The 121,896-nt window shown below is 42.0% G+C and overlaps 1 protein-coding gene and 2 long non-coding RNA genes across 4 annotated transcripts; 1 reads left to right on the plus strand and 2 right to left on the minus strand.

The window, feature by feature from the left end:
* Positions 1-43,720: 43,720 nt before the first annotated feature.
* LOC106562935 (electrogenic sodium bicarbonate cotransporter 1) lies at positions 43,721-111,894 on the minus strand. Of its 2 annotated transcripts, none has more exons than XM_045689855.2 (26): positions 111,470-111,894; positions 90,152-90,225; positions 87,915-88,091; positions 82,184-82,319; positions 78,367-78,527; positions 77,985-78,167; positions 73,663-73,739; positions 72,482-72,639; positions 71,960-72,047; positions 70,196-70,350; positions 69,841-69,969; positions 69,167-69,341; positions 63,081-63,214; positions 61,205-61,479; positions 59,781-59,836; positions 59,255-59,440; positions 56,045-56,158; positions 54,863-55,024; positions 53,261-53,439; positions 52,839-52,911; positions 51,353-51,421; positions 50,910-51,083; positions 50,340-50,504; positions 49,578-49,680; positions 46,771-46,849; positions 43,721-46,586 (listed from the first exon to the last, which is right to left on the minus strand). In XM_045689855.2, exons 1-25 carry the CDS (start codon positions 111,487-111,489, stop codon positions 46,809-46,811), a joined length of 3,264 nt encoding a protein of 1,087 aa, XP_045545811.1. In that variant the 5' UTR covers positions 111,490-111,894; the 3' UTR covers positions 43,721-46,586; positions 46,771-46,808. The 2 variants fall into 2 exon arrangements, with proteins under 2 accessions (XP_045545811.1, XP_045545810.1); XM_045689854.2 differs by having other exon boundaries at positions 46,779-46,849; positions 111,470-111,893.
* A 703-nt stretch (positions 111,895-112,597) lies between these two features.
* Positions 112,598-112,985, plus strand: LOC106562937 (uncharacterized). The gene is made up of 3 exons (XR_001319146.3): positions 112,598-112,707; positions 112,798-112,823; positions 112,916-112,985. It is a non-coding gene; the product is annotated as an uncharacterized LOC106562937 (long non-coding RNA).
* Positions 112,986-117,157: 4,172 nt separating this feature from the next.
* Positions 117,158-118,616, minus strand: LOC106563003 (uncharacterized). Its single transcript, XR_006757757.1, has 3 exons — positions 118,436-118,616; positions 118,038-118,137; positions 117,158-117,508 (listed from the first exon to the last, which is right to left on the minus strand). It is a non-coding gene; the product is annotated as an uncharacterized LOC106563003 (long non-coding RNA).
* Between the last annotated feature and the right edge of the window lie 3,280 nt (positions 118,617-121,896).

Below are 121,896 nucleotides of genomic sequence, written 5' to 3' on the forward strand. Positions count from 1 at the left end.
TGAGGTCTTGGCTGATTTCTTTTGATTGTCCCATGATGTCAAGTAAAGAGGCACTGAGTGTGAATGTAGGCCTTGAAATACATCCACAGGTACACCTTCAATTGACTCAAATTATGTCAATTAGCTTATCAGAAGCTTCTAAAGCCATGACATCATTTTCTGGAATTTTCCAAGCTGTTTAAAGGCAGAGTCTACTTAGTGTATGTAAACTTCTGACCCACTGGAATTGTGATACAGTGAATTATAAGTTAAATAATCTGTCTGTAAACAATTGTTGGAAAAATTACTTGTGTCATGCACAAAGTAGATGTCCTAACTGACTTACCAAAACTATAGTTTGTTAACAAGAAATTTGTGGAGTGTTTGAAAAATGAGTTTTAATGACTCCAGTCTAAGTGTATGTAAACTTTCGACTTCAACTGTATATTATATTGTACAACAGCTGATGAAACTAACATTGTAAATGTGTGAGAAAATTTGATCAGTGTTATTTCCTGGTACAAAATATGATCTACATAGGACCTTCTAATCAGCAAGTTTGCATGGGCTGGAGTTTCTGCTTTCCATTGTGACATCACCATGAGGTAAATTGGTTAACAGACCAATAACAAAGAGAGTTCCAAACCTCTCTGCCAATAATAGCTAGTTTTCAGTTTTCCCAGAGAACGCATAGAGCCCAAAGTTGATTATCTTTTTAATACCATGGCTATAATTTAACACATTTGCTGGTAGAAATGTGTTTATTTTCCGTTAGAAATGTGTTCAACATCCACTGAAGTAGCTAGCAAGTTTACTAGATAGCTATAGTAGTTGCCTTATTAACACAACATACTTGCTAGTTTATCTAACCAAACCAACAGTCCTAGTTTGCCATTATGTTAATCGAATTTATCAATGCCAATAACGTTTTCAATTTGACTTTTGCTTTCAATACCAGATCAAACATAGAACAAGTAAGAGTGAACTATAGCCATTGAATTTTAATTTGCGGATATACTGTGTGCTATAGGGAAATCAGCTGATGATCAGCTGATGTAAGAAGGGCTATATACATTTGATTTGATTTTGATTTGAAATAATGCACGCTCTAGAATGCCGTTCAAGCCAGTATGAGTATTCAACACTGCAATGGTATAAAGGAAAGTATTTAATTGTACCCAGAAAGGATTTGATATTGATATCAAAATGACCTTTAACATATGGAGGAGGTCCATGGAAACACAACCATGTACACGACAAGAGTACAAGACAACGTTTCTAAGTGGTAGCTCTGTGAAGTGTGTGACCCCAAAAGCCCACAAGATGTGTCCAAGTCTGTTGCATGATTTGTTTTCCTCAGCAGACTGCATGAGTTTAGATGTCAAGTGAAAACTCCTCCTTAAATAAATACATTGGATTCATGTACAGATAGAGGCTTGAATCAGACGTGGGTTACTTTCAAAGACATTTCAAAGTAAGTAGTTGAATATTGGGTTGTATTTGGAAATACATCTGGAAAGTATTGGCATGCATTTGAAAACCCAATACGCAAACAAGTGTATTTTAAAAGACACATTTTTAAATACTACATGCATTTGAACCCAGGTCTGTTTAGTCCTAGGGGTATTTGAAATAATGTATTTGAAAATCGTTTTGGCTATTTATAGGAAGTTATTTGAAAATAATTGTAAATACTTCAAATAGAAGTAGATGATTTGGCCACATCATTTGAAAATACTCAAATACACAGAAAGTAAGTATTTAAATAACATAATGAAATACCCATGTATTTGAACCCAGTTCTGGCTTGAATACAGTCCAACTGCATGCATATTACAGGTCCATTGGGCACAGCAACATAGAGACACAGAACAGATAGAATCTCAACCACTCACTGGTATGTGAAGATTATAGACCCGAGGCAGAGACTTGTGCCAGCTCTCAGTTTAAACAAAGAACAATAATTATGGGGCTCCTCTTACCCTAAAGAGAAAATAGATGCAGAACAGAACAATGTGAGATTGCTCGGCTGCATTTGTGATTCATTATTAAATAGTCTCAAGCGTCCTGCTTTCCCAACTCATTTCCATAATGCTTTACATATTATTAGGAATGGGTTGGCTTTTGGCTGTCTATTATAGTATTTGACCAAATGTCATCCTCAAATTCATATATCTTTCACATTCCCCAGCAATCATATGTTTTCTGTGACAGATGTATATTTCATTATTATTTATACATTTCATTTATTATTGTTGGGCCTGTGAAACTTCAAAACAACTGACTATCTTTCTCCTTGCTATCCTCCCCCGACCTGAACAAAGCCTGCAAGCAGAACAGGATATCAAAACAATCCTATTCAAATCTGTTTTGGATGTGGGAGGAGGAAGGGTGAAATCGAAAAACATTTGTTTCGAAAGTTTTCACTATTATAGCTGTGAAGCCTGCCCAGTAACAAAATTACATATTTTAGACGTCCATGGACATCAGCGTCGGACGGTGCTTACTGGGTGGTCCCTGCCTGGTTGGCCCTGTCCGGGGGTTTCATCGGATGGGGCCACATTGTCTCCTGATCGCTCCTGTCTCAGCCTCCAGTATTTATGCTGCAGTAGTTTATGTGTCGGGGGGCTAGGGTCAGTCTGTTACATCTGGAGTATTTCTCTTGTCTTATCCGGTGTCCTGTGTGAATTTAAATATGCTCTCTCTTTCTCTCTTTCTTTCTCTCGGAGGACCTGAGCCCTACGACCATGCCTCAGGACTACCTGGCATGATGACTCCTTGCTGTCCCCAGTCCACCTGGCCGTGCTGCTGCTCCAGTTTCAACTGTTCTGCCTGCGGCTATGGAACCCTGACCTGTTCACCGGACGTGCTTGTTGCACCCTCGACAACTACTATGATTATTATTATTTGACCATGCTGGTCATTTATGAACATTTTAACATCTTGACCATGTTCTGTTATAATATCCACCCGGCACAGCCAGAAGAGGACTGGCCACCCCTCATAGCCTGGTTCCTCTCTAGGTTTCTTCCTAGGTTTTTGGCCTTTCTAGGGAGATTTTCCTAGAGAGTTTTTCCTAGCCACCGTGCTTCTTTCACATGCATTGCTTGCTGTTTGGGGTTTTAGGCTGGGTTTCTGTACAGCACTTTGAGATATCAGCTGATGTACGAAGGGCTATATAAATACATTTGATTGATTGATTGATTGATTGATTGATTGATCTATTTGTGAATCTTGCCAACTCCATTGCTGTCATAGTCAAGACAAACACCGTTCCTTAAGGAGTTGGCACGGGATCAGAAACAGACTGGTTAGTGAATAAATCTAATTCGAGACTCAAACTCACTATTCATCTTGAGTCCTTCAGTTCATTACAGCAAAACCGAATAACCCAAACTTTTTAACAAAGTAATTTATATTGTAAATGCATGCCGCACTAATGCTACCAACGTACTAAAACAACCATATCATTTTGATTGAAAGGTTGAATACTTCGATGTTCTACCCTTACGGAAAAAACCCATGATTGCATGGGCGGGGTTTCTGCGTTCCATGGTGACATCACCATGAGGTAAATTAATAGACCAATAACAAAGCGTTCCAAACCTCTCTGCCAATAACAATTTGTTTTCAGTTTTCCCAGAGAACGCATGGCCCCGAGTTGATTATCCTTTTTATACCATGTGTCACGACCTGATCTGTTTCACCTGTTCTTGTGATTGTCTCCACCTCACTCCAGGTGTCGCTTATTTTCCCCAGTGTATTTATCCCTGTGTTTCCTGTCTCTCTGTGCCCATTTGTCTTGTATGTTTTCAAGTCAACCAGCGTGCTTTTCCCATGCTCATGTTTTCTTGTCTTCCTGGTTTTGACCATGCCTGTTTTTCTGGACTCCATACCCGACTGTCTGACCCTTCTGCCTACCCTGACATCGACCCTGTCTACCACTTTGTACCTCTTTGACTCAGAATCTGGTTTTGACCTTGTGCCTGTCCACGACCATTCTCTTGCCTACTCCTTTTGGATATAAATAAACACGAAGACTCTAACCATCTGCCTCCTGTCTGCATCTGGGTCTCGCCTTGTGCCCTTATACCATGGCTATAATTGAACACATTTGCCGCTACAAATGTGTTTATTTGCCTGTTTAGAAATGTGTTCAACATCCACTGAAGTAGCTACTGTAGCAAGTTTATTGGATAGCTATAGTAGCTGCCTTCGTAACCTAACAGACTTGCTAGTTTATCTGACCAAATCAGCAATCCTAGCTCGGCATTATGAAAATTTTATTTAACAATGCCAATAATGTTTTTAAATCGACTTTTGCTTTCAAAAGCAGCTTAAACATGTAAGAATTAACTATAGCCATTGAATTTTACCCGTGCGGATATACTGTGTGTCATAGGGAAATAATGCACACTCTAGAATTCCCTTCAAACCAATATGAGTATTCAACACTGCAATGGTATAAAGTAAGGTATTTCTTTATACCCAGAAATGATTTGATATTGATATCAAACTGGCCTTTAACATGAAGAATATACGGAGGAGGTCCATGAAAACACAACCATGTACACGACAAGAGTACAAGACACTGTTTCTGTGTGGTAGCTCTGTGAAGTGTGTGACCCCAAAAGCCCACAAGACGTGTACAAGTCTGTTGCATGATTGTTAAAAATACACTCAAGAAAAAGTAGTATTTTTATCATAGTGATTGGGTTTACTTTTGGAACTGATTGGAATTTGAATGGAATTGACCTCAACATTAGTTTTCACAATTAGGACGCAACCACACCTGGGATTTGGACTTACAACCTCTTAGATGACAGCAACTTGAAGTTCCTGCTTCGCTACCAGGCCTGTGGCTGTGACAGAGATCGGCCACAGATTTATTGGCAAGAATACATTTCGGCACTTTGTTAATTAAAAGTTGCCGGGAATCAAGTCAATAATTGTATGATTATCTGACAACACCAACTACAAAGTAGCAGTGTCAGGGACACTTGACATTAAGACCTAGATTAAATCAGATCAAGCATAAACACACAATATCCGACACCCGCAAAGCTATTGTGTTTTGGCAGTGTTGGAGGTGTATCTGAGTTAGAGCTGTCAAAATCAGTCATGTGGTCATTGTCACAAAGCCACACCCGTCCTACTCGCATTAGAAGTTCAAAACGGAAAGTGTAGGCAATAATAGAAATAGTGACACTCAAATTGAAAATCATTAAAGAAAATAATGAGGATTTCTATCAGCCTTAACGAGGTGTAGATAACATATCCCTTTCCAGTGTTCCAACTTGTAAACAAGGCTGCATGGGATTTCTCTTAATGCAGCTCCGTGCAGCCAATTGCCATTTCCAGGGGGTTGAGTGGTAAAGTGGATTAACTGAAGTTGGGGATCCCTGGTGTCTGTGAGGCACGCCGTTTGGTGCGACGCAGACCCGGTGGTGAGGAGACCCTGTCTGTCCTTCTGAATTTTGATGCAGAGTGTTTGCTGGATAAAGTCATGCTAGGGTATATTGTCACGCCGGTTCCCGCTCTTCCTCCCCCTGGAGGGCGCCAGGCTCTCCAGGATTACACAATCAAGCCACCATCAGTACGTACACCTGCCTTTCCCCGTCACGCGCATCTGCGCTCATTGGACTCAGCTGAACTCTATTACTTGTGTTATTGCCTTCCCTATATCTGTCTAGCTCTGTTCCCTGCTTCAGGATTGATGTTTGTCATATGTCCTTGTTTGCCCGTGTGCTGACGCCGTTCCTGCTTAAATGTTTGAATCCCCGTACCTGCTTCTCCTGTCTGGCGTCACGTCTTACAGAATCCCAAAGCCATCACACGAAGCATCGGGAGTACTGGCATTCCGGTTGGTGGTGACGTCTGACCAGGGTCGCCGCCGATGGAACCGGTGGTGCCTAGCCAGCTCGTCGGCGCTTCCACGTCCTAGCTGGCTCGAGAGGTTTCCTTGCCCAGGATGGCTCGGAAATGGCCCATCCCACGTCGGGCCTCAGTCGGATCGTCAGGTCTTGTTCGCCCAGCCGGCTCGTCAGACTTTAAATCTCCGCCAGATCATCGGGCTTCTTCAGATTTTTTGGTCACTGGCCTGCACACAATACCCCATAAAGTCAAAGTGAAATATTTAGATTTTAGATTTTTTTTTTTTTTTTACAAATGAATTAAAAATGAAAAGCTGAAATCTCTTGATTCAATAAGTATTCAACCCCTTTGTTATTGCAAGCCTGAAGAAGTTCAGGAGTAAAAATGTGATTAACAAGTCACATAATGAGTTGCATGGACTCTGTGTGCAGTAATAGTCTTTAACATGATTTGGCATGACTACCTCATCTCTACCCCAAACATACAATTATATGTAAGGTTTTTCAGTCGAGCAGTGAATTTCAAACACAGATTCAACAACTAATTTTTGTCCTGAATAGAAAGTGTTATGTTTGGGGCGAATCCAATACAACACATTATTGAGTGCCACTCTTCACTTGAACCCGATCGAACATCTCTGGAGAGAACTGAAAATAGATGTGCAGCAGCGCTCCCCATCCAACCTGACAGAGCTTGAGAGGATCTGCAGAGAAGAATGGGAGAAACTCTCCAAATACAGGTGTGCCAAGCTTATAGCGTCATACCCAAGAAGACTCGAGGCTGTAATCGTTGCCAAAGGTGATTCAACAAAGTACTGAATCAAGGGTCTGAATACATATGTAAATGTGATATTTATGTTTTTAATTTTTAATACATTTGCATTAATTTCTAAAAACCTGTTTTTGTTTGTGTGTAGATTGATGAGGGGGAAAAAACGATTTAATACATTTTAGAATCAGGCTCTAACATGACAAAACGTGGAAAAATCAAGGCGTCTGAATACTTTCCAAATGCTCAGTATACTTTCTTAGAGCTCTATTTTCACAAACCTAACGCAATGGTAAACCTCACAATCCATACACATATTAAAGTTCTCACTAAAGACACACCTCTTCACACAGGCTTACCCAGATTACCTGTTGTCTTAACTTTTATCCTCTGTCTAGTTCACTTCCCTGGTTAGTCTGTCATCATGTTTAGTGTACATTTATCGATTTGTAATATACTTATTTAATATGTGATTTTTTTGCTTTTGATGCTGCTCCTTTTCTTATGTACACAACATGACCAAAAGTATGTGGACACCTGCTCATCAAACATCTCATTCCAAAATCATGGGCATTAATATGGAGTTGGTCCCACCTTTGCTGCTATATCAGCCTCCACTCTTCTGGGAAGGCTTTCCACTAGATGTTGGAACATTGCTGCTGGGACTTGCTTCCATTCAGCCACAAGAGCAAGTGATGTCGGGCAGTGATTTGGGGAGATTAGGCCTGGCTCCCAGTTGGCGTTCCAATTCATCCCAAAGGTGTACGATGGGGTTGAGGTCAGGGCTCTGTGTAAGCCAATTTCTTCCATGCCGAGCTCAACAAACCATTTCTGTATGGACCTCGCTTTGTGCACGGGGGAATTGTCATGCTGAAACAGAAAAAGAACCTTACCCGAACTGCTGCCACAATATTGGAAGCACAGAATCGTCTAGAATGTCATTGTTGTAGCGTTAAGATTTCCCTTCACTGGAACTAAGGGGCCTAGTCTGAACCATGAAAAACAGCCCCAGACCATTATTCCTCCTCCACCAAACTTTACAGTTGGCAGGCAGCGTTCTCCTGGCATCCGCCAAACCCAGATTAGTCCGTCAGACTTCCAGATGGTGAAGCATGATTCATCACTCCAGAGGACGCGTTTCCATTGCTCCAGATTCCAATGGCGGCGAGCTTTACACCACTCCAGTCGACGCTTGGCATTGCACATGGTGATCTTAGGCTTGTGTGCAGCTGCTCAGCCATGGAAACCCATTTCATGAAGCTCCCGATGAACAGTTCTTGTGCTGACGTTGCTTCTAGAGGCAGTTTGGAACTCGGTAGTGAGTGTTGCAACCGAGGATAGACAATTTTTACGCACTATGCGCTTCAGCACTCGGCGGTCCCATTCTGTGAGCTTGTGTGGCCTACAACTTTGCGGCTGAGCCGTTGTTGCTCCTAGATGTTTCCACTTCACAATAACAACACTCACAGTTGACCGGGGCAGCTCTAGCAGGGCAGAAATTTGCCGAACTGACTTTTTGGTAAGGTGGCATCCTATGACGGTGCCATGTTGAAAGTCACTGAGCTCTTCAGTAAGGCCATTCCACTGCCAATGTTTGTCTATGGAGATTGCATGGTTGTGTGGTCAATTTTATGCACCTGTCAGCAACGGTGTGGCTGAAATAGCCAAATCCACGGGTGTCCACATACTTTTGTATATGTAGTGTATGTAAAGTGACTTTGGGTGTCGTGAAAAGTACTTAAAATTAAATGTATTGTTATTATTAAATGCAGAGTACAATAGAATGGGGTATGGGATAGAACAACAACTCAACACTCCAGTGATGCAGTCAGACATTGTTTTGGCTTTGTCTTCTCTTTCTCTTCATCGGAACAGTACAGCCACACTGTTTTGGAGTAGAGTACCATACAACTCACTCCCTTACTGGATGACCTCACCACTTCATCAGTGTGGATTAAGTCAATTGTCTCCACCGTAGCTCTGTTCCAATTTCCAGGAGGAGGGAGTTCAGGAAGGCTCTCTCCCTAAGAAAACACTGTCCCCTATGGGCCCTGTTAAAAAGTAGTGCACTGTAGAGGGACTTCGGTGCCATTTGTGACATAGACACTGACTACCTTCCTTCTTCCTCACCACTCTAGTTTGCCAGTCTAACAAGAGAATGCACTGGGCTTGGGGGGGAAAGACAGTGTGTAAGTAGAATTTGGAAGTTTCCACAGAGGAAATACTGATAAGCATCTGACAGATGACCAGGCTCAATTCAAGTGGGATTGGCTAACAAGGACTCTGTGTGAAGAGAGTGAGAGTGAGAGTTTGTGTTTGCGGTGTGTGTCTTGTTTGCCTGCCTGCCTGTCTACAAACAGCAGTATACTTTTTAATGTTTTTTTTATGCATAATGCAAACTCTCACCACTCCAACAGAAACTATGTCATTCTGGGGATAACGCCATCTATGATCCCTATTGTCTGCTGCAGCCCTTATTGAGGAAGAATACTCATCGTTCACTCAATCCCTGTATCAGACCCATCTCTCAGCCTTACAGTGTCACCCTGATCTTTCAGCCTCAGTCTCAGCCTTCCTCCCTGCCCGTTTCAGACAAGCTCCAAGGACAATAACCTTGGACAAAGGCGAGAGGGGGAAGGTGTAGAAAAGGCAAGAATCACACAACGATGGCATATTTCTCAAGTAAAAAGAAGAGAAAAGAGAGAATTAGAAGTAAAAACTGAACCAGATGAAGGAGAGAGAACATCTGAGGGCAACATCTGACCTGATTATAATCTGGTTCCTCTCCATACAGTTCAATGTAAAAGAAGGAGAGAAAGAAAAGAAAAATAGAAAAAGACAGGTCTGGAAATAGACCCTGATTTACATGCAGATAAATACTCAGTCTCTCGTTCTGAACTTCTCTCTATTAATCTGTTGTGCTTCAGGTTGTATTTCTGTTGGCAGATATGCCAGACTGTCGATCTGTGTGTCTATCTTGCCTGAAAAAGATGGGTGGACGAAACTATAACTCCATACAGTAATGCAGCAGGACAACAAAATACATTTTTCTACAGATGTAGGATCTTAATTTCAGCCAGTTTGCTAAAGCAGGAAAATAGTCCTGCCGCAACAGGAAATGTGAATTATTATGTGGATTATAATTAATGGACATTTTTGCAGGGGGTTGATGCATTTTTCGTTATGGCAAATCAAGTGGAAATTAAAAACTTTAGAAGCCTTTTTAAAATTCAAATACACTACAAGTTTGCATTTTCTACCTTGCAGGAAAATTCTCAGCAACAAAAAGAGCAGCACAACACACTGTACCGCACACACTAACCCACACAAAAACCATAAAACACAACACTCATATATTGTGCTTACACACACACACACACACACACACACACACACACACACACACACACACACACACACACACACACACACACAACGCATTCCCTCTTGTCAGTTGACAATCCATTAGTTATTTATGTAAGTTTTACACACTTGGCATGCGGTCGATTTGTAATGATTTTTTTCCTGTGATGAATGGTGGTAATAACAGGGTGTCGCGAGGAGAATGCTGTTCAGTGTGCTCTAAGGCCTAATCAAGCCAGGGTGTTATATTGTGTGTGTGTGTGTGTGTGTGCGTGTGTGTGTGTGTGTGTGTGTGTGTGTGTGTGTGTGTGTGTGTGTGTGTGTGTGTGTGTGTGTGTGTGTGTGTGTGTGTGTGTGTGTGTGTCTAATCAAGGCAGGACTATGTATTATGCATGTTTCACTGGACATGGCCCCCATGCCATCTTTTTAATGGCATGATCTTTCTTCTCTGGGCTCAGGGTGCCAGCGTGGCCAGCGTGGTCCGCCGTAGGAGAATGACAGCATGACAGCATGACAGCTCAGTTCATTGATTATAGGGTAGATTGTACATTAGTTTGGGGCAGCAGGTAGCCTAGTGGTTAGAACGTTGGGCCATTAACCGAAAGATGGCTGGATTGAATCCCCGAGCTGACAAGGTAAAAATCTGTCGTTCTGCCCATGAACAAGGCAGTTAACCCACTGTTTCCCGGTAGGCCATCATTGTAAATAAGAATTTGTTCTTAACTGACTTGCCTAGTTAAATAAAGGTTAAAGTAAATTCCCAATTTTTGGGGTTGCCATGACACCCGGCGAAAAGAGACAACAGGCTATATTTTAACAAACCTAATGCAATGGGAGATCTTAGTGCTGGCGGTAGCGCTATGCTGTCAAAATATTTTAGCTATTTTCATAATCAGAATTATGGGCGTAGTAGCTGGCGGTGGTGAAAAAAATATGAAATTAACTATTGATGAGGCTTAAAAGAGTGAAACAATAACTTGTTTTAATAGGCTATACAGTTACAGGCACCATCATTTCTCCCCGTGGGCATATAATATTAAAGCCCCCATGCAGTCTTTTGGAGATGGAGTTGGACCCTGAAAGTGACGAATTCCACAGGTGTGACGACTTCTTTGTTTTGCCATCAAAACAAAAGGCATACAGTACATTATGCATCTTAATTTGTTATATCATTGTTGTACTGTTTTCAATAGGTCACCAGAAGATGCAGGACCAGAACAGCCTGTTTGCATAGTGGACCAATAATGTTTGTACCCTGTTTTGTGCTGCTACCATGTTGTGCTGCTGCCATGTTGTGTTGCTACTACCATGTTGTTGTCATGTTGTGTTGCTACCATGCTGTGTTGTTGTCTTAGGTCTCTCTTTATATAGTGTTGTGTTGTCTCGCTTGTCGTGATGTGTGTTTTGTCCTATATTTTTATTACATTTTTTTAAATCGCAGCCCCCGTCCCCACAGGAGGCCTTTTACCTTTGGTAGGCCATCATTGTAAAGAAGAATTTGTTCTTAACTGACTTGCCTAGTTAAATAAAGGTTAAATAAAATGTACAAAATAAAACCATCCTGGCCTATACCCTGTCTGCTGTCTAGTCATTGCAGAATGCCATGATTATCTACAGGGCAGACTATTGGCTTCTGTCTCAGAGGCAAAACACAAACTTAGTATTACTTTCTGTGTTAGGCCTCTGAGACGCAATGGCCCCTGGTATAATCTTCAGTATACTAAGCATACTTAGCATTACTTTCTGTGTTAGGCCTCTGAGATGCAATGGCCCCTGGTATAATCTTCAGCATACTAAGCATACTTAGTATTACTTTCTGTGTTAGGCCTCTGAGACGCAATGGCCCCTGGTATAATCTTCAGTAGCATCACAAAGTCTATATTTCATAATTTTGTGAAATAGACTTTGAGATGATACTGGAGATTATGACTTATTAAAATTTTTCTATTGACTAACACTGTTGAAAGTAAATAAAGAAACCAGACTGCAATGAAAGATTGTTGTCATTCTTCATAAATTCTTGTCAGTTATTCACATCGCATAACAAACAGACGCACTGCAATTCAGTTTTCTTTATCGTTAACTGCCAAAGTGCTCCAATGTGGCACTTGCATTTGTGTAAATAAAACGTATCAATCTCAGATCATAAGGTTATAATCAAAGTCAAAATCATGTCATGTATTGTTACAAGTTATGGTTTGACAAGGCAAGCTATGGAATGTATAACTAATTCACACGAAATGTGAATTAGTTACTTTTGTAATGCTTAGGCGTAGTGGAGGAGGAATCAGACGCAGGAAGCAGCGATATGGGTGATGGCTTTTAATGAGCGACACAGTAAAAACACCTGCCACCCCAAATAGCGAACTCAGCGCACATAAAACTCAAAGTGCCCCAAACACAGGGGACAAAACACAGTGAGCGTAAACCCACGCAGTAGCGCTAAATACAATACAACGCGTAACAAAGCAACCAACAGAGAAACAATCCCGCACAAAGAGTAGGCGGGTCAACTAGCTAATATAGCCCTGCTAATCAACCCAACTAAGGACAGGTGAAAACAATAACAGAAAGGGGAAAACAAAAGGAATCAGTGGCAGCTAGTAGGCCGGTGACGACGACCGCCGAGCGCCACCCGAGCAGGAGGGGGCGCCACCTTCGGTGGGAGTCGTGACAGGTTTATCTATTCTGATCCTTACAAAATAAGGAACACCTGTTTTAGTGACTGATGGTACTTTATTGATAAAATAAAATGTTATTCGTCCCAACCATACAGAGAGAGAGGAAATAGAGAAATAATAGAAAATTAATAATACGTAATAATAAAAGTTACAATAAATACACAAGAGTAACGATAACTTGGCTATATACACAGGGTACCAGTACTGAAATGATGTGTAATTGAGGTAGATATGTACATATATCTAGGAATAAAGTGACTAGGCAACAGGATAAATAATAAACAGTAGCAACAGCATATGTGATGAGTCATAAAAGTTAGGGCAAATAAGGTCAATGCAGATAGTTTGGGTAGCTATTTAACTAACTATTTAGCAGTCTTATGGCTTGGGGGTAGAAGCTGTTCAGGGTCCTGTTGGTTCCAGACTTTGTGCATCGAAATCGCTTGCCATGCGGTAGCAGAGAGAACAGCTTATAACTTGGGTGGCTTCTGGTGTAGAGGTCCTGGATGGCAGGGAGCTCGGCCCCAGTGATGTACTGGGCCATATGCACTACCTTCTGTACCACCTTGCGGTCGGATGCCAAGCAGTTGCTATACCAAGCGGGGTTGCAGCCAGTCAAGATGCTCTCAATGGTGCAGCTGTAGAACTTTTTGAGGATCTGAGGGCCCGTGCCAAATCTTTTCAGCCTCCGTGCCCTCTTCACGACTTTGTTCGTGGACCATGATAGATCCTTAGTGATGAGGACACCGAGGAACTTGAAGCTCTCGACCCGCTCCACTACAGCCCTGTCAATGGGAGTGGGGGCATGCTCGGCCCTCCGTTTCTTGTATTCCACAATCATCTCAGCTGACATTGAGGGTGAGGTTGTTGTCCTAGCACCACACTACCAGGTCTCTGACCTCCTCCCTGTAGGCTGTTTCATCGTCGTTGGTGATCACTGAATAATTTGTAGGAGTGCCTCCAGGGCTCTACAGTGTGACCATTTCACTCCCATATGCGACAACAAATAGATGTATTCAGACTGATAAAGTCAAGTATTTATTGCAAAAAACTACTAACTATGGCAAAAATCTACGTAGCTAGCTGTTTTTTGTTTGTATTTCTGCTGTTAAGTTTCATAGCTAGTATCGCACAAAGAAATGTGAATCCCATGAATCCCACCTCGTGCAGCAACAGTGCCAGTGCGCACTGTGAGTAAGTAAGTAGCGTGCAAGACGGAACGGCTCATAGGGTAGGAGCCTATCTCCTGTTTCTGTAGCATCAGGCAGCTTGATGTACAAGTACAACCCCCTGGACAGGACACTAGTCTATCGCAGGGCCTTACCCCCGATCTATCTCCTTAATGATGAGTGCCAAGCAAAGACCCATCAGGTCCCATTTTTACAGTCTTTGGTATGACTCAGCCAGGAATGGAACTCACAACCTTCCAATCTCAGGGTGGACCCTAAAGGCCACTGTGAGTAAAGTGCTAAAAATATACATTTTTAGAAGCGCACAGGCATAGAAGTTAGTCGAATTTACCAGAAAGTCTACTAAACTTTGTCTTTGTCCTGTGTTTCTTGGCTATTTACATTGTTTTGTTCAATGTTAGTTTGAGCTTGTTGCAACTGCTAGCGAAGAGAGAATTCTGCTACTAGACGAAAATGCGAACTAACGTTTGCGTTTGACACTTGTGCTTTCTTATCGTCAGACCAGCGTCCATGGCCATCTTCCGAAAATGTCTGAAACCCCACCACTTCAAAAAGTATCTTTGAAGAAAAAATTGAAATACATCTAACACCCTTGCCTTGTATGAACTAACATTCGCACTTGTCTTTTCTTGCCAGCAATGACTTTGCTGATAGCTACTTTTATCGAGGAAAAATGTACTATGACTGTGATATGAAGTTGTCTCACCAAACTATCTTAAGATGGATGCACTAACTGTAAGTCGCTTTGGATAAATTACTGTTGCGTCAGAGGACAGGTGTTCATGTTCAGGGCATTCACATTTTCAACTGATTTCAAAGATAAAACACCAGCAGGGGGTGAAAGAGTGTATGCATTGTGGAACCCATCATTAGCTTGTGTTTCCCTGGGGAACATATATACTGGTGCACCTTTGTGATAGCAGGTGGTGAAATGTTTGGTGAAAAAGCATTTCACTGGAAGTCCTTCATGGAAGAGGAGACTCTCATTCATACACATTCAGCTCATTTAGGATTCTGGAGACTCAACCGGTAGGCACATGGACATTGTTGTGTAAAATTGTTGCCAGTTAGGTGTTTATTTGTGTTGAGAATTGAGACCAATTGTCTAATTTAGTATATAGTATAATTTAGATAATGACTACATTGAGATTATATATTTAATTTGAAATGACCTTACTTGAAGTAATGTATATTTATTTTTGTGTTTTGCCTTTAAAGGTTATCAACCTAACTAACTAACTAACTGAATAAATAAAAGAAGTCAGAAGAAAATTGAGTTGTCTCTTGTATCCTTCAGTCCTTAAAGAGGCCTTTTTCAAGTTTGGGCAAAGAGCTGCAGTGTGAACCATACACAACTTGACAGTTGATAACCGCGTGGCAGTGAAGACAAAAGGATTAACGGCCTGAAGTCAGGAAAGCTGTCATCGCAGAGAGGAGTATTGACTGACATCTCAACATGGCGGAGGAAGCTCTTGGAATAACAGTGAAGGAGCTGAAGCAAAAAATAACTTTAGCTAAAGCACTTTTACCAAGCAAGCAAACTTCCTCAGCAGAGTCGCAAAGCACATGACTAAAAGAGAACTACAAGAGGAGATCAAGAAGCTCAAGTCGGAGGCGAGGATGGTCAGTGAGACAAATGATGAGTACAGGGCTGGCCTTCTGGCAGACATTGAAGCTGGAACCGATGAGGGTGAAGAAGCTGAACTGAGCAAGGAGTGCCGCAGGTGCCCATGCCAGCTCCACAACCGACAATGAGGATAAAGCCAATCTGTCTACCCAGGTTCAGTGGGTATAAAAGGAATTTCCATCGATGGAGAAGAGACTGGGGGAGAGTGCAAAAGCAGGGGGAACCAACAGGCTCAGTCGAAGTAAAGAGGATCCAACTCATTGACAGTATAGATGAGAGGATATGCAGAGGCCTCCGTTTGTCTTCTTACAACACTGCTGAGGACATGTTCAGGGTGCTGGAGAACAGATATGGAAACAAGTCTACAATTGCCTTGGAGATAATGGAGGATCTTGAGAAAATTCCTGATTTAACCTGTTAGGGCTAGGGGGCAGTATTTACACGGCCGGATAAAAAACGTACCCGATTTAATCTGGTTATTACTACTGCCCAGAAACTAGAATATGCATATAATTATTGGCTTTGGATAGAAAACACCCTAAAGTTTCTAAAACTGTTTGAATGGTGTCTGTGAGTCTAACAGAACTCATATGGCAGGCAAAAATCTGAAGATTCTGTACAGGAAGTACCCTCTCTGACCATTCCTTGGGCTTCTTGGCTCTGTTTATTGAAAATGTAAGATCTTTGCTGTAACGTGACACTTCCTACGGCTCCCATAGGCTCTCAGAACCCGGGAAAAAGCTGAATGATGTAATTCCAGCCGCTGGCTGAAAAGCTTTAGCGCCTTTGGTTAAGTGGTCTATCAGAGGACAATGAGCTGAGGCGCGTGCACGGGGCGACACCATGTTTTTATTTTCTCTCTCTTTGTACTAAAACACAGATTCCCGGTCGGAATATTATCGCTTTTTTACGAGAAAAATGGCATAAAAATTTATTTTAAACAGCGGTTGACATGCTTCGAAGTACGGTAATGGAATATTTAGAATTTTTTTGTCACGAAACGCGTCGGGCGCGTAACCCTTATTTACTCTTTCGGATAGTGTCTTGAATGCACGAACAAAACGCCGCTATTTGGATATAACTATGGATTATTTGGGACCAAACCAACATTTGATATTGAAGTAGAAGTCCTGGGAGTGCATTCTGACGGAGAACAGCAAAGGTAATAACATTTTTCTTATAGTAAATCTGACTTTGGTGAGGGCTAAACTTGATGGGTGTGTAAATAGCTAGCCCTGTGATGCAGGGCTATCTACTTAGAATATTGCAAAATGTGCTTTCACCGAAAAGCTATTTTAAAATCGGACATAGTGAGTGCATAGAGGAGTTCTGTATCTATAATTCTTAAAATAATTGTTATGTTTTTTGTGAACGTTTATCGTGAGTAATTTAGTAAATTCACCGGAAGTTTGCGGGGGGTATGCTAGTTCTGAACGTCACATGCTAATGTAAAAAGCTGTTTTCTTATATAAATATGAACTTGATTGAACAAAACATGCATGTATTGTATAACATAATGTCCTAGAAGTGTCATCTGATGAAGATCATCAAAGGTTAGTGCTGCATTTAGCTGTGGTTTGGGTTTATGTGACATTATATGCTAGCTTGAAAAATGGGTGTCTGATTATTTCTGGCTGGGTACTCTGCTGACATAATCTAATGTTTTGCTTTCGTTGTAAAGCCTTTTTGAAATCGGACAGTGTGGTTAGATTAACGAGAGTCTTGTCTTTAAAATGGTGTAAAATAGTCATATGTTTGAGAAATTTAAGTAATAGCATTTCTAAGGTATTTGAATAATGCGTCACGGGATTCCACTGGCTGTTACGTAGGTTTCGTCCCACCGACCCCAGAGAGGTTAAGGGCAAATCAGCATGGGAAAGTTATCGATATGATCCAAACTATAGAGAAGGCCCTGGATGACCTCACGGAGCTTGGAAACACAGGAGCCATCAACAACCCTCTAGTGATCAGATCCATAGAAAGCAAGTTACCTGACAACATCAAGAGAGAGTGGCTTGTCTTCATGGTTAATCCGAGGAATAATGTCACACCAGACAATCACTTTGAGAACCTTCTTAAATTCCTGAAAACACAAGAGGAAATTCTTGAAAAACTGGAGCAGCTGGGAGTGAGTGAAAGGCCAGAAAAGAAAAATGCTTGCATGGAGAGGAAATATGTGTTCACGCGGTCCACAACGAAAGGCGGCTGTGTTGTGTGTGGAGATGAAAAGCACCGAGAAAATATATTCTTTCGCAAGCGTTTCAAGGAACTGAAGCCGATGTAAAAGTTGGCTGCTGTAGAAAAGCTGGGGGCCTGCAAGAGGTGCTTGGTCTGTCATGGAGAAGATGATGAATGCAAAGAGACATACCTGTGCAGGAACAGAAACTGTAAAAAAGACCACCATTTCTTTCTATGCCTGAAGGGAGACTTCAAGAGGAGTGACTCAGAAAGAAGACAATTCAATGTGAGAAGGCATAAGCGGACTGAGGAGCAGGAGGAATTTGTATCTAAACTCTCCCCAGAGATGGCGGACAAATTCAAAAGAGCGTTCACCAACATCACCGCAAAGACAAACTCTGTTGAAAAGATCCAGCTTGGAGAGATTGTGTCAAGTGCAGTAGAAGAATTGCCAGTTATTCTAATGCTGCTCGAGGTAACTGCCAATGCAGGACAAAAAATTGGAACCCTGATCGACTTGGCATCGGACACAATTGATATCACCCACAGAGCTGCCAGAAGATTAAATCATCGAAGTAAAAACATCACTTTAGTCGTCCATGGAGTTGGGGGGATGGCCATGAAGGTTAAAACCAGAAGATATCTCCTCAGAGTGAGGGTCAAAATGCCTAGAGGCACAGAAAGAGACCATGAGCTTGTCTGCTATGGTTTGAATGAAATTGCCAACATCCACAGAGTCATCGAACCTGAGCAACTCAAGAAGTTCTTCCCAGAAGTCAGTCTAGGAGATCTGAGGAGACCGGAGAGCATTGAGCTACTGATAAGCCACCGCGAAGGAAGACTTGCTCCGCAAAGAGTGAAGGTGATTGGAGACCTTGTCTTATGGTAGAGCCCTGCTAGGAAAGACTGTTGGTGGAGCACATGCAGATCTGTTTGAAGAAGTCGAGATGGCCGCGCACAGGTCTGGAATGCACTTTGCTCGATCCATGAGAGCAACCGCTGTCAAGTATCAAGAGATAACTAAAACACAAGAGTTCACAGCTGAAACCAAAAGCACAGTTGCTCGCAGAGAGTTCTTGGATTGGTGGAAATGGGATAGCATTGGAGCAGCTTGCGAACCGAAGTGTGGAGGATGCCGGTGCGGCAATTGTCAACCAGGAGGCAAGGAAATGACTCTGAGTGAGGAAAGGGAGCTGGAGATCATAAGGAAAGGCCTCACCTACATCAAAGCAGATGCTCACAGCGATGAACCGCACTGGGACACAAAATACCCCTGGATTCAAGATCCAAGTTCCCTTCCCTACAACAGGAGTGGGGTTGAAGCCACCTTCTTAAGAACAGAAAAACAACTCAAAAAAGAGCCAGAGTGGAAAATAGCATACACAGCTCAAGTGCATGAAATGGTGGAGAGAAGAGCAGCAAAGAAACTCACCAAAGAGATGATCGCCAGCTGGAAAGGACCAGTATGGTATGTCAGCCACTTGGTGGCGCCAAACCCACACTCTGTCACAACACCTGTGCGACTGGTATGGAACAGCAGCCAGAAGTTTAAAAGGGTCAGCATGAATGACCTGCTGCTGAAAGGGTCTGATGTCCTCAATCCCATCCGAGCAGTACTACTCAGGTTCAGAAGAGGTGTCCATGCTGCTCTTGGTGACATCAAGAAGATGTACAATTCGGTGTGGTTAGAAAACCTGGAGATGCATCTCCACAGATTTCTCTGGAGAAACACTGAGGAGGAAGAGATTGAAGAGTATGCCGTCACCAGAGTCAACATTGGCGATCGACCAGCAGGGTGCATTGCACAACTGGCCATGAGAGAGACAGCAAAACTGCCCATGTTCCCTCACCTGGAGGAGGAACGTAGGATCCTTGAAGAGGATGCCTATGTCAATGACATCCTGACTTCCCATAATGACTTACAAAAGCTGGACAAGGACACCAAAAGAGTTGAAGAGATCCTGAGGACAGGCGGATTCTTCCTCAAACCCTGGGTCCGGTCAGGCCAAAGTGGGAGGCAGGAGATCGTACCAGGAGAACAAGGAGCGGTGTCAGACACAGTACTTATTCTCCCAAACTAGATGAGGAAAGGAGACAATAAAGCCCTTGGAGTTGGATACCTTGTTGAAGAGGACAAACTGTACCTTGTGACTTCAAGCAATTTCTCAAAGAGGAAAAAGAAGATGAGTCAGACAAAATCTCCTTGAAGAAGAGGTGAGAGGGAAAACTCCAAACCCACTGACGAGAAGAGAACTGCTAAGCCAAGTAGCTAGCCTGTATGACCCAATAGGCCTCATCGCACCTGCCAAACAAAAGGGCGCCATTCTTGTCAGAAAGGCATTTCAAGAAGCTGGAGGCAAAACTCTGACCCGAAACACATGGGACAAACCTCTGTCTGAATAATTGAGAGAAGAAGCCATCAAACTGTTTGAGGAGTACACACGTCTTGGCCAAATCACCTCCACAGAAACCTCACACCAGTCAACTGGATTGGTAAACCTTGGGGAATAACATTCTCTGACGGAAGTGAAAAGAGCTATGGAGCCATAGTGTACTTCAGATGGGAAACTGAGCAAGGCATCAAAGTCAGGTTCTTTGAGTCCAAAGCAAAGCTCACACCTTTAGACCAAAAGGGGGAGGCAGTGAAAGCTGAAATCTGCTGTGCTGTCTGCGCAACACGACTTCGAAAGTACGTTGAAAAACACAGTCGTATAGAAATTGAACGATGGCTCCATCTGCTGGACAGTCAAACTGTGGTGGGAGCTATCCAGAGCGACAGTTATGGGTATCAATCTTTCTTCGCGAACAGAGTTAGAGAGATCCAGAAATCTACATCCGTCGAAGACTGGTGGTGGATCCCGGGAGGCCTGAACAGTGCTGACATCATAACAAGAGGGGCAGCCCCGGAAGACCTCCAAGAAGATTCCATGTGGCAGAATGGACCAGCGTTCCTGCGGCAACCTGTGGAAGAGTGGCCACAGAAGTCAGCCAAAGAAATTGCAGCTTATGCCAAGGAAGGCATAAACAAACAAACTTCAAAGGAAATATTTCTCTGCAGCACTGACCAGAGCGCAGGCCAAGAAAAACAAGAATGATGTACTTCCTGAAGTGGGAGTTCAGAAAGAAAGTCAGAGTGATGCACAGCAAAGCAGGCAAAATAACCCAGATGAACCTAAGACTAAGATCCGAAGACCACCAGCTTGCTCTGCGGTAACAAAACTGATTGACATCAGGAAATTCAGCAGCCTGACCAGGCTGATCCGAGTCACTGCCTGGGTTTGGAGAGCTGCAACGAAATGGAAAAAAGTGTTGACCAAGAATTCAGCCTCAGATAAACCAAAGTGGGAGGATATTTTTTCAACAAACTGGAAGTCCAGAGGCAAACAAGCTGTACTCACTATTGGGGAGTGTGAAGATGCACTAAGAGACCTGTTCCTTGCAGCTCAAGAAGGTATAACCTTTCAAGACACCACTCTCAACAGACTCGCTGTTTACAGAGATGAAGAGACTGGGCTCTTGGTTTGTGGAGGGAGGTTCAAGATCTTTGATGAGGACGAGACTGCTGTACCAATTCTACCATATGAGACATGGATATCCACTCTCCTAGCTCAAGAGGCCCATGATGAAAACCATGAAGAAATAGCAGGTACGCTCCTCTGGATGAGGAAGAAAGCCTGGGTGATAAAAGGCTGGAAGCTGGCTAAAAAGAGAGTTGACAACTGTGTGGTGTGCAGAAAGGCTAGGGCCAGAAAGTGCCAACAGATCATGAGTGACCTTCCACCCGAGCGTATAACACCAGCCAGACCATTTGAGTACACAACAGTAGACTTATTTGGACCATAAGAAGTCAAGGACGAGGTGAGAAAGAAAGTCAAGCTCAAGGTGTGGGGAATTGTCTTCTGCTGTATGGCATCCAGAGCTATACACACAGATGTTGTCAGTGACCAGTCAACTGAAGGCTTCTTACTGGCCTACCAAAGATTCACGGCAATGAGAGGGCATCCAAAGAAACTGTGGTCAGATCCTGGAAATAACTTTGTGGGTGCCAGACCTGCCCTCAAAGAGCTCTACCACTTCCTGGATCAACAAATTACATCTGAGCTTGAAAATGAAGCTTCAAAGCATGGAACAGAGTGGAGCTGGAAGAGCCACCCAGCAGACTCCCCTCACAGGAATGGTGCTGCAGAAGCAGCTGTTCGCACTGTAAAGCGGGCCTTGCACAATATGAGAATAGAATACATCAGCCCTAATTCTCTTCTGCTTGGAAGGACTGGACCTAGGGGAGACTTAGGAAGCTTTGAGTTTGAAGACTACTCCTACAAATGGTAAAGAGTCATTCAAGCGGAAGTTAACTGGTTCCTGGAGGAAGTGGAGTCAGTTGGCTGGACCTAACCTGTTTATGAGGAGTAAGTGGCACACTGTTAAAGGAATTTTATATCTTGATGATAATAATCAATAATCAATTCACCTTGACTAATGGCCAAGGTTTGTAAGACAATGGGTTATAATAATTAGGCAAGGACTCAGCTTTCTGCAAAAGGTTTCTGTAGCTTTATTCAGAGAACGTTCTGAGGTCAGGATAACAAAACAGTCATTATATAGTTCTTGCTTACTTACGCACATGCATTTACACACAATCCGTTGGTGACCTGCATCCCCCATAAACTTCTCACACTGTTTATCACTATCCAGAGCTCAGCCAGTTCTTTTCCCTCAAGGTTAGGACTCTTTGAAGCTTTCACTCCCTTGACCATCTGTCTCTCTATCTCTCTATACTAATTGCATACACACATTTCTTTCCCTCTCCAGTAGTTCCTGGACTTTCCGGAACTAATCAGACTAATCGATCCCTACATTGATCATTACATTGATTATTCATTAAACCTGCTGTATGACTAATAATTCATCATGGTTTATTGATTCATTTACATTTATTAGATAATTCTCTTATCACACACAAAGCAGCGAAACGTGGTCGTTGGAGACGTCGTCTGTCTTGCAGACCAGAACACTTTGAGGAGTCAGTATAAGCTTGGTAGGGTCGTCAATGTCAACGCTGACAAGGAGGACATTGTGAGAGATGCAAATATACGAACCTTCCCAAGTTATCCCATCTCAACTTTGAAGCATGTTCATGGAGACAAAACAAAGAAACGTTCAACCAAAATCCCTGCTACAATTCTTCACAGGGACGTCAGGCGTTTGGTTGTGGTATTTATTACCGGTAGAAGAGCAGAAGTAAAGCCATCGAAGATGAAGCCGATGTGACCTCCTTCGGTTCAAGAACCAGGAGATCAAGTGGGAGGTGTTGCGTCGGAGGACAGGTGTTCATGTTCAGGGCATTCACATTTTCAACTGATTTCAAAGATAAAACACCAGCAGGGGTTGAAAGAGTGTATGCATTTTGGAACCCATCATTAGCTTGTGTTTCCCTGGGGAACATATATACTGGTGCACCTTTGTGATAGCAGGTGGTGAAATGTTTGGTGAAAAAGCATTTCACTGGAAGTCCTTCATGGAAGAGGAGACTCTCATTCATACACATTCAGCTCATTTAGGATTCTGGAGACTCAACCGGTAGGCACATGGACATTGTTGTGTAAAATTGTTGCCAGTTAGGTGTTTATTTGTGTTGAGAATTGAGACCAATTGTCTAATTTAGTATATAGTATAATTTAGATAATATGACTACATTGAGGTTATATATTTAATTTGAAATTACCTTCTTGAAGTAATGTATATTTATTTTTGTGTTTTGCCTTTAAAGGTTATCAACCTAACTAACTAACTAAATGAAGTCAGAAGAAAATCGAGTTGTCCCTTGTGTCCTTCAGTCCTTAAAGAGGCCTTTTTCAAGTTTGGGCAAAGAGCTGCAGTGTGAACCATACACAACTTGACAATTACAAAAATGTAAATGTAAAATGTTTGAGTGCCACTAATGCCACCAAAGCCATCAGATGGACCCTTCTTCCACTACTCTCCTTTGAGCCCTGCACGAGCATGAATTTTAAGCCCGAGCCCTACACATGTCTGCAACGTTTAGGCCCTACCTTACCCAAGCCCGATTGCTTCTGCCAAATTTAAGGCCCGACCCAGCCCGAAACCTAAAATCGGAAACAACTTCCTGTTAGTAAATCCATTAGCTGCTCCTCTCTGTCTGTCACTCGATCACTCTCTGCGCAGGCAGCTCGTTATGCATGCACTCTGCTCATGGCAGCTATGAGTCTGTGTATCCATACAAGCAAGTTCTTTGCTTGGGGAGCTCTGCCAGATATATTAGAGAAAGGAGATAGGAATGCCATTGGGCAATGAATGGAGGAACGTATAACACCCCACCCAGCAGACTACGGACCAACTGCATTCAGGTTGTCATGCTGCGTCACGTGGTTGCTAAGCTAATCGTCACGCAATCCCTTCTCAAAGTCAGGGTATGAGTCGGGTAGCAGAGCTCTAACTCTCCTTAGCACACCTCAATGACCAGGCTTCAAACAATAGTCAATAATGTTTCTTTTCATTGTAGTACATGGTAATAGTTACCCCTCACGGAACAACATGGAGTGGCCCAGCCCTCTAACGTTTAACCACTTTGGGAATTTTATTGAAGACCACTCTTGGAGAAGACGCTTTAACTTCTTATGGCTTGGGGGCAGTATCTCGACGTCTGGATGAGAAGCATGCCCAAAGTAAACTGCCTGTTACTCAGGCCCAGAAGCAAGGATATGCATATAATTGGTAGATTTGGAAAGAAAACACTCTAAAGTTTCCACAACTGTTAAAATAATGTCTGTGGATATAACAGAACTGATATTGCAGGAGAGAACCTGAGGAAAATCCATCCAGAAAGTGGGATTTGTTTGATGTGAGTATTTTCAATTGAATGCCTATAGAATATCTAATGGGTTAGGACCCAGATTGCAGTTCCTATGGCTTCCACTAGATGTCAACAGTCTTTAGACATTGTTTCAGACTCGTTTTCTGAAAAATGAAGAAGAATGAGACCTTTCTGTCAGTGGACTGTAGAATCATGCAGTGCTGGTTTGCGCGCCTGACCGACTGTGCGCCCTTCGTTGCTTTTCCTTTCTATTGAATACGCTATTGTCCGGTTGAAATATTATCAATTCTTTAGACAATTGACAACCTGAGGATTAATTATAAACATCGTTTGACATGTTTTAATTAACTTTACCGGTACTATTAGGATGTATTCGTCTGCATGTTTTGACCGCCTTTGAGCCAGTGGATTACTGAACAAAACGCGCCAACATGTTTTTGGGATATAAAGAGGGACTTTATCGAACAAAACAAACATTTATTGTGTAGCTGGGACTCTTGTGACTGCAACCATATGAAGATCTTCAAAGGTAAGTGATTAATTTTATCGCTATTTCTGACTTTTGTAATTCGTTTACTTGGTTGTAAAATGTTTGTATGCTTTTGTAAGCGGGGCGCTGCCCTCAGATAATCACATGGTATGCTTTCGCCGTAAAGCCTTTTTGAAATCTGACAAAGCGGCTGGATTAACAAGAAGTTCTTCTTTAAGCCAATGTATAACCTTGTATTTTTTATGAATGTTTATTATGACTATTTCTGTATTTTGAATTTGGCGCTCTGCAATTTCACCGGATGCTGTCGAGGTGAGTCGCTAGCGGAATGCCTGCGCCAGAAAGGTTAAAGGAGAAGACCCTACACATCTAAACCCATCCCAGGTCAGGGATAGATTCTATCAGATCTCTGGTAGCTGATACCTACATAGCGGTTGATTTGGTGGTGTCAGAAGTGGAACTGCATTAGAGCTGTCAAATCCACAAGCGGCTCCCGGCATTATACATAAGGCGGACATTGCCATTGGCTGCACAGAGTTGCATTAAGATAAATCCCATGCAGCCTTCTTTACAAGTTCAAACATTGCAATGTGAGATGTACGGTGCGTTCGTAAATTTACTCTGGCCATCTACTCCAATTTCAGAGCACTCTCGTCTGAGTGTGCCATAACGCAGAATAACTGATGAATTTACGAACGCTCAACACCCGTTGAATATGGCCGGTGTCGGTAGACATCAGCAAAAAAAAGTAATTAAATTTTTGCCAGCAGCACAGTTACAGTCACCAACGCTCTAGTTAACATGAAAACAGCCTAACCAGCTCTGCTAGGGCGAGTAAAATGGTCAGAGTGAGATGTTCTCTCATTTGTGTCTGGAAGTAGCTAGCAAGCTAGCCAATGTTAGCCAGTTAGCTTGGGTTCTTGACTGCCATTGTGAAGTCAGAATGCTTGGATCAACACTACTCCTCAGCCAGAGCATCCAGTGTGAGCTCTGAACGCTCCATAACTCTGAGCACACTCTGGCACTCCAGATTGAATTTACGAACACCTAAATTAGGTTTAAAGAAATCCTCAATATTTTGTTTCATGATTTTTAATTTGAGTGTCATTATTTCTATATAGCAGTGACATGCAGTCAGTGCTTACCCTGTGATAATTTTTTGGGGTTTAAAGCTGTTATGAAAAGCAAAATAAAAAATGAAATCACATTAAAAAAAAACATTTTTTGTTATCTATTTTTCTAAATGTTTCTGGTGGTCTTTATGCTCCAAATCTCAAAATGTGATAAAACTACATCCTAATGTAAGGTGCCAGGGTATGCATGCCTTCCTCACCATCCATTCAGATTCTTGATGCGCATGGCTGTTCCTTACTACAGTCACTGTTAATGGACAGGATCAATAGGCTTCGCTGCTTTCCTAGGTAAAATTCATTGCATTGAGCGGATTTCACACTTTGTACATGGATATTGCTTACACATGTTGTGTGGGTAAATAATTTGGCGTGCGCATCCCTTAATCAGAACAACGTCAGAGATTTTAGAGAAAGGAGTAGATAGGAATCCACTGGGCAATGAAAGAAAAGATCTCGGAAAAGATTTGTCATGTGGTACTTCTTGTTGACAAAATTCATGCTAATGTTGGGTTTTTGAGCCAGCGCCTCACTGACTCTTATTCACTCCTTGAAGGAGAGCTCTCCTTGTCCCAAAATCGCCCAGAATGCATCGCACGGCCCATTGACATCGCATGGCAACGTACACAATGGGCGTTAATACGATTTCAATGGAGTTTCCCCATCTCTTCAAAAGTATCTCTGATGAAGCTAGCTAGCTAGACCTGACAAAATGGTCTGCCAGAAAACCACACAAAACCGGGGTTTCCGTTCGAGGAGCTCACAGAGTGTGGCCGATAGTTTGAGTCGAAGCGACATGGTGGCAAATTCAAGATTCAAGAACCACTTGAACAGTTTGCTACTACAGTGGATGAAGGAGCAGGAAGAGTGTGGATGATGTGGAAATGGACAGCAACAAAGAAGGAAAGGAGCTAATTGTAGAGGGAAGCGGTGTGGTGAGGAAGATTGGCGTCAAGTACAAAAACAAAAAAATAATCCAGTAGCTCAGAAATTGAACCTGATGAGAGTAAGGATGCATTGCTGTACCTGTGGTGGCAGGTGCAGTGAAGACTGCAGAATTTGATTCTCAACCTGATGATTCTGGCCCAGTGGGAATTAGATTTTTGGAGAAAATGGATGCTTGCCTTCTGGCTGATCCATATGTGGTGTCAGTTTGGCTGGAGAAGAGGCTTGGGACTGTTAAGTCAATTTAAAATAACTTGCAGTGAACTTGTGCTTCTTATGTCCAGAGGGAGTGGGCGATCTACACCACGTGCCTTGGGACAATAACTGTGACCTGCTTTGCTCTCCGGAGCAGGGCAACATTGAAAGGAGTGATTATTGGAGTGGCGTTAAGTGTTAAGGAGGATCAACTGCAATTTACATCAACAACATAGCTCGGGCAGTAGGAAGCTCTCTCTCATCCATTTACCGTATATGCAGATGACACAGTCTTATACTCAGCTGGCCCCTCCCCGGATTTTCTGTTAAATGCTCTACAACAAAGCTTTCTTAGTGTCCAACAAGCATCTCTACCCTTGTTCTGAACACCTCCAAAACCAAGGTCATGTGGTTTGGTAAGAAGAATGCCCCTCTCCCCACTGATGTGATTACTACCTCTGAGGGTATAGAGCTTGAGGTAGTCACCTTACACAAGTACTTGGGAGTATAGCTAGACGGTACACTGTCCTTCTCTCAGCACATATCAAAGCTGCAGGCTATGGATTAAATCTAGACTTGGTTTCCTCTATCCTAATCGCTCCTCTTTCACCCCAGCTACCAAACTAACCCTGATTCAGATGACCATCCTACCCATGCTAGAGTACGGAGGCGTAATTTATAGATCGGCAGGTAAGGGTTCTCTCAAGCGGCTAGATGTTCTTTACCATTCGGCCATCAGATTTGCCACCAATGCTCCTTATAGGACACATCATTGCACTCTATACTCCTCTGTAAACTGGTCATCTCTGTATACCCGTCGCAAGACCCACTTGTTGATGCTTATTTATAAAACCCTCTTAGGCCTCACTCCCCCCTATCTGAGATACCTACTGCAGCTCTCATCCTCCACATACAACACCCATTATGTCAGTCACATTCTGTTAAAGGTCCCCAAAGCACACACATCCCTGGGTCGAATCTCTTTCAGTTCACTGCAGTTAGCGACAACAAACACTCAAACTGGATAGTTTTATCTCAATCTCTTCAAAGACTCAATCATGGACACTCTTACTGACAGTTGTGGCTGCTTTGTGTGATGTGTTGTTGTCTCTACCTTCTTGCCCTTTGTGCTGTTGTCTGTGCCAACTAATGTTTGTACCATGTTTTGTGCTGCTACCATGTTGTGTTACTACCATGCTGTTGTCATGTTATGTTGCTACCATGTTGTGTGGTCATGTGTTGCTGCCTTGCTATGTTGTTGTCTTAGGTCTCTCTTTATGTAGTATTGTGTTGTCTCTCTTGTCGTGATGTGTGTTTTGTTGTATTTATATAATATATTAGAGAGAATACAGTAGACGGCACGCGTCAAACGTTTGATTTATGACCCTATGTCCGGGTGACGTGCGCATGCCCATATTTGGGCATCCGGTCAGGACATCCTGGTTGGAAGTTATCATGTGGTTATGCCCATATAAGGGCATCCTGTTCCTGTTGTCACGCGTTAGTGTGTTAATTTATGCATATATTGCATCTATTCCTTTGAAGTTGTCATGATGATTGATGTGTAGGGACCTCGTTGAACTGGGGGGTATGTGTTTGAACATTTCAAATAGGATGGCCCCACACCCCCTATTTTATTGCCCTTAGTGCTGTTGTCTATGAAACAGGAATGTCCGGGGGTATTGTGGGGGGCAGACGCATTATAAATAAGACCCAGAACAACACATGCGGCCATGATAAACCACTAAAGAATTAAAATAAGATTTAAAAAATAAACCCAGAACATTAATCAGAAAATTATGACTCCTAGGCCAATTCTGGGGGTACTATGTGCCTTGTGTCAGGAACCCAATGACAAAAGCATCGAGGATATTTTGTGTGAGGCCCCTGAATGTTTTGAAGGAGTTTTGGATACAGATTCCAGCCGAACTCCAAGCCTTAATTAACCAAATGAATGAGGCTGGGGTAACATCAGACATAATTCCGATAGATGAAAATCTGTTATCACAGATTCCAGCCGAACTCATAGCCTTAATTAATCATATGAATGAGGCCGGGATGACAGATGAAAACCTGCTATCCCAGATTCCTGACGCGCTCATATCCTTAATTAACCAAATGAAGGAGAGCATAAGATCTTCTACCTCTGAAATGTCATTTAAAATGTTGAAATCATACGGTTTCAGTGTTTTATTGTTGATGTCCTATGCGCCGAAATCCTCCGCGTGCTCTCGTTGTGTATGGTCTTCTGTGCCGTTATACGCCGGGGAGGAGTCTGAAAGAAAAATATACATACAAAATAGGTTATTAAACATAAAATATATTAGATAAAAATGTCAAATACATTTCAGAAATAATACTATATATTAATAATATATCATTAAATTACCTCGGCTTTTTTGACGCGGGCTGTTCTGACGAATCGTGGATACCATGGGCGCTAGACTTTTTTCACTTTTTTCATGTCTCGTTGGAGTTTGAAAAAACATTATTTGTCATTGTTTTAACATATTCAATCATAAAAATGTATAAATAATAATAAAAAATATATAACTAATAACATATATATTGGGTTCATACCATAGCCATAGAGCATCTGTTCTTGAAGCAGTAGGTTTCCAGCCCAGTAACACTTCTTGGGCCGGGGTGATTCTGCACAGTGCACTTGCGCCTGAGTTGTGCGTTGCGTCTTGGGGTCGCGAATATGGCACAATTGGCTTGATGTTCCCGGAGGTGGTGATGTGATGGTTATAGCCTCGGTTCTTGGTCTGTTTGAAAAAACATTCGTACAGAACGTTAGAATAGCATCTATTTCATCTGCTCCTCCGTAGTCGTTCAGAGTCCATAATGCAGCAGGGATCCTTCTTGGTGGACTGTCCACTGTAAAATAGCTTTTAAAATAGGGTGAACACTTTTTGTTTTAATGTATAAATATTCTTATGGATTTTATTTTTGGACTTACGTTGAAAATAGTGTGATGTGATGGGCTACATAAAGGACTGGGCGCTGTCTCGGTTTTGTCACATCCTGACCAGCAGAGGGAGCAGTTGTATTAGTTTTGGTCAGGACGTGGCAGGTTTTTGTGTGTTAAGTGTTGTGTTGGTGATTGGACTCCCAATTGAAGGCAGGTGTGTTGAGTTGCCTTTGATTGGGAGTCCTATATAGTAGTGTGTGTTTTTCTTTGGGGTTGTGGGTAGTTGTTTTTGCACTGCGTTTGTTAGCCTGCAAAACTGTTCCTGTTGTCGTGAGTACTGTTTATTGTTTTCCCTGTGGATGCTTTGTGTGTTTTCATTAAAAGAATATGAGTATCCACATACCCGCTGCGCCTTGGTCTTCTCTCCAGTACGACAACTGTTGTGACCGGTTTGAACCTTGGATTTCTCAGCTAACTCTGTCAGTTCCAAATCAATTATTCCTGGTAGCAGCTGGGTAAATGATGGATATCCTACAGACGTAGATAATATTAACATGTATTTATACGAAATATATACATTTTAACTGATAAAATATGTGCATTTGGCCTAAAATACATACCTAAAAAATCGTTGTCCCCCCGTTTTAGAATATCTGTAAAAAAATAAATAAAAAAACATAACGCCGGTTTAATATTAGAACAATATCAACTTGTAATATCCAAACAATTCCCTGAAAAAAATACCTAACGCATCTAAATCTAATATATTATTTTCACTAACTCACCTTCAAAAAGCTCTATTAGGATGGATTTACAGATTATCTTTTAGCTGCTCGGTCTTCCACTCTTCTGGGCTGTTGGCAGTGGTTTGGAGTTGCGTTAAAGCCTGTTGTACAGAATGCTATAATACGGTCTGTTTTACTAGCCTCGTTCCGCGGTCGTGACCCTAACGCGTCATGTGGGGTAAATTTACGGAGCCGGGGTGAAGTTTTTTGAGTGAGTAAACGGTATTGTTTAGAGAACAAAACAATGAGGTGTCTCGAAATATTCTGTCTGGCTGTATTGCCTTTATGCTTCATAGCACCTCAGGGGGAAACAGCTTGGGGGTAACCAAGCTGTTTCTAGACATGATATATTCCGGCTGTGGGTTTTGACTTTTGAGCCCCCACACCCTCAGGGGTGAGATAAAATCGGATTTGAAAGGCTTTTGTTTTAATGAATCGAAAGTGCCGTTATTGTTTCAAACACAATTGAAGAGTCACACACACACAGCCCCCATACAACCTCACACAATTTTTGATGGGGGTAGACAGATATCTGGACAGAGAGAGAGAGAGAGCCTTAAGTGCAAATGCCAGGGCATTGTTGAACACACACCAACGAAAACCCTTTGTTTTGAAACACACACACATGCACGCACACACACACGCACACATCTTTCCGGAAAGCCTTTTTTCTCCGGGACAGGCATTGTGATAGAGCGAAAAGACAGAGTCCCTTCGTTAAAGGTGAGATACCTCTTTAAAACACTTTATTTCATTCTAAATCTTTAGTACAGACCTTTTTAAAACATGTTATAATTAATTAAACAATTTTACTATTCCTTTCTTACAGATAAAGGGCCCGGTTATAGGTTTATACACCCATCTGTTTCCAATTCCCCGTCGTCAAGACAGGCTCTCTTGCTCGCAGGATATCCCACACAAGCCCCACTCTGTAAGTTTTCACTCCATGGATAGATCAAATGTCTTGCATGTAGACCGTGGGTATGTGTAACGGTCGTCGTCAAAATGAGACCAAGGTGCAGCGGAGGATGTGTTCATCTTGAAAGATTTTAATGGACCGAATGAACACTTACAAAATAAACCAAAAACGACCAGCAACAGTTCTGTCAGGTTACAAAGCTAAACAGAACACATTCACCCACAAACCCCAAAGGAAAAACAGGCTGCCTATGTATGACTCTCAATCAGCAACAACGATCTATAGCTGTTCCTGATTGCGAGCCATACACGGCCGAAACAAAGTAATACACCAACATAGAAAAAGGAACATAGAACGCCCACCCTAGTCACACCCTGGCCTAACCAAAAATAGAGAACCAAAACCCTCTCTATGGCCAGGGCGTGACAGTATGTCTTAAGGATAGAAGTGGCCAGCGACGTAATTGTTCACGATTTTTGGAAAAGACTGTCCAGCTTTTTCATCATGGTTATGAATATATGGTAATCACGCCATTTAAAGCTAAACACAGGCATAAAATCGTTTATATCCTTGCAGGATTTGGAAAATACATATCAAATGACCGGTTTTGTCGCATTTGTACTATCATATTGTTCAAATGCTAAAATTGTCACTTTGGAGTCGGGGCTATACGCCATTGAAGAGATTCTTATGGCTTTCAAATCATCGCGCCCACACACCAACTCTTCCAAAGCGTAACCAGGTAGGGATGTACCACTCAGGGCCTGTTCAATTTGACATAGCGCTAGCCGTATCTTAAGCCATTCTCTCATGCGCAGTGCAGGAGAAAAAGTCCCGGGTTTTGCTCGATAAAGGGGTCTGGGGCCGCTGTCTGTGAACATTTTCAAAGTTGAATCCTCAGGTTGGAATATGTAAGCCATATGTCCATCACTCATATCCAAAACTCCTTCAAAACATTCAGGGGCCTCACACAAAATGTCCTCGATGCTTTTGTCATTGGGTTCCTGACACAAGGCACAGTACCCCCAGAATTGGCCTAGGAGTCATAATTTTCTGATTAATGTTCTGGGTTTATTTTTTAAATCTTATTTTAATTCTTTAGTGGTTTATCATGGCCGCATGTGTTGTTCTGGGTCTTATTTATAATGCGTCTGCCCCCCACAATACCCCCGGACATTCCTGTTTCATAGACAACAGCCCTAAGGGCAATAAAATAGAGGGTGTGGGGCCATCCTCTTTGAAATGTTCAAACACATACCCCCCAGTTCAACAAGGTCCCTACACATCAATCATCATGACAACTTCAAAGGAATAGATGCAATATATGCATAAATTAACACACACACTCTAAAATGTGACAAAAGGATGCCCAAATATGGGCATGCACACGTCACCCGGACATAGGGTTATAAATCAAATGTTTGACGCGTGCCGTCTACTGTATTCTCTCTTATATATATTTTTTTAATCTGTCCCCGCAGGAGGCCTTTTGCCTCTTGGTAGGCCATCATTGTAAATAAGAATTTGTTCTTAACTGACTATGAGGCCAGGCTATATAGGGGCAGCTTCCTATTTTCAAATCTTCTCAAAATGACTTACTTTAGAAACAAAAATGAATGCAATTAATACAATGCAATCCTTAAGAATAGACTAATGACATGCATTGCTAAATTATATTACACAGCTTTTTAATACATATCATAATAACCAAATGCAACCTATTGATGGCTGAATATAGAGAGAAAGCATGCAAACCCATAGGCCCTGCGTGACCCCAATACATTTAATAACTACACCATGTCAGGGCTAGTAGAAATTCTGTTCAGGCCAGCAGATTTTTGGCCTTTGTGAAAAAAAGTTAACCTTGGACCCTGGCATGTTTCATTTGCAGCCACGGAGTGGTGGCACATTGGCTATTTACTGTGCTTTGATTGACGAACAGCAAGCTTGACTAGTTTTATGAAAGGTGTCGAACTGAATGAATAAAGTCAATTTCATATATCCTTGTCATTCATAAATCATACAACATAGTTATATGTCCATGGTTTCACATCCGGACAAGTAAACTAAAGATCTCGTTTGTATTTTTAATATGAAGTCCATTAGGACTTGCCAGATAATGACGTTATAACGTGGGTGACTCGTCAGTAGCCTACCGAATTGCATCGGTAAGAAAGCTGTTCATTTGGCTACCTAATTTGCATACTTGTAGGCTTTTTGGCTTTTATCTGCAGATAAATTATGAAAACATTTTATGAAGATTGTTTATTCTCCTCACTGCAGGAACAATAGGTAGGCTAATGGAGAGCTAGCATCACTCTGGTCCAAAATATTATAAAAGAAAACAGATTGAATTGTTTTTAAAGCTAATTATATTCATATGGCATTATTAAAGATTGTCACGGTTGTCGAAAGGAAGAACGGACCAAAGTGCAGCATGTGTGTCGTTCCACATTTTATTTAGACTGTGAAACTATGCAATACATAAATAAACTGAATGACAAAACAACAAACCGTGACGCAGAGGTGAAACATACACTACTCAAAATGAATCTCCCGCAAACCCAGGTGGGACAAACACCAACTTAAATATGACCTCCAATTAGAGACAACGATGACCAGCTGCCTCTAATTGGAGATCATCCCAAACACAACCCAACATAGAAATACAAAACTAGAACATAACAACATAGAAAAACTAAACTAGAAAAAACCCCTGTCATGCCCTGACCTACTCTACCATAGAAAATAACAGCTTACTATGGTCAGGACGTGACAAAGATATTGATATATGTCTACTGATTTAATCAAAGTGTTGACAATGGAGTAATCAACTGCTGCTTTGTGTCGTAAAGCCCATGTTTAACACCTGCTTCATTCTACAATCATACCTGTATTGCAGATAGCTGAGAAAATGGCTCTTAAAAGGAAGCTTAAAGCCTGTGGAAGTTAGCAGACTTACAGGATTCGTTAAAAGCCCATTGCACTCAAAATTAAATTTGAGTGTGTGTTTTATCATATTGTATAACAGCTGATGAAACTAACACTGTAAAAGTGTGGGGGGGGGGGGATTTGTCAGTGCTATTTCCTGATAGATACAATCTAGCATTAGAATGTACCAGAGGCCACCAAAATAGAGCTTTCGGAAGAAAAAAATATGAACCCCCTCCCTTCAGCCCGGGGGAGCCTGGCTGGCTACTTTTTCTATTTGGCTGGCTATTCCATGTGCTTGTGGAAAACACAGACTTCCACCATGTTTTCAGGTACATCAAACACAATACAGAATGATTTGATTGAAACAGTCAGTGATGTGATTCGAAAGGACAGTGAAGATGAGATTAATGCAGCCCCATTTGTTGCAGTAGAAGTAGATGAGACCACAGATGTTACAAATAAAGCCCAGATCTCTGTGAATTTGGCATTGTGTGGTTAAAAGCAAAGTCAATGTGGCAGTTTGGGGATTTAACGATGTGAGGGATGACAACGAGCTGCGGCTTTGGCAGATTATGTATTGGGAGTGTTGGCGAACTACAACTGCGTTGAAAAGCTGGTAGCTCAAACCTATAATGGGGCCTCAGTGGGGTTTATAGTTGGACACAAAATACTGTAAAAAACACACTAAATCAGCTCCAAGTGATTTAAATGTTGGAAATCTGTTCCCATGTATTCCCATGTGATTATATGCAAATGTAAGCAAGGTTTGAAATTACTATGTTTTAGTCAAATATTATATATTTTTGGGCTTCTTGTGGTCAGTTTGCAGTCTACAAATTATTTGTAATTACAGTATGTTCCGGCCCCCCGACCATCCGCTCAAGAAACAATCGTCCCGTGGCAGAATGTAGTTGATGATCCCCACTGTAGGCTATCATATGATTTTCCTTCGTTGCTTACTTCCTCATTTTCGTCATTGTCTGTACTTTAGTGGCTTTAATGTGTATTCCATTTCCTAAAGCAGTCTAGCTGTTTATGGTTTGGATTTATGGACAAACATCACTTTGATCAGTGGTGTAAAGTACTTAAGTAAGAATACTTTAAAGTACTACTTAAGTAGTTTTTCAGGTATCTTTACTTTATTTACTATTTATAATTTTGACAACTTACTTCACTACATTCCTAAAGAAAATAATATACATTTTACTCCATACATTTTACATGAAACCCAAAAGTACTTTAAATGCTCAGCAGGATAGGGCAATGGTCCAATTCACACAATTATCAAGAGAACATCCCTGGTCATCCCTACAACCTCTGATCTGGCCGACTCACTAAACACAAATGCTTAGTTTATAAATTATGTGTTTGGAGTGTGCCCCTGGCTATGGTGTAAATTTAAAAAAATTAAAATTGGTTTGATTTATAGTTTTACTTTTGGTACTTAAGTATATTTTAGCAATTACATTTACTTTTGATACTTAAGTATATTTAAAAACAAATACTTTTTGTAGTAATTATTTTTTTTACTGGTTGACTTTCACTTTTATTTGAGTCGTTTTCTGTTAACCAGAAATGATCTATAATTTGGTGTTTTGTTGATGGTGGTGGAAAACGCTGTCTCAGGTGCCGCTCCAGAATCTCCCATAAGTGCTCAGTTGGGTTGAGATCTGGTGACTGAGAATGCCATGGCATGTGGTTTACATTATTGTCATGCTCATCAAAACATTCAGTGACCACTTGCACCCTATGGATGGGGGAATTGTTTTCCTATGGGGGCATAGCCATGGTAGCCAAAATAACGACATGCCCAGCATTTTTATACATGCCCCTAAGCATGATGGTATGTTAAATGCTTCATTAACAAAGAAACCACACCTGGGTGGAAGGACCTGCTTTCAATATACTTTGTATCCCTCATTTACAGAAGTGTTTCCATTATTTTGGCAGTTACCTGTATATGTGTATAATAATATTATTATGCATGTGCGTGTGTACCTACTAGCATGCTAGCAGATACCCACAGACTTCCAGTCATTGCGCTAATGCTAGTTCGCATTAGCTCGCAAAACTAACTCTTCCTTCATACTGGACACAGAGACATAAAAATGGCATCCAAGAATTAATCTGACTCTGGGGAAGTGCCAAAATCCCAAAGTATCCCTTTAATCTGTGTCCTGACAGCAAGGTTACAAGGCCCCAGGAGTGGAGAACTCAAGATTGAACAAATTACACACACAGCAGGGTGCAGGCTTCCGGGAATGCACAGCAGTGATTCCGTTGCAAACATTTAGCTGTGGCACTGGAAATATTCTGCTGAAGCGCACTTTGAAGATTCTTGTTTTGTATTGTTGGGTATTGGGCAGGGGAAAAAATACATGTCATCTATCCACTTAAATAGCGAATGGAGGGTGCTTTTCCCATGGTTAATTTTTATGCCAACAAGGTTGGCTAAACTCCTGTTGTAAAGATAAGCGATGTGCTTAATATTAAGACATTTGAGAAATAAATATAGCAGGCCTAGCCTATAGAAAGCTGATGGGAACCTCTTCTTTTTAATAGAGGCCATCACTCTGTTTTAAACGCGCAATTGCATAGCCAGTAGAAATGTTAAGCAACATGAGCTCATGGGTTTGATTAGATTTTAGATTACATTTGCATTGATGTCAGAGTGATTAGAGGGACAATAGAGTGCTGAGTACCAGGCAGTTAGCAAGTTTAGTAGGCTACTAATGACCATCAGCAGCATCAGAGCTTGGAGAAGCCTAATTACTGTGACTAAACGGTCACGTGGAATTTGACTGCCTTCATGACTCATGACCGCCGGTGTGGTGGTTATATGGTCACGTACTGTAACAGCCCTACTCTTAACAACTTTCCTATACATATTAAATCGCTTACCCGCTCCATAGCAAGCTGCTCTATCCACACTGATTGGTGAAGTAATTTGAATGTTGAGCTAAATGTTTTTTGTTTTTTTTACGATTTCAGACTTTTAAAAAGGAACAGAAAGGACCGTTATAAACTGTTGCGAATGTTTCAGAACTTTATTTACATGGTCAGAATAGTAGAGCAAAATGAAAAGAATAATGGTTATGTTCAAAATGTAACAATGATTGGAAAATAATTTAGGTTCCAACCCTGGTATAAACTAATGTGTAGAATGTATTATACAAGAGACACAATTCACAAATCCTACAACACAATGACAGAGTCATGTCTTTAAGTATAAAACAAACAATTACTCAATAATCCATACCTTCTGGGAGTGCTATAAAGTCCAAAAATGATGGGCAGAGTAAGAAAGCTGGCTGTCAGAAGGATTACATTTAAAATGTACTTTAAATCGGTCTGTCTGCATATTTCAAGACGTCATGTGAGGGGGCAGTGAGTTACCCGATGGGTTGGATGATTCTCTTCTCGACAGTCGTCTTGACGAAATGTATACTTAACTTGAAATCAACCAATCATCCAACGTTAAGACAATAGAAAAATCATATGCTTCATTTTCTGAATATTGAAAGAGTGTGGGCGATAGAGAGGAACAAAATGGTACAATTTGAGTAGTGCAGGCACTGGAGATAGGGGTGAGAACAGGTGGGTCTGTATGTTTGTGTGCGTCTGTATGCTGTCTTTTGTACAGTATGTTTCGTATAATAAAAAATAAAAAAACATTCATATATATTTTTTTTATCAGACAACCCCATGGTAAAATAGTTTATATATTTAACTAGTCTGCTTGTTGTGTGTTCTGTGCCAGATAAATATTATTCTTGAGGTACATTCATGTTACGAGTGCCATAGGGAGGAAAACATTCTGTCAAGCAGTCAATGCTCAAAAATTCTTGCCATCGTGGGGAAAACAGCAGTTTTAGTGGCCTTTGTTAAAAAGGGACCAACCCCCGAACCCCCACCCTCTGTGTCCTTTTCCCCCCCAATGCTAGACATTTTTCAACAGGAAACACTGATGCAGTTTGAGTACCGGACCTGAGAGAGACCAAAGAGCAGCTTCATTGAGGTTTGATGGGTTTGTTCTCTACATCAGAGGTCTTCAAGCATTTTCTCTTTCTAAGGGACCCCCACCCAGGCAAACTGGCGTGCCAGCTAAAATCAGCATAAGCTAATTTCCTGCAATTCTACACATTATGCCATGACTTACGCCATGTTCATGATATCTTAGTGCGAGTGACTAACAGAATCAAGTGGGCCTCACTGGAGGTCAGGGCCCTTGTGCACGTGCCCTGCGTTCCTGGTGAGTAAGCTATGATTACTACCACGTTTAGATTGCTAGGTAAGTTAGTCTAGCCAGCTGTCTAAAAATGTTAGCTGACATGAGCTAATTCAGTGACTGTCAGTGACTGACATAATAATAGGAACAAGTAATTTTTTTGTTGGTCTGTAGCCCCCTAGTAGCCGCAGGGCCCTAAGCATTATTGCATTTTGGCTGGGCCAGTCTTTCTCTCGGGTGCTTTTTCAAAAGCCCATGTCAGATACTCCAGTGAGTGTAATTTGTATTTGGAAATAAGAAATTAAGTTGGCATCATAAGAAAGACATTCTCCTCTTTTCTATGTATTTTTGTATGTGTATTTTCTTGGGCCACTTGCATTACCTCAGAGATCCCCAGATTGAATATCCATGCTCTAGCGTCTAACCACTGTGTGGGAGTTTGATTGAAGAACACTCTTGGAGAAGACGCTTAAGAGGAGAAGTCAATCCACATCTAAACCCATCCCAGTTTAATCTCTGTCCTCACAGTGAGGTTACAGGGCCCCAGGAGTGGAGAACTCCAGATTGAACAAATGACACACACAGCAGGGGGCAGGCCTTCGGGTAATGCACAGTTTGAGGACAGAACCAGAGAGACCAAAGAGCAGCCTCATTGAGGTTTGGTGGGGTTGATCTCTACAGGGCCCAATTCAGATTTAGGAAATGTATGCTTTTCCTATGGGTTTATATTATTTACGATTAGGGACGCATTTAGGAATCTACCTACATAAAACAGGTTTGGAGAGCCTTTACACACTAAATATATTGGTGAATCAAAAATACAGTGGTTTGATTAATCCTGAAGGTGGCCGTTCAGGTGGCCATTAAATATTGGAAGGGGAGAAAACTTTAACAATACGGGTTGACCAATAGTCCTATACATCTACCTCAATCCTCACTGATCATGAAACTGATATGTCAACGGTCCAGTTGTCATAAACCATGGGCCAGGCTCCAGGTTTAAACTTCCAGGCCTGGTCTGCGTTCCATGAGGATTCCATGAAATGGACGATGTGTCCCAAATTATTGAACAACTTAATAAGTTAAATATTATCCACTATTGCTAGCGACCCTGAGGATCAACCACACGGACGTGACAGAGGAAAGAAAGTGAACGATGCCAAATTTAGGCTACAAATTCAAGGGAATTAACACTAAAGTGACAGGTAAAAATGTTTGTGGGTATTACTGACGGTGGCCATCAATAGTGGTTAATATTTAACATGATACAAATTGTGAAATAAAAAACATAGTAAAGTCTAGAGCACACAAAGGTTACATTTGGCCCGACTGTTACTCGGCACGGATTTGGCTTACCATCACATTTGGCTTGCGTCTCCAAGATTCATCCCTGCAAGGGATTCATCCCTGTAACTTCATAGAATTTAAGATTCATCCCTGTAAGTTCTTAGAATTTAAATTCTGCATTTCATATACTTCACTGTGGGAAAAGGGTGCACATACTGTACCTGTCAAGTTGATATGCTTCCGTTTGTTGCCATATGACTGGTTTCACATTTGTCTCCAGGTAAAATAGATCTAAAACAATTGTCATTTATAGTTACAATCCCCTTATCCAAACAGCTTACTCATTTACTTAGCTCTTATCAATAGCTCTTTTCAATCTTTAAATACAGTGCATGGAGAACGGTGTTATTTCTATTGGGAAAAATGAATTAGATGTTACTCGACCTTATTCGACATCTGTACATAGCCCATCTATAATTTAGCCCAAACTACTACCTCTTCCCCTACTGTATTTATTTATTTTATTTATTATTTTGCTCCTTTGCACCATATTATTTATTTTTTAACTTTGAACTTTCTTCAAATTACAAATCTACCATTCCAGTGTTTTACTTGCTATACTTTATTTACTCTGCCACCATGGCCTTCTTTGCCTTTACCTCCCTTATCTCACATCATTTGCTCACATTGTATATAGTCTTATTTTTGTCTACTGTATCATTGATTGTATGTTGTTTTACTCCATGTGTAACTCTGTGTTTTTGTATGTTGTCGAACTGCTTTGCTTTATCTTGGCCAGGTCGCAATTGTAAATGAGAACTTGTTCTCAACTTGCCTACCTGGTTAAATAAAGGTGAAATAAATAAAATAAATAAATAAAAATGTGTTGTTTCCTCGCTTGTAAAGCTGGTGGAATTAATTCTGCATTCATAAACAAGTGGGATGGTGGTAAATAGCAGATGTGAAGTCATAAATACCAGTTGGATGCATTCACATGCTTTGAACTCGTTGAGAAACGGCTATTGGCTAATAGCGAACAAGCTGCGTCAACCATAAACTAAAAGTACAGCTATCATGCTTGTAAACAAATTATAGTGTTCAAAAATCATATTAATTGACTGCTTTTTATAAATACTGTTTTGTTGTTGCATTTAACTGCCAAAAATGCTGTTACCTAGGTAATTCCTTTGTATGGTAGGTGACGTCATAGGTCAACATGTGAGAGAAGTCGGAGTTCAGGGATGATAAATGAGTTTCCCTCTAGTAATTACCAGTTGGAGTGGTGTTCAAGTGGATTTTTCCCAGTCGTATGTGGTACATACCAACTTCCCACTTGGTTATGAACACAGCATAAGTCAAGGTCAGAATACGGTGTAGACACACCCCCGCCACACCTCCATCTCTTTGACCACCACCCCAAAAGCGTGGCTTTTCCCCATGCGGAAGTTCAAGGACAGAATAGGCATTGAGAGAAAGTTGCATAAATGAACATGTACGTAACTCAGGTCAGAATTCCCCCCCTACACGAATTCCCCCGCTTCAAGAGTTCAGTGTTATTTCAAGGAATAACGACATTGTTTTCTCTCCAAGAGCGCAAGACATCTAGAATATGCTGGACAAACATAAATTATTGTATTAGGTCTCTGAACATCAGGGCAGAGGTTACAAGAAGTTAGAATCCCCACTGCTGTCTTTGGTCAAAAAAAACATTTGTTTTGCCTAGTGTCCATCCTTGTCTATACTGCCACTCAGTGGTCATACCAGGGACTGGAGGCTCCAAGCCCTCTAGGTGTGTTTACACAGGCAGCTCAATTCAGATTTTTCTTTACACTAATTGGTCTTTTTACCAATCACATCAGATCTTTTCACATCAGATCTTTTTAGAGCTGAACTGATTGGTCAACAAATATCCGAATTTGGCTGCCTGTGTAAACACAGCCTAGGTTGCTCTCACAGGCCAGAATCCACTTCCCACTTCTCCTCTTATCGTATCTGATACACCTTTGATGTTTTCAGTCAATATGAAATGTTGAAACAAGTCTTTAGGGTGAAGATTAACTCCAGCCTACTTCTAGTACTGGCCACTATTTATGTCTCTTATCTCAGTTCTTTCAAGGCAATGAGGCAATGCAAATATGGATCTGACATGTCAAATTGTTCTTTGTGCTCATGTCAGTAATGAATTCAGAAAGAAAATCTATCATCAAAACATTGTATTGTCTCTATCAATTAAAACCAACATTCAGGTAGACCTATATATCACACCCAATGGGAAGGCGTGTGGACGACATAAGTAGTAACCTAGGGAGTAATATTTTCTTTCTTCCTACCCACGTTTTGGCATAGCCTCATCCTTCACCCTCCGTGAAAGAGACACCTGTAATCTCAAATCAGGTTTATGGATGCCTGAAATCCGTGGGAACATGCTATGGAAACCCCTATGGGAACCACCATGCTTTGGGCAGCACGTAGCCTCGTGGTTACAGTGTCGAGCCAGTAACTGAAAGGTTGGTATGAATACCTGAGCCAACAAGTTGAAAAATCTGTTGATGTGCCCTTGAGCAAGGCGCTTAACCCTATTTTTATCCAGGGGCGCCGTACTACTATGGCTGACCCTGTAAAACTACACTTTTAACTGCAACTGTATGTGACAATAAAACACCTATTTTTTTTATGTCATGTGGCACTCAAGATCAAAGTAACGGGTAACCTCAAGCGATCGTCTTTTCCCCTGGCAACCATGACAATAGTGTCCGGCACACCATACAAGATAGTTACAGATTTGAGCTCATTAGGCGTTCATTCCGTTCCCGTGATTCTGTTCGCTACGGCAATGGAAACTATGCAGCAGCCATCACTAGTGGTTATCTTTGCTGTTAGACTCGATGCTGTGACAGGAGGTCATTTAGATAATGCTTGAGCGAACGTCTTTATATTGGCCTGTTAGGTGAACACAAAACACAGCTTATCCACGTACAACATGTGTGGACAGAGACCTTGTGCCCTGCTCTAGGCCTTTCTATCGGACAGGAGATTGAGCTAGGCCTAATGGTCTTTAAGTAGCTCACTTTGATCTCATCAGCTCACTTTTCTCCAGGGTTATGTTTCTCATCCCAGTTCAATTGTTGACCCTATGGTTGACCCCTATAGATTGCTCTGGCTCATTCAACTTCAACATATTATGACGTCTATGGTAACGGAGTATATCAACCAATTACAGTGTCTGCTGGCAGTCGATCTGATAAGGTGGTCAATCTAACATCAGTTATTTTGCAAAGAGACCAGGAAAATGGCAGTTCAGAAGACATTTCTTAAGAAGGATTTGTAAATCCGGCCCCTGAATGTTTGGCAAGGTTATATTAGATCAAATATAATTTTTTACATGGACAGACTTAACACAATCATTTTCAAAGTGAGTTTATTGCTGTCAATATACATCATTTGAAAAATATATATGCCAAATCAATCATTTTATAAGTAACATACTCATTCATGTTAGTCTATAGAGATGAAGGAAATACCATAAGTCTTACATGTACTGTAGGTTTAATTGATCGTAATTATAGTTTTATTGCTTGAATCTTTTGTTCGACCACGTTTTACAATAAACTGCTCGACACCTGTATCTAAGTGCTTATTGAATATGAACCATATTCGTAGATAGAAATATTGCACCAAATGTGTCAACAAAATTAAAAACATACGTTTTTAATTAAATTAGCCCACTGAATCAACACATTTTACAGCAAAACATCCTAAAATTAGACTCATCCTAAAATTAGAATCCCAGAAAATGAATATACTGTACAGATGATTAACATTTGTCCCAGGACTGATTTAAGATGGGATGCTGGCATTATTTGGGATAGAAAACATGACATCAATAGTGACCCTGATTAAGAGTGTACCATCATATCAACATCCAACGCAGTCCTCTCACACTTCCGATACACCTACAAAACAATCTTGTTTGATTATACCACTCAAGATTACAACAAATATCATTTCGGTATTTTATCACTACAGTATCTTTTATAATTTATAAACCCAGTAAATCACTGAGACCACAAAATACATTTTGCCCAAGTGAATCATTTTACGCCTTAGTTTGTACACTGTATCTAAAAAATAAATTAAAAAAAAGTTCTATAAAAGGGCTGCAGTGTATCCGTTTATCAGTAAAATGGCAGCTCTGAAATGTTGAAGAACCTCATCCCCAGGTTCAATTCCTGCTGAGCGGGTTGGCTCGTGGAAGAGATTAACTAAATGGTTTTGAATTCATATTTTCTCTTGGTATGGAACTCCGTGAAAAGCTGCAAACTATACACAGCATTAGGTTTTGCCCGAAATGCAACTGCAAGACACAAGGAACGTCAACATTGCATTGTCTCACAGTGATTATTCAATGATTGGTCAGTTCGTAATCAGTTTTAATATAATAAAAAAACAACACTAAATCATCACTTTGTTAAAAAAAAGGTAATAATACAAATGTCACTCCACAGACAACTGTAAAAATGCTGTCATCTCATTAACGGCTTAATAGTAAATACACTTAATTATTATTTGACTTATTCTCTCAGCAATATAATATACGTCACTGTTATTGCATTTTCATGTCATTTCAATATGATACAAATAAAAATCTCTTTAATGAATTAGTTACAGAGCAAAAGGAACACAGAAAGTGATTAGATAGGATCTCTATGCTGTGCCCTTTCATAAAAATATCTCAGTATGATGACAGATCATTGCATAATAATAATAATAATGTGTTCATCATACTGTACTTACAAATACCTGGCGCCTACATTAATTAAGTCAGAGGTAGGGCTACGAATACAAGTATATACATGTATTTCAATCCCTACTACAGATAATTGTGGTTGAAGTCCTCCTGTCTCTTATAAAGCTGATAGAAACAACAGACATTATTAGGAAAACAGTTCAATCAGAAAAGTTTCACACGCAATGGGAAGGAAAATACTCGAATCAACATTTTGAATCAAGAGCATTTATGCTTTTTTTTGTTGCATAGATAAGAGATTAAATAAATAATACAAGTGTGAAGGGATAAGAGAAAAGACAGAAGAATATTAATATACATGAACAAGAACACTATAATAGGCCTATGCTGGAAAGTAGGACATGAAAAAATAATGGGATTTGAAAGTTTGATCTGTTCTGGCCGGCAAAAATAGGGCAGTCCAGTTTAACGTCACGTCTCCATAAGATCTGTATAAGAAAGTATGTTGTACTTAATGATCTAAAAGGCATGTATTAGGAATACATAAAGCATTGCATTAGTTTGCGAATGCTTTATAAATCATGAATGCCTTACCCATGAATTAGCCACAAATGGCTAACAATGAACTTCAAAGTTTTCCTTGGTACAGAGCATTAGGCCGATTCCAAGCCAGCGGGAGCAGAAAATATTTTCCGGCTACGCTGGCGTGGAATCGGCCATTACCTTTTTTTATACAGCAAATGAAGAATCACATCTCCCCTATCACAAGGGTCCCTCCTATACTTCTCACTCTCAAAACAAAGAATTCGGTCCGTTTTTTTTTAAATAAAAAAAATATGTACTTAAGCAGGACATTAAAAGGAGGACTATACAACAGTGCTACAGTATAAAATAGGCTGCTGTAGGAGTCTGTGGTTACATTCACAATGACACCCTATTCCCTACCAGACCTGGGTTCAAATACATGTGTACTTGAGTATTTTCAAATACACAGCCCCAAACAAGTACTTTTATTTGAGTATTCAAATGGTTATATGCAACAACAAAAAACAAATAGTTGACCATTGTATTTGAAAGTATATTTTCATATAGCTGGGTTAAATGCATGGGAGTGTATTTCAGTCCATGTATTTTAGTATTTTCAAATACTTACCAAGTGTATTTCCAAATACATTCCAATATTCAACTGCTTGTTTTTTCAAATAAAGGTTTTCTGAATACATGTTTTGAAGAGTAATTGAAATACCTGAAATAGTATTTGAACCCAGGTCTGTTCCCTATATAGTGCACTGCTTTTGACCAGGGCCCTATGGGATTTCAGACGCACCCTGTGTTGTGTTGAGTAGTGGTGTGCAGGTAATGCTGCTGGTTCTGTTGGGTTGTTTGGACATTAGGACGGGTTGTTGTTAGACTAAAGGGACGTTTCAGAACCCGGAGCCTGTTTTTTCCAGAAGAAGCTTTTGTCCTCTTGCTCCAGTTCTATCCTAATCTGAGGCGCTGCTTTTTTTAATGGATTCAGACTGAAAGAGAAAGAAAGAGAGTGGAGGTGGAGACAGAGAGAAGTATGAGAGAGTGAACAACCAGGGACAACAAATGTTCAACATTAACATGACAATCTGTACTCTAGAATAGATTGTCACAACATGTGATATTGGTGTGAGTGTCTGTGGGTATAAAATAAGGCATGCAAGCAGGCACACTCACATAGTTACCTTGCAACAGTAATGGGCTTAAAGTAGCCCTCAGCATGCTGAGTGCGGGTCAAGGAAAGACGACGGGGGTCCTACGGGAGAAGACCAAATACACACAACATTAACATAATGTTTTAGCCACTTAAATATTCCCCAAAAATATTCTCCCAATTCAAGACAGGTATAGCAAAAGAGGAAAGTTAGAGCAAGCTTTGCAAAGCCAGGATGTTTCACAGTAGAAGCAGCTGTTAAAGACCGAGTGCAGTCAAAATGTGATTTTCCTGTGTACATACACTACCGGTCAAATGTTTTAGAACACCTACTCATTCAAGGATTTTTCTTTATTTTTACTATTTTCTACATTGTTAAATAATAGTGAAGACATCAAAACTATGAAATAACACATACGGAATCATGTTGTAACCAAAAAATTGTTCAACAAATCAAAATACCCTTTGCCTTTGACAGCTTTGCACACTCTTGGCATTCTCTCAACCAGCTTCATGAGGTAGTCACCTGGAATGCATTTCATTTAACAGGTATGCCTTCTTAAAAGTTCATTTGTGGAATTTCATTCCTTCTTAATGCGTTTGAGCCAATCAATTGTGTTGTGACAAGGTAGGGGGGGTTACAGAAGATAGCCCTATTTGGTAAAAGACCAAGTCCATTTTATGGCAAGAACAGCTGAAATGATGAAAGAGAAACGACAGTCCATCATTACTTTAAGACATGAAGGTCAGTCAATACAGAACATTTCTTCAAGTGCAGTCGCAAAAACCATCAAGCGCTATGATGAAACTGGCTCTCATGAGGACCGCCACCGGAATGGAAGACCCAGAGTTACCTCTGCTGCAGAGGATAAGTTCATTAGAGTTACCAGCCTCAGAAATTGCAGGCCAAATAAATGCTTCACAGAGTTCAAGAAACAGACACATCTCAACATCAACTGTTCAGAGGAGACTGTGTGAATCAGGCCTTCGTGGTCGAATTGCTTCAAAGAAACCACTACTAAAGGACACCAATAATAAGAAGAGACTTGCTTGGGCCAAGAAACACGAGCAATGGACTTTAGACTGATGGAAATTTGTCCTTTGGCGTGGAGTCCAAATTGGAGATTTTTGGTTCCAACTGCCGTTTCTTTGTGAGACACGGTGTGGGTGAATGGATGATATCCACATGTGTATTTCCCACCGTTAAGCATGGAGGAAGTGTTATGGTGTGGGTGTGCTTTGCTGGTGACACTGTCTGTGATTTATTTAGAATTCAAGGCACACTTAAACAGCATGGCTACCACAGCATTCTGCACCGATATGCCATCCCATCTGGTTTGTGCTTAGTGGGACTATCATTTGTTTATCAACAGGACAATGACCCAGCACACCTCCAGGCTGTGTAAGGGCTATTTGACCAAGAAGGATAGTGATGGAGTGCTGCATCAGATGACCTGGCCTCCACAATCCCCCGACCTCAACCAAATTGAGATGGTTTGGGATGAGTCAGACCGCAGACTTAAGGAAAAGCAGCCAACAAGTGCTCAGCATTTGTGGGAACTCCTTCACAACTGTTGGAAAAGCATTCCAGGTGAAGCTGGTTGTGAGAATGCCAAGAATGTGCAAAGCTGTCACCAAGGCAAAGGGTGGCTATTTGAAGATTACTACATGATTCCATGTGTGTTATTTTATAGTTTCGATGTCTTCACTATTATTCTTCAATGGAGAAAATAGTAAAAATAAAGAAAAACCTTTGAATGAGTAGGTGTTCTAAAACTTTTGACTGGTAGTGTATATTTCCACACTGAGATTGAAATAATACTGTGAAATTGTGAACATTATGATAATGCCCATTCAGTGTAAGAGCTGTTTGAAAATATGGCCTGATTTGGTGGGATGGAGTTTTGGCCTTCCATGGTGACATCACCATGTGGTAAATGATTTAGTAGACCAATAAGAAAGAGAGTTCCAAACCTCTCTGCCAATAACAGCACATTTTCAGTTTTCCACTACCCACGCAGACAGTGCTAGAAAAATTACTGCGAAATTCTTGTTTTTTATTTTCCTTGTTGACTTTTTTAATTGAAAACAATCACATTAAGGTGCTTAATCAAAAGAATTTGATTTTGAGATAAAAAATGGCTGCATTGGACCTTTAATTAAGCATTCGAAAGCAGCTGAAAATAACAGTAAGAAAGAAATGGAAAAGTAAGGTCATCTGCATTAGTTTCTCTAAATAAAGCTGGATGTCTGCAAAGCCAGAGAAAAGCATGAGATCTGATGAAGACCCAAAGATGAGGTTAGTGCTTTGTGGAGAGAGAGGGAGGGAGGGAGATTGATTTTCAATTGGGCATAATTCGTTAGTAGGCTGACCGGAGGAGTACGCTCTGTTACGTGATTACCTAGTTCGGCAGAGGATGCACAAGAGTATTCTCCTAGCAGCAAGTGCGGAAGTGTTTTAAAATCCACCACATCCCCTTTGAATCAGCTGTTGTTTTCTCAAAGGGGAAAAGCATGCCAACATTTAAAAACCATACGCCACCTATCCTTTTTTCTATAAAATGTCTTGCACAACTAGCTAAATTTGTTTTTAGCACTTTACACATTTGTTGTGTTTCCATGTTTCCTCTCCTTGCCTCCACTCCCTCGATGGAAAACAGGACGCGAGGAGTCGAGCAAAACCAAATAAGATTCTCCCAGAGGAAAAGAAGGAAAGCGGGCAAGAAGCTAAGAGAGAAACAATTCCAAGAAGGCATTAGCAGCACTCAGTAAGTAAGTAAGCCCTTTGCGGTTGTGGGTAAGAGACCCCACGCAATCCTGTTGTACTCACTGTCTGAGGTCTTATCCTTATTCCCCAACATGGGCTCCGTCTCCATTATATCCATGGAGATTTTAATACTGGGGACATTGTCATTGTAGGGGTACTCAGAGGGCTGGAGGGAGAGACAATAACAATGGCTATTTTTTTTGCATATTGGCAACTAATTAACATATTGGCAACTAATTAATTGGGTCGTATTAATTTGGGCACACAGTCGCAAAAAATCATTTTGCGATGGAAAACCAAAACGTGTTTCTCATTGGACAATTTCAGGTAGTCCTTGCCTGTTTCATTGCGCTTTACTTCTGTTGGGTAAATAATGAATACGACCCATGTGTTTACAGTAATGGTGTCTAGTGGCGCTTGTCTTAAAGTATCCCAAAGAAACAAACAAGTACTTCATACTGTCATTCGTGATGTGTTATTAACGATTTTACAATGTAGTTTCTATACAAATACCTGGTCATTTCTGTACGGTAAGTCTGTGGAAATGACAGTGCTCAGACAGACAGAGTATTCATTTCAGAGAGATGGTATTGGACAGAGGGTGAACACAGGTGACAAAATTGAGGATAGGAGAAGTGGTGAACTTTTAGGAGGGACGACAGGTCATGAGTTAAGGGTGTCAGTGTTCTACAAAAAGTAACATAATAGTGCTACATTAGTACTATTACTACTATTATCATCATCACAAAGGTAGAACCCGTGGGAAAAACACATTCAATTAAACAGACTGATCCGCTTCCAATAAAAAGCCTCAAAATGACGTACAAAATCGATTTCACTGTCGATGCTTCCTTTCTTCTGTTTCTTCTTCCTCTTCTCGTCCTCCTTCTTCTTCTTGTCTTTCTCCGGGATGACGTCGTCCAGGTAGCTGAGGTCGTGCTGGGAGAAGATGTAGTCCATGGCCCTTCTGACCGCCACCAGGGCCAAGATCTGGAGAGACAGACACAGACACACATCAATGGAGATAGATAATGGTTCTACTATATACTGTGTTGGTGGGTATATGGCTGGGTTCATTGTACAGTATGTGTGTTTGTGTCAGCTAGTAACGGATTCCACACTGTGAGTGGATGTGTCACAACCGTATTTTACCCATCTGTATGTGTAGGAATGGTTTATTATTGGTTAATTGGTACATTTCATCTTGTGGGTGTACTTACTTGCATGTTTCTGTGTATGTCTGACTGTTGCACACATACCTGTGAGTGTGTGTCTGTGCGTGCGTGTGTGTGCGTGCGTGTGCGTGCGTGTGCGTGTGTGCGTGCGTGTGTGTGCGTGCGTGTGCGTGTGTGTGTGTGTGTGTGTGTGTGTGTGGGTTGCATGCGTATGGCTCACCATGACGGGGAAGATGATGGCAGCGACGGTGGACTTAAGGACCCAGAGGAGGGCGAGACAGAGGGCCTGTATGAAGGTAAACAGGTGGATGCGACGCTGGGGAACGTGGCGCAGGTAGATCAGGTCAGGCTGGTGCTTGGCAGGCATCAGGAGAAGCTGCAGGCGATCCATGAACTGAAGGACAGACAGTCGCACAGAAGTAAGGCCAGGATACATGGGCTGGGGGTGCGACTGGCATCACAGACACTATTGTTGATGGACTAACATAACTAACAGGCACAGAGATTCACATTGCATTTTGACTCGGTGTTCTCTGACTGACAGTTGTACAGAGTTAAGGCCCAGATACATGGAAGCGACTGGTGTACCAGGTTGGTTAGCGGCAGTTAATAGCACTAACAGGCCTAACATTTCAGACTTCATTTTGGGTCAGAGCCACTCACCTGGACACCGTTGAGAGATGCCACGCCCATGTAGAGGAACACGCCATAGAGCACAGGCATAGGGATGAACTGGGGAGACAGAACAGGACTGGGTGAATGAGACAAAGGAAGTAATAGAGGCTGTTTTCCATAGAAATACAATCAGCAAACATGTTCCTTCCTTTTTACATTTTTTAGGGCTGATATGAAGACGTCTTATCAAAAAAGAGGGTTAGGGTTAACCCTGTTTTCAATAACAACAGTGCTAACTTTTGATTACATGTTGTTTTGTTCGCTCTCAAATAAATGAATAAATGTTGTACTTTTTACCCCTTTTTCTCCCTAATTGGTAGTTCCAGTCTTGTCCCATCGCTGCAACTCCCATACAGACTTGGGAGAGGCGAAGGTCGAGAGCCATGCATCCTCCGAAACATGACCCTGCCAAGCTGCACTGCTCCTTGACACACTGCTTGCTTAACCCGGAAGCCAGCCGCACCAAAACAACACCGTACAGCTGGTGACCGAAGTCAGCGTGCATGCCCGCCACAAGGAGTGGGACAAGTACATCCCGGCCAGCCAAGCCCTCCCCTAACCCGGACGACGCTGGGCCAATTGTGTGCCGCCACATGGGCAGCACACGGTTGCGACCGGCTGCGACACAGCCTGGGATCGAACACGGGTCTGTAGTGACGCCTTAGACTGCTGCGCCACTCGGGAGTCCCCCTCGTTAACCTTTTTTGTGTCTTCAGCTCCCACTTAATTAGATGTTGTAGAACAAAACAAAACACTAATTTATTCTGAATAGGTGATCAATGAGTTTACAGTCGAACCCCCCCCCCCCCCCCACACACACACACACACACACACACACACACACACACACACACACTAAATGGCTCGGGGAGCTAAGGGATGTGAAGAGACTACAGTAGACTACACTAGAAAAGACACCATCTCAGAGATGGAGATGTGACTACTCTAAACGGTCCACAAGGGGGAGGACCATTCCCACTCACAGCACTGTAAAGTTATTTACGATGGTCAGATTAAGGAGAGAACAGGAAACCGGAGAAGTCATAGTCACTGAGCTGCAACCTGACCCTAAGCCCTGATGATGAACATGCTTATTTCACATCACATCACCTCAACAAGGCCCCTCACTAATTGGATGACCACAATAATTCACATTATTTACAATTGGAATGAGTGATGGGATTTCCCACTAAAAGGGGAGGACAGTAATCCAGTAAATTGAGAATAGAAAAGTTAGATTTAAAGGAATGAACAGGTAGATTTTTGGTCCTGTGTGGCTCAGCTAGTGGCAGGATTGTGGGTTTGATTCCAGCTAAGGCCACTCATATGAAAAGTGTTTGCTAAATGGCATATATTATTGTAGATTTAAAGGGAATAAATGAGATGGATTTAGGGAATGGACAGGTACATTGAAAGGTAAAGAGGCGGTAGAGTTAAAGGGAATTGGGGAATGAACACGTGTATGAAGCGCTACCTTGAGGATGGGAGCCATGAAGACAGACAGTCCGGTCAGAACGAAGACAATGACACCGGTCACTCTCTGCTCCCTGCGGTAAGAAGGGATAGTTCATCCCACATCACACACTGCACATCACATCAACCACAGTCAATTTTCTAACCTTTCTGTCCAAACTATTGACCACTGTTCTGATGTGACATTCAACTAACTTCACCGTGTTCACGTACTGCTACGAGATTGTAAAATGTATTCTGTTCAAACAAAAACAAAACGTGACTGTGTGGGAATGGCAACAAAGTGAAACTCAAGTCCATTGTACTGTAAGCTACATGTAAAGGAGCCAGGAGTCTTTCTGCTCTGATAGCTCTCTTCGCTTCACTGACTCTTTCTCCATTCCTCCCTTCTCACCTCCCTCCCTCCCCTCCCTGCTCACCCACCTGACACCCAGGAACTTGGGCTGCTCCCCAGGAGCCGAGCACTGGGTCTCCATCTTCAGAGAGTCGATGTGGGCGATGGAGATGACAGTGGCAGCCACGTACCAGGGCAGGCCCATGAAGGAACACACAATGAGTAGTACTGCTACCCAGAACAGGTCCAAGTGGTAGCCTGCCCCTTTCTGTGTGGAGGAGGAAAGAGAGAAGAGAAGGAAATGGAGAGGTGTGTGTCAGTAACCACTAACCACAAGGAATCAAATGAGTTGCCATTGACTTAACATCCAATACAAAGTGTGGCCGCCCCTCTGTTCTTTTCCAGTTCATTATCCTTATCTTAAGATACACTACATCACCAAAAGTATGTGGACACCCCTTCAAATTAGTGGATTCGGCTATTTCAGTCACACCCGTTGCAGACAGGTGTATAAAATCGAGCACACAGCCATGCAATCTACATAGACAAACATTGCCAGTAGAATGGCCCGTAGTGAAGAGCTCAGTGAATTTTAATGTGGCACCATCATAGGATGCTACCTTTCCTACAAGTCAGTTCATCAAATTTCTGCCCTGCTAGAGCTGCCCCGGTCAACTGTAAGTGCTGTTATTGTGAAGTGGAAACATGCTGAAGCGCGTAGCGTGTACAAATCGTCTGTCCTCGGTTGCAACACTCACTACCGAGTTCCAAACTGCCTCTGGAAGCAACGTCAGCACAATAACTGATTGTCGGGAGCTTCATGAAATGGGTTTCCATGGCCGAGCAGCCGCACACAAGCCTAAGATCACCATGCGCAATGCCAAGTGTCGGCTGGAGTGGTGTAAAGCTCACTGCCATTGGACTCAGTGGAAACACGTTCTCTGGAGTGATGAATCCCGCTTCACCATCTGACAGTCCGATGGATGAATCTGGGTTTGGCAGGTGCCAGGAGAACACTACCTGCCCCAATGCATAGTGTCAACTGTAAAATTTGGTGGAGGAGGAATAATTGTCTCGGGCTGTTTTTCACGGTTCGCACTAGGCCTTTTAGTTCCAGTGAAAGGAAATCTTAACTCTACAGCATACAGTAACATTCAAGACGATTCTGTGCTTCCAACTTTGTGGCAACAGTTTGGGGAAGGCCCTTTCCTGTTTCAGCATGACAATGCCCCCGTGCACAAAGCAAGGTCCATACAGAAATGTTTTGTCGAGATCGGTGTGGAAGAACTTGACTTGCCTGCACAGACCTGACCTCAAACCCATCGAACACCTTTGAGAGCAATTGGAACGCCGACTGCGAGCCAGGCCTAATCGCCCAACATCAGTGCCCGACCTCACTAATGCTCTTGTGGCTGAATGGTAGCAAGTCCCCGCAGCAATGTTCCAACATCTAGTGGAAAGCCTTCCCAGAAGAGTGGAGGCTGTTATAGCAGCAAAGGGGGACCAACCTCATATTAATGCCCATGATTTTGGAATGAGATGTTCGACGAGCAGGTGTCCACATACATGTGGTGTATTAAGTCATTATCTTATCTATTCTCTTTACCCCTCTGACCGAGTGCCCCTTCATCCCTCCACTTCTACCCCTCCGCCCCTCTCTCCCTTTCGCCCTCCATCCCCCCGCTCCTCACCTTGAGTTTGTGCTCCTTTCTGTTGACGATGACAGCGGTGATCTGCTGGTCCATGAACACCAGGATGGTGACCAGGAGAGCAGGGAGGGCTGCAGCCAGATACACCCACCACGGGTTCCCTCCGAACGGGGGCACGAACCAGCCACGGTTGGGGCTGGTGGGCTGGGGACCAGGAGCAGAGAGACACAGCCAGTCAGATAAATATTGTAGACCAGGGTTGATTTAAAAGACACAGGACAACAGACTCTCTCACACTTCATCCTTACCAAGCTAACATGGTCATTGTTTCAGGGTGTTCTTAGAAATGTCATTTTGTTGTTAGGAGTTTGTCATGACTCAATGTAAAATGTGATATGGTTGCCCTGACAATATATGAAACATTTCCTCTCATTGAAAAAAATTCAACCTCATGGAAACAGAATGTCCTTATTCTGCTGTACTTTGAGTTAGAGTCTAAAAGTCCTGGAGAGGTACATCATTACACGACAAAGAAAACACTCCGAAATTAGTCTGCAGCCGCACAAAGCTGTGTCTGTACCTGCAACTATAAGGACCTCAGTGTTCTCCCCATGTCCTATAATCACCTTGTATTTCATGCACGCACCCTCCCCACACCCCCTCTTACCCTTCCTCACCCCACCCCCAACCTCACATTTCCCCTCTTCCTCCACATCACCCTTGCCCCATTCAACCTCACCCCTTCCTCACCCCCACTCCCTCCACCATTCGGCTCCAGTGAGGTAAGGTAAACTGAGGTAAGCTAATAATCTCAGTGACAGGCTCTGTATCAGAGTTTCAGGTTATATCTGCTCTCCCTCCTTGGCAGTAGTACACAACCAGGTAATGATTATACAAGACTTTAAGACAAGGATTACAAAGACTTTATGTCTGCCTAAGAAAATGCAGCATTGTTCAGGCGGAGATCTGACTGATACACCTGTCCCTCTTGAGTAACTCTAGAAAATGATATTGTTTCAATATATAAATCAAAATCTAGACCAGAGTGTGCTACATACACCTTTGCTTAAACTTAAATATAAAGCATCATCACTAAAAATGAATCCAGGTGTGAACTTGTGCACTATACAAAACAAGAACAGGGGATATAGTGGACCATATACAAAGCCAACGTTTCTGCACAAGGCCTTTCTCGATACCACGGACATCCACCCTGGTACTCACCTTGAATTCAGTTGGCACGATGAGCTTGGGTGTGTCCACTCCGACCAAGGCATCCACACCACAGAAGATGACAATAGCCAGGATGATGGCAAAATCACTGATCAGTTTCCTAACCTGCGGGTACAATAGGGAGGCACAATCGTGTTTGGCAAGGCTTTTGGCTGAGGCAATACAGTAAGACCTACCCTTTTTCGTCACACAAAAATATGTTTGCGAGGGTGGAGCAGAATGTTCTCCAACTAAGCCATTGTGACCAATGTAGTTTCATTGAGTGCAGGTATTTAGCCAAAGCGTTATGGGGGGGGGGGGGGGAAAATAGTTACAATAAGGCTAAACAAAATGTTCCAATTATCTCAGAATTCACATTCATCTCACTGTACATGTTGTATATTTAGATTACTGTTACCGTATTGCTCCATATATTTGAGCCATGTTTCCAAACATTGAAACCCCTTATTGTAAATAGGCTACTGGACTCATGTTGTGCACAGTATGTAATGGAGGTGCCCCACCCTCCCTTCTCTCCCTCCGATCCCTCCCCCCTTCCCTCCTTCCCACAGTGCGGTAAATTAGTGGATATTTGAACGTCTACAGCAGTGCTTGACTTGGTCTATAATAAGTGCCGGTACTCATTTTGGGTGCCGGTTCTGTTTATATTTAGGTGCAGGAACTGCACAAAACTTTGGAGCTAATAGTTTATGAGGAAGCAGTAGAAAATGAGTGGTGCAGGTACTCAGTACTGCTGAGCTCCTGCTCAAGTCAAGCACTGGTCTACGGTCCTGCCTAGGGTCTGAGCCAGCAATGCAGGACAATGAGACAGATAAAGCAGTTGACAGAGAGAGTAGTGAGGAGCAGGGTAAAGTGAGCCTTGCTCTGGGCCTGTATTTTAAAAAAAAGTGCTGATCTAATCATTATGATCTGCCTATATAAACACTCCTACTCTAAGGCCCCGGAGTCTAGAGAGGACTCTTGGCCGGCTTAACACTACTAATGTAATGACTGTGTGTGAATGAATTAGGACAAGAGGATGGGGCCCTCCTCCACTGGGAAATACAGAGATGAGTACTGCCCATAGTGTATACCAGGCAGTTCATCCACTGGTGTTTTGTTTATATTTAAGGATACAGATACACTGAAGAGTAAACGTAGTGTTAGTGTATGCCCACACTAACACATAGACTTACACTTTAGTACATCCCATTGCTTACAGCACAGCACCTTGCACAGTGTCAGTGGTCGACATCTGACATTCCTGCTAAGACTCTCATTGACATCTGAGCCTATCGACTAACCTGAGGATGTCACAGCAAGAAGGGGGAGCAAGGGGGTTTATAGTGATTTGCTGTACATCATGATAAGAGTATGTTTGCGGAGCTGGAGCGGAGCGGGCCCAATTTGACTGGAGCGAGATTCCCAAAGGCTGGAGTGTCAGTCTTCTTGCCCACCCCAATTTTGCTCCAGTAGAGCTCACTCGAGCTCAGGGCATGCCTGGCCCAGCATCCATTTGTAGTCTACTTGTGTGCTGCTATAGCCCCTTGCTTTACTCGTTGAGTTTGCTAAATATTTTCATAACGAAACTGATCAAACAGGTGCAAAAATCAAGGTGACTTACAAAGATGAGGACCAAGAGCAAGAAAGGGTGATGTAGTGTAGTGTCCACAACTAAAGAACTATTGTGGAATCTGAAAATACACATATCCCAAAAGCATGGTGGTGTACTTACTACGTGCACATGCTAAAAGAAAGGAAGTAGGTGGGTAGCTAACTAAGTGTGTCATGGTAGCAAAGTATTTATAAACTAAAAATCAGATCTCTTAAAAAGTTGTATCTATACAATAATAGACTTTGGCTCAATATGCCTGGCATATTCCCACTTTCAAGGAGCTTTCAGTTTTGTTTGGGTTATTTTGCTTAAAAACCTTTAGGCCTACCTATACAAAAACGTTTTTTTTTTAAAAACAACTCTGCATCTCTGCAAGCGCAGATAGGATATTCTCTGCTGCTGGCCTGCTCTCCAGGCGCCATCGCATGAGCCTGAAGCCACACTCTGGCCAAACTCGTGTTTCTCAAAAATGAATTCAAAGGCACTGTAGACTGAGCCTAATAAGGCATTTTTCATTGAATTTGTATTTAATTCTAAGTAAGTCACAGCCATTATGCACAATTTATAGACTAGAATGATGTAATACAACAAAATTGTTGTTTAAATGCCGAGGCTTTATGTCCCTATCCGGCTAGTGTCGCACTCGCAAATGCTTCACAATGTATTTCTTTGTAGGTTATAGCCTTGAAATAATTGAAATAATATAGCCTAAATAATTCATTTTTATTCCTTATTAGGCTCCATGTCTTGCTCCTGACCTATTTCGAGTGTTTATATGTTGCTTAATAGTGTAACCTATTTGAAACGATGAGCACTTCTTACATTCACCTTTTCATGTTTATTAAAAAATATTTTATTCAAATCATATGGTTTGGTTTCAATATTTCAAAAGCAAATGGTAGATTCAGGTAGTTTACAAAAATAGATGGGTGTTGATTAACTTGTGATTTTGAAGAATGGAGCGAATTCGGCGCGGCCTTTATTACTTGTGAGCGCGGAGCGGTTTTTAGCAGGGAGGTTGGAACAGATGTGGTGCGCTGGAGTGGCGCGCACGCACCGCGCCATGAGTGATGAGCAGGATTTCCGACTGCTCACATACTCTGATCATGACACATCGTTATGTACTCAAACCTGCAATAACAGAAGCTCAGTGGATGCTAACTGGGTCAAAAGGGTCAGGGCTGTCGGGGGTTTGATTTGTTCATCTGACGACACCGAAGATTTCACCACTGAACCAGACATGGATCATGGAAATTTGCCAAGAAAACATAGAAGGTAATGAAATCCTAGGAAAGTCATACAGTAGGTATATAGGCCTAACTATCATATGACTGCCGTAGAATCAATTCTATCTGTAAATGTATAGAAAGTAACCTGACTGTATTGCCACTACCTGTTCACACCCCGTCCCTGTAATATACAATGTTTTGACGTTTCAATTACATTCGCCCCTTTCCCTTTCTTAAAAAAATCAACCAAACTGATGCTAAAACATGATTGGCCGGTGGGACAGTGAAACGAAGACCCTGAAACATGATTGGCCCGACGGGGCTGTCACAACTTTGATCCTGAAACGTGATTGGCGGTCAGGGATGTCAGTCACTCACAGTGGTGGGGAAGAAGCGGCTGAACTTGAACTTCTTGAGACACATGGAGCAGGTGTAGGTCCCCAGGAAAAGGATGAATGACATCAGAGTGACGTCGGGGACGAAGCCGCAGGCTGGACCAATCAGCTCACCACCATACTTCACACACTGTTCCTTGTCGAGAGACGCCCACGTGGCATTTACCGGCTACGGGAGAAAAACAGACACACACACAGACAGACACACAGACAAAACCATTACATCATGAGTCATGAAGAATCTCCTAAATCCCGGGAAAAACATTTCACGACATAAGTGAAAGAAACACCTTTAGTATTGATTTAACTGAAATCAGTTAATGATAGCGTTGTCCATCAACAATTCACTGCATTGTTGATGGATAACAATGTCATAACCTAATTAACCCACACCAGCTCAGACACATTCCTGTCTGAGACATACTCAGAAATATACACTTCCTTCAGACCTCCGTGACTGAAGATGATATGGCTGTCAGAGAAGAAACACTCAAGTGGCTGCTGCTTACCAGATCAGTATCATTTATCCAGGAAGAGACATCACTATAGAGACCTGTCATATTTCCTGGATGGAAACAAACCACAACAAAAACAATGTCAGTGAGGTCTCCACAAAACCACTTTACGAGTTACTTGTCAAACTATAACATGCATTTTCCTTTGAGTTTTAAGCACTAGCCTTTTGTCTGAGCTGTCAAAAGAGAGAGGTGATGGTTGACAGGCTCAGGTATATGCAGTGTTACTTAACTCCGAGCCCCTGAGGAACATATCTCCCACCAACCATATACAGTAGTGCTGAGCGATTAGTGCTTTTGATGTCGGTTCGAATATAAAAAATAATCAAATTTTTTCTCAACTTTTTTGTTATTTAAATTTGTTATTAAATGCATTAGGTGTGTTGAATCCTGTAAACAATACAGAATAAAAGTCCCATGACGGTAGTGACTGACCATTACTACTTATCACTTATTAACCATAATTTATTCACATTACCTTAATAAAATATATTATATTTTTGTGTATGTTACATTTGTTTTATTTGATGACTTTATTATTTAATTCCAAGTCATCATCTCATCTCTGTCGAGCTGCTGCCTATGCTGTCTGACAAAATCACAATTTTAGTAGTTCTTCAAAGTAAATAAGGCATACTTTTATGACTGCTGAATACCAACAATCACTTAGATCATGTATTTTCAGCTGGAGATACTTTGCGAAGCAATTACTCTCTATCCCTCTCGATCACGTGTCTTCTGTCTCTTTTCTCCCTCTCTGTATCTGCTCCACACAGACCAAACAAGTAGGCTCGCAATGGATTATGGTCATTGTAGTTAATTAACACGTTTTCTGTGCTAAACTATGTTGAATATTGGCCTGTTGGAAACTATAATTCCCTACTACATCGTACAGTTCTGGTTTGATCTAATTTATCTCTAGAGAAACTGCGCATTGAGCTCACAGAAAAAAAATAACTAAATGGAATTCAAATAATTTAACAAATTTTGGTCAATTAGTTGTTTAAAAAAAAACGAAAAATAACAGACATTTTGGTTAATCGCTCAGCACTACAACCATAGAAATCTGCCAAGTCACTCACTAAACAGGACCTGGTAAAACTGTTGAGAGAGTACACAGTGATATCTCTTAAGTGGATACATACTTGGAACATATAATTATAATCAGTTTAAATATTCTGGGAAATTGTTTTCTGAGCTATAGGGATGTCAATGGGACGTGAGATCACCGACTCAAAGCTAGAGCAACACTGGCCAAACCACAGAATCAGAAAGGGATTATATATAAATGGGTCAAACCCTCTTCGGTAGCTACACCCTTGTTGTCACCTGGATCATCATCATTAGCACCTTCTGATCGGATTGGTTTAAACTACACAACAGCCAATGAGCTGTGAGCACAGTGCTGATCAGCATACCGTCGTCTGGTAGGGGCATGCAGCGGCAGTCGTACGTTGTGACGTAGTTAGGGTCGTAGTCAGCGTTGATGGGGTTGTAGTGGGCCAGCTTCAGCATCTTCTTGAAGGCATCGTAGATGAAGATGAATGAGATGAGGGATGAAAAGCCCTCCTCCGTGAAGCGGGTGAAGTACTGGACCAGGAAGCTGGCATCTGTGGCAACCAGCACCAGGCAAAAGAAAGCTGACCACAGGCCGATCCACAGCCGGAATTCCAGGTAGTCAAAGTCATTGTCTCTGGAGGGAGAGAGAGAGTGATGGTACAACCATGGTTAGTTAATGTAAGAGTAGGCCAATCCACAACCAGAACTCCAGGTAGTCAAAGTCAATGTCTCTGTAGAGGGAAAGGTGGGAGAGATGGTAGCACATTAATATATTAACCTTTATCTAAAAAGGAAGTCCCTTCTAAGTCACTTGGCCATTCCTATCCCAAATCGATGCTTTGCACAGCATGTACATTATGTGTGTTTTGTGTGTATCAGAGACAGGCAGAAAGATGGACAGAGGCTGTAAGGCCTGCAAACAACACCACTGACTGAGGAGTCACTGAACCCAGTCGTGAAAACAGTGGAAGGGCATGGCGGCTTCAACTCAGACCCTAGCCGTGGAAACATGGCGCCGTCAGCTCAGCTTTGGTAGTCTCCATTCAAGTTATGACATTGAATGAATGTGAATTATTCATAACGGAACATAACCACTCCAGTGTTCTCTGTAATGTAATGCTAGAAGATGGCCTTCTCTCTGGCATGGCAAGGAGGAGGGAAAAAAAGAGCGGAGAAAGAGGAGAGAATTTTGGTCTGGTCTGCCCCGTGTGGGAGCAGGTCTAGACCGGGGTCACATGACCCCATTCAGTGGAGGAAATAGGAAGTAGCGAGCAGGACGCAGCGGGAAATGAAAGGACAATCGGCCTGGCAACGGGACCGCAGGCAGTTTGTTTGTTATTGTGAATAAATCAAGGGACTATTTGTTCCAGAGAATCAGATAGATACAAAAACTTGAGCCCAAAACAATGTGGCCAACCTCTGACTGGGGATGAAATTCATATTGTTTATGTCTATCGTGAGTATTATTTGTATTTTAGTTTTACTTGTTTTATATTGAAGGATACACAGAACCTGTGTAAATAGAAAAGCAATACGCAGCTTTTGCCAGAAGGAGAACTAAACACATTCACATGGTGAATTAGATTGGGGTTTGGGTTTTTAGTGGGCACCATGGTACCCTTGAGCCAGTACCACATACCACTGGTAATCCTCACAACAACAGTCCAACTCTGAAAACAAATACTGGAGCAAAGCAAAACATCCCTAGGGCCATTATTGTTGCTAATTTGTTTAACTTCTATTGAATTCTCTCAGACATATTTCCCCAGTCATAGGAGGTCATTTAAATATGAGAGAGAGAAACAAACGACTGGTGGTGGGTAAGTTGCCAGCCTACTTACTGAGGTAAAATATGAGTTGAATTCATTAGTCCCCAGTCTAGTGGATTTGTTTGTGGCAGAGGTACATCTTAATTCCTTTAATGATTTTGACAGCTTTTTGGGGTTATTTTGGTTCTCTGCAATGTAGTCAGTATAGTACACCCTTTTGGCTTCCACAATCTTCTAAGCCTCATTCCTGAGCCCTTTATATAAAAGGAAGGCCTTATTCCTTCATTCAATGGCTTCAAGGATATCATGATTAAACGAAGGGTTGGCTCTCTGCTTTACTCTAACTTGCCTAATGGGAGCCACAGTGTTAACAACCCGGAGGAACCTACTCTTGAAAGCCTCCCCGACGGAGTATCAATATCTGTGGTACTCATAATGCAAGAAAAATAGAGAGGGTGACACTTACTTGCTGAAGTTGAAGAGGAGCCTTTCAAACACCAGTACAGGACCGGTGCTGCTGAGGATGGTGAGAGGCTGGCCAGCCAGCAGACAGAATATGGCCCCTGTCACTGCCGTGCCCAGGAAACTTTCCAACACACCCTGGAGGACAGGAGAGGAGAGGGACACAGACGGGCTGGTGAGTCAAAGAAACACACATACAGACAGAGATAGAAAAAAAAGAGGCAGATGGAGACGTTTGTCCCAAATCCAGGGAAAGATTAGTCTCCGGGTGGAGTTAGTTAAAGGTCCTAGGTCAAGAACACGGAGTAAACAGCGAGAGTGGCAAAATCCAAACCACTGTTAGATATGTTTAAACCGAGTGGGACTGGACAGGAGAGTGATTGGTGGAGGGCCGAAGGCAGGGTCTGGTTCCAAACTACTGTTCTGGTACCCTACCCTCACAAAAAAAACAAGAGAGCAAAGCTCTTGTCACACTTGGCTTGCCAGGTTACCCATCCACATCGCTCCGGCCAAATGCCACGCCCACTAATGTTCCTTCTCTACAATGAGTCTGGATTTGCTTCCTCCCCGACGACTTCTCAAATGTGAACACATTCAAAACGTTCTGATTAGTCCCAGAAACCAAATGGGTTGAGCCAGAGCTGGCCTACACAGATCCTGAATCATGTCATTTGGACATCAGCCCAAACGACTTCTAGGATAGGAGGTTCAGACTGATGCATGGAGCGATCGATAGAGCAGCAAAATTCAATTCAGGATGAGCTGTATAGGGCCATAAGCAAACAAGATAATGCACATCCAGAGGTGGCGCTCCAAGTGCCTGGTGATTTTAATGCAGGGAAAAGTCTAACCTCATTTTTACCAGCATGTCACCTGTGTAACAATAAGGGAAAACAACTCTAGATCACCTTTACTCCACACAAAGAAGCACATACAGTGAGGGGAAAAAGTATTTGATCCCCTGCTGATTTTGTATGTTTGCCCACTAACAAAGAAATGATCAGGCTATAATTTTAATGGTAGGTTTATTTGAACAGGGAGAGACAGAATAACAACAAAAAAATCCAGAAAAACACATGTCAAAAATCTTATAAAATGATTTGCATTTTAATGAGGGAAATAAGTATTTGACCCCCTCTCAATCTGAAAAATGTCTGGCTCCCAGGTGTCTTTTATACAGGTAACGAGCTGAGATTAGGAGCACACTCTTAAAAAGTCCATGCAACTTATTATGAAGTCCATGCAACTTATTATGCGACTTGTTAAGCACATTTTTACTCCTGAACTCATTTAGGTTTGCAATAACAAATACTTTTTGACACAAGACATTTCAGCTTTTCCTTTTTAATTAATTTGTAAATATTTCTAAAAACATAATTCCACTTTAACATTATGGGGGGTACTGTGTGTAGGCCAGTGACAAAAAAAATCTCAGTTTAATAAATAGCAACCCGGATTATCTGCATTGACCCTTTTTGCACTAACTCTTTTGACGCATCACTTACAATGAGAGCCAAGATGGCCGCCATCAATAAAAGACAATACTGTGGAGCTGTCTTCATCGGCCTGGCCAAGGCTTTCGACTCTGTCAATCACTACATTCTTATCGGCAGACTCAACAGCCTTGGTTTCTCAAACTGACTGCCTCGCCTGGTTCACCAACTACTTCTCAGATAGAGTTCAGTGTGTCAAATCGGAGGGCCTGTTGTCCGGACCTCTGGCAATCTCTATGGGGGTGCCACAGGGTTAAATTCTCGGGCCGACTCTCTTCTCTGTATACATCAATGATGTCGCTCTTGCTGCTGGTGATTCTCTGATCCACCTCTACGCAGACCACACCATTCTGTATACTTCTGGCCCTTCTGTGGACACTGTGTTAACTAACCTCCAGACGAGCTTCAATTCCATACAACTCTCCTTCCGTGGCCTCCAACTGCTCTTAAATGCAAGTAAAACTAAATGCATGCTCTTCAACCGACCGCTGCCCATACCCGCCCGCCCGTCCAGCATCACTACTCTGGACGTTTCTGACTTAGAATATGTGGGCAACTACAAATACCTAGGTGTCTGGTTAGACTGTAAATTCTCCTTCCAGACTCACATTAAGCATCTCCAATCCAAAATTAAATCCAGAATCGGCTTCCTATTTCGCAACAAAGCATCCTTCACTCATGCCACCAAACATACCCTCGTAAAACTGACTGTCCTACCGATCCTCGACTTCGGCGATGTCATTTACAAAATAGCCTCCAACACTCTACTCAACAAATTGGATGCAGTCTATCACAGTGCCATCCATTTTGTCACCAAAGGCCCATATACTACCCACCACTGCGACATGTGTGCTCTCATTGGCCCTCGCTACATATTCGTTGCCAAACCCACTGGCTCCAGGTCATCTATAAGTCTTTGCTAGGTAAAGCCACGCCTTATCTCAGCTCACTGGTCTCCATAGCAGCACCCACCCCTAGTATGCTCTCCAGCAGGTATATTTCACTGGTCACCCCCAAAGCCAATTCCTCCTTTGGCCGCCTTTCCTTCCAGTTCTCTGCTGCCAATGACTGGAACGAACTGCAAAAATCACTGAAGCTGGAGACTCATATCTCCCTCACTAACTTTAAGCACCAGCTGTCAGAGCAGCTCACAGATCACTGCACCTGTACATAGCCCATCTGTAAATAGCCCATCCAACTACCTCATCCCTATACTGTTATTTATTTTATTTATTTTGCTCCTTTGCACCCCACTATCTCTACTTGCACATTCATCTTCTGCACATCTATCACTCCAGTATTTAATTGCTATTGTCACGCCCTGGCCATAGAGAGGGTTTTGTTCTCTATTTTGGTTAGGCCAAGGTGTGACTAGGGTGGGTGTTCTATGTTCCTTTTTCTATGTTTTTGTATTTCTTTGTTTTGGGTTGAGTATGGTTCCTAATCAGAGGCAGCTGTCTATCGTTGTCTCTGATTAGGAATCATACTTAGGCAGCCTTTTCCCACCTGTGCTTGGTGGGATCTTGTGTTTGTGTAGCTGCCTGTGAGCAGCCCAGAACGTCACGCTTCGTTTTCGTCTGTATTGTTTTGGTGAGTTTCATATTTATTAAACATGTGGCACTCTAAGTACGCTGCGCCTTGGTCTACTCCTTTAGACGATCGTGACAGCTATATTGTAATTATTTCGCCACTAGGGCCTATTTATTGCCTTACCTCCCTTAACCTACCTCATTTGCACACACTGTATATTGACTTTTTCTATTGTATTATTGACTGTATGTTGTTTATTCCATGTGTAACTCTGTTGTTGTATCTGTCGAACTGCTTTGCTTTATCTTGGCCAGGTCGCAGTTGTAAATGTGAACTTGTTCTCAACTAGCCTACCTGGTTAAATAAAGGTAAAATAAAATCAAACAATGCTGCTACCATTTATCTATCCTGTTGCCTAGTCACTTTATCCCTACTTTATCCCTATATCTACCGCAATGACTGTGTACGCCTGCACATCGACTCTGTACTGGTACCCTGTGTATTCAGTGCATTAGGAAAGTATTCAGACGACTTGACTTTTTTGTTACATTACAGCTTTATTCTAAAATGTATTAAATCGTTTTTTCCTGATGAATCTACACACAATACCCCATAATGACAAAGCAACATGGGTAGTTGGTGAAGCACCTTCGGCAGCGATTACAGCTTTGAGTCTTCTTGGGTATGACACTACAAGCTTGGCACACCAGTAATTGGGGAGTTTCTCCCATTCCTCTCTGCAGATCCCCTCAAGCTCTGTCAGGTTGGATGGGGAGCGTTGCTGCACAGCTATTTTCAGGTCAATCCAGAGATGTTTGATCGGATTCAAATCCGGGCTTTAGGTGCTTTTGGCAAACTCCAAGCGGGCTGTCATGTGCCTTTTACTCAGGAGTGGCTTCTGTCTGGCCACTCTATCATTAAGGCCTGATTGGTGGAATGCTGCAGAAATGGTTGTCCTTCTAGAAGGTTCTCCCATCTCCACAGAAGAACTCTAGAGCTCTGTCAGAGTGACCATTGGTTTCTTGGTCATATCTCGGACCAAGGCCCTTCTCCCCCAATTGCTCAGTTTTAAAGTCACCATTGATGAGAAATGGAAACAGGATGCACCTGAGCTCAATTTCGAGTCTCATAGCAAAGGGTCTGAATACTTATGTAAATAACGTATGTTTTTTTTGTTTTAATACATTTGCAAAAAAAAATCGAAAAACCTGTTTTCGCTTTGTCATTATGGGGTATTGTGTGTAGATTGCAAAATATATATATATTTAATCCATTTTACAAAAAGGCTGTAACGTAACAAAATGTGGAAAGAGTCAAGGGGTCTGAATACTTTCCAAAGTATAGCCAAGTTATCGTTACTCATTGTGTATTTATTCCTCGTTATTATTTTTCATATGAATGATCTTTTTTCTCTCTGCATTGTTGGTAAGCATTTCAGTCTTCACCTGTTGTTTACGAAGCATGTGAGAAATGTAATTTCTTTCGACATCATGATATCAATCTGCCGATTCAGCGAATGCTTTATTTCCCCCACCATACAGCTCCAGACATACAAAGAGCTGTTATACAGGCCAATCAGGACAGACAGCCCTGTTCAAGTTCACATTGTGCCATCGTGTGTTTATACTAGCTGTATTTTACACACCATCACCAGGCCTGGGTAGGAGACAATGGACAGATGGGATGCAGGATCATTGCTACGCTGCCTGGAATGTTGTGCACCGATGCTTGGATAGCTATGGCTTCTTGGAAAAGTCAGAGGTCAGGAGAGGGATTCCCTTCCCCTCCCACACAGTGGAGTGAGGTTGGGGGAGGACGGAGGAGATGGGGCATTGATGAGGCTTGCTGAGTAATCTGGATCTGTTATTTCTAGTGGAGCCAAATCCCCTGAGGCCAGCTCTCCTCGGCTCACGCATGCCTGCCTCGACTGACGTAGCTGAGTAAACTCAACCCCATATACATCTCAATAGATTTGAGTTGTCACTTGGACTACATCAAGTCGGCATCAGTCGATACTTGTAAAAATGTGCATTCTTTAATGCATACATATGTTTGCACTGTATAACTATAATTTTTTAGGGGTTCTGCAATCCGTAGTTTTTGTTAATAACTTAATTCTATTGGGCCGTGTAACCCACTGTTTCCCAATGGAGAATACAATAGAAGTTGGGCTCCGTAGTTTTTTATATAAAAAAAAATGTCATTCTATATATCCCCTGCTAAAGCAAAAAAATCTGCCGTGCGATGAAGGGGCTGCTTCTTTTCCGGTTACAAACGGCTTCCTTGGCGGAGGTTGTATAAAATGCTATTTTTATCCAAAACTACAGCACCCAAAGCAAACAACATAGCTATACAGTCCAAACATAGGTACAAGGTACGCGTACATTTTTGTTACATTTTTACAAGTATCGACAGATACCGACTCGATATAGTCGGCGATGCACTCCTCCAAAACTCATCGCAGCTGAACTCCATTGAGATGTTCAGTATACGGAGTTGCGTTTACTCAGCTACGACTGATGCAGCTTGCATTAGTGTGTGGTGGTAGGGGTGGGGGGTTGTGTGTGTGTTTAGTTGTACTCTCCCACTTCATACTCTAACAGTCAACAAGCCGTCTGCATATCTACAGTAAACCAGATCATCCTAGCCAGCAATATACATACACCTGTCTTGGCATATGCCCTTAACACACAGTTAGTGGCAACTGCACAAGTAGAGCGGGGCGCTGTGTCCCAGGTCAGGTTAATTCAACTATAGCCTACATTACAAGATGAGCTATAAGGAGATGTAAAGCAATTTAGATGTAGAAGTTGAGCATTTGCCATGACGGTACTATGACAAGGAGTTTTCCTGACCACGTGACCTGACCAAGAAAAACTCAGTCCCAGTTATATGCTACAACTATGGCCCTGTTGAGGTCACAGGCCAATATCCTGTCCCTCATTACGAATGATTAATATAGTATTTGCCAATGCTTAAATTCAGTTATGCTTATGCAAAAAAATATATCTAATAAATATTTCAACTGATTCTGTTTCACAAAGACATATAAACAGGTGGGGCTCACCTGCATGTTTTCCGTAGCGTCTCCTAGCAACCCTCCGAAGGTGATTGCATTGGTTACGGTGCCCAGGTAGATGAACAAGATGGCGGACAGCGACTGGATGTGAATGGCGTCGTAGAAATCACTGGCGAAAAACGGCAGCTTCCGCTTGATGTCCAGAATGAGGCCGCCGCAAAACCTTAACAATGAAAATGTGACAGTAAAACGTTACATTTATGCCACAAACTCTTTGTTATTGGCAAAGGATTTAAAGACGTAGCCTCGTAAAAGGAGACGGATCGCTACGATCCCCATTCTGTTTTGGTCAGCGTAGCTACTGAATCTGTCTGGTTTACGAGATAACTAAAGATGCTGTCTCATCACAAATCACTGTCTGGCACATAGAGTAACTAAAAGGCAATGGTAAATAGTGTCTTGCTTAGGCCACACACCTGAGGTGTAATTTCCTGGAATTCCTAAGTAAACATGCGTGAAGTTACAGTGCAATAGTAAATAGCTTTGCATTCTGATTTCAGTGAGAGTTGAGGCCCTGCCGAGTGACATTCTATCAATGTACTACATGTTGGCATTGGCAGTTGAAGACACCTCTGTATTGACAGTTTAAGACTGCTCTGTCATTCAAGACTACACCATATCGTACGGTTTAGGCTAGTAGTAATGAGCAGTGTCGTCCTTACTTCCCAGTGTTCATGAGCTCTTCTCCGACATGTCCATGTCCGCCTCCTCCCTGACCCCCGTCATGTCCTGGTGTGTCCCCGTTCATCTGGGGCCCATCCCCTCCACCCCCAGCATTATACTGGTTCTTCCTATACAGACAGACACAGTAGGTTAACCCACAGACATCACTGTCCGACACACATCTGATTGTTTGTGGTCCACCATGAGTGCCCAGTTTGGAGGAAAGAGAGGGAATACTCCGGGTCACTTTTAAAAAGAAACATGCGCAATTTAAGTAATTTCCAGGAACTAGGAACATTTACAGAATTGTTTAACCCTTCTAGGACCAGATGTGTGTGTGTGGCAGTGCTGTACCTCTTGTCAGACGAGGGCAGGGACTTGGGGGGTTCTATCCTGATGTCGGGGTCCCACTCCCCAGGGGGTAGGACAATGACCTCATCCAGGAACTCCTCGATGCCAGCAAGCAGGTCCTGTCTGTCCTTGGCCTTGTAGGCAATGTCATGGAACACCTGACCACAACACAACAGATGAGGAATCATATTAACATTAACAGCAGCACACAACCAAACATTTCTTGTTTCACACTTGTCTCTTCCTCATATTGTGACCTGAGTAATTGGATCCTAATCATTATCATCTATTTCTATGTAAAGACTTACAGTATCCCATCTATTTAAGCCATAATCTCTTAATAATAGTATATATATATCTGAATTAGCAGACACTTTTATCCAAAGCAACTTACAGTCATGCATGCATACATTTTAAGTACAGGTGGTACAGTGTTGCGAACCTACTATACTGGCATTACAAGCACCATGCTCTACCAACTGAGCTTATTGCACTGAGAGTATCACTGTAAATCTCAGGCACAGAGTATTGGGCCACTCAGGCCAGGGCAGATCACTCCATACAGGATTTCCCCAGGTGGTTAACCTAAAAGGCTCAGCCCTTTCTGTTTCCATCTACAAGGGCCGGCACCCGTGTCTCACTGGGGCATGGCTCCGGCGGACCAGCTCTCACTTGGGGCCAAAGCCAGGCCACTGGTACTTTCAGCTTTAACAGCTTCTTAGAAAGCAACTGTTTTGATTATGCAGGGGTTGTCGATTCTGCTCTTCACAAGTCCTCACTGACAGCCCTAGCTAGGCAAACACAACTTCCCTAGTATAACTTCCCTGGTACAGTATACACTAAGTGAAACACTGGTGTTACAGTCAAAAAGCAGCATCAGACCCACAGTCAGATAAAGATCTCTATGGGACTGAGCGTTCACAGGGAAGCTGAGGTTTTAGTTAAACTGTAACTTGAGGATATCCTGGGGAAAAAAAGGGTGTGTGGGGAATATGAGAGTCAGGTGCAATATGGGTAATCGGAGGGAGAGGAGTGTTTGTATTTGTATTGTATTTACTTCTTGCACATCATCATCTGCACATCTATCACTCCAGTGTTAACTTGCTAAATTGTAATTACTTCGCTGCTATTGGCCTATTTATTGCCTTACCTCCTTACTTCATTTGCACACACTCTATATAGATTTTTCTATTGTGTTATTGACTTCTGTTTATCCCATGTGTAACTCTGTGTTGTTGTTTTTGTCGCACTGCTTTGCTTTATCTCGGCCAGGTCGCAGTTGTAAATGAGAACTTGTTCTCAACTGGCTTACCTGGTTAAATAAAGGTGAAATAAAAAAATCTATAAAAAAATCTATGTGGAAGTATAAGGCTAAAATCAACTCTAACCGTACCATGACTTCAATCCCAGATCAACCTTGTAAACCTTGCCAATTTCATAATTACAACTGTAGGATCCAGAAAGCCTTGTGTAAGACATGACATCTTAGTTTCCTAGACTACACCGTGTTGAGCCATATGCCACCTGGGTGCTATATGTGGCCCTGGAGTCTTCTTTCTGCCTATGTTAATCTCTTAATACTACAGCTGGCCAGACATTTACTAACCATAGGGCAAACACTGCAGTGCAGCAATAGACTCACACTCAGATTAACAAACAAAATATACATTCACACGGACCAAGTCCCTTGAACTCCGGGAAGACTGGACAGTATCAACTCCTTGGTAAATATACAATATAAGCGGGCTGGACACAGTGGTCACGTACCTCATCAGACATGAGGGTGGCGATAGCACGTCCGATCTCATGGTAAGAATTGGCTTTTCCTTTGGGCCCCAGCAGCACGAATAAAAACCTGAAAGGAAATGGAGAAAAAAAGTAGAAGGATATTCAGAAATAGACAGTTAACACAAAGCCCACATTTGGTAAAACAGTGGTCACTAGTGTTTGAACTCTATAAATACAGTACCAATCAGCCTGGAGAGCAGGCCTGGGTAATTCCAGTCTTCAGGGGGCCTGATTGGTGTCACACTTTTCCCCCATCCCTAGCAAACACACCTGATTTAAACGAATTACATTTTTAACTGAAGATCATGATTATTTGATTATTGGAGTCAGGCGTGTTAGCTGGGGCTGGGGCAAAAGTATGACACCAATCAGGCCCCAGAGGACTGGAATTGCCCAGGCCTGCTCTACAGGCTATGAGATATGTGGTATATTTGGTGGGTTTGTTTAGTTCTGGTGTGATTGTGATTGTGGTGGTGATTGTGGTTGGTGTCATTAGGGTACCTGGTAGGGACGGGGACCTCTGTCAGAGCTCCCAACATGACAGCCTGCTGCAGACGGACGAACGCCACGAAGGGCGTGTCCAGGAAGTCCACCTCTCCAACCAGGACGTTAGATGCCTCGGCATCACGAGGAAGCTTCTTCATAAACTTATTCTTCAGCTACAGATGGTAAGGGGGGAAGAGAAAGAGAGATTAAGAGAGGGGGGGACAAGAGATAAAGAGAAAGGGGAGAGAAAGACAGAGTTGAACAAAGAGCAAGGGGAGAGAGAGAGCATGAGAAACATAAACATAGAGAAAGAAAGCAATGAAATCCTAGCCTTGACCCACATCTATTCAAAAGACACGGTGCTTGAAACGACCGTCCTTATCAGAGTAGAATGAGAAGAGCAGCAAAGGTACTGTAACAATGGACAGTTCCATGAATGAAATGGGGCCGCACAGTACAACCCGTCCCCGGCACATTGGCATTGCATGCTGTATTATGTGGCAACACTGCAGCTCGTAGCGTCTGTAGAAACAGATTAAAGCGTTTTTATCACTCTGTGACTCACTAACTCACAAGCCGTCTGAGAAAGGACACATAATGAAGTCCTTTCTGTTCATTGGTTATACACTTGAACAAGTCTATATAATGATATGTAATGAGAATGTAACACAGTAGCAACAGAAAAGATTCACCTCTGTGCAACTGTATACAGAATAATAGGCCAGGTGAAGGCATACCAGCCCTTCCCTTTAGGTCAATATGCCGCTAAATTCAAATCAAGGCCTAAGTGGGACACTGACGTACTACTCAGTCCCAGTGAAATGCAAAAAAAACGAAACATCCAGAGACCTCGGGTGAGGAGATGATCAACTAAGCAAGGCCAGAGCAATTTGACAAATGACCTACTGTTGTCAGTGTAATTCCCGGAGTTAGTTACTGTGTCTGTGTACTGGTTTCAGCAGGCTTCAGGAGGAGTAGCAACATTGGCACTAAACACTTGAGAGAGAGAGTGTCAGGGCTCTTTTGTGCGTTAGGCTCATAGGCTTTATCAGTCGAGCAAGGCCACACACCCCTAGGAACACACTTCATCACACACGCTGTGCCCAATCTTTGACCCTGCATAGCGTTAAAGCAGGAGTTGAAATGTAGAGTGCCCAAACACGGACGCACACAAACACACACAATAATATCCTCACCTGGTCTCTATCTGGTTGGTCAGAGAAGTCGCTGAGGCTGTTAGAGGTCAGGTTCCGATGGGTCGTGGCTGGGCTACCTGTGGGGTCAGAGGTCAGAGTTCAAAGACCAGGACTGAGAGGGGTCACCGTGTTCATTAGGGCACAAAACAGTCAAATGGTTTGATAGCGTTCTGAAATGGAGGTGAGTGTTTCTTATTGGACCAGGTAGTCCTTCCCTGTTTCAGGCAGTTTTCTTCCGTTTGGTGCCTAATGAACACAACCCTGGGGTCCAACAAAGTCACTGAGATGAAAGGTAAAGCACGTCACAGAAAAGACAAAGGCCCAGTTAGATTAGACTGATCTCAGAGAAGGAGATGAAGAGAAACAGAAGAAAATAGGAACAGAAACTTCAGAAGGCCTAATATAAATCTGGAAGGCTGCCAGGGCTTAGTTAAGCTTTAGGGCCGATGCCAGCTGCAGTGGATCCGATCTTCTGACTGAAATCTCCCACTGCCGTGCCCTGTTCGTCTCTGATCTGATGCCAACTGGTCACTCACTGACACGGCAAAGCAGAGGGCATGGACACTCAGTCTTGTTTGTAGTCTATGGTGGGGTTGGTGGGAGAGTGGGAGAGTGGAGAGATAGCCAGACTCAGTGAGAAGGCTGGTTTTGCATTGCTGTTCTGTTAACCTGACAAAGTTGGTCAATGGTCAAGTAGGGTCTACATTAGCTAGTTGGTTGTTTACTATTTCTCTGGGCATGATAGACTGTGACTTGGATGTTGTTTGATGCAGTCGTATAAAAAAATCCTCCAAAAATGGTGGACTGATCGTGATTTCCCATGAGAGTGTTGTTTTCAGTCATCAATGCTAATATCAGCCATATGAGTTTGGATCGCAAATTAGCACATAGACTATTGTCAAGGTATGTGTTATGACCTGTTATAGACTATGTTATATGACTATAATAACCTGACTTACAGGTATCCCACACTAGGGTGTTGTAATGCATTATAACCTGACTTATTGAAAAATGTCCATGTTTTAGAGTGTTGTATTGCATTATTTGCGTATGACTTACACAGGCATCCCGAAAAATGTCCATGTTAGAGTGTTGTATTGTTTTATAACCCGACTTACAAAAGTACCCCACACGAGGGTATGTTATAATGTATTATAATGTTATAATCAGGGGTTGGAACCGGTTCAGGGAACAGAACTGAAAACCGGAAAATAATGACATTTTGTAAGGAACAGAAACAGAACCTGGAACAAAAGTTATCCATACTGTTCCGGAACAGAACCGTTATTTTAAAAGCATGGGAACCAATTAATAATATTATTTTATGTTACAGGGATTTTTTTCTAGTCCCACAACAAAACGCAGCAAAAGCGCCTATGCAAAGGCCTCACTCTGTAAATTGAAACTTATTCCAGTGGCTGCCAACAAGCTGATAATCTTTGTCTGTGTGTGTTTAAGCTACCTGCCCATCCCCACCTCCGAAGAATGGCTACTGTACTGATGTTACAAACTTGATTTAGAAGACAGAGATATTTATTAATGAACTTTTTTTAAGGATACTATAGGCATAGTTATTACATTTCACATTGGATTTAATAACTACAAAGAGGTAAGACGTGTTTTTAACTCTGGTACCGCTCTGCACACACAAGCTTGTTAACTACCTAACAAGCTGCCCAGCGCTTCAAGTTCAGAACTTTATTTTGCTAGTCGGAACAGCGGAACAAAAAAAAAAAATTGTGGTTCTGTTTAGAACGAAACAATAGGAAAATAACTTTGGTTCCAACCCCTGGTTATAATGCATTATAGCCTGACTTACACAGGCAAGCTTTGTGCCATATGTGTTATAACCTGACTTAATAAGGTATCCCATGTGTTATAAATGCATTATAACCTGACTTACTGATGTGTTGCATGCTGGAGCTCCTTTGGATCTCCTCTATCGGTTCCTCAGAGCCAAGTGGGGTTGCATAAGGCACAAATTGGGACTGGGACTGGGGGTGGGAGTGGGGGAAGGGCTGGGGGTGTTCATGGGGACTGCGTGCTTTAGTGCAGACAGAGCATCCAGAGAGAGCGAGAGAGTGTAAATGAGTGAAGGAAGGGAGACCGGGAAAGGAAAGAAGTGAAAAGAAGAGAAAAGACATTAACTTATTAGACTTCTCCTACAAAGCCAGTGTAGAGAATGTTAGTCTGCTCAGGAGAATAAAGTGCAGTTAGAGGATAGAGAGAACAAGAACAATCTCACACACTTCAAAGTGCAGTGCCATATTACTGTGAGTGACTATCAAAGCAGTTACAGTTTTGATAAATAATTAAATCAGATGCTGTAAAATCTGAATCCATTTCGGAGATAGTAGTACGTATTTAGAAGAAAAAAAACACAAGCATCAACACTCAGGGTTACAAGAATCTTGCCAGGCACATTCACATGGTTAATAGTTCAGTCTATAGCCACCTAGATACACAGCTGAAGTCGGAAGTTGACATACACTTAGGTTGGAGTCATTAAAACTAGTTTTTCAACCACTCCACAAATTTCTTGTTAACAAACTATAGTTTTGGCAAGTCGGTTAGGACATCTACTTTGTGCATGACACAAGTCATTTTTCCAACAATTGTTTACAGACAGAATATTTCACTTATAATTCACTGTATCACAATTCCAGTGGGTCAGAAGTTTACATACACTAAGTTGACTGTGCCTTTAAACAGCTTGGAAAATTCCCGAAAATTATGTCATGGCTTTAGAAGCTTCTGATAGGCTAATTGACATCATTTGAGTCAATTGGAGATGTACCTGTGAATGTATTTCAAGGCCTACCTTCAAACTTAGTGCCTCTTTGCTTGACATCATGGGAAAATCAAAAGAAATCAGACAAGACCTCAGAAAAACATTGTAGACCTCCACAAGCCTGGTTCATCCTTGGGAGCATTTTCCAAATGCCTGAAGGTACCACGTTCACCTGTACAAACAATAGTACGCAAGTATAAACACCATGGGACCACACAGCTGTCATACCGCTCAGGAAGGAGACGCATTCTGGCTCCTAGAGATGAACGTACTTTGGTGCGAAAAGTGCAAATCAATCCAAGAACAACAGCAAAGGACCTTGTGAAGATGCTGGAGGAAACGGGTACAAAAGTATCTATATCCACAGTAAAACGAGTCCTATATCAACAAAACCTGAAAGGCCGCTCAGCAAGGAAGAAGCCACTGCTCCAAAACGCCATAAAAAAGCCAGACTATGGTTTGCAACTGCACATGGGGACAAAGATAGTACTATTTGGAGAAATGTCCTCTGGTCTGATGAAACAAAAATAGAACTGTTTGGCCATAATGACCATCGTTATGTTTGGAGGAGAAAGGGGGAGGCTTGCAAGCCAAAGAACACCAACCCAACCGTGTAGCACGGGGGTGGCAGCATCATGTTGTGGGGGTGCTTTGCTGCAGGAGGGACTGGTGCACTTCACAAAATAGATGGCATCATGAGGATGGAAAATTATGTGGATATATTGAAGCAATATCTCAAGACATCAGTCAGAAAGTTAAAGTTTGGTCGCAAATGGGTCTTCCAAATGGACAATGACCCCAAGCATACTTCCAAAGTTGTGGCAAAATGGCTTAAGGACAACAAAGTCAAGGTATTGGAGTGGCCATCACAAAGCCCTGACCTCAATCCTATAGACATTTTGTGGGCGGAATGGAAAAAGTGTTTGCGAGCAAGGAGGCCTTACAAACCTGACTCAGTTACACCAGCTCTGTCAGGAGGAATGGACCAAAATTCACCCAACTTATTGTGGGAAGCTTGTGGAAGGCTACCCGAAACGTTTGACCCAAGTTAAACAATTTAAAGGCAATGCTACCAAATACTAATTGAGTGTATGTAAACTTCTGACCCAATGGGAATGTGATGAAAGAAATAAAAGCTGAAATAAATCATTCTCTCTATTATTATTCTGACATTTCACATTCTTAAAATAAAGTGTTGATCCTAACTGACCTAAGACAGTGAATTTTTACTCGGGTTAAATGTCAGGAATTGTGAAAAGCTGAGTTTAAATGTATTTGGCTAAGGTGTATGTAAACTTCTGACTTCAATTGTATGTACCTATAACATCTTTAAAGCAATCAAATGATGGCCCATAATGTTGATCATACACTACACCATATGCTATAGAATTGATGACAAAGTCCACCAGAGGGGAAAAATCTATCATTGTATATGTGATTGGTAGAACTTATTGGGATAAGGTAGGAAGTAGGAAGTAGGAAGTAAGGACAAAAAATAATAAAGACTGCAACAAACTGGCATCTGCATTACCGTTCTGGTCTTGGTTGGAAAACAGCCTGCTTGCACTGGACACCGTCTTGCCGATGTCGGCAAGAGAGCGCAGGTTGGACTTCTTGGTCTGGTGACGGTGTTTTCGTAGCAACGTGTACATGACTTGATCCTTCAGCTCGGCCTTCAGCTGACCAATTTCGATCTGGCTGTCAGTGATCAACTCTGAGAGAGGGAGAGGGGGGACAGAGAGAGGCAAAAGGGAATGAAGAGCGTGTCAATATTGAGGACACTTGGTTTCAAAGAGCACAGTTTTGCAATGTCCCAATTGTAAAAGCACTGTACAGTCAGACACACTGACTGATGATTTTGAGTGTCTGGTGCAGTGAGCTGCCGGGGCTTATGGGAAGTGTAGTTGTCTTACCAACCACCTGTGGTAGAGTGGAAGCCTCCAGGTCCAGCAGGATGGTGCCTTTCTCGATACAGGTCTTCAGCTCAAACAGACTGTGAAGGGACAGGGTGGCAACGTGGGGCTTACTCCAACGCTCTCCTCCCTTTTCCACCTTCTCCTCAAACTTTATCCACCTAGAGAGAAATATATTAAGACAGAGAGAAAGAGGGTATGGGGAGGAGGGGGGGGGGGGGGGGAGACCCAGAAAGAAATGGAGACAAACAGAAGGAAAGGGAATAACCTTGGTTAAGTTCGATTTAAAAAATCCATAATCATCATTACGAAGATGCAGGTTCTGCAAGGTAAGTTACCTCACAGTAAAGGTCAGTAGAGGAGAGCAATAAAAACATCCCAACAAAGCCTTTCATAACATTTCACAGCCAAAAACGGGCCGAAGACAAAAGGAGACAAGGACCGTTCTTTTTTTTAGTTACAAAACAACCCCTCTATGTCATGCGTTCATCACTGTTCACGGAAAATAGCAGGAGATGCGGGACGACGCAATACAAAAACTGTACATTTACATACTGAACGTGGTTCTTTCCATTGCCAAGTACAGTGCTTCTTCCTTTAAAAGTTGCGGCGTACTGCAGCAGAGTTTGCGGGGTGCTGCATAATTCTATGGCACGTCATTTAAGTGGCAGCCATTGTTGCCAGAATGACGAAATTTACCACAATCTGTCACCATCTACCACAAACGGTTGCGGCGTAAGCTCCAAAACTTTTAAAGGAAGAACCACTGTAACCGTACACATCAAAGCATCTTAAAATAACAGTCTCTGAACTAAGACAAGGACCACACACACCCTCTGTGGCAGTCAGATCCTCGAGGGGGAGAGGTTTATCCCTTTAGAATTCTTCCAATTTCTCCATAACAAAGAGCTATTCACCTGGTCCAGGAGAGGGTGAGGGGATGGGGTTTCCTAGGAGGATAGAGTGTCCCTATGGTCATAACTCATGCTCCACTGGGCATCATCTAACCTCGAGGGGAGAGGAGACGAGCCTCAGGGGAGGCGGGAGGGGGGGAGGGGGGAAGAGGTGAGGAGAGGAGAGGTAGGGGACCCCTGGGACACTCACAGCCTTAGGGATTTACTTTCCCTCTAATGGGGAGGCAGGGATGAGGGAAGGAGAGGGAGAGAGAGGGACAGGGAGCTGGAACCCACAGGGAGTTTGGGAGTGGACTGAAATCTTCTAACGCACAGTTCAGACACTGAACATATGGCAAGGCGAACTGAACAGAAATTAAGAGTGGGCTGGCATGGTTGAGAGCTTTGCTTGACATACTGATTGGTTTCATACAACCGTTGCAGACTTCCTCGTTGGTTTTGTGTCAAATTCAGGCATAACACCGACCTCTTGTTTTAAAGAAACCATAAAGTTTATTGCACTAAAAATACAAATAAAGATGATTCACACAGCTGTGCAGTGCTGAAGTTAATGTTTGAAACTGTGAATATGATTGGTGTAATGTGTCCCAGTTAACGTAATGTGTCTTCAGATTTCATAACTCCCTTTTACTAAGGAGTCAGGAAGAGTCTCCTCATCCCTAGATCTGTTAGAGATAGCGATATTAGGCCTACTGTGCAACATAGACATTCAATTTGTACGCTGATGTATTGCCCATCGGTTATGAATGTTTCAACCGCTGTGTTGAGAAGTCATGTTTTTACCGTCTTTCCTGGTTTCAAAGAACACCAAAAACTACGTTAACGATAAGCCTTAGCCTCACATGAAAATCTGAGACCATGACTGTGCTTCCGTTGTGGGCGTGGTAGAAAGTAACCTTTATTTGCATGCAATAATCATATATTAATATGCATGACCATTTCTCCCGACGGTGGGAAGAACTGCTCTGGCTCGCTGCGTGAAACAGAGGCGTGCTTCACCTGCACCGCGCCAAAAGAGAGGCAGAGTCTGCCGAACTATCGTCAAATGTCCGACGAGGCGCACTGTTTCAGACGGCACTCTTCCAAAGAGTGCCATTTCTTTCTGTTCGGAGTGGCGATAGAGCAGTGTTTGAACTAGGGCTAAGGCACTCAAGGCACTCTCAATTAAAGTATTACAGCAGGGGTTTATTGAAGGTTTTAAGTGAATGGGTAAAGAAGCACGTATCTTTCAGTATGTGTGTACATTTCTCTGTCAGTGAGTGGTAAGGTGAGAAAGAAATCGAGGAAACAGAGAGAGAAAGAGAGGGGGGGGGAGAGGGGGGAGCGAGAGAATGATAGGGTGTGAGTATCAGTGTGTGGGTGTGAGTATCAGTGTGTGGGTGTATGATAATAGATAGGCCTACTACTGAAACTCAGAGGTGTATTGATATGTATAAAGGAGATATTTGTTTCCCTAAAGAGAATGTCCATTGTCTTCCACCTGCAATGCTATTACTGTCTCCATCCGTCCGTCACTTTGAGCCAACCAGGAACTCACTGCTGCTACTAAAAACGACTGACGTATTTGGCTATTTCATTACTGTGCCTGTGTCCTAAATGGCACTCTATTCCCTATTTAGTGCACTACTTTTGACCAGGGCCCTTAGGGTCAACTTTATATGTATTAAGCATATCAGAGTACTAATACTGATGTTGGATCAGATCCCTCCCCGTCCGTTTAATCTAAAATCATCTACATATGTAGGATCTTAATTTGAGCCAGTTTGCTACAGCAGGAAAAGAATCCTGCAGCAACAGGAAATGTGAATTATTATAATTAATGGACATTTTTGTAGGGGTTGACATTTTCCATTAGGGCAAATCAAGTCTGAAATGTCAAAGTGGAAATGACCAACTTTAGAAGCCTTTTTAAAACTCAAATACACTACAAGTTTGCATTTCCTGCATTGCAGGAAAATTTACAGCAGCAAAAGAGTGATCAAATTGAAATCCTACATCTGTAAAAGGCATAATGTATCCTAAATCAACACTCTGAGGCGCTGTCAGAAAGCCACCTGTCCAGAAAGAAGATCACATGGTAGGTAACTGAGGTTGTGTTCTGGGTTCACTGAGGGGACAGTGCAGTGTTGTTCATCCAGATAAGAGTGGGCAAGGAGTTCACTGGAGGACACATATTTTCCTATACAGGAATTCATGTTAGTGATGGGGGGGGGGGGTGGAAATGTATACCGTTACATATCGCAATATTATTTTGGACGATAATATATTGATACTTTGACTCCAAGTATCAATAAAAGAAAAATAATAATACTCAAATATATAATAATTTCTTGGGTAGCGTTAGCGCTAGTCGGCTGTACCTGCACTAAAAAAATTTTCTTCCTATAGCTTGTTCTCCATCTTCAATAGTGAGCCAACATGTTTTCAGCACTTTTATTTTCATGACTGATGAAAACTAATTTTCTCGTGTTCTCTCTGCAGCAGACGTACACTGAGTGTACAAAATATTAAGAACACCTTCCTAACATTGAGTTGGGCACATGAAATTGCAATACAAGCGCAGTATCGAATTGCACTTAAATATCGTGATAATATCGTATCGTGAGGTCCCTTGCAATTCCCAGCCCCAATTCCTGTACACACACGAACACTCCCCTACATCTATACACACACCCGCTACTGCGATATACCACAGGTGGGTGTGTGTTGGTGACAAGGGGGTTAACGTTACTAAGCCTTGATGGTCCAAGGGGGTTAAACGTGTAAAGCCATGACATTTGAACTGACGCACATGAGTGACTGAGTGATTAACTGACCAAGTCTCCAACTAAAAGAAAAAGTCAGTGTGTGTGTGTGTGTGTGGGTACAGTACACCATATGCACGTGTATAGATGGCTGCTCACCTGGCTGTCTCCTTCCACTCCATCTCCTGTCCGTCGACGGCCAGCAGTTCGTCCAACTCAGTGAAGAGCTGAGGGGGCGGGGGCCCATCATCCTCCTCACCCAGGATGAACCTGATCCTCTCTGCTGCTGCGGAGACTGTAAGGGGATGGGGAGGAAAAGAGAGAGACAGAGAAGAGGGAGCGGAGAGAGAGAGAGAGAAAGAGAAAGGGCAGGTGGAGAGAGAAAGATAGAGAGGGAGCAAAGAGGACGAGAAGATCACATGAGGGTCTGAGGCTCAGTGGTTAAAGCAAAAAAATCTCATGACTGAAATTTAAGTCAATCTCAGCTCGAGGGCCAGATGGAGATTTTGAAATCTGTTTTATGACCGATTCATTTGTCACAATCAATTTGCGGGCAAGAAAAAGGGCAGTTATTCAAAAATACTGGACAAAGGTCTATTTTCATTTCTACATACTTTATTTACAGTAGTTTTAGAGGTTCAAGTGTGTCCTGGAGTGTTTTTTTTTCCACCCAAAATAATCAATCATTCTTACTCAAACCTCTCAAGTCATCCATACGACGGAAATCTGTCGCCGTGACGGATAACTTTAACCCCCTGGTCTGAGGTAGGCCTGTGTCAGTAATATTACCGGTCACTACAATTGGCGGGCATGTTGTAGTGTGCTCACTGGCAGCTCCCATCTGTATGTTATCACATCATAACTCATTATATAGAGACAGGAATCCAGCCAGAAATAAAATACCAGTAACAACATGTGCATGACCAGTAAATAAATGTGACGGTAAATACATCTGTATGCTTATCTCACTCTACTCTGATCTCCCTACAGATCTCCCTACTTCCTAGGAGCAGTGCTTCCAGAATGAGACATACTCACTAATCCAGAGCTGATGGAATGCGTAGCGTACGGGAAGACAATCGCACACCTGTTCTGTGTGCATGTGCGTTTCAGGAAATGACCCCTTTTCTTAGAAGGAAGTCATGTCTACTTGACACCAGGTGTGTGTGACTAACGAGTCATGTCACTTCTAATCTCTCGTGGACAGACTATCTGTTACGCATAGTTTTGGGTTAACTGGGATTACGTTACTTAAGAAAGACCGTAAAATGCAACACAGATAACTTGGTGTATACATAGAGAGACAGCTTCAGAGAACTTTTTTTTTTTTTTTTTAAGTTCGAGAAGCTGAAACTGACACCCGAGAGTCATATTCGTCACAAGTAGATTTGTGAGAATAGATAAGAGTTCTATTGACATCTGCTATCACTTCTATGAATAGGAGGGGAAACGTTGCGCAACTCCTGTAGAGTCGATGTCACAAAGAGGATGTTAAGATGTCAATCACCAGGCTATTTCTGAAGGAAGAGAGTTTCCTACGGAAGCCATTAATAAGCTCCAAAGACTAACTGACTTACTGACACCTGAGAAACACTCTCACACACCAGAGAGGGCTTAAAGGGTCAATCTGCAGTTGCAACATCCATTTTTTGACTCGTTAATGAATGATATGTTCCCCTTGATAAATGCCCCATGAGCTTAGTTCAACTGTCGTACACCATTAGAACCCAAAATAGAAGCTTGTTTACGCCAATGTTTAGAAATAAAGTGAATGTCACCAAACACTGTATAGCCTTAAAACACAGTTAAAACTATCATTTTGATATCATAGATGCTCAGTCCTTGCATCCCTAGCTCTGTTCATGAATTTGAGAGTGCTTACATTTCTCCAATCACATCCCGCAGCTTTTTACCGAAACAGGGGTGGGGATGCCCCGGTGTTATTGTTTCAACTTCGGATTGCCCCTTTAAGAGTTGCTTTATATAGTTCCCAAAATAATTGTGAAATAATTAGCCCTGGAAAAGTTTTTTTTTAAGTAAGCTTTTAATCCATGGCTAATCACTTTCTGCTCTATAAATACAGTTTCCCGTTGTTGTAGTTTATTATATTGATTTCATTTCTAGGACAACTTTGTCCTGTTCCATTCGGAGATGCCCATATACAAAGTCATACTGCATAACTGCTTAAAACAAACAAAGAGGGAATAAATCACATAGTATAAATAAATATCACATGTTCCAGAAAAGACAAGGGGCATACAGAGTTCTATTTTCAGTCTTGTATATGGTACACCAGACTGTTAGGACTCCCTGACATAGAAAATAAAGACATAAGGGATATTTTCACTAGACTAGAGCATATCAGCTACCCTGACACACACACACACACACACACACACACACACACACACACACACACACACACACACACACACACACACACACACACACACACACACACACACACACACACACACACACACACACACACACACACACACACACACACACACACACACACACACACACACACACACACACACACACACGGCCTTAAGGCAACATTTTGTCCCTCTGATGTCTGCAGCGTGTGTGTGTGCAGGTACATGCGTGCTAGCGCGCATACATGTGTGTGTGCCCTTCGGTCTTACTCCAGTCTGTCTGACTTTTAGGGCCTGACTTTTACAACGGAGTGTTTGTTAACGACGTACAGAACACCGTGCCATTCACCTTCTAAATGTATCAACTGGTGTTCTCAATAAAAAAAACGGGGCTTTGTTGCTGTTGCACACAACTCTCAGGTGGACGGCTTCACACTGTTTGCCAAAGTCAACAGGATTAAGGGGAATTAGCCAGAGGGCGAAACAGAGTTTGGAAAATCCTCGAAGTAAAAATGTTTGTGCTGTAGACTTATAGGGTAGGTGTCTGCGTGTGTTGTGATGCGATGGCACGTTACCCATACTAAGGTTGTGTGGCGGGAACCTGGTTAGTGGGATTTATCGCTCAAAACCTCTCCCTTTTCCTGGGATAAATACATGTGTGAAACCGGTCAAATATAATAAATGATTTAGATGAACAGGATGGCGTGAAATGGAAGTGTTCAATTATATGCGATGTCTAAATCTGGCTTCTCTACGGCCTCTGCATGACGAATCAACGCTCAGGGTGGGGACAGACCACCCATCTCAGTAATGGAGCGCAGTTCACAATGCATGTAGACCTTTCATCTCATCATGGTAACTTTTTTTCTTGTGACAGGAAGCCTTACATTTGCTGTGGTATAGTCTATGCTACAGTAATATAAAGATCAACTGCACGTCTAATTTACCCACCTCCATCTGGTTTTCGGGGGCCACCTTGTTTTTTAAACCGTATCGTTCCTGTATCGTATCGGAGCCCATGTATCAAGATACGTATCGAATCGTCTTGAAAGGGAAAGATGCACATCCCTAGTAACTAACCAGGGTTGGTGACATGACCACACCCTTCTCAAGTTCCTGCTATAGAACAATAACAGGACCAGGTGAAGGCAATTTGTGTCAAAGATGTAATCCTCTTCAGTGTACTGACACTTGGCATAAGTGGCAATAGCTAAGTTCATCGTCAATACTGTGTGTCAGAGTATTTATGGTCCGGGGGGGGGGGGACCCCACGGTTCAAGACCGTGTGATGGTATTCCCTTTAGTTACCCTCTCAGTCAACCACAAAGAGCTGTTTACAGCAACATCATTTCGCAGACAGACAGAGAGGGTGGTTTATGGAAAAGTGTATACTACAGGTAGTGTCAGACAGACAGGCAGACAGAGAGGGGATTATGGTAAAGTACACACTACAGGTACTGGCTGTCTGGCTGGCTGGGTGCCTTGTCACAGCCAAAAGAGTCCCCCATCCCTGAGTCCATCTGATTCTGTTCCAATGCGTCCAAGCAGAGACAAGAACTCCATAAACAGCCGCTAATGCTTTGTTTTTATTTGTGTGCACGGCTCTGTGTGGATCATACACATAGAAATGTTACAGGGCAAATTAAGGACAGACACGGACCGAGAGATAAGATACCATGGATCACACATTTCAATCAAGAGTATCTCTATGGATCAGTGGAGGCTGGTGGGATGAGCTATATGCTGTTTTCAATACCGTTCCATATATACCTAACCCTAAACTTAGCAAGCAGTTGCTTTTCAACAGTTTGTTGATGTCATGACCATCTGCGGAGCATCTACAGATGGAAAATCCGGACTATCCGCATTCCGTGTGACCGTTTATTCTGTCCGTCAAAGTTCTACAAGACCACAACTCTGTGATCTCTGTCTACCTCCGCTCGGTCTCCCTTTCAAGTGTGTGTACTGACGGTCACGTCCATGGATTTCAGCAGGATCTTTCAACCAGATCTAAACTCCATCAGTGACCCAAACAGAGGAGAATTAATCTCCTTCTGTCCCCTCTTTTCAATCACCAACTAGACACACTGCTGCCGCTGCTTGCCGCTGTATTTCTGCAGCGTGATATTCTCTTTACTGCTGTTAGGCCATCAACTTTGAGCCCCGAAGTAATAAAACCAACATTAAGGGCCATCAACACGCTGGATTAACGCGGTTGACTGCAAGGAGGGGTAACTGCACAGTCAAGAGAAACCCTGAATGTGTGAAAGTTGCTTGTTGTGGTTTGGATTATTATGGTTTTGACACGTCTCTATTTGACGTGACAACAAATGAGTTATCACAGACAGAAGGTACGGCACGAGTCTATCATGAGCTTCTGTGTTAGTTACCTTTTAGGACAAGCATCTCTGCTCATTTATTCTCTGGTTTAAGCCCGCAGTTTAGAAATAGCATTCTTAGCATAAAAACTACTCCATTTGGATTTATTTTGTTGAGTGGTCTAGTGTGAACCAACAGCTAAAAGTAACACATCCGTGAATACTGACGTAGTGAGGTTTGGTTAACAATGATGTGTTACTAGGCAATACTAGGCCAGGGGAATTAGGTAATAGTTTCTCAGTCAGTGATGCTGTCGATGAACACTTTTCTAACATCAACATACTGTACAGTATCCCAAGGCTGACAAACTGAGAGATCTACCAAATCTATCTAATTCAATGGTTATCAGGATATTCATGAGTGAAACAGTTGGTTGATTATTCCTATAGTTGTATTCACTGCTTAATTACAGTATGTTGGCTTGACTACACTCATTTTATTGGTGGTGTTGGGTTCTGATTTCTTAACCTTTGAAATAATGAGAAATACTTATTTTTTTTAACTAGGCAAGTCAGTTAATAACAAATTCTTATTTTCAATGACAGCCCAGTGGGTTAACTGCCTTGTTCAGGGGAAGAACGACAGATTTTTACCTTGTCAGCTCGGGGATTCGATCTTGCAACCTTTCGGTTACTAGTCCAACGCTCTAACCACTAGGCTACCTGCCGCCCTACTTATTAATTTCACTGAGGGAGAGACGGTAATGTATAACATTTACATTTACATTATGTCAGGATATGTTATTGTTAGCCATTAGGGATCCTATGGGAGGAGAAGAGAAACAGTCTGGTACAAGTCACCATGACAGCCGTGAGTTGGAGAGGAGTGAGGAATTTGGGGCAGAGGTCAGGTTAGATGAAGTGGGGAAGAATATATATCACTAATCTTCTGGATAGCAACAGAGGTGTATTGGCGGTTCAGATGTGTAAGGAGGGGCTCAGCATATGAGAAAGGGTTAAATATCAGTGCTTGTGTGAATATGTTCTTTGTCTTATGCAGCTGTATGACCCAGGTTTGAGCTCCACAGAGAACCTAACCTAAAGATCCATAGATCTATAGATCTATTCACTCCTTGTTTTTACTAGTGGAGATGCACGCTGGGTAGTGTAGCCTCCGCTGTCATTACTCACTGAGAGGTTTGAGGATGTTGGGCGCTGCCTCATCAGCATTCTCTCCGTCCGTTTTGTCCCCCTCTACGTTCTCCACCGGCCTCTCCTTCCTCTCCTTGTGGCTGGACTTGCGTCGGTGGCGCCGCCTCCGCTGGTAGCTCTTGGGCACGTGTACGCCGATGTACACAGTGTGGTGACCTGAGGGAGGGAGAGGGAGAGGGGACACAATGCAAAGGACGCAGGTCAGATTAGGAGGACTACGATTACTATGCCAAGGAAATAACATTAATCCTGCCATGCTGATAATCCGCATCAGAACAGAAGAAATGCACAAAATCAATGAGGATCAGTTGGGTAAGTAAAACTGTGGGATAGACAGGGATGGATTAGATTTGACAGGGGGAGGGTTGGATGTCAAAGAATACATATAGATGTATGCCTACTGATCGATATGGCTACCTGTCTTTAGGTATGAATTAGGCTGTTACCAAACAAAAGTTATCTGACAAAACAACCTTTGTTCGTCAAGCTGTTTCCCCTGGGCCAGTCCGACTGGGATCTGTCCTCATCCTGACACATGCTGGGGATGTAAATAAATTTCAACCACTTCCCGTGCAGCAGCTCTGACAGGAAACTGCTAAACATCTCCAGGAAGTCATTTCAGAGAGAGAAAGAAACAGTCCCACAGAGCCAGATGCTCCAGCTCACAGATGTCTGTATCCCAGCCTGGTCAAAATTCTTTAGGATTGTATACACGATCCTAATGTACACTAATGTAGGTATTGGTTACTCTCTGTAATTATCTATGCATAGTCAGTATAATAACTCCACCTACATGTACATATTACCTCAATTACCTCAACTAACCAGTGCCCCCGCACATTGACTCTGTACCGGTATTTATTTATTTATTTTTTGTATTTTTCTTAGAACTGCATTGTTGGTTAGGGCTTGTAAGTAAGCATTTCACTGTAAGGTCTACACCTGATGTATTCGGCGCATGTGACAAATAACATTTGATTTGATTTGGTTGGCATGGGTAATCTATACAAAAGTGAACTCACACCTCACTCCCTAGTGCAGGGGTCTCCAACCCTGTTCCTGGAGAGCTACCCTAGTCTTATCAACCAGCTAATTATTCAAATCAGATTAAGGTTGATTAGGTTTGGAGTGAAAACCTACTGAATGGTAGCTCTCCAAGAACACGGTTGGAGAGACCTGCCCTAGTGTGATCTCACATGCTAACACGCTACATGCTACATTCTAACATGCTACATGCTACATGCCTATATGTAGCATTCACAGTGGATTTAGGGAGTCAAGTGAAGACATTTTACAGGCTGCTTTTTAAATGTTGCTTATATATTTTCATCTTATCTGGAAGTAGTATTATGAATATTATATTATAAACTGAGCTTTACAAAGGTCACTTAAAATCAGAGCACTGACTACATGGCAGGACAGGCTGACTTGGGATGTATAAAAAAAGAGCGAAGTTGAGTTCAACCCAGGGTCATCCACCAAAAGGCGAAATCCATTCAAACATAAGGTTGGTCATGACTGAGTAATGTGGCTTTGAGTGATTTCACATTCAGTTTGACTGTGGCTTTCTGGCTGTTGATTATTTTCACTGTGTGGCTCCATGTGAGGTGAACTCTGGTTTTGGAGATTCTTTGAACTGGGGGAAATTCTAAGACACAATCTCACAGAAAGGTGAGATAGCTGGCAGATATAGCTGTGTACACACTGCCTATCATAACTTCAACTGTGGCATGATTGTCTCTCTCTGTGTGTGTGTGTGTGTGTGTGTGTGTGTGTGTGTGTGTGTGTGTGTGTTGGCCATTGGGGAGATTAAAGGAGTAAACATCTTCATGTGTGGAGTAGGGCAGGCATTACATCGCTTGATAAACCTGTGTTATGCGCTCCACATCTTTATCTTCAATATTAATCCCTCCTATACTTCATCCTGATATTAGTGGGAAAACCACAACAATAGAGAACCAATAGAAAGCACAGACCTGGAGAGAGAGTACTACGAAATAGGATAGTGGAGAGTGACCGCTGGCAAAAAGGATGACGCAGGAGAGAAAGGGGTGGGAGAAGTGATGGTGAGAGGAAGAGCGAGGAAGGGAGAGAAGGGAGAAATAAGAGGGGTAGACTCGTGGAGTTGGTGGTTGAGTGGCATGAGAGAAGGAGACATTATATAATAACATTGTTAGCCAGCCATCATAGGCGACACAGAGGCTCAGTGCTCTTACCTTCCACTTCCTCCTCATCACAGACATGCTTGACGAAGGATGCACCTCTGTCCAACACCGCCTCATCCTCCACCCTGCAGGAACAACAACAGGAACACTGTGAGAACAGGGAAATAGATCTAGAACACTTGTAGAAGAGGGGAATAAACCTAAAACACCAGTCGAACAGGCGAATAAACCTAGAACACTTGTAGAGAAGGGGAAAATAACTAAAACACTTGTAAAGCAGGGGAATCAACCAAGAAAGCTTGTAGAACAGGGGAATCGACCTAGAACAATTGTAGAACAGGGGAATCGACCTAGAACACTAGTAGAGCAGGGGAGTAGACGTAGAACACTTGTAGAACAGGGGAATCGACCTAGAACACTTGTAGAACAGGGGAATCGACCTAGAACACTTGTAGAACAGGGGAATAGAACTAGAACCCTAGTATAACAGGGGAGTAGACCTAGAACACTAGTATAACAGGGGAGTAGACTAGAACACCTGTAGAACAGGGGAATATAACTAGAACACTAGTAGAACAGGGGAATATAACTACAACACTAGTAGAACAGGGGAATAGACCCAGAACACTTGTAGAACAGGAGAATACAACTAGAACACTAGTAGAACAGGGGAATAGACCTAGAACACTTGTAGAACAGGGGAATAGACCTAGAACACCTGTAGAACAGGGGAATATAACTAGAACACTTCTAGAACAGGGGAATATAACTAGAACAGGGAAATATAACTAGAACACTAGTTGAACAGGGGAATATAACTAGAACACTTGTAGAACAGGGGAATATAACTAGAACACTTGTAGAACAGGGGAATAGATGTACAACACGTGTAGAACAAGGGAATAGAACTACAACACTTGTAGAACAGGGGAATAGACTAAAACACTAGTTAAAGAGGGGAATATAACTAGAACACTAGTAGAACCGGGGAATCAACCTAGAACACTTGTAGAACCGGGGAATATAAGTAGAACACTAGTTGAACAGGGGAATATAACTAGAACATTTGTAGAACAGGGGAATATAACTAGAACACTTGTAGAACAGGGGAATATAACTACAAAACTTGTAGAACAGGGGAAAAGACCTAGAACACTTGTAGAGCAGGGGAATCGACCTAGAACACTAGTTGAACAGGGGAATATAACTAGAACACTAGTTGAACAGGGGAATTGACCTACAAAACTTGTAGAACAGGGGAATATAACTAGAACACTTGTAGAACAGGGGAATAGATGTACAACACGTGTAGAACAATTGAATAGAACTACAACACTTGTAGAACAGGGGAATAGACTAAAACACTAGTTAAACAGGGGAATATAACTAGAACACTTGTAGAACAGGGGAATATAACTAGAACACTTGTAGAACAGGGGAATAGATGTACAACACGTGTAGAACAAGGGAATAGAACTACAACACTTGTAGAACAGGGGAATAGACTAAAACACTAGTTAAACAGGGGAATATAACTAGAACACTAGTTAAACAGGGGAACATAACTAGAACACTAGTAGAACAGAGGAATATAACTAGAACACTAGTAGAACAGGGGAACATAACTAGAACACTAGTTGAACAGGGGAGCATAACTAGAACACTAGTAGAACAGGGGAATATAACTGAAACACTTCTAGAACAGGGGAATATAACTAGAACAGGGGAATATAACTAGAACACTTCTAGAACAGGGGAATATAACTAGAACACTAGTAGAACAGGGGAATCAACCTAAAACACTTGTAGAACCGGGGAATATAAGTAGAAGACTAGTTGAACAGGGGAATATAACTAGAACACTTGTAGAACAGGGGAATATAACTACAACACTTGTAGAACAGGGGAATCGACCTAGAACACTTGTAGAGCAGGGGAATCGACCTAGAACACTTGTAGAACAAGGGAGTAGACCTACAACACTAGTAGAATAGGGGAATATAACTAGAACACTTGTAGAACAGGGGAATATAACTAGAACACTAGTAGATCAGTAGAACAGGGGAACATAACTAGAACACTAGTAGAACAGGGGAATATAACTAGAACACTTCTTGAACAGGGGAATATAACTAGAACACTAGTAGAACCGGGGAATCAACCTAGAACACTTGTAGAACCGGGGAATATAACTAGAACACTTGTAGAACAGGGGAATATAACTAGAACACTAGTAGAACCGGGGAATCAACCTAGAACACTCGTAGAACCGGGGAATATAAGTAGAACACTAGTTGAACAGGGGAATATAACTAGAACACTTGTAGAACAGGGGAATATAACTAGAACACTAGTAGATCAGTAGAACAGGGGAACATAACTAGAACACTAGTAGAACAGGGGAATATAACTAGAACACTTCTTGAACAGGGGAATATAACTAGAACACTAGTAGAACCGGGGAATCAACCTAGAACACTTGTAGAACCGGGGAATATAACTAGAACACTTGTAGAACAGGGGAATATAACTAGAACACTAGTAGAACCGGGGAATCAACCTAGAACACTCGTAGAACCGGGGAATATAAGTAGAACACTAGTTGAACAGGGGAATATAACTAGAACACTTGTAGAACAGGGGAATACAACTACAAAACTTGTAGAACAGGGGCATCGACCTAGAACACTAGTAGAACAGGGGAACATAACTAGAACACTAGTAGAACAGGGGAACATAACTAGAACACTAGTTGAACAGGGGAACATGACTAGAACACTAGTAGAACAGTAGAACAGGGGAACATAACTAGAACACTTGTAGAACAGGGGAACATAACTAGAACACTAGTAGAACAGGGGAATATAACTGAAACACTTGTAGAACAGGGGAATATAACTAGAACACTAGTAGAACAGGGGAATATAACTGAAACACTTCTAGAACAGGGGAATATAACTGAAACACTTGTAGAACAGGGGAATATAACTGAAACACTTGTAGAACAGGGGAATATAACTGAAACACTTCTAGAACAGGGGAATATAACTGAAACATTTGTAGAACAGGGGAATATAACTAGAACACTAGTAGAACAGGGGAATATAACTGAAACACTTCTAGAACAGGGGAATATAACTAGAACAGGGGAATATAACTAGAACACTAGTAGAACAGGGGAATATAACTAGAACACTAGTAGAACCGGGGAATCAACCTAGAACACTTGTAGAACCGGGGAATATAAGTAGAACACTAGTTGAACAGGGGAATATAACTAGAACACTTGTAGAACAGGGGAATATAACTAGAACACTTGTAGAACAGGGGAACATAACTAGAACACTAGTAGAACAGGGGAACATAACTAGAACACTAGTTGAACAGGGGAACATGACTAGAACAGTAGAACAGGGGAACATAACTAGAACACTTGTAGAACAGGGGAGCATAACTAGAACACTAGTAGAACAGGGGAATATAACTGAAACACTTCTAGAACAGGGGAATATAACTAGAACAGGGAAATATAACTAGAACACTAGTTGAACAGGGGAATATAACTAGAACACTAGTAGAACAGGGGAATCAACCTAGAACACTAGTAGAACAGGGGAATATAACTAGAACACTTCTAGAACAGGGGAATATAACTAGAACACTAGTAGAACAGGGGAATCAACCTAGAACACTAGTAGAACAGGGGAATATAACTAGAACACTTCTAGAACAGGGGAATATAACTAGAACACTAGTAGAACAGGGGAATCAACCTAGAACACTTGTAGAACCGGGGAATATAAGTAGAACACTAGTTGAACAGGGGAATATAACTAGAACACTTGTAGAACAGGGGAATATAACTAGAACACTTGTAGAACAGGGGAATATAACTAGAACACTTGTAGAACAGGGGAATATAACTAGAACACTTGTAGAACAGGGGAATATAACTAGAACACTAGTAGATCAGTAGAACAGGGGAACATAACTAGAACACTAGTAGAACAGGGGAATATAACTAGAACACTTATTGAACAGGGGAATATAACTAGAACACTAGTAGAACAGGGGAATATAACTAGAACACTTGTAGAACGGGAATATAACTAGAACACTTCTAGAACAGGGGAATATAACTAGAACACTAGTAGAACCGGGGAATATAACTAGAACACTTGTAGAACAGGGGAATATAACTAGAACACTTGTAGAACAGGGGAATATAACTAGAACACTAGTTGAACAGGGGAATATAACTAGAACACTTGTAGAGCAGGGGAATATAACTACAAAACTTGTAGAACAGGGGAAAAGACCTAGAACACTTGTAGAGCAGGGGAATCGACCTAGAACACTTGTTGAACAGGGGAATTGACCTACAAAACTTGTAGAACAGGGGAATATAACTACAACACTTGTAGAACAGGGGAATATAACTAGAACACTAGTAGAACAGGGGAATCAACCTAGAACAGTAGTAGAACAGGGGAATATAACTAGAACACTTGTAGAACAGGGGAACATGACTAGAGCACTAGTAGAACAGGGGAACATAACTAGAACACTTGTAGAACAGGGGAATATAACTAGAACACTTGTAGAACAGGGGAATATAACTAGAACACTAGTAGAACAGGGGAATATAACTAGAACACTAGTAGAACAGGGGAATAGAACTAGAATGCTTGTAGAACAGGGGAATAGAACTAGAACACTTGTAGAGCAGGGGAATAGACCTAGAACACTAGTAGAGCAGGGGAATAGACCTAGAACACTTGTAGAACAGGGGAATAGACCTAGAACACTTGTAGAACAGGGGAATAGACCTAGAACACTTGTAGAACAGGGGGAATAGACCACACATCACTGTTTCCCAAACCCATCCTCCTGGCCACCAGCAGCCACTCCACATTTGTTAATTTCCAACACGAGTCCGCCTGATTCAACTTATCAAAGGCTTGCTGATAAGTTGACTAGTTGACCTGAATCAGGTAAGATATGTGAAAAGGCTGGGTCAGGGTGTCTTGAGGACAGGGTTAGGAAACACCACCCATATGTATATACGCATGCATGACTAAGTCGCTTTGGATAAAAGCATCCGCTAAATAGCATATACATTATTATCATTATGATTTATTTATTATTATATTATTAGATCAATCCAGAGCCTGTAGCAGTGAGAGCAGGATGTGTGTCATTAACCTAACATCAGAGGCTCCTCTGAGCAGAGACTCCTGTGGTTATGAGGGTGACACACATGCCTTACCCCTCCAGCTGGCTTCTTACAATGATCTGCCCTGGCTGTTGGGATTAGCCTAGCTTTACTTAGAACACTAGTTGAACAGGGGAATAGACACACACACACACACACACACACAAAGCTTCTTTACTGCAGCTACCTGCGCTAAGAGACAAGTTACTAGATCAAAGGCTCAATGTTTATTTACATCAAGACTGTTATGAACTCTGTTGTGAAATGTATAGTATGATCACATCACCTACCGTCTATTGCGTATCCAAATGCGTGCAGAGAAGAAAAAAGAACACGAGCAGATTGATTAACAAGTGAATAGTAGAACGGCTCATTAGATGCCGTGTAAAGGATCTGAAAACTTGCTTATGCTCATTTGTTCATACTAGGAGCAAAAAGTGCATAGAAGGAATAGAAAGAGTCAAATCTTCTGCTGTTCATTCAACGGCGAAGTACTCTTGCGATCGCTAACCTCTCCCACTTCTACTGTACCAACCGCATTCCCACACACACACACACACACACACACACACACACACACACACACACACACACACACACACACACACACACACACACACCACACACACACACACACACACACACACACACACACACACACACACACACACACACACACACACACACACACACACACACACACACACACAGTTGTGCATCGTCAGACTAACTAATTATTTCCTTTATTATTCAGACCTGTCAAACAGTTAGTGTGATAGAGGGCAGATCCTGCTACTACAATGGAGAGATAGAACATCATTATTCCTCCCATTGAGTCTCTATTGCTCATCTTTTTCATGGGACGTCACTGAACCTGGCATGAACCTCACGTCATAGAGCAAAGTTTTATGTTCTCGTTGTTGGATAGTAACTCTTCGGGTCTCGAGACACAATGCAACTCCATTGCATTGGTCAGATGCTCTTTCACGTTCCCATGACTGACCAGCACAGCATGGTGTCTATGAGAGAGTGTGCGGCACTGCTCATACCAGCATGTGTGCTCCGATCTCCCAGGCTGGAAAAGTAATGATTAGCATTTTCTGAGCAGGATTTCAACACACTTGTTACACAGTGTTAAACCATTTGAGCATGTGCATGCATGCATGTCCTGTCCTTTATCTGTGTCCATGCTAATATGTTTCCTATGTGTGTATACTGGTATGTAGGTCTAATTGTGTATTTTGCCTTTAGTCGTACGCCTGACAATGACCATACACCTGCTTCAAACGTGCCAGTTGTAGTAGAGAGAACAAAATAGTCTGTGCTAAAAGCCTCCTGCAGGACAGGTAAGTATCTGGTGTATGAGGAAGTAAGGGCTCATGTTCAGTTCCCTGTCCCAGAGTCGGATCACTTTGTGGGGCTACATGGCTTACAAAATCTCCCCTGATCCCCCAGCCAGCCGGCTCTTCTTGGAGCAGGGAGGGCTAGGAATGTGGCTCCTCAAGTCCAGCAAAGATCAGCCAGCTTAGGTGACTAGAGACCAGATGTTTAGACCACATGGAGAGCCGGTCTCAGTCAGAACAAGACGGCACAACACAGGGAGAGGAGCAGGAAGGAGATAGTCAAATATTTCCACATTGTGAAGAACTCCCTGCTCCCTCAGACACGAGCTGGAGTGTGAGGTCACCCCGGTGAGAGAGTCTGCACACAATTCTCTCCATCCAGTTTCCAGCTCATCACCAAAGGCAGTGGTCACTTACAGCTACAGCTGTCCCTCACAAACATTTATCTGTGTTCTTTTCTAGTTCTGTGTGCATTTATGCCTATGTAAGTAATCCTCCTAATGTTATAAATAAATTCAATTGATTGGATATGATTTGGAAAGGCACACACCTGTCTATATAAGTTCCAACAGTTGACAGTGCATGTCAGAGCAAAAACCAAGCTATGAGGTCGAAGGAATTGTCCGTAGAACTCCAAGACAGAATTGTGATGAGGAACAGATCTGGGGAAGCGTACCAAAACATTTCTGCAGCATTGGCCAGTCAGAAGCCACTACTCAGTAAAAGGCACATGACAGCCCACTTGGAGTTTGCCAAAAGGCACCTAAAGACTCTCAGAAACAAGATTCTCTGGTCTGATGAAACCAAGATTGAAGTATTTGGTCTTAATGCCAAGCATCACGTCTGGAGGAAACCTGGCACCATACCTACGGTGAAGCATGGTGGTGGCAGCATCATGCTGTGGGGATGTTTTTCAGCAGCAGGGACTGGGAGACTAGTCAGGATCGAGGGAAAGATGAACGGAGCAAAATACAGAGAGATCCTTGAGGAAACCTGCTCCAGAGCGCTCAAGACCTCAGACTGGGGGGGCGAAGGTTCACTTTCCAACAGGACAATGACACTAAGCACACAGCCAAGACAACACAAGAGTGGCTCCGGGACAAGTCTCTGAATGTCCTTGAGTGGCCCAGCCAGAGCCTGGACTTGTACCCGATCGAACATCTCTGGAGAGACCTGAAAATAGCTTTGCAGCAATGCTCCCCATCCAACCTGACAGAGCTTGAGAGGATCTGCAGAGAAGAATGGGAGAAACTACCCAAATACAGGTGTGCCAAGCTTGTAGCATCAAACGCAAGAAGACTCGAGGCTGTAATCGCTGCCAATTGTCACTTCAACAAACTACTGAGTAAACGGGTCTGAATGCTTATGTAAATGTGATATTTCAGTTGTTTAAAAAAAATAAATGAATTGATTAGAGGGGGAAAGATTTCATCAGTTTTTGAATAAGGCCTAACAAAATGTGGAAAAAGTCAAGGGGTCTGAATACTTTCCGAAGGCACTATAAGGTCCTGTAAAATCCTATGATTAGACCCATACAAAAATGTTCCGTGCACACATAGTAGGTTCCGTACCGGTAAGAATGTCAATCTACTTTCCGTCGTCTTCTTCTTCTTCTTCTTCTTCTTCTTCTTCTTCTTCTTCTTCGGTATTATGGAGGTCCGTAAAACAATCGTTAGAGGTGGATGCCGCCACCTACTGTACGGGTGGTATACTATAGAAAAAATATCCATTGAAGGAAAGGGGAAAAAAAACGACATCCAACAAAATACGAAAATAGATATATAAACAACATCCCACTCCTTCAGTCACATTCCAATTCAAGTCACATCCCTACACAGGCTTAGGGGCCTGTGATGGTAGAACATCCTTTTACAGGATTTCTTGCAATGCCTCGGCTGTAAACTCAGAGTCCAAAAAAGCGTTCTGCTGCACTCACAATGATTTCTTCTTTTGTGCTGTGCAGTTTATGACCATAGTAATAAATGATACAAAGTCCACCTTTTTCACATGTAATATATGAGGATCCATTGATTGCCGAGATAAATTCACTAGTGCAGGCCCAAAAACATTGCGTCTTCAACACCACCAGCTCCTTCCACTCTTCTCACTGCCCTGCAGATAGGAGACATGCTGGACAGCCCTTATTCTCGCCACCTCTGGAGCGTGTTTGCCACCACAATTGCAGCATCTAACCTCCACTGGCATTCGATACTCTTCCCAATTGCATACACTTGACACACGTCCAAAACTTTTGCATTTATGGCACTGAAGGGGTTTGTGCACGAATAGCCTAACATTACATGAAATAACAAAAGTATGGATGAAGTGAATTTCTTCAGTCTATCAACCATACGGGTCAGTCGACGGGCACGAACCAATCCACCTACTTCCTCAGGTATTTCATCTGCACACACTTTATGTCCCACCCCAGAGATAACCCTCTTGATAGGCACTCTGTTTTGAAGATCCATCCACAAAACATTCCACTCATATATCTCCTTGAGGCACAATGCACGCCTCTACTGCTCTGCGGATGCCACTTCACCCAACGCATCCATGACATTTACGGATCTCCCAGGTTACATTGGTCTAAAACTCTCACTCCGACCCCAAAAAAATCCTACTTTCCATCTATGGCTGTTACGGCGACCGTATTACCACCACAACGGCAGTCACGCGTCATGACGGCAGTCAAATTCCACGTGACTGTTTAGTCATTAGGCTTCTCCAGGCTCTGATGCTGCTGATGGTCATTAGCAGCCTACCAAACTGCCTGGTACTCAGCACTACTCATGAGAGCCCATGAGCTCATGTTGCGCAGCATTTCTATAGGCTATGCAATTACGTGAGAAAACAGAGTTTTGATGGGCTCTGTTAAAAAGAGGAGGATGCCATCAGCTATCTATAGGCTAGGCCTATTATACTTATTTCTCACCTTTCCTAATATTAAGCACATTGCTTCTCTTTACAACAGGAGTATAGCCTACTTGGCTGGCATAAAAATTAACCCGGGTAAAGCATCCTCCATTCGCCATTTAAGTGCATAGATGACGTGTATTTTTCTTCCCTGCCTCTGTTTTGATACAGGTGCATGATAATGGTCCATTCTAAATCAAAACAAATGTCACACATATATTATTTAGTATATGTAAAGACAAGATTAAACCAAGAATAGTCTGATGGGTGACAATATTAGCCTATCCCTTGTGAATGATATATTATCCCTTGTGAATGATGCCCAGCTTGTGGGCACTAAGGCAAAAAATAGGGCATGCCTTTTTTGTTGTTGTTGACTTTTTCAAATCGCACACCTCATGTAGCCTAGTCCATAGGCCTATATGTTTTAATAAGGTTAGTATCACACCTCATGTAGCCTAGTCCATAGGCCTATATGTTTTAATAAGGTTAGTATCACACCTCATGTAGCCTAGTCCATAGGCCTATATGTTTTAATAAGGTCAGTATCACACCTCATGTAGCCTAGTCCATAGGCCTATATGTTTTAATAAGGTTAGTATCACACCTCATGTAGCCTAGTCCATAGGCCTATATGTTTTAATAAGGTTAGTATCACACCTCATGTAGCCTAGTCCATAGGCCTATATGTTTTAATAAGGTTAGTATCACACCTCATGTAGCCTAGTCCATAGGCCTATATGTTTTAATAAGGTTAGTATCACACCTCATGTAGCCTAGTCCATAGGCCTATATGTTTTAATAAGGTCTGTATCACACCTCATGTAGCCTAGTCCATAGGCCTATATGTTTTAATAAGGTCAGTATCACACCTCATGTAGCCTAGTCCATAGGCCTATATGTTTTAATAAGGTCAGTATCATACCTCATGTAGCCTAGTCCATAGGCCTATATGTTTTAATAAGGTCAGTATCACACCTCATGTAGCCTAGTCCATAGGCCTATATGTTTTAATAAGGTCAGTATCACACCTCATGTAGCCTAGTCCATAGGCCTATATGTTTTAATAAGGTTAGTATCACACCTCATGTAGCCTAGTCCATAGGCCTATATGTTTTAATAAGGTTAGTATCACACCTCATGTAGCCTAGTCCATAGGCCTATATGTTTTAATAAGGTTAGTATCACACCTCATGTAGCCTAGTCCATAGGCCTATATGTTTTAATAAGGTTAGTATCACACCTCATGTAGCCTAGTCCATAGGCCTATATGTTTTAATAAGGTTAGTATCACACCTCATGTAGCCTAGTCCATAGGCCTATATGTTTTAATAAGGTTAGTATCACACCTCATGTAGCCTAGTCCATAGGCCTATATGTTTTAATAAGGTTAGTATCACACCTCATGTAGCCTAGTCCATAGGCCTATATGTTTTAATAAGGTTAGTATCACACCTCATGTAGCCTAGTCCATAGGCCTATATGTTTTAATAAGGTTAGTATCACACCTCATGTAGCCTAGTCCATAGGCCTATATGTTTTAATAAGGTTAGTATCACACCTCATGTAGCCTAGTCCATAGGCCTATATGTTTTAATAAGGTTAGTATCACACCTCATGTAGCCTAGTCCATAGGCCTATATGTTTTAATAAGGTTAGTATCACACCTCATGTAGCCTAGTCCATAGGCCTATATGTTTTAATAAGGTTAGTATCACACCTCATGTAGCCTAGTCCATAGGCCTATATGTTTTAATAAGGTCAGTATCACACCTCATGTAGCCTAGTCCATAGGCCTATATGTTTTAATAAGGTTAGTATCACACCTCATGTAGCCTAGTCCATAGGCCTATATGTTTTGATAAGGTTAGTATCACACCTCATGTAGCCTAGTCCATAGGCCTATATGTTTTAATAAGGTTAGTATCACACCTCATGTAGCCTAGTCCATAGGCCTATATGTTTTAATAAGGTTAGTATCACACCTCATGTAGCCTAGTCCATAGGCCTATATGTTTTAATAAGGTTAGTATCACACCTCATGTAGCCTAGTCCATAGGCCTATATGTTTTGATAAGTTTTAAAACTAAAGTGAACAAATAACTTTTTCAAATTAAGCAAATGAATCTGCTTTACAACGGGTGTAGAGCCTAACTGGCTTACAAACGCAAGGCAAGAGTTTCTCGCACAGAATAGAATAGATCAACTTTTTTTACTGTGGGAGAAAGTAGATTGACATAGGCTAGTGGTTTTGCTGTACGTTAGGCCTACTCATCTTGTAGAAAAGTAAATGTGGACAGTTCTTCCAACATCTTCAATCTGCACCTCGGAATATAGGAGGACATGAATCTTTGTTAACCGCATAACACAGAATAGCCGCACAGAATAACACAGAATAGCACAGAATAGCTATGTTCAATTGTATTCTTCATACTATAAAATGCCACGGAATTCTAAGCAAATCTTGTCTGCTAAATGAACTAGTGTAGCCCACAGTCATTTGGCATAGCCAGATCAGGACCTAACATAAGCAAAACTCAGTATGCTATTCTGTTCTTCTGAAAAATACTACATTTTCTTCATATCATGTTTCTTTAGACCTGTCTAAAGTAAATAATGGATTTATTGTGAAGGTGTAGGCTATATTAAATAGATTTATGGGACTTTTTTTAAATGTAGATGTTCCAAAGTCCTGCATCAGTGGCTTGTAGGCTGTGCGTGGAAACCAGGAGATGCTAAATGTGTTTATGTTAATTAACGTTCAATTACCGTGACTGGTTACAACAGGTTGTTGTTCGCTGTTCTACCCCTTCCGTCGTCTTCATGGTAGTCAGCCATTTAAAGTGTTACATTGTTCTCCCACGCAGTTTATATTACAGCTAATATCCCAGGAAACAGGGGACATCCTGAGGACATTCGGCAATGTTCCCATTAGTTACCTTAAGGGTTTCAGCACGACGTTATCCCATTGACGTTCTGAGAACGTTCTAAGAACGTTGCATGATGGTCCCAAGGGTATGTTCTCTGAGAGACCTTTGTGTAGTTCCCATCAATGGTCCCAAGGGAACGTTCTCTGGGGGATCTTTTTATCGTTACAGGTTTGTCATGGTCCCCTGAAGGTCCCCTGAACGTTCTTGGAACGTTGTGTCCTGGTCCCCTGGAGGTTTTGTCCAGTTCCCGGTTTATCCCGGGGACGTCCTAAAAACATCCTCTGGGATGTCCCTGAAACTAACCGGGAACTAAACAAAGCCTCCAGGGGACCATGACACAACGTCCTGACCCCTTTAGGCAGCCACTTCATGACCTCCCGGAGAGGTCCTAACAACTCGTTATTGTTTGCATTACTTATGTATATTCCATCAACATATGATGTATGCGTATTCCCTATAATGTTTACCAATATGTTTGTGTGTACATTTCTTCATATTATAATGCGTATTTTTACCACTATGTTTATGAATATCCCAGCTTATTACCATTGTACTACTATGTCACACTACTGTGTTGATGAATCCTTGTACAATTCTAATTGTATTATCATTCCTATCTATCCTGCAGAAACCACATTATACTACTGTTTTCCTCGTTACTCTCGGGTTAAAATGTTCACAGTGAATCAACCGCTTAGAGCAGGGGTGTCAAACTCATTTCATGGAGAGCATAGTGTCTGCTGGTTTTTGTTTTTTCCTTTCAATTAAGACCTAGACAACCAGATGAGGGGAGTTCCTTGCTAATCAGTGACCTTAATTCATCAATCAAGTACAAGGGTGTAGCAAAAACCCGCAGACCCTCGGCCCTCCGTGGAACGAGTTTGACACGTGGCTTAGAGTGTCTATCTGACAGAAGATACAGGGGCTAGGGTCGCACCCCCAGCACATAGCACACTTGGTATTCTACATACCTGCACAATGTTCTTAACCTGTAGACTTGGGTCACATCAGTAGAGAGAGTTCACTCATTTTCCATCTCTCTACCCCCCCCTTCTTATTATCTCTCTTTTCATGTCTCTGTTCCCCTTCTTATTATCTCTCTTTTCATGTCTCTGTTCCCCTTCTTATTATCTCTCTTTTCATGTCTCTGTTCCCCTTCTTATTATCTCTCTTTTCATGTCTCTGTTCCCCTTCTTATTATCTCTCTTTTCATGTCTCTGTTCCCCTTCTTATTATCTCTCTTTTCATGTCTCTGTTCCCCTTCTTATTATCTCTCTTTTCATGTCTCTGTTCCCCTTTTTATTATCTCTCTTTTCATGTCTCTGTTCCCCTTCTTATTATCTCTCTTTTCATGTCTCTGTTCCCCTTCTTATTATCTCTCTTTTCATGTCTCTGTTCCCCTTCTTGTTATCTCTCTTTTCATGTCTCTGTTCCCCTTCTTATTCTCTCTCCCCCCTTTTTATGCTAACATAAACAGACAGATTAAGGCACGGACAGAACGGTAGGATTGTCAAGCGTCTGCCGGCCCGAGAGCATTTAGCATCTCTGAACAGAGTGCCATCGTAATTTGTAAACCAAATGCAAACCGACTCTACGTGTAGAAACGGGGGGGAAATTACGGCCGTCAGTCGCCAACGGCAGATGGTCCCCATAGCACACCGCGCTGACAGCAAGCGAACGAACGGCGAATAAATGGCCCCGTACTGTGCAGACCGACAATCGGTCTTGTAGGTTCTCCTTTTCGACAGTCAGTCAGTGGTTCCGGCCTTGTGGAAGAGTGATGAGTGAAGGCGTTGGTAAAGGGGATTAGCAGTTTGCTTCCACATGGTTTCCGGGTTCACCAGTGGGGTTGTACCATTAGAGGGTACTGGAGAGGGTGTGTTGTTCATCTGTGGTTTGATGGCAGCAGCTATACATACTGAACATACCTACAGTACCTATTGTAAGCTATACTTCTTAAATCTACCCAACATATGGGTAATTAGGCACTCCAGTTTTCAATACAGATCATGAACAGGATAAGGTCAGAACTGTGACCATCCCCCTTTCTCACTGTCCTTAGATTTAAAAAGTAATATATGTTAACTTATCAATAATATATAATATAGTCCTGTAGACAAATATTCAACAGGTGATTTTTACTGAAGATAAATGTGGTATTTCACATTTAACTTCCTTAATTCGAGCACCTTGGACAGCAAGGTAGGCTAGCAAATGTTTATTTTCTCCCTTTTCACTGCCCCGGGCTGGAATAACACTGCTACACAGTTTGAAAAAGAAATAATAAACAAAGACAGGAAGGATACAACTTGTTCCTGAGATAGATAGCACCAGCTAGCAGCTCATCTGCATTTCCCCAGCGGAGGGACAGCCTTATCACTCCATTATCTGGCCTTCAGATATGATTGGGGTCAGGCCATAAGCATAAAGTTGAAGCAAAGCTCCCAACATCAAACACACAGGGGAGAGGCATGGCCTGGGGGCCTGGCATTAGGCCATCCTGCCATGCTCTGACAAAGCTTGGACTCAGACTCTCATGTACCCTCCTTTGGTTTTTCATTCTTAAAGGAAAGAATGGAGGAAAGAATGGGAAAAGGTTTAGTTACCACAGAGTTGTGTTTTGAGCAGGATCAAAGCAGCCTTGAGTTTCATTGTGTTTCTTTGTGAGGTAAAGGAGGGATTGAAATGGTGGGGTGTTGTACTATACTCCATCTCTCACAATTATCTTCTTGGTTCATCTTCTTCTGTCTTTCCAGGACAGCCTACGTGCCTTCCTGGTGTGAACAGTTACAGAGTCATATCTGTCACACAGAGGGCAGGCCATGGCCTCAGTCAATCCCTCCAAGATACTACGTGCCTTCGAGGCGAACAGCTACAGAGAATCATCTCATATTTGTCAGAGCCGGCCATAGCTTCAGTCAGCCAGCCAGTCAGTAAGTCAGCCAGTCAATCTCTCAAATCCCTGAGGTCTCATTGGTGATATGACAAGGCCAGCTCTTCCTCTGAGGCTCTGAAGTTCTGTTCAAGGACAGAGAGAAATGTCTGTGCGGACAGCTGCAGGCACATAGGGAGAGTGAGCTTTGGGGTGTACAGGGTCAGAGGTCATCCCTATTCATATTAACTAAAAGGAGTAGGGAGTTCTGGTTGGTGGTTTAAGAGGGTTTCTGAGACACAGACAGCCAAACAGGCAGAGGTAATTGTAAGGCTGGCATAATTCAAGTTCTCAATATTTAGAGAGTTAAATTAGCCAGCTTTACAATTACCTCTGCCTGAATGGTGTCAGCTATTTTTTTTTATTTTTTTTTATCTACTATCCTTTTGAATTTAAGAACATGAATTTGGGTATTTAGAGTACTATATAAAGTAGAGAACATTGAACAGAACAAGGCTGTGTCAATAACTCAAGTTGACAAAAATTCAGATTGAACGTTATAGTCCCAAGCTCTGTATTTGTAAGTTGCAACTGCTAATTATTTTGCCAATTTCCATGGAAAAAGTGAAGAGTGAATGAAGTTTACAGTGGCTTACTTTCATTATTTTATAAAGCCTTAGTATTACATTGTTGTAATATAGCATATTGGAAGGACATCAGAAACGTGATATGGAAGTACTGGCTGATAGTGCCCTTTTCAGTCTATGATCTTACAGACAGACGGGGACAAAGCCTTTAGCCGATCCACTCACGTAGAATTTAGCGTAGCTTTTACCATAGCCCTCTCAAGTAGAATTTAGCGTAGCATTCACCAGGTTAGCCTTCAGAGGGGGTGAAGGGGTGAGGCCAGGGAGGGGGTGTGCAGCCAGGTCAAGTAACAGAGTGATAGGGCCTTCATTCTAGCCTTGCCCAAAAGGGGAAGAGGGGGAGAGCGAGAGAGAGAGAGAAAGAAAGCAGGGTCATGTTGCAGGCTCAATGCTGGGGATGGATGAGGGTGGATAACGCTCCTACCACACTAGGGGCCCCATACGCCGCCCAGGATAGAAGCCAGTTAATCAGCCCTTGATGAGGTTTCTGAAATTGAGGGCCTTATGAGGAATGCACAGCACAGGACCTGAGGTAAACCCACAACAGGGGCGCAGGGCTAGACGTACACACACCAGGGGGTGAAAAATATCTTCAGGATATCTTTTTTTCCACACTATTAGTGACACAATATTCTATACTCTATTTCTCTATACCAGCCTCATGGTATGTAGTGTTTCTGGTCTCCATGTACATAGGGCAACAGCAGTATACAAGAGGTTACCACTGGGGCATTTGGCCTAACACTATTTTTCACGCCTCGGTGTTGAGCTGATTTTTGTGTCAGGTGTAAGGTCAGCAAAGCTGGCTTCTCTCTTCAGGACTGGCTTCATTCCATACAACGGTTTTGCTAGTCACTCACCTCATTATTAGGAGATAGTATGTCTTCCTAAGATCCAATGTTTGAGGAGATCAGTTTGAGCAAGGCAAGAGGAGCAGAATAGCTCATCGGGATCACATAATGAGTAGCTATTTGGGCTGCATGGTGATTTATAGACCAGTGATTCTGCACAGTCCGACTCGACTGCTATGTAGCTAGTCAATCACAAACACACATTATGTCTTCCTCATTCATATAACTGCCTGAGTCTGGGTAAATTATATTAGGTTTACACATGATTAAGAAAGTTTTTACTCTACGATAGATTCAAGAGAGGTATCAAAAATTACCAGCGACTAGACAATTTACTGTAATGTAAATCTGCGAAATTCTCGTGCACCACCTCCGGAGGTCGCGGTCGAACTTGCCCGAGTCCACCCTCTCTGAGCAGTCGGATGTAAACAGAATTGTCTCTTCAAACGTAATTCTCTTATTGTAAAGAATCTTAATAGCAGAGCAATGTATTTGCATATTTTACACTTTATTATATTATTTGTCTGCCGTCTGTGATCACTAGCCTATATGCTGCTGCGAGTGCTCAGGTGTGGAATGCATGGAATTGCGGTTATACAAAAAGAAAAATATGTTTAAATATAGCCCATCCAATCAATGTTGAGAGCTGTTTGGCAAATGTAGGTGTTTTAGAAACCTTAGAATCTGCTGTTTCCGACATATTTTAGGAATAAAAGTCGCTTTTTGGTATGCTCGGTTCCTTGGTTTTATACACGTGGTATGCGGTTGTGAGTCCGGTTGGACGTAATGCAAAATTCTCTAAAACTACGTTGGAGGCGGCTTATGGCAGAGAAATGAACGTTCAATTCTATGGCAACAGCCCTGGTGGACATTCCTGCAGTCAGCATGCCATTTGCACACTCCCTCAAAACTTGAGACATCTGAGGCATTGTGTTGTGTGACAAAACTGCACATTTTAGAGTGGCCAACACAAGGTGCACCTGTGTAATGATCATGCTGTTTAATCAGCTTCTTGATTTGCCACACCTGTGAGGTGGACGGATTATCTTGGCAAAGGATAAATGCTCACTAAGAGGGATGTGAACAAATTTGTGCACAGAATGAGAGAAATAAGCTTTTTTTTGCGTATGGAATATTTCTTGGATCTTTTATTTCATCTCAAAAAGCATCGCACCAGCACTTTGCATGTTGCGTTTTATATTTTTGTTCAGTGTATTTCAGACAATTTTGGTCTTTAATATATGGCAGACAAACAAGTTCCCTAACTTCTTTCCCTTTCACTTGCCTCCTCCATTTTTGCGGTAATGTTGCAATCAGTTGTTTATAACTTTGAATAGCTGCATGTATGACATAACTCCACCATTCCTATTCATAATATAATTCATGACTATATTACCTTTTTTTCATGAATATTTTTTTTTTATCAATCAGTACATTTCAGTTTAAACATAATATTTGTTGTAATATGTGTTCTGCCTTTTCTGGAATATAAATGATTTATTGTAAGTAGCTTTGTATGGCTTGTTTAAGAAAGGCTGATAGTTTGACAGGTATTTACTTTTCTATGGTTGAAGAATCTTATCTATTTTTGCTAACTTTCTATGGAAATTTGTTGGGGTGAATTAACTTATATCTTTAGGGATATGAATACCAAATATGCCTACTTCACCATCAGCCCATTTTATTGGTAAACTACATGGTAAAGTAAAAGTTGTGTATTTTAATGATCCAATACATAATATGGTACACTAATCATAATCTGGTTTTAGTCCAGAGGGGCAAGAGAAGTAATCTAGATCTTCAATGAGACCGTGCAGGGATCCAGATTGCAGACTTAAGAGGAAACTTGAGTCATCGGCATACATTGACACTTTTATTTTTCAGCCCAGGATTTATTACCCCTTGATGTTCTGTTCCCCTCTTTGTCAATTACACACGGCACTGTTCATCAGTCTCTTCATTCAGAAGACAATTGATAATATTGTCACCCATCAGACTATTGTCAATTGAATCATTTCTTTAGGCTACATCTATTATTACATGTGTGAAATTTGTTTCAATATAAATTAGGTGTAATTTCGATGGGACATCGTCAGATCGGTAGCTATCTGTCGGGTGAAGGAAGGGCAGGGGGGAAAATGACATGTCCTCATAAAACTGCTTATAACAAAAACTCTGTGATATCAAAATTCTAAAGTCAGTGTGTTAAATTGATTTATTTAGGAAAAGTCAAGGTCGGAAGGGGAGATGACTTTCAATTTTAGCTGCGGAGCAAGAATGTTTAGTCGCCAAGCCCCGAACCCTCTCTCGGCACATGCCTTTCTGTTGTTTATGTAAAAAGAAAAGTTGATGTACATATTGTGCAAATTAAAATCTCATTGCGAAACCTCTGCTTCAACTCTCTTCAATCTGAATAGGCTGTTGATACACCAGAGGGCAAAATCTCTCCACCAAGGACGTATTTCACCACAGAGTGTTAAAGTACAATCTTATCTTATCTACTACCAACAGACCTCTTGCTAACTATACCTCTCAGCATATAGGTGACCTCTCTCTTGGGCTAGCCCAGATTAGTGTGTCAGTGCGTGAGGATGTGGGATCAGCAGGCCAGAGCCATAGGATTCAGAAATCATCCCTGGACCCAGGCTCCTTACAGCATGACTCATTAAATCCCAATCCCACCACACTGTTCCTGGTCAGGTCCTCCACCCTGAAGAAGGTCCTTAAGCCTAGCCTCTGACTGGGGGTTTAACCTTAATACAGTGTTGGCACAAAGCTAGTTACAAGGCTAATAACAGAAATATAGTGACAGAGAGCTAGCTTCTCAGGGCTAGCAACACACTGTTGTGTCCTTTGAAGGGTATGCTTGGTCTGGGCATGTGTGGTTCTTTGTAGTCTTGTTTGATTGGCATTCAACTTTGCATTCACGCTTACCTGCTTAGTCAAGGCATAGGCCTTCATCCCTGGTTCAGGGTGAAGTACTTTCCCCACCCGCGCTTCCCTAGCTCTCGCACATGTTAAGGTGGCTGTTTTTGCAGTGTGCTTGGAAAATGATCTTTGGGAAACTTGCTATCGGCTCTAAAGGATTGTGTAAACAGTGGCTGTATCTTTCCTAGTGACTGTGCACTTTTAAGTCTTAAGTCACTTTGGAATTTTGTCTAACAATACCTGTAAAGGTGTGACGCCATGTGAAAGAAAAGAACAAGGAAGTAAGAGATGTTTTCGAAATCTAACCAGCATGTGCCATGCAGTCTGTGAAGTGTCTATCACTGGTTTCCTGTATGTGTTCTCTAAAGCAGAAACAAGAGGAAACAATACACAGATAGACAGTAAATAGATGACGAACATAGACAAAGAACAAAGAACGAGGAATCAATTCTTTTTGTAAAGGTTCTTAGTGGGCAACTTCAGATTAAAGGTGTGGCCAGAACTTTAAAAAAGTGTTTCCTCGTTAAACTATGAAGCAATGAATGCACATTGAATGTGTGTGGAAATTATTCAGAAGGAGATCAAATATATCCAAAGGTTCTCTCTGCTCTCTTTTTCAATGCATTTGACCCCCCCCCCCCCTCAAGTTACTGTCCCCCCCAGTTACTGCTTCTGACATAAACCAGAATAAATCTACAGAATGAATGGATTACATACTCTGTACAAATAACTGCGCAAAATAGTACAATGCCATCTGGAGGATTAGATATGAGGAGAATGAGTGGAGTGTAACAACCTAGACAACCCAAACAGTCAAACTTTCCACGTGGTTGCATGTTCCTGAGAAGCAAGCACAATTGGTTGGGTATGCTTTACAACAGAGGCCACACAGACTGAAGGAGAGTTATAAGAGGTGTTGAAGGATTAGTGCCGCATGCTTTGTGGTGTTGTTTTATATACAGACATGTTTGTATTCATGGATTATTTTACACCGACGAGCGAGAACACTTGGCTCTAGTGTTTTTTTTAGACGCGTCCAATCTAATTGATTGTGACAGGATCTCGGGAAAAAAGATTACCGTGTCCTCTCAAGCCGTCTCGAAGAAGCAACCGTAACAGGCGGCTTATCCAGACCTCATTTGCTTAGCCTATTAGATCCGTTAGCTACTGAGAATTGAGCAAATGTAGGGTGCTAAATAGTTAACACGTTGTTAATTCTCTTTACCACAAAGCTGAACATCCTTCCTCGAAAGGTGTTGTAATTTACACTTTAAGTAGTTTCCACCTGCTTTTAAAATAGATTTCTCAAAAGGTGCACAATGCCATGCCAGATTCAATGCAATGATAGAAAGATTTTCCATGATGGAACACTTTTGGCGACAAAAGGTCTATGCGTAATTACGCTTAGATTACAGAAAAATGGATATAGCGTATGTTGAAATAGGAACTCTATCCAAGTCGTAGTATTAGGAACATCTGCTACTCAATAGTAACGTGAAAATAAATGACCCCACTTCTGACTGGGGCAATATTTGAAGCGCAACATGCCCAGCCCCAGCAGACATCAACAGCCCCACTATATAGTGGACAATTCAAGTCCCAATTTTGGATAGGCTATGGTCATTGTAAAATTATTATTTTCAGATTTAAAACTGGTTAATACTCACTTGTTTTTATCCGTGCTCATTCTGCCGGAGTTTTATGTCCAGCTTTTAGTCAGGGATGACTCCAGAGGCGCGCTGAAGCCGACTTCCCAAGTTCTCTTGTTCAATAAAATCAAGAAAGTTGTTGATGAGTTTCAAACAACGAAATAACTTTGCAACACGGGTCTCACTCCATAGAACAACTCTCCCGTTTTTGAGAAGTAGCCTATTAATCTCCAAGAGGAGTAGCCTAATATCGTCTAGAAATGCTTAAAGTGAAACTATCTGGCAGTAATCAATGTTATTTCGTCGGTTCTACAAACTATATAGAAACCGAGTTTCAGATTATTCATACCGCGATATATTCTATCACAGCATTCGAGTTTTCGCGATCGTTGTGTATTTCGCTGCGCGCGTCTGAAGAAGCTCTCCGAGCGCGGAGTGTCTTTTTCAATTTTTAAAGTTCCATCCCTCTTTCAACGTCACGCCACAAGTGGGAGGTAGAGGTAAGAAGAAAAAAAGTCGGAGAAATAATTAATGTCAGCAGCACGGTGTAGAAAAAATTCAAGGTGAAACTGACTTGTACCTGTTTACTTTCTACACTAACAGGGGTTCTTTAAGAGTCTCACAATGCCTCGAAGAACCTGACTAGTAGGTAATATAGCGCATAACATAGTGGTCAGAATTATGACCAGCTGGCCTTATGGTTGTCAGAAAAATATGTCATATTCATGTCAGTAAAAATTAGTTTAAAAAAAACGTCTTTAGTCAACCAGTTTGTGACTAGATTAAGACATCATTGAATGATGTCATACTGACGTCTTTTCAACCAGGTTTTGCCCGCTAGGTTAAGGTTCTTGCAAAATTAGGGTTTCAACAAGGGTTCTTATAAGATCATCAAAGTTCTTCAAAGAACCTTCGAGTTCTTGGCACTGAAAATTGTCCCCAAAAAAGTTATTCCAAGAACCCCATAGGAGATTGGGTTCATTGAGGAACCCCTTTAGTTCCTCGATGCCCAACAGAAAAATGTGGATTTGAATTTGAGAAGACAGCAGGTGCAGGCACTTAACTGAAAAATTGAAAGCTCTCCTCAAGTAGAGGTAAGGGTTCTCCCTTGAATGATCTAAATTCATAATGTTTTATGATGATACCATCTATCTTTTCATATTTGTGCAAATGGCTGTGTTGTTTGACACTCTCCTATGAAAAATTATTTCTAAACAAGAAAATGGACAACTCAATGGCTGTCAATCAACAAAAAGGTAAGAATATGTAAGAATATGTTAAAGGATTTACCCGCATTGGGCGCAGATGACTACTGCTAACTTATTTGTGTCTGTCTGTGTCTGCAGGTATACGGACAAGGAGGCACACAAAGGTATGTACAATTGTTATTAGTTTGTCTCATAATGTTATGCAGATCACAAGTGTCATCTCATTGTAATCAATGGTTTCTCTAAAATCTTATAGGACAGCAGCCATCTTCCTCCTCCCTGACCTCTTCAATGAAGATCCCAGAGGCCCCTACATTATAAACAAGGTATGTGTATGAAAACCGTTGTCAAATGTGACGTTTTTTGATTCATATTTACCACAAAAACCAAGGTATGAATACTGTTCTGTAATTTTTTGTATTTACAGACTTCACCCTCCTTATACCTCTGATGACTATAACAGGAAACCTATGTGATCACCATGCACTGCAAAATCATTCTGGCTATGGATAGCCTACAGAGGACATCAACACCCCAGAGGATATATCCATTGGACTTGGGGCTTTGTTGGGAGTTTACCTCATATTTAGATTTTAGAATTCTGCTTTGCCACTAAAATCATAATAAACATTGAAAACTAAAAGATTGTGTTATTGCACCAAATGGGACCTTTAAACTGCCTGCTCTCAAAGCTCATCTATACACTGAGTGTACCAAATATTAGGAACACCTTTCTAATATTGAGTTGCAACCCCCAGTTTGCCCTCAGAACAGCCTCAATTCGTTGGGGCATGGACTCTACAAGGTGTCGAAAGCGTTCCACAGGGATGCTGGCCCATGTTGACTTCAATGCTTCCAGTTGTGTCAAGTTGGCTCAATGTCCTTTGGGTGGTGGACCATTCTTGATACACACGGGAAACTGTTGAATGTGAACAACCCAGCAGCGTTGCAGTTCTGGACAAACCGGTGTGCCTGGCACCTACTGCCATACCCCGTTCAAAGGCACTTAAATCTTTTGTCTTGCACATTCACCCTCTGAATGGCACACATACTCAATCCATGTCTTCTCTCCTACATCTACACTGATTGAAATGGATTTAACAAGTGACATCAATAAGAGATCACAGCTTTCACCTGGTCAGTCTATGTCATGGAAAGAGCAGGTGTTCTTAATATTTTGTACACTCTGTGTTTTTATGCACATGAAAGGTATATTTTACAGGTAGGCTACTGGGGTAATTAGCCCCCCATAAGAACAATGTCTAATTGCTGACACAAAAAAGCAATGTTTGGAAAAACATGGGTATGTGAATGAAGGTCATGCTTAGACGAATAAACAATAAAGGGAAATGCTACAGTTTACAATTTTTTTGTTATTTAATGAAATGTTTTTAGAAAAGGGGCGTTTTTTTAAAGAACCGGGGTAATTGCCCCCCTCCCCATGGTGTAACTGGCCACCGGGGGTGCCAAATCACCCTGGTAGAAGATTATGGCATAGGGTTTCACACAGGTGTGTTATAATCAATTTAATCCGTTTTATTTAGAAATTATTTAGTAAGTAATACTTAAAAGCTATGTCAAGTTGTCTTATTTTAATTATTTAAATAAAATATGGCGAGTAAATGCTGTTGCACATGTCACCATTAATATCCCCAATATGAGGAGATTTGATGTAAAGTTCCTCTTTTTATCTCACCTGCACATTCATTTTCTTTGTTCTTTGTTTGTTGTTCCTTTTCCATGCAATCCATTATGTACAATTGCACTAAATATTATTTGAATAACGCAAGATTGTAAATCCCAGCAGCCTTTCAAACGGTTTTCAAAGTTGTTTTTAATTCATTAAAAAATGTATTAATTGGAATATAATATTGGAATCGAATATAACTAATAACATTAAATAACATTGGAATATAACATTTAATAACAATAACTTCACTAATTAATTCAGTGTAACATTGATGTGGCAACTCTCTTATGCTCTGCTATTGCACAATTATAATTTGTACATACATTGTAGGTCACAAATAAAAATATAAATTTGAGCCCACCGCATGCACTGCTCAAACCTAATCCAGTCCCCACATGTGACTGAAAACGGGGAGAGATGCCAATTGAAAAACTCTCTCTTAAAAATGTAGCTAGCTATCTGGCTATATGGCTCCAGAGTGGTGCAGCAGTCTAAGGCACTGCATCTCAATGCTAGAGGGGTCACTACAGACACCCTGGTTCAAATCCAAGCTGTATCACAACAGGCTGTGATTGGGAGTCCCACAGGGCAGCGCACAATTGGCCCAGCGTTGTCCGGGTTTGGCCGGTGTAGGCTGCCATTGTAAATAAGAATTTGTACTTAACTGACTTGCCTAGTTAAAAAAAGGTTACATATCTTTTTTTAAAATAAATGACATAAAATGCTGTTTAAAATAGCTAAAAGGCTATAAAGTCAAATTAACTGTAATGCTATCAGTCACTAGTGGAAACATTTACAACTGCAATTAAGTTACGTTATCTATTTAATGTATTTTACCTCAGACGATCTCGTTGTAAGGTTGCTAGCTAAGCCTCCTATCTGCTTATGCTAACTAGCAAGCGGGCTAGCATTTACTGTTAGTGAAGTTAGTGAAGATAGCAAGTTAGCATAAACTAGCGCTAACTGGGCTGGTCATTGTCTAAATGACAGGTAGAAAGACATTCATAACCATAAAGGGGTAACTCTCCCCCAGGTGCCAGTTACCCCCTAATAGGGGGTGGCGAGTTGCCCCCAACACACTCATTCAACAATTTATTACTTACTCAAAAATTATTGAAATGTTTCTCTCTAAACAAGTGGATTATTTATTGTAAGGCTTTCCTACTTGAATATTTAAAAAACAATTATAGATCTAACTTCATTGGAATATATCTACAATATATCTAAAATTGCAACAACAAAAAAGATCAATTTACCACAAAGTCGTTTTGTTGATATCGCCAAAAGTTATGACACAGAGGACATTTTTGAGTGAGTAACAGCAGTGGCAGACAGGGAAAGTGTTGGGGGGAAATAATTTGGTGACATCTTGTGGTCTTAATGTGAATTACAGGGGGGGGGGGGGGGGGGGCAGTTACCACAGAGGCTAGTTAGCCCTAGTACCCTACACATTTACATTTGTGACACACACTTTTATTGTGTAGATTACCGGCAGTTTCTGTTTATTCACAAGAGCCAGCTTGATCATGGCTTTTCACTGATGCTCTGATCATCAACTAATTTACAAGTACAGTAATTGGGTAATAACAGATTGGTTGGTGTGTAACCACATTTCCATCCATAGTTTTTATGCGAGTAAAGTCATACCATATATTTTAAAAATCCTTACAGTTGTGATGGAAACAGGAAGTTTCAGGAACATTTATAAATGCCGACAGATAATTTGTTGGTTCGACATGGTGGGATCTTTTTGTGTAGGTAAAATGTATTATGCGAGACAGCACGGTGGAAACGTCTTTAGCTCAAATATTGATATAACCATCATATCGAAACTTGGGAGTCACGCAATGACACGGTGTATGGTCCTCCCACTACGACTCCGTAAACCATGCAGTTTATTAGGCTACAGATTAAATACATTATGAACTTCATAGGGTGGTGAAAGTGCACGATTATGAGCTTGAGGCTCCTTTCCAATAAATATACAGGGTCTTATTCTGGTGACATGATGGTCAATGCTTGACTGCCGTTTGACATAATACCATCATGTATACACTAGCCTACCCGCCAGAGTATGTGAGCAGAGCGGAGCCGCAGAGCGAGATTCCCAAACGCTGGAGCAGCCTTCTTGCCCACTCCAATTTCGCTCCAGTAGCGTTCACTTCACGAGCTCAGGGCATTTGTATTCCTTGTTGGGCTCCATGTCTTGCTCCTGACCGATTTCGAGTGTTTATATGTTGTTTAATAATGTTATCTATTTGAAACGATGAGCACTTCTTAAATTCACCGTTTCATGTTTATTAAAATACTTTTCATTCAAATAATGTGGTTTGGTTTCTGCTACCAGCACTGTATCTGCGAGCTGTTGGCTATAGAGAGCATGTGCCAAGACTAGGCCCATTTGCTATCTAATCATTTAAAATGCTTTTGATTCAACAATACCGACCGGTCTTTCTAGTTGGTACATGAAAACTTAAGCGAAAAAGTACATTTTGTGTGCACTTCCTCATCACGCACTGATTTTTATACTGCAACAAGTCAGTTTGGTGGAAACACCACTGGTGGGAAAAGTTGAATATTTTGCATGAAAATCTGTTGCCAATTGGATGGAAACCTAGCTACGGATTGTGCACTGCCCAGCCAGCGCCTTGCTCAGACCATAGGGCTTAGACCGGTCATCTAGACATGTAGTTGAGTAGGCCTAGCTCCATTTTATGGGCCTATGCTGTTCACAGCACTTCAGGTAGACTTCTCAGAGACCTACTGGGAATTTTTGTTCGCTCAAGAATCACAGAAAACTTCCTTAGGTTCCTTTATACTGGTAGCCCTTTATTATTTTAGGCGTTTATAAAACAGCACAAATGATTTCTAATAAAGAAATACATATTCAGGTTTTTCCCCTTCTCATTCATATTGATAAATAAAACAGACAGGATATGAAGGTGAAACCAAGCTATACAAACGTATCATATTGTGTTTACCCATGCAGGTACCCATGCAGGTCGATACATTTAAAATGCTTTTAAAATAATATAAAAAATAATTTACATCATTCATTTCAAAACATGTTCCACATCTGTCCTCACTGCTGGCTGCCATCCAGAGCAGGCTATGATGGTCATCTGCTGGTGTTTTCAAGGTACTGAGAAACTCTTTGACCTGGAAGAAAATCACATAACAAGCTGTTAGCACATAATGAATATGGCTATTAGTGTCAGTGTAAATGGTTTGTCAGGCCAGTGCAAGTGTTTGATGTGGACCCAATGTGGAGCTAAGCTTGGACGTGCCAAAGGATGACAGCGCTGCAACTGGACAGGAAGCAATAGGTGTGTGTGTTTTACTATAGGCTTTATGATATCATCGGTGTTTACCTTCAACGTGAAACAGCTACATTAGCAGCTCTTCAGGCCTCATTTCCATAAGTGAAACATGTGTGTGTGTGTGTGTGTGTGTGTCTTTATCAACATCCCTCTACTAATAACCTCGACTGTACTCAGTGATAACAGGATGTTTTTCACTACTGCCGGTGTCCTCCAAACAGTACGTTTTCATGAATCACCTTAACAAAATAACAGCTAAATATAGTCACATCTTTCTATTTCTGAAAGACTCCGCTTCATTAAAAATAATAACCAATTTCCATTTAAAAACATTGTTTAAAACAAATGGGTTTGATACAACTTCTTACCTTTTCCACCATGTCGGCACCCTTGACCTTGTCCCCTTTAAAATCTTTGTTGATATCCAGCGTCAGAATGGGCGTGTCAATCAGATACTCATATACCATGCTGTGGATAAGGACCAGGAGGGAATAGAAACATACGGTTAGTGACTTCAACAACGCACACGCACGCACACACATAATGCTCATGCAATAAACATATTTTCTCAGGTCAGGCTATTTACTGGTTGTTTCCTTGTTATTTCAAGTACATTTCCATCTTTGTAAGGAAATTCACAGCTCAAAATAGACCCGAGGAACAAGCCTGTTTCCTGTCTCATACGTCTCTAAAACACGTTAGTAGTATAGAAATGTCAAAATGTAAGCTTTATATTTAATGCTCCCACACACACGCACGTCCGTACCTCAACCTACTCCCTTCCGTAACACTCCCTTCCTCGTTCACAATCCCAGCAACACTTCCTTCCTCCCTCTCTCGCCGCATGGTTTTGTGCTGCATCCAGCTCTCATGTTTGAAGTGGAGTTTCTCCCGGTACTCCAGAGGAATGCCCTGCTCCTCCTCTCTGCCTCTCAGATGTAGCCTCTCCATGCATCTCTACACACAAACACACAAGAAGTACCATTGGAATTGCAGTGTTACTACACAGGTATAAGTGCACATTAATGTAAAGTATTCATTTTTCTTTCTTTCTTTTTTGCATAAGGGGGAAAATTTGAATATTTTGCATGAACAAATAAAAATAGGCTACATTATATAATCTACTACAATGCAACTGAAATGTTTTGCTACGATAAGTTTCTAACGAACATGTATCGAAGTTAAGTTAGTTGCTGACATCTGGTGTGGCTTGAAGGTAGATGATGCCGTCCAGCTGGATGCGTTTCCCAAACTGTTTGTGGAGCCAGCCGTGCCAGTCCTAGTAGATAGACCACTCTGTCTCGTTCAGACTCTCATTCTCATACAGGTTCGCTGCAAAGATGTATCTGGACACAGACAGAACAACAACATAGGACATATGAGAGGGGTGTGCTTAGAGGCACTTATGAAAGCTGTACAGATACTAACACATACTTACAGCAATTTATTTTTGGGGGGGAGAACTTTTTCCATGGTTATAGAATTCTAAACCCTATTCTTCGTATCATATTAAAGAAGACATGACTCTCCTGGTGAAATTTCTGTTTTGTCCATACCTGTCGCCGTAGACGGACCTTTCGAAGGACTGCACAGGGTTCTCTGTCTCTCTGAGCTTCCTATTGGTGGCTTTCATCTGGGTTCAGACCCTGCTCATGCAGGCGTAGGTCTGGAAGGTATGGACCCACCACCTGCCAAGTGTGTCCAGGATCTGAAGGAGCTGCTGGGGAATCACAAATCCTTGCTAAAGGCCTATGTGTTCATCATCGACCACAGTTTGGAGCTAGTGGTCCTCCTTAAGAAGCTGGAGAAGACATCAGAGCCATAAGCCCACAACATCGGCGACAAAATGCCGAACCTACACATGTTCTTGGAGTACGGCAGCACGGCAGAGGCAGATGACTGGCACCACCACTCAGCTGGAGGAACTTCCAGAGCAAGAGAGAGATGTGTGTGCAGAGCTCTTCAAGGCTGCCACGGAGAATGTGCCATTAAGCTGCAGGCTGTGATGGAAAGGCACCAGAGACTAGCTCTCTTTATATATTCGATCCAGCACGAGTGGAAGGGTCCAGGAAAGAGAGGAAGGACTATGTGCACATCATCCCTGCTTTGAGTGAGGTGTTGGAAGAGGAGTGGCACAACTACATGTCAATAAACAAAACTGATGCCAGACAGGTGAGAGCAGTGGACTGGTGGGCAGGAGCTGAAAGACAGGCTGCAAACTCGGGCCCACATCTGTGGATGTTGAGAAACTCTTCTCACAGTCCATGAATCTGTTAAATCAGAACAGTAGAAGCTTATCTGAGAAGAACGTTAAGATGTTTTTATTGTCAAGTTCAATGGCAGTGCTGAAGAATGAAGTCCCTCACACGGTCTCACTCCTCCCCCTGCCCTGCTCTAGACATTGGACAGCACACCTCTCTCTCTCTTAGAGTGTATTGTATAGTATCTTGCTCACCTGGGAGGTGTGCCTTCTGAAGAACCCTGGGTCAGTTCAACAGGTTGCAAAGTTATGGGATGTTATAGCCAGAAATGTATTGTGTTGAACAGGTATTTAGGAAATGATGTTGGTCTTGTTACATTCCTGTCTACGCCTCTCTAGGTTTCGTTTCTTTATCTGATTGACTCTTCAAAACACAAGTGATTCAAATGCAGATTTAAGTGCTCAGGGTATTATAAATCAAATTGTATTGGTCACATACTGTACACATATTTAGCAGATGTCATTCTTGGTGTAGCGAATAGCTTCATGTTACTAGCTCCAACAGTGCAGTAGTATCTAACAATTGACAACAATACACACACATCTAAAAGTAAAAGAATGGAATTAAGAAAAATATACACTGCTGTTCAAAAGTTTGGGGTCACTTAGAATGTCCTTGTTTTTGAAAGAAAATTAAAAATGTTGCCCATTAAAATTACATCAAATTGATCAGAAATGCAGTGTAGACATTGTTAATGTTGTTAATGACCATTGTAGCTGGAAACAGCTGATTTTTAATGGAATATCTACATAGGTGTCACGCATACTCCCTCTCCGGCCTCTAGGTCATCAGGCTGCTGATTATCCCGCACACCTGTCTCCATCGTCTGACACACCTGCCCCTCATGACATTCACCTGGACTCCATCACTTCCTTGATTATCTTCCCTATATCTGTCTCTCCCCTTGGTTCTTTCCTCAGGTGTTATTGACTCTGTTTTCATGTCGGTGCGTTGTTTGTGCTTCGTGTTTATTGTTGCTTTTATTTATTGAAACACTCACTCCCTGAACTTGCTTCCCGATTCTCAGCGCACTCGTTACAATAGGCGTACAGAGGCCCATTATCAGCAACCATCACTCCTGTGTTCCAATGGCACGTTGTGTTAGATAATCCAAGTTTTTCATTTTAGAAAACCCTTTTGTAATTATGTTAGCACAGCTGAAAACTGTTGTGCTTATTAAAGAAGCAATAAAACTGGCCTTCTTTAGGCTAGTTGAGTATCTGGAGCATCAGCATTTGTGGGTTCGATTACAGGCTCAAAATGGCCAGCCACAAAGAACTTTCTTCTGAAACTCGTAAGTCTATTCTTGTTCTGAGAAATGAAGGCTACTCCATGCGAGAAATTGCCAGGAAACTGAATATCTCGTACAGCGCTGTGTATTACTCCCTTCACAGAACAGCGGAAACTGGCTCTAACGAGAATAGAAAGAGGAGTGGGAGGCCCCGGTGCACAACTGAGCAAGAGGACAAGTACATTAGAGTGTCTAGTTTCAGAAACAGACGCCTCACAAGTCCTCAACTTGCAGATTCATTAAATAGTAGCCGCAAAACACCAGTCTCAAAGTCAACAGTGAAGAGGCGACTCTGGGATGTTAGCTTTCTAGACAGAGTTCCTCTGTCCAGTTTCTGTGTTCTTTAGCCCATCTTAATCTTCTTTTTATTGACCAGTCTGAGATGTCTTTTTCTTTGCAATTCTGCCTAGAAGGCCAGCATCCCAGAGTCACTTCTTCACTGTGCTAACATAATTGCAAACTGGTTTTCTAATGATCAATTAGCCTTTTAAAATTATAAACTTGGATTAGCTAACACAACGTGCCGTTGGAACACAGGAGTGATGGTTGCTGATAATGGGCCTCTGTACGCCTATGTAGATATTCCATAACAAATCTGCCGTTTCCAGCTACAATAGTCATTTACAACATTAACAATGTCTACACTTTATTTCTGATCAATTTGATGATATTTTA

The sequence above is a fragment of the Salmo salar genome, chromosome 11 (genome assembly GCF_965601325.2).
Source record: "Salmo salar chromosome 11, fSalSal1, whole genome shotgun sequence".
NCBI classification, from domain to species: domain Eukaryota; kingdom Metazoa; phylum Chordata; class Actinopteri; order Salmoniformes; family Salmonidae; genus Salmo; species Salmo salar.

What these genes read in the sequence shown, in the direction of transcription:
- LOC106562935 (XM_045689855.2), bottom strand. Translation starts at nt 111,489, where the DNA reads ATGAGCACGGATAAAAACAA. An exon ending in TTCCAACCAAGACCAGAACG is followed by an intron (nt 73,740 to 77,984) that starts GTAATGCAGATG and finishes CTGACCCCACAG; the next exon opens with GTAGCCCAGCCACGACCCAT. An exon ending in ACCAACCAGATAGAGACCAG is followed by an intron (nt 72,640 to 73,662) that starts GTGAGGATATTA and finishes TACCATCTGTAG; the next exon opens with CTGAAGAATAAGTTTATGAA.